Source organism: Lepisosteus oculatus, chromosome 19, assembly GCF_040954835.1.
Source record: "Lepisosteus oculatus isolate fLepOcu1 chromosome 19, fLepOcu1.hap2, whole genome shotgun sequence".
Taxonomy (NCBI): domain Eukaryota; kingdom Metazoa; phylum Chordata; class Actinopteri; order Semionotiformes; family Lepisosteidae; genus Lepisosteus; species Lepisosteus oculatus.
In genome coordinates this window covers 226,479-341,840 of record NC_090714.1, presented here as the reverse complement: position 1 = coordinate 341,840, position 115,362 = coordinate 226,479, and the positions used below count along the sequence as shown (strand labels likewise).

Genomic DNA, 115,362 nt, shown 5'->3' with positions numbered 1-115,362 from the left:
AACTGTCTCTCTGAGAAAGCACAGAGAGGTGGACAAAGCAATTAAATGTATTTACAAGTCATTTCCTCTGTATCTGGTCTTTCTTTACATATCAGAAAAGTGAACTGGTGGCTGTTGGAAAGTGTCAACTTCATTCAGGAACTAACGGGTATAGACTTTTTACTTGAATGTCATTTGGATGCTGGAAACCCCCCCAAAACGTGCCAGCGTCCATGAAGAAGTTCCCCTCACGTGGTCTCTTATAGATAAACATACCTCCCATTGATATCATCATCTAGAATACAGAGAAAAAATAAACCCGTGCTTTGAAAACTGGGTTTAAAATAGTATAAGTGGGGTCAACAAATTAACTGGTGTGGATGATGAAATGTAGAATCAAGAAGATTTTATGAATAGATATAATGTTTGTGATAAGTCTGATAACAATCCGTCGTAACCAGAGCTACTCCTAGAGAGGTATTGATGCTTTTAAGAAACTAACAGTAGCCCATCAGAAACTATAGAAGGATTTACAACCTTTATTAGACTACAAGGAAAACAATTTAGTTCTACTTGTACTAATAAATACTTAAGATCCCTCTTGCAATCTCACAATATCTTGTCAAACTATTTTGGAGCACCTCTTTGGGGAAACTGAGTGGAATAAAACATGACGATTGTCAAACACATTTTGTATGAATAATAAGGTTAAGGCGTCATTACAATATTGTACATTGAATCGACCCGGTAAAGATACATAGTGTGCAGAGATTTAAAAGTAATATAGATGATAATTGTCTTTTTCAAAGCAGCCCAGAAACCTCACGTTTGTTTTTGTTTTGTCCTGTTATTAAAACACTGAATTGATCGGCACAATTGTGTAAAGAAGGTTTCTAATTCGGACATTTATTGGTGAGAAATAGATGTTATTTTACTGCTCAATACTGCTGAACCGAATATAACATATAATGTATCACTGACTTAATCATTATACTTGCTCGTTATAATATGTGTACATAGCCTAAAGATAAAAAATAATCGAGCATTTAATAATTAGACCGTATGTCGTAGTAGCAGAGTGTACTTCTCGCCTAATTGATGTGGTCGAGCAACACCACAATCGCCTTACAATACGTCCGTTCTGTTGCTCTGACTTTCAGTTTCGGCAGTGGAATGGATTCCAGGGCAAACCCGTTCTCGTTTGATTATCCGTTTGAAATCTCGCCCAATATAACAGCAGTAAAATAACACCTATTTCTCACCAATAAATGTCAGAATGCACTGAAATGATCGTTACTATTTCTTCATTACGATCTCGTTATCGAAGCCTTTTCTTTCCTTGGTAGAAGTAAGGCGCTTCCAAATGGAAAGAAGTCACATCTGAAACACATGAGGGCACGTCTCCAAACTATTTCTAAATGTCCCAACATGAAAGCTGTGCTTACCTAGTCTGTATTTGCCTGTATAATGTACCCCGGTCTGTAATGTAAGATCTGTAATGTACTCTTGTGTGCATTGAATAGCATTTTTACTATTGCAATATAAATGTTAAAGAAGAGAAAACACAATAAGGTCGAATTAATCAACAACGTGAGGCGACTCGCCAGTAAAGTAACTCTCCGGCGACGTCTGGAGTTCAATAACTCTCTGCCCTGCAATACGGTTTTCCGGGAGTCCGCAGTGCTTGACGAGCAGAGAGCGGAACCATAGCATCCTGGGCCGCGGCTCCAGACCGATCTCAGCGACGGACCGGCTGTCGCGCTAATCACGCATCAGATCCGGATCCGTCGTGGTTAAGTGACGTCATAAGAGTGACGCACGGTTTGTCCAATCAACGCCGTTGGGTGGGAAAAGGCGGGACTTCCTTTTTATTGGGTGAGTGACACCGCTCTTAGCCAATCACCGCGGACTTCCGTGTTCTTAAACGGAAATACCGCCCCCACCTTGAGTGACTCGGCTCATAACCAATCACCGCCGAGTTTCGGCAGGAGGCGGGATGGATACGGCTCTTGTCCAATCAGAATTTCTATTCCGGGACCGTACTGAATTACGGCGGGCGGTGACACTTCCGAGAAATGGCCACTGGGTGGCGACAGAGATACACGAGTATATGGCGGTGAGTCTCAAAGCGCTGTCGAAGACTTGTGCAGATATTGATTTTTTTTTTCAGAAGTGTAAATATTTTATACTATCTATGTACCCCTGATGACATTATTGATTTGCTATATATACTCTTGTTTTGTATCGTATCTATTTTTATTGCTACAAGAGTTCAAAAAGAACTGCACTTTCGACAGAGATACACGAGTCTATGGCGGCGAATCTTGAAGCGCCTCCTTACAGATCCTCGTTGTGCAGAGATTGAAAATCAAAACAGATGGTAACTGTGACTTTTGTGACAGCAACTCTGAAAGCTAATGTAAAGAAGGAAACTAATATTGGCATTACTTTTAAAGAAGTAAAATCATGCAACATTTAAATCCATTGAAAGTAATATGAAAATGTCGTTTGTATTTAAAAAAATATGATACTTCCACGATATAATAACTAACGACATGCTGTGGGAGGGGACCCATGTTTAAACACTTTAAAACGGATGTAAATGCGTTTGTACAGACAATTTGAAACATGTACGGACCTTATCTGCTTTTGTTTACTATTAAACAAGATTACTTGTTTAATCTTTTTGCATAACATGTACATGTATTATCGTATGTACCCCCGACTATACTCTATGTTATATGTATTCTTGTTTTTATGGCATGTATTGTTGTTCTAATTAAAAAGAAAAAAGACGCGAATCGATGACGTCAAAAGGAAGTCGCCCACAGGGCTTGTGGGAGATGTAGTCTCTCAAGTGCTCTATAGCGCACTACAGAACACGTGCGCTGCCCGCGCGTTCCGCAGATTTGATTGAGCATCAGAATTAATTATACGATTTCAGCGTATTAATCGTGTCGCGGATTTCTATGTCTCTCTTACAAGACGGACTCGGCAGGAGCTGTTTCTTGCTCTCCGCAGTGAAGCTGCTCTGGGAAGAGACGAGCAAATCTTCAGACTCTTTGTAAATGAGACATCATGACAGCTGCGCCGACCTGTTTGTGTAAAGAGCAGGAGTATTGTGTCCCCCTGATTGTGTTATGTGTACTCTAGTGTGTATTTTTCTTTCTGTTTTCTGTTCTGTGTATTTCACAAGCCTGTGTCTGCAGCGCTCATCCTGCCTGCATGTTTGCAAACTTTCCTCCTGTGTTTATTTTACTTTGTTAAATAAAACGTGGTTGCCGGGGAAACGGTGCTGCAGAAGTTGTTGCGATCTGACCTCCAGCAGATAAACAGATGGCTTTTTTAATCTAATCAGCGAGCAAAGCAGAAACGTTAGTCTAGAAAGCGCCAGCTGGAGTATTTTGTGGACATTATGCGGAAGAAAAGGAAGAAACGGTGACTCGCAGGCTGTGGGACAGGACTATCAGGGACACATCAGCGCTGGAAACCAGACTCAAACCGCTGGGCTCACTGGACCATGAGCGAGTCCTGCTGGGTGTGTTACTGCAGGAGTGAGGAGTCTCCGGTCTCCGGTCTCCGGTCGAGACCTGCCTGTCTCCTGCATGTGGAGGTGAAAAGGTGAGAGACGGCGGCGCAGTGGGTTCCAGCACTGAGACCCTGGATTTAATTCCTGGGGTGCTGTCTGTGTGGAGTTTGCATGCTCTGCCCCGTTCTCATGGGTCTGGTTTCCTGGGGGTGCTGTCTGCGTGGAGTTTGCATGCTCTGCTTATGTTCTCGTGGGTCCGGTTTCCTGGGGGTGCTGTGTGTGTGGAGTTTGCATGCTCTGCTTATGTTCTCGTGCGTCCGAGTTCCTTGGGTGCGCTGTGTGTGGAGTTTGCATGCTCTGCTTATGTTCTCGTGGGTCTGGTTTCCTTGGGTGCTGTGAGTGTGTGGAGTTTGCATGCTCTGCTTATGTTCTCGTGGGTCCGGATTTCTGGGGTGCTGACTATAGCAATGACCTCCTTCCTCTACAGATTTTTTTTTTATTCTGGTGGGATCATCTTCAGACTTGATTCATTTCACAGAGTCAGCAGTAGATACACAGTTGTTAGCATAGGAGGAGTACAGAAGAGGTGACAGCAGTGCTGGGGTCCCCGGTATCTCTTCCACTGAGGACCCTCTGGCACAACCAGAGGTGTGAAATTGCCTCCATTCTTTGTAAACTTACAGGTTTCTCTGGACTGCAGTCCCCTTGCGCTTCGCTTTGGATATGCTGTGCTGTTCTCTACAACAGAAGACCCTTTGTTTGGAAGGAATGGGAAGCTAAAAGCAGAGTCACAATCTCTGATACATCTAATCAAAACAGTAAGTTCTTTAAAACAAACCAAAACATTGTCATCATATAAAAATGAATTTGCAAGTCAAGGTGCACCACTAAACCCCCCCAGGAAAACAGAATCCCCACCTGATCGCACCTGATCGTATCCGTCAACCTGAGTGACAAATTCATTGTGGATTACTACATGCGTGTGATCACCAACTGCTCTGGGATCAAAGACTATTTCGTTTGTTTGTATATCGTGACTTGGAAAGAGTTTTGTTGAGCCTGACATACTGCGTACGATTTGTTAAAATTGAATGGTACCATCCCATAATGTTATGGTTAACAGAGTTAGTGTGTGTTGCGTGTATTGTCTGTTTAGGATTCTGTAGCATTCCAGTTGGGAGGATGTTTTTACAGAACTCTGCGTGGAGTATCTACAGGCTGTTTGTCCCATTTAGTGTAATCTTGCTCAGTGAAGGGATCCCACACTTCCCTGCTGCATAGGGCAAAGGGTTTGATTGCACTTTTAATGTTCAGAGCCAATTGTATTGGGGGATTGATGTTGTAGAGCCTCCTTTTACTGGCATGGAAAGCCCCGTGTGCCTGCTCCTTCAGTGACTTCACTGTCAGGAAAACCCCCAGATGAACTGATTGTCAGTCAGAGGTATGTGTAGCTGGTTGTGTTTCAAAGTGTTGTTCTTCAGTTGAGTCAAGTGTTGTCGACTGTGTCTTGGCCACAGGCCTTTCGTGGTCTGAGGGCTTGGAGTTTGTCTAGTGGCTCCTGCTCAGTGACTGGGGAGTCTAAGGGGTTGGGTTGTCTTTTATAGCCAATTGGAATATTTTCCGGTTTTCATATATGTTGTTCTGGTCTAATGCTTCTGTGTCTGGGATCTGTCGGCAGAAATTTTCACAGTATGTTTTCCAGACTGATCCATTCTGGAGGCTGGTTTTCATTCATTTCAATGATTCCATTGTTCCTAGAAATAGTTTTGATCTATGGACTCCTATAGATTACATTATATAGGATATATAGAATTTATGCATTGAAAGTATCCTCCAATGTCTGAGAGTTGTCTGTTTGTGTTTGTGCTTTTCTTCTTGAACGTGTGCTTGTCCAAAAAGCTCACAGATCAGAGTAGTGTGGTTGTGTTTTTGTGTTAGTTCTGGTAGTTCTTTTCGGGTGGGCAGCATCCACATTTTTTCAAAACAACCCAATTTACAAATGATAAATTCCAATATACTGTAACAGCGAGGATATTGTCATCTTGCAACAGAGATCTTAACAATTAATTACATCCACAAATATTCGTATAATTGTTTAGTCCCCAAATAACGCTCCTAGATTCTTTCAAGACTAACATGTATGAGCTGTACTTTACTTTGTAAAAATACTCTTCACCTAATAGTGTCAGAATTGAGGAGAGACTTACAGCGATCTTTAAAACTTATAAACATGTAGCCCTTAAACTATATTGAAATACAAAAGGGTCTCTTTCCGTTCATCATAAGTGTCTATAATTTAATTTTCAGCACAGAGTGTATTTGACAAAAAATGCCATCAAACAAAAAGTGATTTGCAGCTCACAGTGCAGTTCTTGCAAGCTCACAGGTGTATTTAAAACGTATGCGCATGTAGACTGTCAGCTATATTGAATTAACAGGAACTCTGGAGTATCGGCATGTCATGCGGTTGAGTTGATCTGGGAGAAGGACCTGGCTGAACATCTGGGGCCTGAACAGTGGAATAGGGTCTGGAAAGACGTACACAGTGTATTTCCGTACATCGTGAACTTTATTTAATATTCTGCACAGAGTGTCTCCGATGTGCGGGAAACGGTCCAATGCAGCCGTCTGTATCGGACTCGTGCTGGCGTTGTAAAGTGGGAAGCTGGCTGTTTTCATGTAGGATTTGGAAAGGCTTCCGGTTAGTGCAATATCGGTATTAAAAACTCTTGCACGTTTAAATGCAGAGGTCACCTCTTAGGCTCCCAAGAGCTCCTGATCTCTTAACTAGTTTCCAGGAAAAGAAAATCAAGAAAAGATCATAATTACTTGGATTTGTGCAAAAAGTGGAAAAATATAAGAAGAAGGAATATGAGATAAATAAAACTTTGTCAGGCTGATGAACTGCTTTTCTTAGGTCGTTACAGTGTGAAATATCTTCTGGCACAGCCGGACTTTATTACTTTCTCATTTGTAATACACATATAGAATCCTAAACTGTTGATTTCCTCCCTTCCTCTGTTGGCCTGTGTTGTTGACGCAGGGACTGGTCTCATACTAATGCTACATTAGTTTCTCTCCCATTGCAGAGTCCCTCTCTCACTGTCTAGTCTTCATCTTGACTGACTGCACAACACAGGGGGAGAGCTGGTCTCTGAGGAATAACCTTTAAGTGATTTCACAGTGGCACAAACTGACAATCTTGCTTGAACAGGAAAAAATTAATCTGTCTTTCTGGGTGGTGCAGACCTGTTTCTTAGTGCTGGCCCACTGAAATGGTAATCCCAGCCAGCGCTGGAGAGACATGAGATAGGGATCCTTGTGAAGTGTGGAATTAGAATAAGGAACCTAATTCACATTTACAACAGAATTTCCTGATGCGCAATAAGAAAAACGTTTATTCCACTATCAACTCAAATGTGTCCGGAAAACCCTCCCTGAATCTCGCCAGCTCCACTGTTCCCGTATTCAATGTCATGATTCCTTCTCTCCCTGTCGGCTAAGGGAAACCCGGAGTGGATCAGCCTTCCACTGGACCCGGACTGCCGGCTAAGGGAAACCCGGAGTGGGTAAGCCTTCCACTGGATCCGGATTGTCGGCTTAGGAAAGCCCAGACTGGATCAGCCTTCCACTGGATCCGGACTGTGAGCAGGTTTTGTCCAATCGGCGCTGAGATTTCAGCAGGAGGCGGGAGACATGCGGCTCTTGTCTAGTCACACGGCTTCAGTCCCGGGGCTTTTCCGAGTTCCGACAGGCGGTGACACTTCCGAGAAATGTCCACTGGGCGGCGACAGAGATACACGAGTCTTAAAGCGCTATTGGAAAGACTTATGCGGAGATTGATCATCAATATAGATGATAACTGTGACCTTTCTGAAAGCAGCCCTGAAAGCTAACAACATTTATTTTGGTTATGTTGTGGCTTATAAACATTCAGGACTTTTTTACAAACTTATATAGAGAAAGAGACTAATTTACTTTTAAAGGAATACATTTGTTACATTTTAATTCCATTGAAAGGAAGATGAAAATATCGTTTGTATTTTAAAAAATGTTTATACTTGCGCAACATAATTATCAACGGAATGGTGTGAGAGGAGACCATGTTTGAACAGTTTCAAACAGATGTAAAGACGTACTGTGTCTAGTTGTAAGAACGTTGAAGCATGGACGGACCCTATCTGCATTTACCTTGTTTAATCTTTTTTTCCATAACCTGTACATGTATTATTGCATGTACCCCTGACAATACGATTGCTGCGTTGTTTTCTTGTAGTTTTTGATCTCATAAAAAATACAAAAGACGCGAGTCGATGACGTCAAAATGTTGTCGCCCACAGGGCTTATGGGTAATGTAGTCTCTGTAGTTCACTGGGCTGCCCTGCCCACGTGTTTCGCTGATTTGATTGAACGTTAGAATTAATTATATTAATACAATTTCAGCGTATTTATCGTCTCTTGTATTTCTATGTCTCTCTTCTGTGTTCCCTTGTGTGTATGTTTTCTTTTATTCACGTGTCTGCAGCGCTGGTTTATCGACTCGGCACATAAAGCAAACCCACTGTCCTCGTGTTTCTTTTAGCTCCAGTCTTGTTTGCAAACTTTTCTCCTGTGTTTATTTTACTTTGTCAATAAAACGTGGTTGCCGTGTCAACGGAGCTGTAAAAGTTGTTGAAACAGATGGCTTTTTTTATCTAATCGGCGAGTCTCCGGTCGCGTCATGATCTGCATGTGGAGGTGAAAAGGTGAGAGACGCGGCGCAGCGGGTGGCAGCGCTGGGACCCTGGGCCTGTTTCTCTCTGGGAGCAACAGGAGGTGTGTGCGTGACTGCTCAGCTGCAGCAGGAGTCCAAGTGTGCACAGATTTCTTGTTGGGGTTTGTTGTTTGAAGTTTCTGTTTGTACGGAGGAAGCGGTTGTGCCATCGCGTGGTCCGAGTTATAGCACGGGACGAGAGCTCCCGAAGAGCGCCTGCCTCCTGCCCGATTCGACGGCTAAAATCATCACAGAACGAGAGGAGCCAACAGGAATGCAAGTCTCTTCCGGTGAGGAGCCTCCGACACAGCCCCCAGTACTGGGTGTGCAGAAAGAATCCTGTTCTACAGTTTTGGTGTGAAATGGCCTCCAGTTCTTGTAACATGATGGGTTTCTCTGGACTGCAGTCCCAGTGCACTCCGCTTTGGATATGCGGTGGTGTTTTCTACAATGGAAAACCCTTTGTTTGTACAGAATGGAAATGGCAGTCTGCATGTTTTAATAATCTAATGTGATCGTGTACTACAGCTTAAACACTGAGCCAGGTGACGTTTGATTCTAAAAGATTTCTCTGTCATTTCAGCGGCGCCTTGTCTGCGGCAGCCCGGCAGCTCCTGCTCCCCTCCGGCCGAGACTCTTCCCTCTCCAGAGGTGGGTTAGTGTTCTCAGCTCATCTTCTCTCACACAGCTGCGGGGCAGAAACACTACTTCCACTGGGCAGAGAGCAGACGGCCAGTGGGAAGGGCAGCCCTGTGTTTGGGGATCAGGGCTGTCCCTGCTGAGGGATGCTTTCAGAGCCAAAGCAACTGGCGGGGTTATGAACTTTGTGATCCAAATAAGACATAGAAAGACAGAGAATGAGAAAGAAATAGTGTTGCATGCATCTAATCAAAATAGACTCTTTCAGACAAAACATATATTGAACAAAAACTTAGTTGCAACTCACACTGCACTCTGTATCACAGAGATGTGTGCTTTTCTGGGTTGGATAGATCGATAGTGTGCTCTTGCTCAGTTGCTCTGCTCAATGCGTGGTCTTTTAACTCCGGCTGGGTACGAGCACCTATCTCTCCACACGGCTTTCCAAGGCTCTGTCATCGTGTGTGAGGATATTGTGTAGCTCGTGAAACAGTTCCCCCATTTGAGCCCTGGATTTACTGGGTACTTGAATACCTGAGTCTTGCCGTCAGTCCTGATCACCTTGTTTTTGTTCTGCAAGGACAAGGCACCTCCCCAGCACTGAACACAGACTGATACTGGCGGGTTGATTGTGTTGTGGGAAAATGGGCTGTGGTGTGAGTTTGTGTCTGTTTGCCCTGTGGGGGTGAGGTGTCCCCTGCAGCGTGAACAAACATGCAGACTCCACACAGACAGGACCCCTGGAATCAACTCCAGGGCCCCGGTGCTATGAGGCAGCGATGCTAAGCACTGTGCCGCGGTGTTGCCCCCTTTGAAAATGTCTGACTTCTGTTTAATTTGAGGTCACAAGCTTATAAATGGTCTCACAACGTTTGTCTCATCTCAGGTTTCTCTGACCAGTCCCAAGGACCTGTAGTCACTGACAGCTTCTGCAGTCTGACGGTTCATTTCAGTAGGCTGGAGGGATGGCGCAATTATCCTCAAATCAGTGAGTATTGTTTTGCTCTTGTAACGTGAAACATCAAAGAGAAGTCAACAGACCATTCCGAGAAACTGTTCAGACTGGCCCGTGGTGATTTTCTGGGTCCTTTAGTAAGCTGACCGGGACTGTGTCATCGACACACTTTGTGAGAAGTCAGTCTATGTGTTTGCTCTTGTAATCGTTCATGAACAACGTGTGTAAGAGAGGGAGAAGATTCAGCCCTGGGGTGATCCAGTTTTCTATTTAACAACCTCAAACTGCAGGAGAGAAATGCTTCATTTCTAAGATGGAAATATTATCAGAAGGTATAATTAGCCATTTGTGTATATCATGTCCAAAAATATGTTTTCTACATAAAAAGAATTTAGTAGAGACATTTGCTTAATAAGGCAGTAGAATAAATGTTGTGATGCTGGTGTGATGGTGCTCTCCAAAAAACTGATACAAATAGATAGAGAGACAAAGTGAGAAAGAAAATGTATACATAACAGACATATATGCTGAATACAATACAGTGCTATAAAGCAGAGTACCCTAGAGTGAAGATGGAAATCATTCATTCTAGTGTAGAAGAAGTGAATCTGCTCGCAATGGTTTCCCTGTACAAATGGAAAACGTTGTGAATTCTACATAATTCACAGGAAACAAAATAAACAACTCATTCACTCACCTGCTGTCCGTGGGCGTCTCTGCTCAAATTTGATTTTTTTTTCCAAGAGCACCGTGACCCAGAGCTCGGTAATCGTTTCGCTACTGAAGATCATTCAGTTTTTAATGCTTTTCGTTTTAACTTCCTACTTGTTAGTATTTCCTCTTAGATGAGAATATTCTCTTCGGCGTGTCTTTACAACTCTTCTCTTATTGCTCCTCTTGTCAGTAATCCGGTGTGAAAGCTCTCTCTGTCGGAATCAATGTCTTACCTCTCCGTCTTGTGTTTCAGGTCTCCTCTGGCTGCCGACCTTGCCGTCGGGACAGAACACATCCCGCACTGACCACACTGCTGGGTTTACTGTACGTGACAATAAAGAGCTTGAGCAACACATCTAATGTGATCTCTGTACGCTTCCCGAGGAGCAGAGATGATAAGGTCTGTGTCCGTTCCCGAGTCTTTGCGAGAGGCCTGTTTAGTCCCTCACTGAAATTATTTTAGATGCCTGTGAGTCGTGCCCACTGACAAATGAAATAGTGCAGCATAATGAGACTTCAAGCAAAGATCTCATTAGCCCCTTCTGTGAATCGGTGTCTCGCAAGAGATCTTCCATCTCTTAGAAAGTTTCACAGCTTCGACCTCTAGATTAGAAATGACACCAATTGCACATGGGTCCAGCAACGTTCTATATAGTGCACATCCCCATCGGGATGAAAAACAAAAATCCCCAGTGGGGGAGTCCAGTCTTTCCCAGCTACGCAAATTGCTTTTCGTTAGGTGAAGTTATTGGAGAATGTTGTTCAGTTTCTTAATGCAATAGGGCGAGTAAGACTGAAGTGCCCCCCGTGTTGGCCGATCAGTGGAACGAAACTGAAAAAAGCTCCTTGAAACTGTGATTCATACACTTAGACACTGGCACAGCTTGGTGCTCACCTGCTGTCCGTGGGTGTCTCTGCTGAAATTTGATTTTTTTTTCAGGAGCACTGTGACCCAGAGCTCAATAATCACTTAACTACTGAAGATCATTCAGTTTTTTATGCTTTTCATTTTAACATCCTACTTGTTAGTATTTCCTCTAAGGGGAGAATACTCTGGTACTTTTCCAACATGGGTCTTAGTTGAGTGAGCTTTATTACAATAATTGAACAATACTTTCACCTGCACATAACACTCAGAGATTTTTCAAGGGTTTAATATGGGAGCTACGTTTCTTACATGTATCCTTTTGTAAGTTGATTCACAAAGCTTTCACCGCCTCCACTCCAGTGAATCACTTTGTTTAGCAAGTGATCAGGTGTAACAGTTTAATTTCTTCCTGCAAATAATGCCTTTTCCTTTTTCATCCCATTCAAGTCTCCGTCCTAGTTAAAGTCATTGTGATGTAGAACGGCAGTGGTCCAGTTGAAAGGTTCAAGGTTTCACTGTGTTTTAGAGTGCAGATAAAGACGATAATAGGAGAGGAAACTGGAAAAGCCGTGACTCTGTCATTCAATTCAATTTATTTTCATATAGCGCCTTTCACAACAAGGTTGCCCCAAGGTGCTTAACAGTGCAAGTAAATATACATTTTGTGAATACAGAACTGAAGACAATGGAGGAAAGGAACCAAAGGCTCCTCAGTAAGGAGAATAAAATCCTCTAGGGGTCCATGGTCAACTGGCTGCCCAACCCCTTTGGGCATGCTAACATTATATCATTAAAAAAAAAGAAAGAAATGAATGCGGGTTTTAATCAATCCATCCATCCATCACGTCGTCTGTATGTCAGTACCCCATGCAGGTCTCTGCAGACCAGCAGAATCCTCCTAAACGATAGCTGTATCTACCATGCCCCTCTTGGATCCATGGCACTGATGCAGCATTCAACTCACATGGTGCCCAGCCCATGACGGACAGGCCTCTGAAACCATGCTGTGTACGGTATTTCTCCTCTGCAGTATCCCTGCGAGGCAGGACAGGTGCCTGACCTCTGAGAGCCTTGTAAGTAAGTAGAAGGAGTTTGAAGTCCGCCCCGTACATGATAGGAAGCCAATGAAGAGAGATAAGTATGGGGGTTATGTGGTCATACCTGTTGCTCCGAGTAACAATTCTAGCTGCTGCATTCTGTAAGTATTCAAACTCTTTGCTGTGACAAATCTAACATACTTTAGGCAGACAAAATGACCTTAAAAAGCCACATGATTTTTGAGTAGTCTGTCTGTGTGTAGTAACAGTGGTTCACATTATTTCAGAACGTATACTCCCGTCTCTGTAACTTTCCTCAGTCAGCTAGTGAACGTTCTGTATTTACACCACGAATGCACTACTTTGTCTCGCGCGGTCACACTGGCCGTCCACAGGCACGGGCAGGAGCAGGGAAGACGAGGCCGCTCTGTAGTGCCCCTGTGGCTCTCCAGCAGAGGGGAGCACTTTGCTCAACAGCCCTGAGCCGAAGGACCCAGTAATAAAGCTGAAAATCTGGCAAGTCCCCCAGTCTCCCTGGGGCGCTGGAGAATATTTCATCTGATGCTGAGGTTCCTGTAACTCAACACAAAATTGAACACGGCGAGTTATGAGTTTGTGAAGAAGTGACAGCGGTAACTTCCGATAACTCACTGCTTCAGGATGCACACTATCGTCGATGAAACCTGTGGTGTAAGCAAGCGAAGAGAGATGGATCCTTCTAAAACAAAGAGGCCATCGGGAGGGCAGAAACACTCTGCAACAGGTAGGAGCTGTGGAGCCGTGATTCCCCCGAGCCAGAGCCCTCGTCCTCCTTCGACAGCGAACTGAGCTCCAGCGACTGGAGCAGCTACCTTCCGTCGTGGGACCTCCTGCAGATTGGGAACGGGTAAGGCAATTCGACACGAGCCCACTCCTCTTCCCACTGCCTACGCTCCTATAACAAATAGTTTCAGGGTGTTCAAGTACGGGATAAAGAGATTACAGGTGTTCCCAATTGGCTGAGGATACAACTGTCTCTCTGAGAAAGCACACAGAGGTGGACAAAGCAATTAAATGTATTTACAAGTCATTTCCTCTGTATCTGGTCTTTCTTTACATATCAGAAAAGTGAACTGGTGGCTGTTGGAAAGTGTCAACTTCATTCAGGAACTAGCGGGTATAGACTTTTTACTTGAATGTCATTTGGATGCTGGAAACCCCCCCAAAACGTGCCAGCGTCCATGAAGAAGTTCCCCTCACGTGGTCTCTTATAGATAAACATACCTCCCATTGATATCATCATCTAGATTACAGAGAAAAAATAAACCCGTGCTTTGAAAAGTGGGTTTAAAATAGTATAAGCGGGGTCAACAAATTAACTGGTGTGGATGATGAAATGTAGAATCAAGAAGATTTTTTGAATAGATATAATGTTTGTGATAAGTCTGATAACAATCCGTCGTAACCAGAGCTACTCCTAGAGAGGTATTGATGCTTTTAAGAAACTAACAGTAGCCCCTCAGAAACTATGGAAGAATTTACAACCTTTATTAGACTACAAGGAAAACAATTTAGTTCTACTTGTACTAATAAATACTTAAGATCCCTCTTGCAATCTCACAATATCTTGTCAAACTATTTTGGAGCACCTCTTTGGGGAAACTGAGTGGAATAAAACATGACTATTGTCAAACACATTTTGTATGAATAATAAGGTTAAGGCGTCATTACAAAATTGTACATTGAATCGACCCGGTAAAGATACATAGTGTGCAGAGATTTAAAAGTAATATAGATGATAATTGTCTTTTTCAAAGCAGCCCAGAAACCTTACGTTTGTTTTTGTTTTGTCCTCTTATTAAAACACTGAATTGATCGGCACAATTGTGTAAAGGAGGTTTCTTATTCGGACATTTATTGGTGAGAAATAGATGTTATTTTACTGCTCAATACTGCTGAACCGAATATTACATATAATTTATCACTGGCTTAATCATTATACTTGCTCGTTATTATATGTGTAAATAGCCTAAAGATAAGAAATAATCGAAATGGAATCATTAGACCGTATGTCGTAGTAGCAGAGTGTACTTCTCGCCTAATTGATGTGGTCGAGCAACACCACAGTCGCCTTACAATACGTCCGTTCTGTTGCTCTGACTTTCAGATTCGGCAGTGGAATGGATTCCAGGGCAAACCCGTTCTCGTTTGATTATCCGTGTGAACTCTCGCCCAATATAACAGCAGTAAAATAACATCTATTTCGCACCAATAAATGTCAGAATGCACTGAAATGATCGTTACTATTTCTTCATGACGATCTCGTTATCGAAGCCTTTTCTTTTCTTGGTAGAAGTAAGGCGCTTCCAAATGGAAAGAAGTCACATCTGAAACACATGAGGGCACGTCTCCAAACTATTTCTAAATGTCCCAACATGAAAGCTGTGCTTACCTAGTCTGTATTTGCCTGTATAATGTACCCCGGTGATCTGTAATGTACTCTTGTGTGCATTGAATAGCATTTTTACTATTGCAATATAAATGTTAAAGAAGAGAAAACACAATAAGGTCGAATTAATCCACAACGCGAGGCGACTCGCCAGTAAAGTAACTCTCCGGCGACGTCTGGAGTTCAATAACTCTCGGCCCTGCAATACGGTTTTCCGGGAGTCCGCAGTGCTTGACGAACAGAGAGCGGAACCATAGCATCCTGGGCCGCGGCTCCACACCGATCTCAGCGACGGACCGGCTGTCGCGCTAATCACGCATCAGATCCGGATCCGTCGTGGTTAAGTGACGTCATAAGAGTGACGCGCGGTGTGTCCAATCACCGCCAATGGCTGGAAAAAGGCGGGACTTCCTTTTAGTTTGGGTGAGTGACACCGCTCCTAGCCAATCACCGTGGACTTCCGTGTCCTTAAACGGAAATACCGCCCTCACCTTGAGTGACTCGGCTCATAACCAATCAGCGCCGAATTTGGAAGGAGGCGGGAATTATACGGCTCTCGTCCAATCAGAATTTCCATTCCGGGACTGTACTGAATTACGCCCGGCGGTGACACTTCCGAGAAATGGCCACTGGGTGGCGACAGAGATACACGAGTCTATTGCGGTGAGTCTCAAAGCGCTGTCGAAGACTTGTTGTGCAGATGTTGAAATTTTTTTTTCAGAAGTGTAAAAATTTTATACTATCTATGTACCCCTGATGACATTATTGATTTGCTATATATACTCTTGTTTTGTATCGTATCTATTTTTATTGCTACAAGAGTTCAAAAAGAACTGCACTTTCGACAGAGATACACGAGTCTATGGCGGCGAATCTTGAAGCGCCTCCTTACAGATCCTCGTTGTGTAGAGATTGAAAATCAAAACAGATGGTAACTGTGACTTTTGTGACAGCAACTCTGAAAGCTAATGTAAAGAAGGAAACTAATATTGACATTACTTTTAAAGAAGTAACATCATGCAACATTTAAATCCATTGAAAGTAATATGAAAATGTCGTTTGTATTTAAAAAAATATGATACTTCCACGATATAATAACTAACGAAATGCTGTGGGAGGAGACCCATGTTTAAACACTTTAAAACGGATGTAAATGCGTTCGTACAGACAATTTGAAACATGTACGGACCTTATCTGCTTTTGTTTACTATTAAACAAGATTACTTGTTTCATCTTTTTGCATAACATGTACATGTATTATCGTATGTACCCCCGACTATACTCTATGTTATATGTATTCTTGTTTTTATGGCATGTATTGTTGTTCTAATTAAAAAGAAAAAAGACGCGAATCGATGACGTCAAAAGGAAGTCGCCCACAGGGCTTGTGGGAGATGTAGTCTCTCAAGTGCTCTATAGCGCACTACAGAACACGTGCGCTGCCCACGCATTCCGCAGATTTGATTGAGCATCAGAATTAATTCTACAATTTCAGCGTTTAATCGTGTCGCGGATTTCTATGTCTCTCTTGCAAGACGGACTCGGCAGGAGCTGTTTCTTGCTCTCCGGAGTGAAGCTGCTCTGGGAAGAGACGAGCAAATCTTCAGACTCTTTGTAAATGAGACATCATGACAGCTGCGCCGACCTGTTTGTGTAAAGGGCAGGAGTATTGTGTCCCCCTGATTGTGTTATGTGTACTCTAGTGTGTATTTTTCTTTCTGTTTTCTGTTCTGTGTATTTCACAAGCCTGTGTCTGCAGCGCTCATCCTGCCTGCATGTTTGCAAACTTTCCTCCTGTGTTTATTTTACTTTGTTAAATAACACGTGGTTGCCGGGGAAACGGTGCTGCAGAAGTTGTTGCGATCTGACCTCCAGCAGATAAACAGATGGCTTTTTTAATCTAATCAGCGAGCAAAGCAGAAACGTTAGTCTAGAAAGCGCCAGCTGGAGTATTTTGTGGACATTATGCGGAAGAAAAGGAAGAAACGGTGACTCGCAGGCTGTGGGACAGGACTATCAGGGACACATCAGCGCTGGAAACCAGACTCAAACCGCTGGGCTCACTGGACCATGAGCGAGTCCTGCTGGGTGTGTTACTGCAGGAGTGAGGAGTCTCCGGTCTCCGGTCGAGACCTGCATGTCTCCTGCATGTGGAGGTGAGAGACGGCGGCGCAGTGGGTTCCAGCACTGAGACCCTGGATTTAATTCCTGGGGTGCTGTCTGTGTGGAGTTTGCATGCTCTGCCCCTGTTCTCATGGGTCCGGTTTCCTGGGGTGCTGTCTGCGTGGAGTTTGCATGCTCTGCTTATGTTCTCGTGGGTCCGGATTTCTGGGGTGCTGACTATAGCAATGACCTCCTTCCTCTACAGATTTTTTTTTTATTCCGGTGGGATCATCTGCAGACTTGATTCATTTCACAGAGTCAGCAGTAGATACACAGTTGTTAGCATAGGAGGAGTACAGAAGAGGTGACAGCAGTGCTGGGGACCCCGGTATCTCTTCCACTGAGGACCCTCTGGCACAACCAGAGGTGTGAAATTGCCTCCATTCTTTGTAAACTTACAGGTTTCTCTGGACTGCAGCCCCCTTGCGCTTCGCTTTGGATATGCTGTGCTGTTCTCTACAACAGAAGACCCTTTGTTTGGAAGGAATGGGAAGCTAAAAGCAGAGTCACAGTCTCTGATACATCTAATCAAAACAGTAAGTTCTTTAAAACAACTCAAAACATTGTCATCAAATAAAAATGTATTTGCAAGTTAAGGTGCACCACTAAACCCCCCCCCAGGAAAACAAAATCCCCACCTGATCGCACTTGATCGTATCCGTCAACCTGAGTGACAAATTCATTGTGGATTACTACATGCGTGTGATCACCAACTGCTCTGGGATCAAAGACTATTTCGTTTGTTTGTTTAACATTGAGAATTAGGCTATTGTTGTCATGCCATTGCACAAACCTTTGGATTTCTGACATGTATACAGATAAGCTGCTACCTCTATGCATTAACTGGCGATGCTGTTCAGGACAGCTGTATTGTCTGAGAATGTGAAAATGAAGATGCTTTGACTACTGCTTGTACAATCATTTGTATAAAGTGTGAACAGCACTGGAGAGCTCACACAGCCCTGAGGGGCACCTGTGCTCATAGATCGTGACGTGGAAAGAGTTTTGTTGAGCCTGACATACTGTGTACGATTTGTTAAAAATGAATGGTACCATCGCATAATGTTATGATTAACAGAGTTAGTGTGTGTTGCGTGTATTGTCTGTTTAGGATTCTGTGGCATTCCAGTTGGGAGGATGTTTTTACAGAACTCTGTGCGTGGAGTATCTACAGGCTGTTTGTCCCATTTAGTGTCATCTTGCTCAGTGAAGGGATCCCACACTTCCCTGCTGCATAGGGCAAAGGGTTTGATTGCACTTTTAATATTCAGAGCCAATTGTATTGGGGGATTGATGTTGTAGAGCCTCCTTTTACTGGCATGGAATGCCCCGTGTGCCTGGTCCTTCAGTGACTTCACTGTCAGGAAAACCCCCAGATGAACTGATTATCAGTCAGAGGTATGTGTAGCTGGTTGTGTTTCAAAGTGTTGTTCTTCAGTTGAGTCAAGTGTTGTCGACTGTGTCTTGGCCACAGGCCTTTCGTGGTCTGAGGGCCTGGAGTTTGTCTAGTGGCTCCTGCTCAGTGACTGGGGAGTCTAAGGGGTTGGGTTGTCTCTTATAGCCAATTGGAATATTTTCAGGTTTTCATATATGTTGTTCTGGTCTAATGCTTCTGTGTCTGGGATCTGTCGGTAGACATTTTCACAGTATGTTTTCCAGACTGATCCATTCTGGAGGCTGGTTTTCATTCATTTCAATGATTCCATTGTTCCTAGAAATAGTTTTGATTTATGGACTCCTATAGATTACATTATATAGGATATATAGAATTTATGCATTGAAAGTATCCTCCAATGTCTGAGAGTTGTCTGTTTGTGTTTGTGCTTTTCTTCTTGAGCGTGTGCTTGCCCAAAAAGCTCACAGATCAGAGTAGTGTGGTTGTGTTTTTGTGTTAGTTCTGGTAGTTCTTTTCGGGTGGGCAGCATCCACATTTTTTCAAAACAACCCAATTTACAAATGATAAATTCCAATATACTGTAACAACTGGGATATTGCTATCTTGCAACAGAGATCTTAACAATTAATTACATCCACAAATATTCGTATAATTGTTTAGTCCCCTAATAACGCTCCTAGATTCTTTCAAGACTAACATGTATGAGCTGTACTTTACTTTGTAAAAATACTCTTCACCTAATAGTGTCAGAATTGAGGTGAGACTTACAGCGATCTTTAAAACTTATAAACATGTAGCCCTTAAACTCTATCGAAATACAAAAGGGTCTCTTTCTGTTCATCATAAGTGTCTATAATTTAATTTTCAGCACAGGGTGTATTTGACAAAAAAATGCCATCAAACAAGTGATTTGCAGCTCACAGTGCAGTTCTTGCAAGCTCACAGGTGTATTTAAAACGTATGCGCATGTAGACTGTCAGCTATATTGAATTAACAGGAACTCTGGAGTATCGGCATGTCATGCGGTTGAGTTGATCTGGGAGAAGGACCTGGCTGAACATCTGGGGCCTGAACAGTGGAATAGGGTCTGGAAAGACGTACACAGTGTATTTCCGTACATCGTGAACTTTATTTAATATTCTGCACAGAGTGTCTCCGATGTGTGGGAAACTGTCCAATGCAGCCGTCTGTATCGGACTCGTGCTGGCGTTGTAAAGTGGGAAGCTGGCTGTTTTCATGTAGGATTTGGAAAGGCTTCCGGTTAGTGCAATATCGGTATTAAAAACTCTTGCACGTTTAAATGCAGTGGTCGCCTCTTAGGATCCCAAGAGCTCCTGATCTCTTAACTAGTTTCCAGGAAAAGAAAATCAAGAAAAGATCATAATTACTTGGATTTGTGCAAAAAGTGGAAAAATATAAGAAGAAGGAATATGAGATAAATAAAACTTTGTCAGGCTGATGAACTGCTTTTCTTAGGTCGTTACAGTGTGAAATATCTCCTGGCACAGCCGGACTTTATTACTTTCTCATTTGTAATACACATATAGAATCCTAAACTGTTGATTTCCTCCCTTCCTCTGTTGGCCTGTGCTGTTGACGCAGGGACTGGTCTCATACTAATGCTACATTAGTTTCTCTCCCATTGCAGAGTCCCTCTCTCACTGTCTAGTCTTCATCTTGACTGACTGCACCTCCCCTGCCCTCTCTCTGCACCGCTCTGACTCTCCTTTATCACCCCAGCTCTGCCTTTTACACACAGTATTCAAGAAGGTTTGCTTTTCAGTGTTAAATAATAATAATTATAATAATTGCTTACACTTATATAGCGCTTTTTCTGGACACTCCACTCAAAGCGCTTTACAGGTAATGGGGACTCCCCTCCACCACCACCAATGTGCAGCATCCACCTGGATGATGCGACGGCAGCCATAGTGCGCCAGAACGCTCACCACACATCAGCTATCAGTGGGGAGGAGAGCAGAGTAATGAAGCCAATTCACAGAGGGGGATTGTTAGGAGGCCATGATTGATAACAGCCGGTGGGGAAATTTGGCCAGGATGCCGGGGTTACACCCCTACTCTTTTCGAGAAACACCCTGGGATTTTTAATGACCACAGAGAGTCAGGACCTCGGTTTTACGTCTCATCCGAAGGACAGTGCCTGTTTACAGTATAGTGTCCCCGTCACTACACTGGGGCATTAGGACCCACATGAGCCGCAGGGTGAGCACCCCCTGCTGGCCCCCCTAACGCCTCTTCCAGCAGCAACCTTAGTTTTTCCCAGGAGGTCTCTCATCCAGGTACTGACCAGGCTCACAACTGCTTAGCTTCAGTGGGTTGCCAGTTGTGAGTTGCAGGGTGATATGGCTGCTGGTTGCAGGGTGATATGGCTGCTGGTTAAAGTAGAACATCTGTCTGGCTCATGTCCTCCACGTCTCCAGGTCAGCTCTGCACAGTTTCTCCGGTTTCCTACAGCAGCTTCTCTCAATGACACAATGTGCCTGAATGATCCAGCACCTCAGTGTGTTTTCTGCTCCCTTTGAAATGGTAATCCCAGCCAGCGCTGGAGAGACATGAGATAGGGATCCTTGTGAAGTGTGGTATTAGAATAAGAAACCTAATTCACATTTACAACAGAAATTTCTGATGCGCAATAAGAAAAACGTGTATTCCACTATCAACTCAAATGTGTCCGGAAAACCCTCCCTGAATCTCGCCAGCTCCACTGTTCCCGTATTCAATGTCATGATTCCTTCTCTCCCTGTCGGCTAAGGGAAACCCGGAGTGGATCAGCCTTCCACTGGACCCGGACTGCCGGCTAAGGGAAACCCGGAGTGGGTAAGCCTTCCACTGGATCCGGATTGTCGGCTTAGGAAAGCCCAGACTGGATCAGCCTTCCACTGGATCCGGACTGTGAGCAGGTTTTGTCCAATCGGCGCTGAGATTTCAGCAGGAGGCGGGAGACATGCGGCTTTGCCAAAAAAAAGAAGCATAAATGAATGGACTATCTTTTATCTTGGAGGAAAAAAAGGAATAAAAAATTCTTAGTTTTTTTTTAAATATATGGCACGATTAGAGCTGGTCTTTGGCATCTTTTTATTTCCGGTGTTTGGGTTCTCTGAAAATTCTGTACCTCAGAAATGTTTTAAAAATACTCTATAGATATATATATATCTAGACGATAACTGTGACTATAACTGTGGTTTATAAACATTCAGGACTTTTTTTACAAACTTATATAAAAAAAGAGACTAATTTAGTTTTAAAGGAATACATTTGTTACATTTTAATCCCCTTGAAAGGAAGATGAAAATATCGTTTGTATTTTTAAAAATTATTATACTTGCGCAACATAATTATTAACGGAATGGTGTCCAGGAGACCATGTTTGAACAGTTTCAAACAGATGTAAAGACGTACTGTGTCTAGTTGTAAGAACGTTGAAGCATGGATGGACCCTATCTGCATTTACCTTGTTTAATCTTTTTTTCCATAACCTGTACATGTATTATTGCATGTATCCCTGACAATACGATTGCTGCGTTATGTTTTCTTGTAGTTTTTGATCTCATAAAAAATACAAAAGACGCGAGTCGATGACGTCAAAATGTTATCGCCAACAGGGCTTATGGGTAATGTAGTCTCTAGTTCACTGGGCTGCCCTGCCCCCGTGTTTCGCTGATTTGATTGAACGTTAGAATGAATTATATTAATACAATTTCAGCGTATTTATCGTCTCTTGTATTTCTATCTCTCTCTTCTGTGTTCCCTTGTGTGTATGTTTTCTTTTATTCACGTGTCTGCAGCGCTGGTTTATCGACTCGGCACATAAAGCAAACCCACTGTCCTCGTGTTTCTTTTAGCTCCAGTCTTGTTTGCAAACTTTTCTCCTGTGTTTATTTTACTTTGTCAATAAAACGTGGTTGCCGTGTCAACGGAGCTGTAAAAGTTGTTGAAACAGACGGCTTTTTTTATGATCATGATCTGCATGTGGAGGTGAAAAGGTGAGAGACGCGGCGCAGCGGGTGGCAGCGCTGGGACCCTGGGCCTGTTTCTCTCTGGGAGCAACAGGAGGTGTGTGCGTGACTGCTCAGCTGCAGCAGGAGTCCAAGTGTGCACAGATTTCTTGTTGGGGTTTGTTGTTTGAAGTTTCTGTTTGTACGGAGGAAGCGGTTGTGCCATCGCGTGGTCCGAGTTATAGCACGGGACGAGAGCTCCCGAAGAGCGCCTGCCTCCTGCCCGATTCGACGGCTAAAATCATCACAGAACGAGAGGAGCCAACAGGAATGCAAGTCTCTTCCGGTGAGGAGCCTCCGACACAGCCCCCAGTACTGGGTGTGCAGAAAGAATCCTGTTCTACAGTTTTGGTGTGAAATGGCCTCCAGTTCTTGTAACATGATGGGTTTCTCTGGACTGCAGTCCCAGTGCACTCCGCTTTGGATATGCGGTGGTGTTTTCTACAATGGAAAACCCTTTGTTTGTACAGAATGGAAATGGCAGTCTGCATGTTTTAATAATCTAATGTGATCATGTACTACAGCTTAAACACAGAGCCAGGTGACGTTTGATTCTAAAAGATTTCTCTGTCATTTCAGCGGCGCCTTGTCTGCGGCAGCCCGGCAGCTCCTGCTCCCCTCCGGCCGAGACTCTTCCCTCTCCAGAGGTGGGTTAGTGTTCTCAGCTCATCTTCTCTCACACAGCTGCGGGGTAGAAACGCTACTTCCACTGGGCAGAGAGCAGACGGGCAGTGGGAAGGGCAGCCCTGTGTTTGGGGATCAGGGCTGTCCCTGCTGAGGGATGCTTTCAGAGCCAAAGCAACTGGCGGGGTTATGAACTTTGTGATCCAAATAAGACATAGAAAGACAGAGAATGAGAAAGAAAAAGTGTTGCATGCATCTAATCAAAATAGACTCTTTCAGACAAAACAAATATTGAACAAAAACTTAGTTGCAACTCACACTGCACTCTGTATCACAGAGATGTGTGCTTTTCTGGGTTGGATAGATCGATAGTGTGCTCTTGCTCAGTTGCTCTGCTCAATGCGTGGTCTTTTAACTCCGGCTGGGTACGAGCACCTCACTCTCCACACGGCTTTCCAAGGCTCTGTCATCGTGTGTGAGGATATTGTGTAGCTCGTGAAACAGTTCCCCCATTTGAGCCCTGGATTTACTGGGTACTTGTATACCTGAGTCTTGCCGTCAGTCCTGATCACCTTGTTTTTGTTCTGCAAGGACAAGGCACCTCCCCAGCACTGAACACAGACTGATACTGTGTTGTGGGAAAATGGGCTGTGGTGTGAGTTTGTGTCTGTGTGCCCTGTGGGGGAGAGGTGTCCCCTGCAGCGTGAACAAACATGCAGACTCCACACAGACAGGACCCCTGGAATCAACTCCAGGGCCCCGGTGCTATGAGGCAGCGATGCTAAGCACTGTGCCGCGGTGTTGCCCCCTTTGAAAATGTCTGACTTCTGTTTAATTTGACGTCACAAGCTTATAAATGGTCTCACAACGTTTGTCTCATCTCAGGTTTCTCTGACCAGTCCCAAGGACCTGTAGTCACTGACAGCTTCTGCAGTCTGACGGTTCATTTCAGTAGGCTGGAGGGATGGCGCAATTATCCTCAAATCAGTGAGTATTGTTTTGCTCTTGTAACGTGAAACATCAAAGAGAAGTCAACAGACCATTCCGAGAAACTGTTCAGAATGGCCCGTGGTGATTTTCTGGGTCCTTTAGTAAGCTGACCGGGACTGTGTCATCGACACACTTTGTGAGAAGTCAGTCTATGTGTTTGCTCTTGTAATCGTTCATGAACAACGTGTGTAAGAGAGGGAGAAGATTCAGCCCTGGGGTGATCCAGTTTTCTATTTAACAACCTCAAACTGCAGGAGAGAAATGCTTCATTTCTAAGATGGAAATATTATCAGAAGGTATAATTAGCCATTTGTGTATATCATGTCCAAAAATATGTTTTCTATATAAAAAGAATTTAGTAGAGACATTTGCTTAATAAGGCAGTAGAATAAATGTTGTGATGCTGGTGTGATGGTGCTCTCCAAAAAACTGATACAAATGGACAGAGAGACAAAGTGAGAAAGAAAATGTATACATAACAGACATATATGCTGAATACAATACAGTGCTACAAAGCACAGTACCCTAGAGTGAAGATGGAAATCATTCATTCTAGTGCAGAAGAAGTGAATCTGCTTGCAATGGTTTCCCTGTACAAATGGAAAACGTTGTGAATTCTACATAATTCACAGGAAACAAAATAAACAACTCATTCACTCACCTGCTGTCCGTGGGCGTCTCTGCTCAAATTTGATTTTTTTTTCAAGAGCACCGTGACCCAGAGCTCGGTAATCGTTTCGCTACTGAAGATCATTCAGTTTTTAATGCTTTTCATTTTAACTTCCTACTTGTTAGTATTTCCTCTTAGATGAGAATATTCTCTTCGGCGTGTCTTTACAACTCTTCTCTTATTGCTCCTCTTGTCGGTAATCCGGTGTGAAAGCTCTCTCTGTCGGAATCAGTGTCTTACCTCTCCGTCTTGTGTTTCAGGTCTCCTCTGGCTGCCGACCTTGCCGTCGGGACAGAACACATCCCGCACTGACCACACTGCTGGGTTTACTGTACGTGACAATAAAGAGCTTGAGCAACACATCTAATGTGATCTCTGTACGCTTCCCGAGGAGCAGAGATGATAAGGTCTGTGTCCGTTCCCGAGTCTTTGCGAGAGGCCTGTTTAGTCCCTCACTGAAATGATTTTAGATGCCTGTGAGTCGTGCCCACTGACAAATGAAATAGTGCAGCATAATGAGACTTCAAGCAAAGATCTCATTAGCCCCTTCTGTGAATCGGTGTCTCGCAAGAGATCTTCCATCTCTTAGAAAGTTTCACAGCTTCGACCTCTAGATTAGAAATGACACCAATTGCACATGGGTCCAGCAACGTTCTATATAGTGCACATCCCCATCGGGATGAAAAACAAAAATCCCCAGTGGGGGAGTCCAGTCTTTCCCAGCTACGCAAATTGCTTTTCGTTAGGTGAGGTTATTGGAGAATGTTGTACAGTTTCTTAATGCAGTAGGGCGAGTAAGACTGAAGTGCCCCCCGTGTTGGCCGATCAGTGGAACGAAACTGAAAAAAGCTCCTTGAAACTGTGATTCATACACTTAGACACTGGCACAGCTTGGTGCTCACCTGCTGTCCGTGGGTGTCTCTGCTGAAATTTGATTTTTTTTTTCAGGAGCACTGTGACCCAGAGCTCAATAATCACTTAACTACTGAAGATCATTCAGTTTTTTATGCTTTTCATTTTAACATCCTACTTGTTAGTATTTCCTCTAAGGGGAGAATACTCTGGTACTTTTCCAACATGGGTCTTAGTTGAGTGAGCTTTATTACAATAATTGAACAATACTTTCACCTGCACATAACACTCAGAGATTTTTCAAGGGTTTAATATGGGAGCTACGTTTCTTACATGTATCCTTTTGTAAGTTGATTCACAAAGCTTTCACCGCCTCCACTCCAGTGAATCACTTTGTTTAGCAAGTGATCAGGTGTAACAGTTTAATTTCTTCCTGCAAATAATGCCTTTTCCTTTTTCATCCCATTCAAGTCTCCGTCCTAGTTAAAGTCATTGTGATGTAGAACGGCAGTGGTCCAGTTGAAAGGTTCAAGGTTTCACTGTGTTTTAGAGTGCAGATAAAGAAGATAATAGGAGAGGAAACTGGAAAAGCCGTGACTCTGTCATTCAATTCAATTTATTTTCATATAGCGCCTTTCACAACAAGGTTGCCCCAAGGTGCTTAACAGTGCAAGTAAATATACATTTTGTGAATACAGAACTGAAGACAATGGAGGAAAGGAACCAAAGGCTCCTCAGTAAGGAGAATAAAATCCTCTAGGGGTCCAAGGTCAACTGGCTGCCCAACCCCCTTGGGCATGCTAACATTATATCATTAAAAAAAAAGAAAGAAATGAATGCGGGTTTTAATCAATCCATCCATCCATCACGTCGTCTGTATGTCAGTACCCCATGCAGGTCTCTGCAGACCAGCAGAATCCTCCTAAACGATAGCTGTATCCACGATGCCCCTCTTGGTTCCATGGCACTGATGCAGCATTCAACTCACATGGTGCCCAGCCCATGACGGACAGGCCTCTGAAACCATGCTGTGTACGGTATTTCTCCTCTGCAGTATCCCTGCGAGGCAGGACAGGTGCCTGACCTCTGAGAGCCTTGTAAGTAAGTAGAAGGAGTTTGAAGTCCGCCCCGTACATGATAGGAAGCCAATGAAGAGAGATAAGTATGGGGGTTATGTGGTCATACCTGTTGCTCCGAGTAACAATTCTAGCTGCTGCATTCTGTAAGTATTCAAACTCTTTGCTGTGACAAATCTAACATACTTTAGGCAGACAAAATGACCTTAAAAAGCCACATGATTTTTGAGTAGTCTGTCTGTGTGTAGTAACAGTGGTTCACATTATTTCAGAACGTATACTCCCGTCTCTGTAACTTTCCTCAGTCAGCTAGTGAACGTTCTGTATTTACACCACGAATGCACTACTTTGTCTCGCGCGCGGTCACACTGGCCGTCCACAGGCACGGGCAGGAGCAGGGAAGACGAGGCCGCTCTGTAGTGCCCCTGTGGCTCTCCAGCAGAGGGGAGCACTTTGCTCAACAGCCCTGAGCCGAAGGACCCAGTAATAAAGCTGAAAATCTGGCAAGTCCCCCAGTCTCCCTAGGGCGCTGGAGAATATTTCATCTGATGCTGAGGTTCCTGTAACTCAACACAAAATTGAACACGGCGAGTTATGAGTTTGTGAAGAAGTGACAGCGGTAACTTCCGATTACTCACTGCTTCAGGATGCACACTATCGTCGATGAAACCTGTGGTGTAAGCAAGCGAAGAGGGATGGATCCTTCTAAAACAAAGAGGCCATCGGGAGGGCAGAAACACTCTGCAACAGGTAGGAGCTGTGGAGCCGTGATTCCCCCGAGCCAGAGCCCTCGTCCTCCTTCGACAGCGAACTGAGCTCCAGCGACTGGAGCAGCTACCTTCCGTCGTGGGACCTCCTGCAGATTGGGAACGGGTAAGGCAATTCGACACGAGCCCACTCCTCTTCCCACTGCCTACGCTCCTATAACAAATAGTTTCAGGGTGTTCAAGTACGGGATAAAGAGATTACAGGTGTTCCCAATTGGCTGAGGATACAACTGTCTCTCTGAGAAAGCACAGAGAGGTGGACAAAGCAATTAAATGTATTTACAAGTCATTTCCTCTGTATCTGGTCTTTCTTTACATATCAGAAAAGTGAACTGGTGGCTGTTGGAAAGTGTCAACTTCATTCAGGAACTAACGGGTATAGACTTTTTACTTGAATGTCATTTGGATGCTGGAAACCCCCCCAAAACGTGCCAGCGTCCATGAAGAAGTTCCCCTCACGTGGTCTCTTATAGATAAACATACCTCCCATTGATATCATCATCTAGAATACAGAGAAAAAATAAACCCGTGCTTTGAAAACTGGGTTTAAAATAGTATAAGTGGGGTCAACAAATTAACTGGTGTGGATGATGAAATGTAGAATCAAGAAGATTTTATGAATAGATATAATGTTTGTGATAAGTCTGATAACAATCCGTCGTAACCAGAGCTACTCCTAGAGAGGTATTGATGCTTTTAAGAAACTAACAGTAGCCCATCAGAAACTATAGAAGGATTTACAACCTTTATTAGACTACAAGGAAAACAATTTAGTTCTACTTGTACTAATAAATACTTAAGATCCCTCTTGCAATCTCACAATATCTTGTCAAACTATTTTGGAGCACCTCTTTGGGGAAACTGAGTGGAATAAAACATGACGATTGTCAAACACATTTTGTATGAATAATAAGGTTAAGGCGTCATTACAATATTGTACATTGAATCGACCCGGTAAAGATACATAGTGTGCAGAGATTTAAAAGTAATATAGATGATAATTGTCTTTTTCAAAGCAGCCCAGAAACCTCACGTTTGTTTTTGTTTTGTCCTGTTATTAAAACACTGAATTGATCGGCACAATTGTGTAAAGAAGGTTTCTAATTCGGACATTTATTGGTGAGAAATAGATGTTATTTTACTGCTCAATACTGCTGAACCGAATATAACATATAATGTATCACTGACTTAATCATTATACTTGCTCGTTATAATATGTGTACATAGCCTAAAGATAAAAAATAATCGAGCATTTAATAATTAGACCGTATGTCGTAGTAGCAGAGTGTACTTCTCGCCTAATTGATGTGGTCGAGCAACACCACAATCGCCTTACAATACGTCCGTTCTGTTGCTCTGACTTTCAGTTTCGGCAGTGGAATGGATTCCAGGGCAAACCCGTTCTCGTTTGATTATCCGTTTGAAATCTCGCCCAATATAACAGCAGTAAAATAACACCTATTTCTCACCAATAAATGTCAGAATGCACTGAAATGATCGTTACTATTTCTTCATTACGATCTCGTTATCGAAGCCTTTTCTTTCCTTGGTAGAAGTAAGGCGCTTCCAAATGGAAAGAAGTCACATCTGAAACACATGAGGGCACGTCTCCAAACTATTTCTAAATGTCCCAACATGAAAGCTGTGCTTACCTAGTCTGTATTTGCCTGTATAATGTACCCCGGTCTGTAATGTAAGATCTGTAATGTACTCTTGTGTGCATTGAATAGCATTTTTACTATTGCAATATAAATGTTAAAGAAGAGAAAACACAATAAGGTCGAATTAATCAACAACGTGAGGCGACTCGCCAGTAAAGTAACTCTCCGGCGACGTCTGGAGTTCAATAACTCTCTGCCCTGCAATACGGTTTTCCGGGAGTCCGCAGTGCTTGACGAGCAGAGAGCGGAACCATAGCATCCTGGGCCGCGGCTCCAGACCGATCTCAGCGACGGACCGGCTGTCGCGCTAATCACGCATCAGATCCGGATCCGTCGTGGTTAAGTGACGTCATAAGAGTGACGCACGGTTTGTCCAATCAACGCCGTTGGGTGGGAAAAGGCGGGACTTCCTTTTTATTGGGTGAGTGACACCGCTCTTAGCCAATCACCGCGGACTTCCGTGTTCTTAAACGGAAATACCGCCCCCACCTTGAGTGACTCGGCTCATAACCAATCACCGCCGAGTTTCGGCAGGAGGCGGGATGGATACGGCTCTTGTCCAATCAGAATTTCTATTCCGGGACCGTACTGAATTACGGCGGGCGGTGACACTTCCGAGAAATGGCCACTGGGTGGCGACAGAGATACACGAGTATATGGCGGTGAGTCTCAAAGCGCTGTCGAAGACTTGTGCAGATATTGATTTTTTTTTTCAGAAGTGTAAATATTTTATACTATCTATGTACCCCTGATGACATTATTGATTTGCTATATATACTCTTGTTTTGTATCGTATCTATTTTTATTGCTACAAGAGTTCAAAAAGAACTGCACTTTCGACAGAGATACACGAGTCTATGGCGGCGAATCTTGAAGCGCCTCCTTACAGATCCTCGTTGTGCAGAGATTGAAAATCAAAACAGATGGTAACTGTGACTTTTGTGACAGCAACTCTGAAAGCTAATGTAAAGAAGGAAACTAATATTGGCATTACTTTTAAAGAAGTAAAATCATGCAACATTTAAATCCATTGAAAGTAATATGAAAATGTCGTTTGTATTTAAAAAAATATGATACTTCCACGATATAATAACTAACGACATGCTGTGGGAGGGGACCCATGTTTAAACACTTTAAAACGGATGTAAATGCGTTTGTACAGACAATTTGAAACATGTACGGACCTTATCTGCTTTTGTTTACTATTAAACAAGATTACTTGTTTAATCTTTTTGCATAACATGTACATGTATTATCGTATGTACCCCCGACTATACTCTATGTTATATGTATTCTTGTTTTTATGGCATGTATTGTTGTTCTAATTAAAAAGAAAAAAGACGCGAATCGATGACGTCAAAAGGAAGTCGCCCACAGGGCTTGTGGGAGATGTAGTCTCTCAAGTGCTCTATAGCGCACTACAGAACACGTGCGCTGCCCGCGCGTTCCGCAGATTTGATTGAGCATCAGAATTAATTATACGATTTCAGCGTATTAATCGTGTCGCGGATTTCTATGTCTCTCTTACAAGACGGACTCGGCAGGAGCTGTTTCTTGCTCTCCGCAGTGAAGCTGCTCTGGGAAGAGACGAGCAAATCTTCAGACTCTTTGTAAATGAGACATCATGACAGCTGCGCCGACCTGTTTGTGTAAAGAGCAGGAGTATTGTGTCCCCCTGATTGTGTTATGTGTACTCTAGTGTGTATTTTTCTTTCTGTTTTCTGTTCTGTGTATTTCACAAGCCTGTGTCTGCAGCGCTCATCCTGCCTGCATGTTTGCAAACTTTCCTCCTGTGTTTATTTTACTTTGTTAAATAAAACGTGGTTGCCGGGGAAACGGTGCTGCAGAAGTTGTTGCGATCTGACCTCCAGCAGATAAACAGATGGCTTTTTTAATCTAATCAGCGAGCAAAGCAGAAACGTTAGTCTAGAAAGCGCCAGCTGGAGTATTTTGTGGACATTATGCGGAAGAAAAGGAAGAAACGGTGACTCGCAGGCTGTGGGACAGGACTATCAGGGACACATCAGCGCTGGAAACCAGACTCAAACCGCTGGGCTCACTGGACCATGAGCGAGTCCTGCTGGGTGTGTTACTGCAGGAGTGAGGAGTCTCCGGTCTCCGGTCTCCGGTCGAGACCTGCCTGTCTCCTGCATGTGGAGGTGAAAAGGTGAGAGACGGCGGCGCAGTGGGTTCCAGCACTGAGACCCTGGATTTAATTCCTGGGGTGCTGTCTGTGTGGAGTTTGCATGCTCTGCCCCGTTCTCATGGGTCTGGTTTCCTGGGGGTGCTGTCTGCGTGGAGTTTGCATGCTCTGCTTATGTTCTCGTGGGTCCGGTTTCCTGGGGGTGCTGTGTGTGTGGAGTTTGCATGCTCTGCTTATGTTCTCGTGCGTCCGAGTTCCTTGGGTGCGCTGTGTGTGGAGTTTGCATGCTCTGCTTATGTTCTCGTGGGTCTGGTTTCCTTGGGTGCTGTGAGTGTGTGGAGTTTGCATGCTCTGCTTATGTTCTCGTGGGTCCGGATTTCTGGGGTGCTGACTATAGCAATGACCTCCTTCCTCTACAGATTTTTTTTTTATTCTGGTGGGATCATCTTCAGACTTGATTCATTTCACAGAGTCAGCAGTAGATACACAGTTGTTAGCATAGGAGGAGTACAGAAGAGGTGACAGCAGTGCTGGGGTCCCCGGTATCTCTTCCACTGAGGACCCTCTGGCACAACCAGAGGTGTGAAATTGCCTCCATTCTTTGTAAACTTACAGGTTTCTCTGGACTGCAGTCCCCTTGCGCTTCGCTTTGGATATGCTGTGCTGTTCTCTACAACAGAAGACCCTTTGTTTGGAAGGAATGGGAAGCTAAAAGCAGAGTCACAATCTCTGATACATCTAATCAAAACAGTAAGTTCTTTAAAACAAACCAAAACATTGTCATCATATAAAAATGAATTTGCAAGTCAAGGTGCACCACTAAACCCCCCCAGGAAAACAGAATCCCCACCTGATCGCACCTGATCGTATCCGTCAACCTGAGTGACAAATTCATTGTGGATTACTACATGCGTGTGATCACCAACTGCTCTGGGATCAAAGACTATTTCGTTTGTTTGTATATCGTGACTTGGAAAGAGTTTTGTTGAGCCTGACATACTGCGTACGATTTGTTAAAATTGAATGGTACCATCCCATAATGTTATGGTTAACAGAGTTAGTGTGTGTTGCGTGTATTGTCTGTTTAGGATTCTGTAGCATTCCAGTTGGGAGGATGTTTTTACAGAACTCTGCGTGGAGTATCTACAGGCTGTTTGTCCCATTTAGTGTAATCTTGCTCAGTGAAGGGATCCCACACTTCCCTGCTGCATAGGGCAAAGGGTTTGATTGCACTTTTAATGTTCAGAGCCAATTGTATTGGGGGATTGATGTTGTAGAGCCTCCTTTTACTGGCATGGAAAGCCCCGTGTGCCTGCTCCTTCAGTGACTTCACTGTCAGGAAAACCCCCAGATGAACTGATTGTCAGTCAGAGGTATGTGTAGCTGGTTGTGTTTCAAAGTGTTGTTCTTCAGTTGAGTCAAGTGTTGTCGACTGTGTCTTGGCCACAGGCCTTTCGTGGTCTGAGGGCTTGGAGTTTGTCTAGTGGCTCCTGCTCAGTGACTGGGGAGTCTAAGGGGTTGGGTTGTCTTTTATAGCCAATTGGAATATTTTCCGGTTTTCATATATGTTGTTCTGGTCTAATGCTTCTGTGTCTGGGATCTGTCGGCAGAAATTTTCACAGTATGTTTTCCAGACTGATCCATTCTGGAGGCTGGTTTTCATTCATTTCAATGATTCCATTGTTCCTAGAAATAGTTTTGATCTATGGACTCCTATAGATTACATTATATAGGATATATAGAATTTATGCATTGAAAGTATCCTCCAATGTCTGAGAGTTGTCTGTTTGTGTTTGTGCTTTTCTTCTTGAACGTGTGCTTGTCCAAAAAGCTCACAGATCAGAGTAGTGTGGTTGTGTTTTTGTGTTAGTTCTGGTAGTTCTTTTCGGGTGGGCAGCATCCACATTTTTTCAAAACAACCCAATTTACAAATGATAAATTCCAATATACTGTAACAGCGAGGATATTGTCATCTTGCAACAGAGATCTTAACAATTAATTACATCCACAAATATTCGTATAATTGTTTAGTCCCCAAATAACGCTCCTAGATTCTTTCAAGACTAACATGTATGAGCTGTACTTTACTTTGTAAAAATACTCTTCACCTAATAGTGTCAGAATTGAGGAGAGACTTACAGCGATCTTTAAAACTTATAAACATGTAGCCCTTAAACTATATTGAAATACAAAAGGGTCTCTTTCCGTTCATCATAAGTGTCTATAATTTAATTTTCAGCACAGAGTGTATTTGACAAAAAATGCCATCAAACAAAAAGTGATTTGCAGCTCACAGTGCAGTTCTTGCAAGCTCACAGGTGTATTTAAAACGTATGCGCATGTAGACTGTCAGCTATATTGAATTAACAGGAACTCTGGAGTATCGGCATGTCATGCGGTTGAGTTGATCTGGGAGAAGGACCTGGCTGAACATCTGGGGCCTGAACAGTGGAATAGGGTCTGGAAAGACGTACACAGTGTATTTCCGTACATCGTGAACTTTATTTAATATTCTGCACAGAGTGTCTCCGATGTGCGGGAAACGGTCCAATGCAGCCGTCTGTATCGGACTCGTGCTGGCGTTGTAAAGTGGGAAGCTGGCTGTTTTCATGTAGGATTTGGAAAGGCTTCCGGTTAGTGCAATATCGGTATTAAAAACTCTTGCACGTTTAAATGCAGAGGTCACCTCTTAGGCTCCCAAGAGCTCCTGATCTCTTAACTAGTTTCCAGGAAAAGAAAATCAAGAAAAGATCATAATTACTTGGATTTGTGCAAAAAGTGGAAAAATATAAGAAGAAGGAATATGAGATAAATAAAACTTTGTCAGGCTGATGAACTGCTTTTCTTAGGTCGTTACAGTGTGAAATATCTTCTGGCACAGCCGGACTTTATTACTTTCTCATTTGTAATACACATATAGAATCCTAAACTGTTGATTTCCTCCCTTCCTCTGTTGGCCTGTGTTGTTGACGCAGGGACTGGTCTCATACTAATGCTACATTAGTTTCTCTCCCATTGCAGAGTCCCTCTCTCACTGTCTAGTCTTCATCTTGACTGACTGCACAACACAGGGGGAGAGCTGGTCTCTGAGGAATAACCTTTAAGTGATTTCACAGTGGCACAAACTGACAATCTTGCTTGAACAGGAAAAAATTAATCTGTCTTTCTGGGTGGTGCAGACCTGTTTCTTAGTGCTGGCCCACTGAAATGGTAATCCCAGCCAGCGCTGGAGAGACATGAGATAGGGATCCTTGTGAAGTGTGGAATTAGAATAAGGAACCTAATTCACATTTACAACAGAATTTCCTGATGCGCAATAAGAAAAACGTTTATTCCACTATCAACTCAAATGTGTCCGGAAAACCCTCCCTGAATCTCGCCAGCTCCACTGTTCCCGTATTCAATGTCATGATTCCTTCTCTCCCTGTCGGCTAAGGGAAACCCGGAGTGGATCAGCCTTCCACTGGACCCGGACTGCCGGCTAAGGGAAACCCGGAGTGGGTAAGCCTTCCACTGGATCCGGATTGTCGGCTTAGGAAAGCCCAGACTGGATCAGCCTTCCACTGGATCCGGACTGTGAGCAGGTTTTGTCCAATCGGCGCTGAGATTTCAGCAGGAGGCGGGAGACATGCGGCTCTTGTCTAGTCACACGGCTTCAGTCCCGGGGCTTTTCCGAGTTCCGACAGGCGGTGACACTTCCGAGAAATGTCCACTGGGCGGCGACAGAGATACACGAGTCTTAAAGCGCTATTGGAAAGACTTATGCGGAGATTGATCATCAATATAGATGATAACTGTGACCTTTCTGAAAGCAGCCCTGAAAGCTAACAACATTTATTTTGGTTATGTTGTGGCTTATAAACATTCAGGACTTTTTTACAAACTTATATAGAGAAAGAGACTAATTTACTTTTAAAGGAATACATTTGTTACATTTTAATTCCATTGAAAGGAAGATGAAAATATCGTTTGTATTTTAAAAAATGTTTATACTTGCGCAACATAATTATCAACGGAATGGTGTGAGAGGAGACCATGTTTGAACAGTTTCAAACAGATGTAAAGACGTACTGTGTCTAGTTGTAAGAACGTTGAAGCATGGACGGACCCTATCTGCATTTACCTTGTTTAATCTTTTTTTCCATAACCTGTACATGTATTATTGCATGTACCCCTGACAATACGATTGCTGCGTTGTTTTCTTGTAGTTTTTGATCTCATAAAAAATACAAAAGACGCGAGTCGATGACGTCAAAATGTTGTCGCCCACAGGGCTTATGGGTAATGTAGTCTCTGTAGTTCACTGGGCTGCCCTGCCCACGTGTTTCGCTGATTTGATTGAACGTTAGAATTAATTATATTAATACAATTTCAGCGTATTTATCGTCTCTTGTATTTCTATGTCTCTCTTCTGTGTTCCCTTGTGTGTATGTTTTCTTTTATTCACGTGTCTGCAGCGCTGGTTTATCGACTCGGCACATAAAGCAAACCCACTGTCCTCGTGTTTCTTTTAGCTCCAGTCTTGTTTGCAAACTTTTCTCCTGTGTTTATTTTACTTTGTCAATAAAACGTGGTTGCCGTGTCAACGGAGCTGTAAAAGTTGTTGAAACAGATGGCTTTTTTTATCTAATCGGCGAGTCTCCGGTCGCGTCATGATCTGCATGTGGAGGTGAAAAGGTGAGAGACGCGGCGCAGCGGGTGGCAGCGCTGGGACCCTGGGCCTGTTTCTCTCTGGGAGCAACAGGAGGTGTGTGCGTGACTGCTCAGCTGCAGCAGGAGTCCAAGTGTGCACAGATTTCTTGTTGGGGTTTGTTGTTTGAAGTTTCTGTTTGTACGGAGGAAGCGGTTGTGCCATCGCGTGGTCCGAGTTATAGCACGGGACGAGAGCTCCCGAAGAGCGCCTGCCTCCTGCCCGATTCGACGGCTAAAATCATCACAGAACGAGAGGAGCCAACAGGAATGCAAGTCTCTTCCGGTGAGGAGCCTCCGACACAGCCCCCAGTACTGGGTGTGCAGAAAGAATCCTGTTCTACAGTTTTGGTGTGAAATGGCCTCCAGTTCTTGTAACATGATGGGTTTCTCTGGACTGCAGTCCCAGTGCACTCCGCTTTGGATATGCGGTGGTGTTTTCTACAATGGAAAACCCTTTGTTTGTACAGAATGGAAATGGCAGTCTGCATGTTTTAATAATCTAATGTGATCGTGTACTACAGCTTAAACACTGAGCCAGGTGACGTTTGATTCTAAAAGATTTCTCTGTCATTTCAGCGGCGCCTTGTCTGCGGCAGCCCGGCAGCTCCTGCTCCCCTCCGGCCGAGACTCTTCCCTCTCCAGAGGTGGGTTAGTGTTCTCAGCTCATCTTCTCTCACACAGCTGCGGGGCAGAAACACTACTTCCACTGGGCAGAGAGCAGACGGCCAGTGGGAAGGGCAGCCCTGTGTTTGGGGATCAGGGCTGTCCCTGCTGAGGGATGCTTTCAGAGCCAAAGCAACTGGCGGGGTTATGAACTTTGTGATCCAAATAAGACATAGAAAGACAGAGAATGAGAAAGAAATAGTGTTGCATGCATCTAATCAAAATAGACTCTTTCAGACAAAACATATATTGAACAAAAACTTAGTTGCAACTCACACTGCACTCTGTATCACAGAGATGTGTGCTTTTCTGGGTTGGATAGATCGATAGTGTGCTCTTGCTCAGTTGCTCTGCTCAATGCGTGGTCTTTTAACTCCGGCTGGGTACGAGCACCTATCTCTCCACACGGCTTTCCAAGGCTCTGTCATCGTGTGTGAGGATATTGTGTAGCTCGTGAAACAGTTCCCCCATTTGAGCCCTGGATTTACTGGGTACTTGAATACCTGAGTCTTGCCGTCAGTCCTGATCACCTTGTTTTTGTTCTGCAAGGACAAGGCACCTCCCCAGCACTGAACACAGACTGATACTGGCGGGTTGATTGTGTTGTGGGAAAATGGGCTGTGGTGTGAGTTTGTGTCTGTTTGCCCTGTGGGGGTGAGGTGTCCCCTGCAGCGTGAACAAACATGCAGACTCCACACAGACAGGACCCCTGGAATCAACTCCAGGGCCCCGGTGCTATGAGGCAGCGATGCTAAGCACTGTGCCGCGGTGTTGCCCCCTTTGAAAATGTCTGACTTCTGTTTAATTTGAGGTCACAAGCTTATAAATGGTCTCACAACGTTTGTCTCATCTCAGGTTTCTCTGACCAGTCCCAAGGACCTGTAGTCACTGACAGCTTCTGCAGTCTGACGGTTCATTTCAGTAGGCTGGAGGGATGGCGCAATTATCCTCAAATCAGTGAGTATTGTTTTGCTCTTGTAACGTGAAACATCAAAGAGAAGTCAACAGACCATTCCGAGAAACTGTTCAGACTGGCCCGTGGTGATTTTCTGGGTCCTTTAGTAAGCTGACCGGGACTGTGTCATCGACACACTTTGTGAGAAGTCAGTCTATGTGTTTGCTCTTGTAATCGTTCATGAACAACGTGTGTAAGAGAGGGAGAAGATTCAGCCCTGGGGTGATCCAGTTTTCTATTTAACAACCTCAAACTGCAGGAGAGAAATGCTTCATTTCTAAGATGGAAATATTATCAGAAGGTATAATTAGCCATTTGTGTATATCATGTCCAAAAATATGTTTTCTACATAAAAAGAATTTAGTAGAGACATTTGCTTAATAAGGCAGTAGAATAAATGTTGTGATGCTGGTGTGATGGTGCTCTCCAAAAAACTGATACAAATAGATAGAGAGACAAAGTGAGAAAGAAAATGTATACATAACAGACATATATGCTGAATACAATACAGTGCTATAAAGCAGAGTACCCTAGAGTGAAGATGGAAATCATTCATTCTAGTGTAGAAGAAGTGAATCTGCTCGCAATGGTTTCCCTGTACAAATGGAAAACGTTGTGAATTCTACATAATTCACAGGAAACAAAATAAACAACTCATTCACTCACCTGCTGTCCGTGGGCGTCTCTGCTCAAATTTGATTTTTTTTTCCAAGAGCACCGTGACCCAGAGCTCGGTAATCGTTTCGCTACTGAAGATCATTCAGTTTTTAATGCTTTTCGTTTTAACTTCCTACTTGTTAGTATTTCCTCTTAGATGAGAATATTCTCTTCGGCGTGTCTTTACAACTCTTCTCTTATTGCTCCTCTTGTCAGTAATCCGGTGTGAAAGCTCTCTCTGTCGGAATCAATGTCTTACCTCTCCGTCTTGTGTTTCAGGTCTCCTCTGGCTGCCGACCTTGCCGTCGGGACAGAACACATCCCGCACTGACCACACTGCTGGGTTTACTGTACGTGACAATAAAGAGCTTGAGCAACACATCTAATGTGATCTCTGTACGCTTCCCGAGGAGCAGAGATGATAAGGTCTGTGTCCGTTCCCGAGTCTTTGCGAGAGGCCTGTTTAGTCCCTCACTGAAATTATTTTAGATGCCTGTGAGTCGTGCCCACTGACAAATGAAATAGTGCAGCATAATGAGACTTCAAGCAAAGATCTCATTAGCCCCTTCTGTGAATCGGTGTCTCGCAAGAGATCTTCCATCTCTTAGAAAGTTTCACAGCTTCGACCTCTAGATTAGAAATGACACCAATTGCACATGGGTCCAGCAACGTTCTATATAGTGCACATCCCCATCGGGATGAAAAACAAAAATCCCCAGTGGGGGAGTCCAGTCTTTCCCAGCTACGCAAATTGCTTTTCGTTAGGTGAAGTTATTGGAGAATGTTGTTCAGTTTCTTAATGCAATAGGGCGAGTAAGACTGAAGTGCCCCCCGTGTTGGCCGATCAGTGGAACGAAACTGAAAAAAGCTCCTTGAAACTGTGATTCATACACTTAGACACTGGCACAGCTTGGTGCTCACCTGCTGTCCGTGGGTGTCTCTGCTGAAATTTGATTTTTTTTTCAGGAGCACTGTGACCCAGAGCTCAATAATCACTTAACTACTGAAGATCATTCAGTTTTTTATGCTTTTCATTTTAACATCCTACTTGTTAGTATTTCCTCTAAGGGGAGAATACTCTGGTACTTTTCCAACATGGGTCTTAGTTGAGTGAGCTTTATTACAATAATTGAACAATACTTTCACCTGCACATAACACTCAGAGATTTTTCAAGGGTTTAATATGGGAGCTACGTTTCTTACATGTATCCTTTTGTAAGTTGATTCACAAAGCTTTCACCGCCTCCACTCCAGTGAATCACTTTGTTTAGCAAGTGATCAGGTGTAACAGTTTAATTTCTTCCTGCAAATAATGCCTTTTCCTTTTTCATCCCATTCAAGTCTCCGTCCTAGTTAAAGTCATTGTGATGTAGAACGGCAGTGGTCCAGTTGAAAGGTTCAAGGTTTCACTGTGTTTTAGAGTGCAGATAAAGACGATAATAGGAGAGGAAACTGGAAAAGCCGTGACTCTGTCATTCAATTCAATTTATTTTCATATAGCGCCTTTCACAACAAGGTTGCCCCAAGGTGCTTAACAGTGCAAGTAAATATACATTTTGTGAATACAGAACTGAAGACAATGGAGGAAAGGAACCAAAGGCTCCTCAGTAAGGAGAATAAAATCCTCTAGGGGTCCATGGTCAACTGGCTGCCCAACCCCTTTGGGCATGCTAACATTATATCATTAAAAAAAAAGAAAGAAATGAATGCGGGTTTTAATCAATCCATCCATCCATCACGTCGTCTGTATGTCAGTACCCCATGCAGGTCTCTGCAGACCAGCAGAATCCTCCTAAACGATAGCTGTATCTACCATGCCCCTCTTGGATCCATGGCACTGATGCAGCATTCAACTCACATGGTGCCCAGCCCATGACGGACAGGCCTCTGAAACCATGCTGTGTACGGTATTTCTCCTCTGCAGTATCCCTGCGAGGCAGGACAGGTGCCTGACCTCTGAGAGCCTTGTAAGTAAGTAGAAGGAGTTTGAAGTCCGCCCCGTACATGATAGGAAGCCAATGAAGAGAGATAAGTATGGGGGTTATGTGGTCATACCTGTTGCTCCGAGTAACAATTCTAGCTGCTGCATTCTGTAAGTATTCAAACTCTTTGCTGTGACAAATCTAACATACTTTAGGCAGACAAAATGACCTTAAAAAGCCACATGATTTTTGAGTAGTCTGTCTGTGTGTAGTAACAGTGGTTCACATTATTTCAGAACGTATACTCCCGTCTCTGTAACTTTCCTCAGTCAGCTAGTGAACGTTCTGTATTTACACCACGAATGCACTACTTTGTCTCGCGCGGTCACACTGGCCGTCCACAGGCACGGGCAGGAGCAGGGAAGACGAGGCCGCTCTGTAGTGCCCCTGTGGCTCTCCAGCAGAGGGGAGCACTTTGCTCAACAGCCCTGAGCCGAAGGACCCAGTAATAAAGCTGAAAATCTGGCAAGTCCCCCAGTCTCCCTGGGGCGCTGGAGAATATTTCATCTGATGCTGAGGTTCCTGTAACTCAACACAAAATTGAACACGGCGAGTTATGAGTTTGTGAAGAAGTGACAGCGGTAACTTCCGATAACTCACTGCTTCAGGATGCACACTATCGTCGATGAAACCTGTGGTGTAAGCAAGCGAAGAGAGATGGATCCTTCTAAAACAAAGAGGCCATCGGGAGGGCAGAAACACTCTGCAACAGGTAGGAGCTGTGGAGCCGTGATTCCCCCGAGCCAGAGCCCTCGTCCTCCTTCGACAGCGAACTGAGCTCCAGCGACTGGAGCAGCTACCTTCCGTCGTGGGACCTCCTGCAGATTGGGAACGGGTAAGGCAATTCGACACGAGCCCACTCCTCTTCCCACTGCCTACGCTCCTATAACAAATAGTTTCAGGGTGTTCAAGTACGGGATAAAGAGATTACAGGTGTTCCCAATTGGCTGAGGATACAACTGTCTCTCTGAGAAAGCACACAGAGGTGGACAAAGCAATTAAATGTATTTACAAGTCATTTCCTCTGTATCTGGTCTTTCTTTACATATCAGAAAAGTGAACTGGTGGCTGTTGGAAAGTGTCAACTTCATTCAGGAACTAGCGGGTATAGACTTTTTACTTGAATGTCATTTGGATGCTGGAAACCCCCCCAAAACGTGCCAGCGTCCATGAAGAAGTTCCCCTCACGTGGTCTCTTATAGATAAACATACCTCCCATTGATATCATCATCTAGATTACAGAGAAAAAATAAACCCGTGCTTTGAAAAGTGGGTTTAAAATAGTATAAGCGGGGTCAACAAATTAACTGGTGTGGATGATGAAATGTAGAATCAAGAAGATTTTTTGAATAGATATAATGTTTGTGATAAGTCTGATAACAATCCGTCGTAACCAGAGCTACTCCTAGAGAGGTATTGATGCTTTTAAGAAACTAACAGTAGCCCCTCAGAAACTATGGAAGAATTTACAACCTTTATTAGACTACAAGGAAAACAATTTAGTTCTACTTGTACTAATAAATACTTAAGATCCCTCTTGCAATCTCACAATATCTTGTCAAACTATTTTGGAGCACCTCTTTGGGGAAACTGAGTGGAATAAAACATGACTATTGTCAAACACATTTTGTATGAATAATAAGGTTAAGGCGTCATTACAAAATTGTACATTGAATCGACCCGGTAAAGATACATAGTGTGCAGAGATTTAAAAGTAATATAGATGATAATTGTCTTTTTCAAAGCAGCCCAGAAACCTTACGTTTGTTTTTGTTTTGTCCTCTTATTAAAACACTGAATTGATCGGCACAATTGTGTAAAGGAGGTTTCTTATTCGGACATTTATTGGTGAGAAATAGATGTTATTTTACTGCTCAATACTGCTGAACCGAATATTACATATAATTTATCACTGGCTTAATCATTATACTTGCTCGTTATTATATGTGTAAATAGCCTAAAGATAAGAAATAATCGAAATGGAATCATTAGACCGTATGTCGTAGTAGCAGAGTGTACTTCTCGCCTAATTGATGTGGTCGAGCAACACCACAGTCGCCTTACAATACGTCCGTTCTGTTGCTCTGACTTTCAGATTCGGCAGTGGAATGGATTCCAGGGCAAACCCGTTCTCGTTTGATTATCCGTGTGAACTCTCGCCCAATATAACAGCAGTAAAATAACATCTATTTCGCACCAATAAATGTCAGAATGCACTGAAATGATCGTTACTATTTCTTCATGACGATCTCGTTATCGAAGCCTTTTCTTTTCTTGGTAGAAGTAAGGCGCTTCCAAATGGAAAGAAGTCACATCTGAAACACATGAGGGCACGTCTCCAAACTATTTCTAAATGTCCCAACATGAAAGCTGTGCTTACCTAGTCTGTATTTGCCTGTATAATGTACCCCGGTGATCTGTAATGTACTCTTGTGTGCATTGAATAGCATTTTTACTATTGCAATATAAATGTTAAAGAAGAGAAAACACAATAAGGTCGAATTAATCCACAACGCGAGGCGACTCGCCAGTAAAGTAACTCTCCGGCGACGTCTGGAGTTCAATAACTCTCGGCCCTGCAATACGGTTTTCCGGGAGTCCGCAGTGCTTGACGAACAGAGAGCGGAACCATAGCATCCTGGGCCGCGGCTCCACACCGATCTCAGCGACGGACCGGCTGTCGCGCTAATCACGCATCAGATCCGGATCCGTCGTGGTTAAGTGACGTCATAAGAGTGACGCGCGGTGTGTCCAATCACCGCCAATGGCTGGAAAAAGGCGGGACTTCCTTTTAGTTTGGGTGAGTGACACCGCTCCTAGCCAATCACCGTGGACTTCCGTGTCCTTAAACGGAAATACCGCCCTCACCTTGAGTGACTCGGCTCATAACCAATCAGCGCCGAATTTGGAAGGAGGCGGGAATTATACGGCTCTCGTCCAATCAGAATTTCCATTCCGGGACTGTACTGAATTACGCCCGGCGGTGACACTTCCGAGAAATGGCCACTGGGTGGCGACAGAGATACACGAGTCTATTGCGGTGAGTCTCAAAGCGCTGTCGAAGACTTGTTGTGCAGATGTTGAAATTTTTTTTTCAGAAGTGTAAAAATTTTATACTATCTATGTACCCCTGATGACATTATTGATTTGCTATATATACTCTTGTTTTGTATCGTATCTATTTTTATTGCTACAAGAGTTCAAAAAGAACTGCACTTTCGACAGAGATACACGAGTCTATGGCGGCGAATCTTGAAGCGCCTCCTTACAGATCCTCGTTGTGTAGAGATTGAAAATCAAAACAGATGGTAACTGTGACTTTTGTGACAGCAACTCTGAAAGCTAATGTAAAGAAGGAAACTAATATTGACATTACTTTTAAAGAAGTAACATCATGCAACATTTAAATCCATTGAAAGTAATATGAAAATGTCGTTTGTATTTAAAAAAATATGATACTTCCACGATATAATAACTAACGAAATGCTGTGGGAGGAGACCCATGTTTAAACACTTTAAAACGGATGTAAATGCGTTCGTACAGACAATTTGAAACATGTACGGACCTTATCTGCTTTTGTTTACTATTAAACAAGATTACTTGTTTCATCTTTTTGCATAACATGTACATGTATTATCGTATGTACCCCCGACTATACTCTATGTTATATGTATTCTTGTTTTTATGGCATGTATTGTTGTTCTAATTAAAAAGAAAAAAGACGCGAATCGATGACGTCAAAAGGAAGTCGCCCACAGGGCTTGTGGGAGATGTAGTCTCTCAAGTGCTCTATAGCGCACTACAGAACACGTGCGCTGCCCACGCATTCCGCAGATTTGATTGAGCATCAGAATTAATTCTACAATTTCAGCGTTTAATCGTGTCGCGGATTTCTATGTCTCTCTTGCAAGACGGACTCGGCAGGAGCTGTTTCTTGCTCTCCGGAGTGAAGCTGCTCTGGGAAGAGACGAGCAAATCTTCAGACTCTTTGTAAATGAGACATCATGACAGCTGCGCCGACCTGTTTGTGTAAAGGGCAGGAGTATTGTGTCCCCCTGATTGTGTTATGTGTACTCTAGTGTGTATTTTTCTTTCTGTTTTCTGTTCTGTGTATTTCACAAGCCTGTGTCTGCAGCGCTCATCCTGCCTGCATGTTTGCAAACTTTCCTCCTGTGTTTATTTTACTTTGTTAAATAACACGTGGTTGCCGGGGAAACGGTGCTGCAGAAGTTGTTGCGATCTGACCTCCAGCAGATAAACAGATGGCTTTTTTAATCTAATCAGCGAGCAAAGCAGAAACGTTAGTCTAGAAAGCGCCAGCTGGAGTATTTTGTGGACATTATGCGGAAGAAAAGGAAGAAACGGTGACTCGCAGGCTGTGGGACAGGACTATCAGGGACACATCAGCGCTGGAAACCAGACTCAAACCGCTGGGCTCACTGGACCATGAGCGAGTCCTGCTGGGTGTGTTACTGCAGGAGTGAGGAGTCTCCGGTCTCCGGTCGAGACCTGCATGTCTCCTGCATGTGGAGGTGAGAGACGGCGGCGCAGTGGGTTCCAGCACTGAGACCCTGGATTTAATTCCTGGGGTGCTGTCTGTGTGGAGTTTGCATGCTCTGCCCCTGTTCTCATGGGTCCGGTTTCCTGGGGTGCTGTCTGCGTGGAGTTTGCATGCTCTGCTTATGTTCTCGTGGGTCCGGATTTCTGGGGTGCTGACTATAGCAATGACCTCCTTCCTCTACAGATTTTTTTTTTATTCCGGTGGGATCATCTGCAGACTTGATTCATTTCACAGAGTCAGCAGTAGATACACAGTTGTTAGCATAGGAGGAGTACAGAAGAGGTGACAGCAGTGCTGGGGACCCCGGTATCTCTTCCACTGAGGACCCTCTGGCACAACCAGAGGTGTGAAATTGCCTCCATTCTTTGTAAACTTACAGGTTTCTCTGGACTGCAGCCCCCTTGCGCTTCGCTTTGGATATGCTGTGCTGTTCTCTACAACAGAAGACCCTTTGTTTGGAAGGAATGGGAAGCTAAAAGCAGAGTCACAGTCTCTGATACATCTAATCAAAACAGTAAGTTCTTTAAAACAACTCAAAACATTGTCATCAAATAAAAATGTATTTGCAAGTTAAGGTGCACCACTAAACCCCCCCCCAGGAAAACAAAATCCCCACCTGATCGCACTTGATCGTATCCGTCAACCTGAGTGACAAATTCATTGTGGATTACTACATGCGTGTGATCACCAACTGCTCTGGGATCAAAGACTATTTCGTTTGTTTGTTTAACATTGAGAATTAGGCTATTGTTGTCATGCCATTGCACAAACCTTTGGATTTCTGACATGTATACAGATAAGCTGCTACCTCTATGCATTAACTGGCGATGCTGTTCAGGACAGCTGTATTGTCTGAGAATGTGAAAATGAAGATGCTTTGACTACTGCTTGTACAATCATTTGTATAAAGTGTGAACAGCACTGGAGAGCTCACACAGCCCTGAGGGGCACCTGTGCTCATAGATCGTGACGTGGAAAGAGTTTTGTTGAGCCTGACATACTGTGTACGATTTGTTAAAAATGAATGGTACCATCGCATAATGTTATGATTAACAGAGTTAGTGTGTGTTGCGTGTATTGTCTGTTTAGGATTCTGTGGCATTCCAGTTGGGAGGATGTTTTTACAGAACTCTGTGCGTGGAGTATCTACAGGCTGTTTGTCCCATTTAGTGTCATCTTGCTCAGTGAAGGGATCCCACACTTCCCTGCTGCATAGGGCAAAGGGTTTGATTGCACTTTTAATATTCAGAGCCAATTGTATTGGGGGATTGATGTTGTAGAGCCTCCTTTTACTGGCATGGAATGCCCCGTGTGCCTGGTCCTTCAGTGACTTCACTGTCAGGAAAACCCCCAGATGAACTGATTATCAGTCAGAGGTATGTGTAGCTGGTTGTGTTTCAAAGTGTTGTTCTTCAGTTGAGTCAAGTGTTGTCGACTGTGTCTTGGCCACAGGCCTTTCGTGGTCTGAGGGCCTGGAGTTTGTCTAGTGGCTCCTGCTCAGTGACTGGGGAGTCTAAGGGGTTGGGTTGTCTCTTATAGCCAATTGGAATATTTTCAGGTTTTCATATATGTTGTTCTGGTCTAATGCTTCTGTGTCTGGGATCTGTCGGTAGACATTTTCACAGTATGTTTTCCAGACTGATCCATTCTGGAGGCTGGTTTTCATTCATTTCAATGATTCCATTGTTCCTAGAAATAGTTTTGATTTATGGACTCCTATAGATTACATTATATAGGATATATAGAATTTATGCATTGAAAGTATCCTCCAATGTCTGAGAGTTGTCTGTTTGTGTTTGTGCTTTTCTTCTTGAGCGTGTGCTTGCCCAAAAAGCTCACAGATCAGAGTAGTGTGGTTGTGTTTTTGTGTTAGTTCTGGTAGTTCTTTTCGGGTGGGCAGCATCCACATTTTTTCAAAACAACCCAATTTACAAATGATAAATTCCAATATACTGTAACAACTGGGATATTGCTATCTTGCAACAGAGATCTTAACAATTAATTACATCCACAAATATTCGTATAATTGTTTAGTCCCCTAATAACGCTCCTAGATTCTTTCAAGACTAACATGTATGAGCTGTACTTTACTTTGTAAAAATACTCTTCACCTAATAGTGTCAGAATTGAGGTGAGACTTACAGCGATCTTTAAAACTTATAAACATGTAGCCCTTAAACTCTATCGAAATACAAAAGGGTCTCTTTCTGTTCATCATAAGTGTCTATAATTTAATTTTCAGCACAGGGTGTATTTGACAAAAAAATGCCATCAAACAAGTGATTTGCAGCTCACAGTGCAGTTCTTGCAAGCTCACAGGTGTATTTAAAACGTATGCGCATGTAGACTGTCAGCTATATTGAATTAACAGGAACTCTGGAGTATCGGCATGTCATGCGGTTGAGTTGATCTGGGAGAAGGACCTGGCTGAACATCTGGGGCCTGAACAGTGGAATAGGGTCTGGAAAGACGTACACAGTGTATTTCCGTACATCGTGAACTTTATTTAATATTCTGCACAGAGTGTCTCCGATGTGTGGGAAACTGTCCAATGCAGCCGTCTGTATCGGACTCGTGCTGGCGTTGTAAAGTGGGAAGCTGGCTGTTTTCATGTAGGATTTGGAAAGGCTTCCGGTTAGTGCAATATCGGTATTAAAAACTCTTGCACGTTTAAATGCAGTGGTCGCCTCTTAGGATCCCAAGAGCTCCTGATCTCTTAACTAGTTTCCAGGAAAAGAAAATCAAGAAAAGATCATAATTACTTGGATTTGTGCAAAAAGTGGAAAAATATAAGAAGAAGGAATATGAGATAAATAAAACTTTGTCAGGCTGATGAACTGCTTTTCTTAGGTCGTTACAGTGTGAAATATCTCCTGGCACAGCCGGACTTTATTACTTTCTCATTTGTAATACACATATAGAATCCTAAACTGTTGATTTCCTCCCTTCCTCTGTTGGCCTGTGCTGTTGACGCAGGGACTGGTCTCATACTAATGCTACATTAGTTTCTCTCCCATTGCAGAGTCCCTCTCTCACTGTCTAGTCTTCATCTTGACTGACTGCACCTCCCCTGCCCTCTCTCTGCACCGCTCTGACTCTCCTTTATCACCCCAGCTCTGCCTTTTACACACAGTATTCAAGAAGGTTTGCTTTTCAGTGTTAAATAATAATAATTATAATAATTGCTTACACTTATATAGCGCTTTTTCTGGACACTCCACTCAAAGCGCTTTACAGGTAATGGGGACTCCCCTCCACCACCACCAATGTGCAGCATCCACCTGGATGATGCGACGGCAGCCATAGTGCGCCAGAACGCTCACCACACATCAGCTATCAGTGGGGAGGAGAGCAGAGTAATGAAGCCAATTCACAGAGGGGGATTGTTAGGAGGCCATGATTGATAACAGCCGGTGGGGAAATTTGGCCAGGATGCCGGGGTTACACCCCTACTCTTTTCGAGAAACACCCTGGGATTTTTAATGACCACAGAGAGTCAGGACCTCGGTTTTACGTCTCATCCGAAGGACAGTGCCTGTTTACAGTATAGTGTCCCCGTCACTACACTGGGGCATTAGGACCCACATGAGCCGCAGGGTGAGCACCCCCTGCTGGCCCCCCTAACGCCTCTTCCAGCAGCAACCTTAGTTTTTCCCAGGAGGTCTCTCATCCAGGTACTGACCAGGCTCACAACTGCTTAGCTTCAGTGGGTTGCCAGTTGTGAGTTGCAGGGTGATATGGCTGCTGGTTGCAGGGTGATATGGCTGCTGGTTAAAGTAGAACATCTGTCTGGCTCATGTCCTCCACGTCTCCAGGTCAGCTCTGCACAGTTTCTCCGGTTTCCTACAGCAGCTTCTCTCAATGACACAATGTGCCTGAATGATCCAGCACCTCAGTGTGTTTTCTGCTCCCTTTGAAATGGTAATCCCAGCCAGCGCTGGAGAGACATGAGATAGGGATCCTTGTGAAGTGTGGTATTAGAATAAGAAACCTAATTCACATTTACAACAGAAATTTCTGATGCGCAATAAGAAAAACGTGTATTCCACTATCAACTCAAATGTGTCCGGAAAACCCTCCCTGAATCTCGCCAGCTCCACTGTTCCCGTATTCAATGTCATGATTCCTTCTCTCCCTGTCGGCTAAGGGAAACCCGGAGTGGATCAGCCTTCCACTGGACCCGGACTGCCGGCTAAGGGAAACCCGGAGTGGGTAAGCCTTCCACTGGATCCGGATTGTCGGCTTAGGAAAGCCCAGACTGGATCAGCCTTCCACTGGATCCGGACTGTGAGCAGGTTTTGTCCAATCGGCGCTGAGATTTCAGCAGGAGGCGGGAGACATGCGGCTTTGCCAAAAAAAAGAAGCATAAATGAATGGACTATCTTTTATCTTGGAGGAAAAAAAGGAATAAAAAATTCTTAGTTTTTTTTTAAATATATGGCACGATTAGAGCTGGTCTTTGGCATCTTTTTATTTCCGGTGTTTGGGTTCTCTGAAAATTCTGTACCTCAGAAATGTTTTAAAAATACTCTATAGATATATATATATCTAGACGATAACTGTGACTATAACTGTGGTTTATAAACATTCAGGACTTTTTTTACAAACTTATATAAAAAAAGAGACTAATTTAGTTTTAAAGGAATACATTTGTTACATTTTAATCCCCTTGAAAGGAAGATGAAAATATCGTTTGTATTTTTAAAAATTATTATACTTGCGCAACATAATTATTAACGGAATGGTGTCCAGGAGACCATGTTTGAACAGTTTCAAACAGATGTAAAGACGTACTGTGTCTAGTTGTAAGAACGTTGAAGCATGGATGGACCCTATCTGCATTTACCTTGTTTAATCTTTTTTTCCATAACCTGTACATGTATTATTGCATGTATCCCTGACAATACGATTGCTGCGTTATGTTTTCTTGTAGTTTTTGATCTCATAAAAAATACAAAAGACGCGAGTCGATGACGTCAAAATGTTATCGCCAACAGGGCTTATGGGTAATGTAGTCTCTAGTTCACTGGGCTGCCCTGCCCCCGTGTTTCGCTGATTTGATTGAACGTTAGAATGAATTATATTAATACAATTTCAGCGTATTTATCGTCTCTTGTATTTCTATCTCTCTCTTCTGTGTTCCCTTGTGTGTATGTTTTCTTTTATTCACGTGTCTGCAGCGCTGGTTTATCGACTCGGCACATAAAGCAAACCCACTGTCCTCGTGTTTCTTTTAGCTCCAGTCTTGTTTGCAAACTTTTCTCCTGTGTTTATTTTACTTTGTCAATAAAACGTGGTTGCCGTGTCAACGGAGCTGTAAAAGTTGTTGAAACAGACGGCTTTTTTTATGATCATGATCTGCATGTGGAGGTGAAAAGGTGAGAGACGCGGCGCAGCGGGTGGCAGCGCTGGGACCCTGGGCCTGTTTCTCTCTGGGAGCAACAGGAGGTGTGTGCGTGACTGCTCAGCTGCAGCAGGAGTCCAAGTGTGCACAGATTTCTTGTTGGGGTTTGTTGTTTGAAGTTTCTGTTTGTACGGAGGAAGCGGTTGTGCCATCGCGTGGTCCGAGTTATAGCACGGGACGAGAGCTCCCGAAGAGCGCCTGCCTCCTGCCCGATTCGACGGCTAAAATCATCACAGAACGAGAGGAGCCAACAGGAATGCAAGTCTCTTCCGGTGAGGAGCCTCCGACACAGCCCCCAGTACTGGGTGTGCAGAAAGAATCCTGTTCTACAGTTTTGGTGTGAAATGGCCTCCAGTTCTTGTAACATGATGGGTTTCTCTGGACTGCAGTCCCAGTGCACTCCGCTTTGGATATGCGGTGGTGTTTTCTACAATGGAAAACCCTTTGTTTGTACAGAATGGAAATGGCAGTCTGCATGTTTTAATAATCTAATGTGATCATGTACTACAGCTTAAACACAGAGCCAGGTGACGTTTGATTCTAAAAGATTTCTCTGTCATTTCAGCGGCGCCTTGTCTGCGGCAGCCCGGCAGCTCCTGCTCCCCTCCGGCCGAGACTCTTCCCTCTCCAGAGGTGGGTTAGTGTTCTCAGCTCATCTTCTCTCACACAGCTGCGGGGTAGAAACGCTACTTCCACTGGGCAGAGAGCAGACGGGCAGTGGGAAGGGCAGCCCTGTGTTTGGGGATCAGGGCTGTCCCTGCTGAGGGATGCTTTCAGAGCCAAAGCAACTGGCGGGGTTATGAACTTTGTGATCCAAATAAGACATAGAAAGACAGAGAATGAGAAAGAAAAAGTGTTGCATGCATCTAATCAAAATAGACTCTTTCAGACAAAACAAATATTGAACAAAAACTTAGTTGCAACTCACACTGCACTCTGTATCACAGAGATGTGTGCTTTTCTGGGTTGGATAGATCGATAGTGTGCTCTTGCTCAGTTGCTCTGCTCAATGCGTGGTCTTTTAACTCCGGCTGGGTACGAGCACCTCACTCTCCACACGGCTTTCCAAGGCTCTGTCATCGTGTGTGAGGATATTGTGTAGCTCGTGAAACAGTTCCCCCATTTGAGCCCTGGATTTACTGGGTACTTGTATACCTGAGTCTTGCCGTCAGTCCTGATCACCTTGTTTTTGTTCTGCAAGGACAAGGCACCTCCCCAGCACTGAACACAGACTGATACTGTGTTGTGGGAAAATGGGCTGTGGTGTGAGTTTGTGTCTGTGTGCCCTGTGGGGGAGAGGTGTCCCCTGCAGCGTGAACAAACATGCAGACTCCACACAGACAGGACCCCTGGAATCAACTCCAGGGCCCCGGTGCTATGAGGCAGCGATGCTAAGCACTGTGCCGCGGTGTTGCCCCCTTTGAAAATGTCTGACTTCTGTTTAATTTGACGTCACAAGCTTATAAATGGTCTCACAACGTTTGTCTCATCTCAGGTTTCTCTGACCAGTCCCAAGGACCTGTAGTCACTGACAGCTTCTGCAGTCTGACGGTTCATTTCAGTAGGCTGGAGGGATGGCGCAATTATCCTCAAATCAGTGAGTATTGTTTTGCTCTTGTAACGTGAAACATCAAAGAGAAGTCAACAGACCATTCCGAGAAACTGTTCAGAATGGCCCGTGGTGATTTTCTGGGTCCTTTAGTAAGCTGACCGGGACTGTGTCATCGACACACTTTGTGAGAAGTCAGTCTATGTGTTTGCTCTTGTAATCGTTCATGAACAACGTGTGTAAGAGAGGGAGAAGATTCAGCCCTGGGGTGATCCAGTTTTCTATTTAACAACCTCAAACTGCAGGAGAGAAATGCTTCATTTCTAAGATGGAAATATTATCAGAAGGTATAATTAGCCATTTGTGTATATCATGTCCAAAAATATGTTTTCTATATAAAAAGAATTTAGTAGAGACATTTGCTTAATAAGGCAGTAGAATAAATGTTGTGATGCTGGTGTGATGGTGCTCTCCAAAAAACTGATACAAATGGACAGAGAGACAAAGTGAGAAAGAAAATGTATACATAACAGACATATATGCTGAATACAATACAGTGCTACAAAGCACAGTACCCTAGAGTGAAGATGGAAATCATTCATTCTAGTGCAGAAGAAGTGAATCTGCTTGCAATGGTTTCCCTGTACAAATGGAAAACGTTGTGAATTCTACATAATTCACAGGAAACAAAATAAACAACTCATTCACTCACCTGCTGTCCGTGGGCGTCTCTGCTCAAATTTGATTTTTTTTTCAAGAGCACCGTGACCCAGAGCTCGGTAATCGTTTCGCTACTGAAGATCATTCAGTTTTTAATGCTTTTCATTTTAACTTCCTACTTGTTAGTATTTCCTCTTAGATGAGAATATTCTCTTCGGCGTGTCTTTACAACTCTTCTCTTATTGCTCCTCTTGTCGGTAATCCGGTGTGAAAGCTCTCTCTGTCGGAATCAGTGTCTTACCTCTCCGTCTTGTGTTTCAGGTCTCCTCTGGCTGCCGACCTTGCCGTCGGGACAGAACACATCCCGCACTGACCACACTGCTGGGTTTACTGTACGTGACAATAAAGAGCTTGAGCAACACATCTAATGTGATCTCTGTACGCTTCCCGAGGAGCAGAGATGATAAGGTCTGTGTCCGTTCCCGAGTCTTTGCGAGAGGCCTGTTTAGTCCCTCACTGAAATGATTTTAGATGCCTGTGAGTCGTGCCCACTGACAAATGAAATAGTGCAGCATAATGAGACTTCAAGCAAAGATCTCATTAGCCCCTTCTGTGAATCGGTGTCTCGCAAGAGATCTTCCATCTCTTAGAAAGTTTCACAGCTTCGACCTCTAGATTAGAAATGACACCAATTGCACATGGGTCCAGCAACGTTCTATATAGTGCACATCCCCATCGGGATGAAAAACAAAAATCCCCAGTGGGGGAGTCCAGTCTTTCCCAGCTACGCAAATTGCTTTTCGTTAGGTGAGGTTATTGGAGAATGTTGTACAGTTTCTTAATGCAGTAGGGCGAGTAAGACTGAAGTGCCCCCCGTGTTGGCCGATCAGTGGAACGAAACTGAAAAAAGCTCCTTGAAACTGTGATTCATACACTTAGACACTGGCACAGCTTGGTGCTCACCTGCTGTCCGTGGGTGTCTCTGCTGAAATTTGATTTTTTTTTTCAGGAGCACTGTGACCCAGAGCTCAATAATCACTTAACTACTGAAGATCATTCAGTTTTTTATGCTTTTCATTTTAACATCCTACTTGTTAGTATTTCCTCTAAGGGGAGAATACTCTGGTACTTTTCCAACATGGGTCTTAGTTGAGTGAGCTTTATTACAATAATTGAACAATACTTTCACCTGCACATAACACTCAGAGATTTTTCAAGGGTTTAATATGGGAGCTACGTTTCTTACATGTATCCTTTTGTAAGTTGATTCACAAAGCTTTCACCGCCTCCACTCCAGTGAATCACTTTGTTTAGCAAGTGATCAGGTGTAACAGTTTAATTTCTTCCTGCAAATAATGCCTTTTCCTTTTTCATCCCATTCAAGTCTCCGTCCTAGTTAAAGTCATTGTGATGTAGAACGGCAGTGGTCCAGTTGAAAGGTTCAAGGTTTCACTGTGTTTTAGAGTGCAGATAAAGAAGATAATAGGAGAGGAAACTGGAAAAGCCGTGACTCTGTCATTCAATTCAATTTATTTTCATATAGCGCCTTTCACAACAAGGTTGCCCCAAGGTGCTTAACAGTGCAAGTAAATATACATTTTGTGAATACAGAACTGAAGACAATGGAGGAAAGGAACCAAAGGCTCCTCAGTAAGGAGAATAAAATCCTCTAGGGGTCCAAGGTCAACTGGCTGCCCAACCCCCTTGGGCATGCTAACATTATATCATTAAAAAAAAAGAAAGAAATGAATGCGGGTTTTAATCAATCCATCCATCCATCACGTCGTCTGTATGTCAGTACCCCATGCAGGTCTCTGCAGACCAGCAGAATCCTCCTAAACGATAGCTGTATCCACGATGCCCCTCTTGGTTCCATGGCACTGATGCAGCATTCAACTCACATGGTGCCCAGCCCATGACGGACAGGCCTCTGAAACCATGCTGTGTACGGTATTTCTCCTCTGCAGTATCCCTGCGAGGCAGGACAGGTGCCTGACCTCTGAGAGCCTTGTAAGTAAGTAGAAGGAGTTTGAAGTCCGCCCCGTACATGATAGGAAGCCAATGAAGAGAGATAAGTATGGGGGTTATGTGGTCATACCTGTTGCTCCGAGTAACAATTCTAGCTGCTGCATTCTGTAAGTATTCAAACTCTTTGCTGTGACAAATCTAACATACTTTAGGCAGACTAAATGACCTTAAAAAGCCACATGATTTTTGAGTAGTCTGTCTGTGTGTAGTAACAGTGGTTCACATTATTTCAGAACGTATACTCCCGTCTCTGTAACTTTCCTCAGTCAGCTAGTGAACGTTCTGTATTTACACCACGAATGCACTACTTTGTCTCGCGCGCGGTCACACTGGCCGTCCACAGGCACGGGCAGGAGCAGGGAAGACGAGGCCGCTCTGTAGTGCCCCTGTGGCTCTCCAGCAGAGGGGAGCACTTTGCTCAACAGCCCTGAGCCGAAGGACCCAGTAATAAAGCTGAAAATCTGGCAAGTCCCCCAGTCTCCCTAGGGCGCTGGAGAATATTTCATCTGATGCTGAGGTTCCTGTAACTCAACACAAAATTGAACACGGCGAGTTATGAGTTTGTGAAGAAGTGACAGCGGTAACTTCCGATTACTCACTGCTTCAGGATGCACACTATCGTCGATGAAACCTGTGGTGTAAGCAAGCGAAGAGGGATGGATCCTTCTAAAACAAAGAGGCCATCGGGAGGGCAGAAACACTCTGCAACAGGTAGGAGCTGTGGAGCCGTGATTCCCCCGAGCCAGAGCCCTCGTCCTCCTTCGACAGCGAACTGAGCTCCAGCGACTGGAGCAGCTACCTTCCGTCGTGGGACCTCCTGCAGATTGGGAACGGGTAAGGCAATTCGACACGAGCCCACTCCTCTTCCCACTGCCTACGCTCCTATAACAAATAGTTTCAGGGTGTTCAAGTACGGGATAAAGAGATTACAGGTGTTCCCAATTGGCTGAGGATACAACTGTCTCTCTGAGAAAGCACAGAGAGGTGGACAAAGCAATTAAATGTATTTACAAGTCATTTCCTCTGTATCTGGTCTTTCTTTACATATCAGAAAAGTGAACTGGTGGCTGTTGGAAAGTGTCAACTTCATTCAGGAACTAACGGGTATAGACTTTTTACTTGAATGTCATTTGGATGCTGGAAACCCCCCCAAAACGTGCCAGCGTCCATGAAGAAGTTCCCCTCACGTGGTCTCTTATAGATAAACATACCTCCCATTGATATCATCATCTAGAATACAGAGAAAAAATAAACCCGTGCTTTGAAAACTGGGTTTAAAATAGTATAAGTGGGGTCAACAAATTAACTGGTGTGGATGATGAAATGTAGAATCAAGAAGATTTTATGAATAGATATAATGTTTGTGATAAGTCTGATAACAATCCGTCGTAACCAGAGCTACTCCTAGAGAGGTATTGATGCTTTTAAGAAACTAACAGTAGCCCATCAGAAACTATAGAAGGATTTACAACCTTTATTAGACTACAAGGAAAACAATTTAGTTCTACTTGTACTAATAAATACTTAAGATCCCTCTTGCAATCTCACAATATCTTGTCAAACTATTTTGGAGCACCTCTTTGGGGAAACTGAGTGGAATAAAACATGACGATTGTCAAACACATTTTGTATGAATAATAAGGTTAAGGCGTCATTACAATATTGTACATTGAATCGACCCGGTAAAGATACATAGTGTGCAGAGATTTAAAAGTAATATAGATGATAATTGTCTTTTTCAAAGCAGCCCAGAAACCTCACGTTTGTTTTTGTTTTGTCCTGTTATTAAAACACTGAATTGATCGGCACAATTGTGTAAAGAAGGTTTCTAATTCGGACATTTATTGGTGAGAAATAGATGTTATTTTACTGCTCAATACTGCTGAACCGAATATAACATATAATGTATCACTGACTTAATCATTATACTTGCTCGTTATAATATGTGTACATAGCCTAAAGATAAAAAATAATCGAGCATTTAATAATTAGACCGTATGTCGTAGTAGCAGAGTGTACTTCTCGCCTAATTGATGTGGTCGAGCAACACCACAATCGCCTTACAATACGTCCGTTCTGTTGCTCTGACTTTCAGTTTCGGCAGTGGAATGGATTCCAGGGCAAACCCGTTCTCGTTTGATTATCCGTTTGAAATCTCGCCCAATATAACAGCAGTAAAATAACACCTATTTCTCACCAATAAATGTCAGAATGCACTGAAATGATCGTTACTATTTCTTCATTACGATCTCGTTATCGAAGCCTTTTCTTTCCTTGGTAGAAGTAAGGCGCTTCCAAATGGAAAGAAGTCACATCTGAAACACATGAGGGCACGTCTCCAAACTATTTCTAAATGTCCCAACATGAAAGCTGTGCTTACCTAGTCTGTATTTGCCTGTATAATGTACCCCGGTCTGTAATGTAAGATCTGTAATGTACTCTTGTGTGCATTGAATAGCATTTTTACTATTGCAATATAAATGTTAAAGAAGAGAAAACACAATAAGGTCGAATTAATCAACAACGTGAGGCGACTCGCCAGTAAAGTAACTCTCCGGCGACGTCTGGAGTTCAATAACTCTCTGCCCTGCAATACGGTTTTCCGGGAGTCCGCAGTGCTTGACGAGCAGAGAGCGGAACCATAGCATCCTGGGCCGCGGCTCCAGACCGATCTCAGCGACGGACCGGCTGTCGCGCTAATCACGCATCAGATCCGGATCCGTCGTGGTTAAGTGACGTCATAAGAGTGACGCACGGTTTGTCCAATCAACGCCGTTGGGTGGGAAAAGGCGGGACTTCCTTTTTATTGGGTGAGTGACACCGCTCTTAGCCAATCACCGCGGACTTCCGTGTTCTTAAACGGAAATACCGCCCCCACCTTGAGTGACTCGGCTCATAACCAATCACCGCCGAGTTTCGGCAGGAGGCGGGATGGATACGGCTCTTGTCCAATCAGAATTTCTATTCCGGGACCGTACTGAATTACGGCGGGCGGTGACACTTCCGAGAAATGGCCACTGGGTGGCGACAGAGATACACGAGTATATGGCGGTGAGTCTCAAAGCGCTGTCGAAGACTTGTGCAGATATTGATTTTTTTTTTCAGAAGTGTAAATATTTTATACTATCTATGTACCCCTGATGACATTATTGATTTGCTATATATACTCTTGTTTTGTATCGTATCTATTTTTATTGCTACAAGAGTTCAAAAAGAACTGCACTTTCGACAGAGATACACGAGTCTATGGCGGCGAATCTTGAAGCGCCTCCTTACAGATCCTCGTTGTGCAGAGATTGAAAATCAAAACAGATGGTAACTGTGACTTTTGTGACAGCAACTCTGAAAGCTAATGTAAAGAAGGAAACTAATATTGGCATTACTTTTAAAGAAGTAAAATCATGCAACATTTAAATCCATTGAAAGTAATATGAAAATGTCGTTTGTATTTAAAAAAATATGATACTTCCACGATATAATAACTAACGACATGCTGTGGGAGGGGACCCATGTTTAAACACTTTAAAACGGATGTAAATGCGTTTGTACAGACAATTTGAAACATGTACGGACCTTATCTGCTTTTGTTTACTATTAAACAAGATTACTTGTTTCATCTTTTTGCATAACATGTACATGTATTATCGTATGTACCCCCGACTATACTCTATGTTATATGTATTCTTGTTTTTATGGCATGTATTGTTGTTCTAATTAAAAAGAAAAAAGACGCGAATCGATGACGTCAAAAGGAAGTCGCCCACAGGGCTTGTGGGAGATGTAGTCTCTCAAGTGCTCTATAGCGCACTACAGAACACGTGCGCTGCCCACGCGTTCCGCAGGTTTGATTGAGCATCAGAATTAATTATACAATTTCAGCGTATTAATCGTGTCGCGGATTTCTATGTCTCTCTTACAAGACGGACTCGGCAGGAGCTGTTTCTTGCTCTCCGGAGTGAAGCTGCTCTGGGAAGAGACGAGCAAATCTTCAGACTCTTTGTAAATGAGACATCATGACAGCTGCGCCGACCTGTTTGTGTAAAGAGCAGGAGTATTGTGTCCCCCTGATTGTGTTATGTGTACTCTAGTGTGTATTTTTCTTTCTGTTTTCTGTTCTGTGTATTTCACAAGCCTGTGTCTGCAGCGCTCATCCTGCCTGCATGTTTGCAAACTTTCCTCCTGTGTTTATTTTACTTTGTTAAATAAAACGTGGTTGCCGGGGAAACGGTGCTGCAGAAGTTGTTGCGATCTGACCTCCAGCAGATAAACAGATGGCTTTTTTAATCTAATCAGCGAGCAAAGCAGAAACGTTAGTCTAGAAAGCGCTAGCTGGAGTATTTTGTGGACATTATGCAGAAGAAAAGGAAGAAACGGTGACTCGCAGGCTGTGGGACAGGACTATCAGGGACACATCAGCGCTGGAAACCAGACTCAAACTGCTGGGCTCACTGGACCATGAGCGAGTCCTGCTGGGTGTGTTACTGCAGGAGTGAGGAGTCTCCGGTCTCCGGTCGAGACCTGCCTGTCTCCTGCATGTGGAGGTGAAAAGGTGAGAGACGGCGGCGCAGTGGGTTCCAGCACTGAGACCCTGGATTTAATTCCTGGGGTGCTGTCTGCGTGGAGTTTGCATGCTCTGCCCCTGTTCTCGTGGGTCCGGTTTCCTGGGGGTGCTGTGTGTGTGGAGTTTGCATGCTCTGCTTATGTTCTCGTGCGTCCGAGTTCCTTGTGTGCGCTGTGTGTGGAGTTTGCATGCTCTGCTTATGTTCTCGTGGGTCTGGTTTCCTTGGGTGCTGTGAGTGTGTGGAGTTTGCATGCTCTGCTTATGTTCTCGTGGGTCCGGATTTCTGGGGTGCTGACTATAGCAATGACCTCCTTCCTCTACAGATTTTTTTTTATTCTGGTGGGATCATCTTCAGACTTGATTCATTTCACAGAGTCAGCAGTAGATACACAGTTGTTAGCATAGGAGGAGTACAGAAGAGGTGACAGCAGTGCTGGGGACCCCGGTATCTCTTCCACTGAGGACCCTCTGGTACAACCAGAGGTGTAAAATTGCCTCCATTCTTTGTAAACTTACAGGTTTCTCTGGACTGCAGTCCCCTTGCGCTTCGCTTTGGATATGCTGTGCTGTTCTCTACAACAGAAGACCCTTTGTTTGGAAGGAATGGGAAGCTAAAAGCAGAGTCACAATCTCTGATACATCTAATCAAAACAGTAAGTTCTTTAAAACAACTCAAAACATTGTCATCAAATAAAAATGAATTTGCAAGTCAAGGTGCACCACTAAACCCCCCCAGGAAAACAGAATCCCCACCTGATCGCACCTGATCGTATCCGTCAACCTGAGTGACAAATTCATTGTGGATAACTACATGCGTGTGATCACCAACTGCTCTGGGATCAAAGACTATTTCGTTTGTTTGTTTAACATTGAGAATTAGGCTATTGTTGTCATGCCATTGCACAAACCTTTGGATTTCTGACATGTATACAGATCAGCTGCTACCTCTATGCATTAACTGGCGATGCTGTTCAGGACAGCTGTATTGTCTGAGAATGTGAAAATGAAGATGCTTTGACTACTGCTTGTACAATCTTTTGTATAAAGTGTGAACAGCACTGGAGAGCTCACACAGCCCTGAGGGGCACCTGTGCTCATAGATCGTGACGTGGAAAGAGTTTTGTTGAGCCTGACATACTGTGTACGATTTGTTAAAAATGAATGGTACCATCGCATAATGTTATGGTTAACAGAGTTAGTGTGTGTTGCGTGTATTGTCTGTTTAGGATTCTGTGGCATTCCAGTTGGGAGGATGTTTTTACAGAACTCTGTGCGTGGAGTATCTACAGGCTGTTTGTCCCATTTAGTGTCATCTTGCTCAGTGAAGGGATCCCACACTTCCCTGCTGCATAGGGCAAAGGGTTTGATTGCACTTTTAATATTCAGAGCCCATTGTATTGGGGGATTGATGTTGTAGAGCCTCCTTTTACTGGCATGGAAAGCCCCGTGTGCCTGGTCCTTCAGTGACTTCACTGTCAGGAAAACCCCCAGATGAACTGATTGTCAGTCAGAGGTATGTGTAGCTGGTTGTGTTTCAAAGTGTTGTTCTTCAGTTGAGTCAAGTGTTGTCGACTGTGTCTTGGCCACAGGCCTTTCGTGGTCTGAGGGCCTGGGGTTTGTCTAGTGGCTCCTGCTCAGTGACTGGGGAGTCTAAGGGGTTGGGTGGTCTCTTATAGCCAATTGGAATATTTTCAGGTTTACATATATGTTGTTCTGGTCTAATGCTTCTGTGTCTGGGATCTGTCGGTAGACATTTTCACAGTATGTTTTCCAGACTGATCCATTCTGGAGGCTGGTTTTCATTCATTTCAATGATTCCATTGTTCCTAGAAATAGTTTTGATTTATGGACTCCTATAGATTACATTATATAGGATATATAGAATTTATGCATTGAAAGTATCCTCCAATGTCTGAGAGTTGTCTGTTTGTGTTTGTGCTTTTCTTCTTGAACGTGTGCTTGTCCAAAAAGCTCACAGATCAGAGTAGTGTGGTTGTGTTTTTGTGTTAGTTCTGGTAGTTCTTTTCGGGTGGGCAGCATCCACATTTTTTCAAAACAACCCAATTTACAAATGATAAATTCCAATATACTGTAACAGCGTGGATATTGTCATCTTGCAACAGAGATCTTAACAATTAATTACATCCACAAATATTCGTATAATTGTTTAGTCCCCAAATAACGCTCCTAGATTCTTTCAAGACTAACATGTATGAGCTGTACTTTACTTTGTAAAAATACTCTTCACCTAATAGTGTCAGAATTGAGGAGAGACTTACAGCGATCTTTAAAACTTATAAACATGTAGCCCTTAAACTATATCGAAATACAAAAGGGTCTCTTTCTGTTCATCATAAGTGTCTATAATTTAATTTTCAGCACAGAGTGTATTTGACAAAAAAATGCCATCAAACAAGTGATTTGCAGCTCACAGTGCAGTTCTTGCAAGCTCACAGGTGTATTTAAAACGTATGCGCATGTAGACTGTCAGCTATATTGAATTAACAGGAACTCTGGAGTATCGGCATGTCATGCGGTTGAGTTGATCTGGGAGAAGGACCTGGCTGAACATCTGGGGCCTGAACAGTGGAATAGGGTCTGGAAAGACGTACACAGTGTATTTCCGTACATCGTGAACTTTATTTAATATTCTGCACAGAGTGTATCTGATGTGCGGGAAACTGTCCAATGCAGCCGTCTGTATCGGACTCGTGCTGGCGTTGTAAAGTGGGAAGCTGTCTGTTTTCATGTAGGATTTGGAAAGGCTTCCGGTTAGTGCAATATCGGTTTATGGTATTAAAAACTCTTTCACGTTTAAATGCAGTGGTCGCCTCTTAGGATCCCAAGAGCTCCTGATCTCTTAACTAGTTTCCAGGAAAAGAAAATCAAGAAAAGATCATAATTACTTGATTTTGTGCAAAAAGTGGAAAAATATAAGAAGAAGGAATATGAGATGAATAAAACTTTGTCAGGCTGATGAACTGCTTTTCTTAGGTCGTTACAGTGTGAAATATCTCCTGGCACAGCCGGACTTTATTACTTTCTCATTTGTAATACACATATAGAATCCTAAACTGTTGATTTCCTCCCTTCCTCTGTTGGCCTGTGCTGTTGACGCATGGACTGGTCTCATACTAATGCTACATTAGTTTTTCTCCCATTGCAGAGTCCCTCTCTCACTGTCTAGTCTTCATCTTGACTGACTGGACCTCCCCTGCCCTCTCTCTGCACCGCTCTGACTCTCCTTTATCACCCCAGCTCTGCCTTTTACGCACAGTATTAAGGTTTGCTTTTCAGTGTTAAAGTAGAACATCTGTCTGGCTCATGTCCTCCACGTCTCCAGGTCAGCTCTGCACAGTTTCTCCGGTTTCCTACAGCAGCTTCTCTCAATGACACAATGTGCCTGAATGATCCAGCACCTCAGTGTGTTTTCTGCTCCCTTTGGCTGCCTGCTTGTGTCCCATCTGAAATGGAACAGTGATGCCCCTTTCAAGATGGACAGCCAGGTCTTTGTAGCCTCAGTCCTGCAAAACTACAGTAAGTAGAACAACACAGGGGCAGAGCTGGTCTCTGAGGAATAACCTTTAAGTGATTTCACAGTGGCACAAGCTGACAATCTTGCTTGAACAGAAAAAAATTAATCTGTCTTTCTGGGTGGTGCAGACCTGTTTCTTAGTGCTGGCCCACTGAAATGGTAATCCCAGCCAGCGCTGGAGAGACATGAGATAGGGATCCTTGTGAAGTGTGGAATTAGAATAAGAAACCTAATTCACATTTACAACAGAAATTCCTGATGCGCAATAAGAAAAACGTGTATTCCACTATCAACTCAAATGTGTCCGGAAAACCCTCCCTGAATCTCGCCAGCTCCACTGTTCCCGTATTCAATGTCATGATTCCTTCTCTCCCTGTCGGCTAAGGGAAACCCGGAGTGGAAAAGCCTTTCACTGGACCCGGACTGCCGGCTAAGGAAAACCCGGTGTGGATCAGCCTTCCACTGGATCCGGACTGTCGGCTAAGGAAAACCCAGACTGGATCAGCCTTCCACTGGATCCGGACTGTGAGCAGCTTTTGTCCAATCGGCGCTGAGATTTCAGCAGGAGGCGGGAGACATGCGGCTCTTGTCTAGTCACACGGCTTCAGTCCCGGGACTTTTCCGAGTTCCGACAGGCGGTGACACTTCCGAGAAATGTCCACTGGGCGGCGACAGAGATACACGAGTCTTAAAGCGCTATTGGAAAGACTTATGCGGAGATTGATCATCAATATAGATGATAACTGTGACCTTTCTGAAAGCAGACCTGAAACCTAACAACATTTATTTTGGTGATGTTGTGGTTTATAAACATTCAGGACTTTTTTACAAACTTATATAGAGAAAGAGACTAATTTACTTTTAAAGGAATACATTTGTTATGAAACATAATTATTAACGGAATGGTGTGAGAGGAGACCCTGTTTGAACAGTTTCAAACAGATGTAAAGACGTACTGTGTCTAGTTGTAAGAACGTTGAAGCATGGACGGACCCTATCTGCATTTACCTTGTTTAATCTTTTTTTCCATAACCTGTACATGTATTATTGCATGTACCCCTGACAATACGATTGCTGCGTTATGTTTTCTTGTAGTTTTTGATCTCATAAAAAATACAAAAGACGCGAGTCGATGACGTCAAAATGTTGTCGCCCACAGGGCTTATGGGTAATGTAGTCTCTGTAGTTCACTGGGCTGCCCTGCCCCCGTGTTTCGCTGATTTGATTGAACGTTAGAATTAATTATATTAATACAATTTCAGCGTATTTATCGTCTCTTGTATTTCTATGTCTCTCTTCTGTGTTCCCTTGTGTGTATATTTTGTTTTATTCACGTGTCTGCAGCGCTCGTTTATCGACCCGGCACATAAAGCAAACCCACTGTCCTCGTGTTTCTTTTAGCTCCCGTCTTGTTTGCAAACTTTTCTCCTGTGTTTATTTTACTTTGTCAATAAAACGTGGTTGCCGTGTCAACGGAGCTGTAAAAGTTGTTGAAACGGCGAGTCTCCGGTCGCGTCATGATCTGCATGTGGAGGTGAAAAGGTGAGAGACGCGGCGCAGCGGGTGGCAGCGCTGGGACCCTGGGCCTGTTTCTCTCTGGGAGCAACAGGAGGTGTGTGCGTGACTGCTCAGCTGCAGCAGGAGTCCAAGTGTGCGCAGATTTCTTGTTGGGGTTTGTTGTTTGAAGTTTCTGTTTGTACGGAGGAAGCGGTTGTGCCATCGCGTGGTCCGAGTTATAGCACGGGACGAGAGCTCCCGAAGAGCGCCTGCCTCCTGCCCGATTCGACGGCTAAAATCATCACAGAACGAGAGGAGCCAACAGGAATGCAAGTCTCTTCCGGTGAGGAGCCTCCGACACAGCACCCAGTACTGGGTGTGCAGAAAGAATCCTGTTCTACGGTTTTGGTGTGAAATGGCCTCCAGTTCTTGTAACATGATGGGTTTCTCTGGACTGCAGTCCCAGTGCACTCCGCTTTGGATATGCGGTGGTGTTTTCTACAATGGAAAACCCTTTGTTTGTACAGAATGGAAATGGCAGTCTGCATGTTTTAATAATCTAATGTGATCGTGTACTACAGCTTAAACACTGAGCCAGGTGACGTTTGATTCTAAAAGATTTCTCTGTCATTTCAGCGGCGCCTTGTCTGCGGCAGCCCGGCAGCTCCTGCTCCCCTCCGGCCGAGACTCTTCCCTCTCCAGAGGTGGGTTAGTGCTCTCAGCTCATCTTCTCTCACACAGCTGCGGGTAGAAACGCTACTTCCACTGGGCAGAGAGCAGACGGGCAGTGGGAAGGGCAGCCCTGTGTTTGGGGATCAGGGCTGTCCCTGCTGAGGGATGCTTTCAGAGCCAAAGCAACTGGCGGGGTTATGAGCTTTGTGATCCAAATAAGACATAGAAAGACAGAGAATGAGAAAGAAATAGTGTTGCATGCATCTAATCAAAATAGACTCTTTCAGACAAAACAAATATTGAACAAAAACTTAGTTGCAACTCACACTGCACTACACTTTCTTCTAGGCTGACATGACCGATAGTTTGTACTGTCTTCCTTTCAGTCTGCAGGGTGTGCATCTTTTTCCTCAGCTTCCTGCAGAAGGAATCAGATTCTCCTGCCCTGGTTTCACTCCTTTATATCTCACAAGCTTCTGCAGCTCCTGGAGGCTGATGACATTTTTGCTGTTTCTGAAAAATTGCTGACTGGCTCATCAGCACAATTGCTGATTCAAAATCTTTTACTCACATGTTGCCTTAGCCTCTGTATCACAGAGATGTGTGCTTTTCTGGGTTGGATAGATCGATAGTGTGCTTTTGCTCAGTTGCTCTGCTCAATGCATGGTCTTTTAACTCCGGCTGGGTACGAGCACCTCACTCTCCACACGGCTTTCCAAGGCTCTGTCATCGTGTGTGAGGATATTGTGTAGCTCGTGAAACAGTTCCCCCATTTGAGCCCTGGATTTACTGGGTACTTGAATACCTGAATCTTGCCGTCAGTCCTGATCACCTTGTTTTTGTTCTGCAAGGACAAGGCACCTCCCCAGCACTGAACACAGACTGATACTGGCGGGTTGATTGTGTTGTGGGAAAATGGGCTGTGGTGTGAGTTTGTGTCTGTGTGCCCTGTGGGGGAGAGGTGTCCCCTGCAGCGTGAACAAACATGCAGACTCCACACAGACAGCACCCCTGGAATCAACTCCAGGGCCCCGGTGCTATGAGGCAGCGATGCTAAGCACTGTGCCGCGGTGTTGCCCCCTTTGAAAATGTCTGACTTCTGTTTAATTTGAGGTCACAAGCTTATAAATGGTCTCACAACGTTTGTCTCATCTCAGGTTTCTCTGACCAGTCCCAAGGACCTGTAGTCACTGACAGCTTCTGCAGTCTGACGGTTCATTTCAGTAGGCTGGAGGGATGGCGCAATTATCCTCAAATCAGTGAGTATTGTTTTGCTCTTGTAACGTGAAACATCAAAGAGAAGTCAACAGACCATTTCGAGAAACTGTTCAGAATGGCCCGTGGTGATTTTCTGGGTCCTTTAGTAAGCTGACCGGGACTGTGTCATCGACACACTTTGTGAGAAGTCAGTCTATGTGTTTGCTCTTGTAATCGTTCATGAACAACGTGTGTAAGAGAGGGAGAAGATTCAGCCCTGGGGTGATCCAGTTTTCTATTTAACAACCTCAAACTGCAGGAGAGAAATGCTTCATTTCTAAGATGGAAATATTATCAGAAGGTATAATTAGCCATTTGTGTATATCATGTCCAAAAATATGTTTTCTATATAAAAAGAATTTAGTAGAGACATTTGCTTAATAAGGCAGTAGAATAAATGTTGTGATGCTGGTGTGATGGTGCTCTCCAAAAAACTGATACAAATGGACAGAGAGACAAAGTGAGAAAGAAAATGTATACATAACAGACATATATGCTGAATACAATACAGTGCTATAAAGCAGAGTACCCTAGAGTGAAGATGGAAATCATTCATTCTAGTGTAGAAGAAGTGAATCTGCTCGCAATGGTTTCCCTGTACAAATGGAAATAAACAACTCATTCACTCACCTGCTGTCCGTGGGCGTCTCTGCTCAAATTTGATTTTTTTTCCAAGAGCACCGTGACCCAGAGCTCGGTAATCGTTTCGCTACTGAAGATCATTCAGTTTTTAATGCTTTTCATTTTAACTTCCTACTTGTTAGTATTTCCTCTTAGATGAGAATATTCTCTTCGGCGTGTCTTTACAACTCTTCTCTTATTGCTCCTCTTGTCAGTAATCCGGTGTGAAAGCTCTCTCTGTCGGAATCAGTGTCTTACCTCTCCGTCTTGTGTTTCAGGTCTCCTCTGGCTGCCGACCTTGCCGTCGGGACAGAACACATCCCGCACTGACCACACTGCTGGGTTTACTGTACGTGACAATAAAGAGCTTGAGCAACACATCTAATGTGATCTCTGTACGCTTCCCGAGGAGCAGAGATGATAAGGTCTGTGTCCGTTCCCGAGTCTTTGCGAGAGGCCTGTTTAGTCCCTCACTGAAATGATTTTAGATGCCTGTGAGTCGTGCCCACTGACAAATGAAATAGTGCAGCATAATGAGACTTCAAGCAAAGATCTCATTAGCCCCTTCTGTGAATCGGTGTCTCGCAAGAGATCTTCCATCTCTTAGAAAGTTTCACAGCTTCGACCTCTAGATTAGAAATGACACCAATTGCACATGGGTCCAGCAACGTTCTATATAGTGCACATCCCCATCGGGATGAAAAACAAAAATCCCCAGTGGGGGAGTCCAGTCTTTCCCAGCTACGCAAATTGCTTTTCGTTAGGTGAGGTTATTGGAGAATGTTGTACAGTTTCTTAATGCAATAGGGCGAGTAAGACTGAAGTGCCCCCCGTGTTGACCGATCAGTGGAACGAAACTGAAAAAAGCTCCTTGAAACTGTGATTCATACACTTAGACACTGGCACAGCTTGGTGCTCACCTGCTGTCCGTGGGTGTCTCTGCTGAAATTTGATTTTTTTTTCAGGAGCACTGTGACCCAGAGCTCAATAATCACTTAACTACTGAAGATCATTCAGTTTTTAATGCTTTTCATTTTAACATCCTACTTGTTAGTATTTCCTCTTAGGGGAGAATACTCTGGTACTTTTCCAACATGGGTCTTAGTTGAGTGAGCTTTATTACAATAATTGAACAATACTTTCACCTGCACATAACACTCAGAGATTTTTCAAGGGTTAAATATGGGAGCTACGTTTCTTACATGTATCCTTTTGTAAGTTGATTCACAAAGCTTTCACCGCCTCCACTCCAGTGAATCACTTTGTTTAGCAAGTGATCAGGTGTAACAGTTTAATTTCTTCCTGCAAATAATGCCTTTTCCTTTTTCATCCCATTCAAGTCTCCGTCCTAGTTAAAGTCATTGTGATGTAGAACGGCAGTGGTCCAGTTGAAAGGTTCAAGGTTTCGCTGTGTTTTAGAGTGCAGATAAAGACGATAATAGGAGAGGAAACTGGAAAAGCCGTGACTCTGTCATTCAATTCAATTTATTTTCATATAGCGCCTTTCACAACAAGGTTGCCCCAAGGTGCTTAACAGTGCAAGTAAATATACATTTTGTGAATACAGAACTGAAGACAATGGAGGAAAGGAACCAAAGGCTCCTCAGTAAGGAGAATAAAATCCTCTAGGGGTCCAAGGTCAACTGGCTGCCCAACCCCCTTGGGCATGCTAACATTATATCATTAAAAAAAAAGAAAGAAATGAATGCGGGTTTTAATCAATCCATCCATCCATCACGTCGTCTGTATGTCAGTACCCCATGCAGGTCTCTGCAGACCAGCAGAATCCTCCTAAACGATAGCTGTATCTACCATGCCCCTCTTGGATCCATGGCACTGATGCAGCATTCAACTCACATGGTGCCCAGCCCATGACGGACAGGCCTCTGAAACCATGCTGTGTACGGTATTTCTCCTCTGCAGTATCCCTGCGAGGCAGGACAGGTGCCTGACCTCTGAGAGCCTTGTAAGTAAGTAGAAGGAGTTTGAAGTCCGCCCCGTACATGATAGGAAGCCAATGAAGAGAGATAAGTATGGGGGTTATGTGGTCATACCTGTTGCTCCGAGTAACAATTCTAGCTGCTGCATTCTGTAAGTATTCAAACTCTTTGCTGTGACAAATCTAACATACTTTAGGCAGACAAAATGACCTTAAAAAGCCACATGATTTTTGAGTAGTCTGTCTGTGTGTAGTAACAGTGGTTCACATTATTTCAGAACGTATACTCCCGTCTCTGTAACTTTCCTCAGTCAGCTAGTGAACGTTCTGTATTTACACCACGAATGCACTACTTTGTCTCGCGCGCGGTCACACTGGCCGTCCACAGGCACGGGCAGGAGCAGGGAAGACGAGGCCGCTCTGTAGTGCCCCTGTGGCTCTCCAGCAGAGGGGAGCACTTTGCTCAACAGCCCTGAGCCGAAGGACCCAGTAATAAAGCTGAAAATCTGGCAAGTGCCCCAGTCTCCCTGGGGCGCTGGAGAATATTTCATCTGATGCGGAGGTTCCTGTAACTCAACACAAAATTGAACACGGCGAGTTATGAGTTTGTGAAGAAGTGACAGCGGTACAATGTCAAACAGGAAGTTAATCTGCAGGAAAGAATGAACTGAATCTCGTGATATTCAAGCACGCAGTGTGACATCCACTGTCTATTCAAATCTACTCTGCAAGTCTTACAATACTTTTTCATATACCGTCTCCTGGTTATTGTTTTGTGAGTGCTTGAACTGTTTCTCAGCAGAAATAAGACCGATAACTCACTGCTTCAGGATGCACACTATGGTCGATGAAACCTGTGGTGTAAGCAAGCGAAGAGAGATGGATCCTTCTAAAACACAGAGGCCATCGGGAGGGCAGAAACACTCTGCAACAGGTAGGAGCTGTGGAGCCGTGATTCCCCCGAGCCAGAGCCCTCGTCCTCCCTCGACAGCGAACTGAGCTCCAGCGACTGGAGCAGCTACCTGCCGCCGTGGGACCTCCTGCAGATTGGGAACGGGTAAGGCAATTCGACACGAGCCCACTCCTCTTCCCACTGCCTACGCTCCTATAACAAATAGTTTCAGGGTGTTCAAGTACGGGATAAAGAGATTACAGGTGTTCCCAATTGGCTGAGGATACAACTGTCTCTCTGAGAAAGCACACAGAGGTGGACAAAGCAATTAAATGCGTTTACAAGTCATTTCCTCTGTATCTGGTCTTTCTTTACATATCAGAAAAGTGAACTGGTGGCTGTTGGAAAGTGTCTGCTCCATACGTAATATACATGTAAAAGATGTGATTAAATATCTTGGTATTAAGATTTTCAAAAATCCAAAAAGAGATGTGATTTGATGTTCTTTACCACTGTAAAATAAAAAAAAAATATTCATGGTTGTTATTTGTCAAACACAGGCAGAAGGAGGCCTAAATGCTACAGGGTTTAGAGCATCTAATACTGATACCGACAGAGTATTATTTACAAAATTAAGCAAAGTAGGTGGTGTATGTTTCCCCTAATTTAATCATTCAGGAACTAGCGGCTAGAGAAAAAATAAACCCGTGTTTTGAAAAGTGGGTTTAAAATAGTATAAGCGGGGTCAACAAATTAACTGGTGTGGATGATGAAATGTAGAATCAAGAAGATTTTTTGAATAGATATAATGTTTGTGATAAGTCTGATAACAATCCGTCGTAACCAGAGCTACTCCTAGAGAGGTATTGATGCTTTTAAGAAACTAACAGTAGCCCCTCAGAAACTATGGAAGAATTTACAACCTTTATTAGACTACAAGGAAAACAATTTAGTTCTACTTGTACTAATAAATACTTAAGATCCCTCTTGCAATCTCACAATATCTTGTCAAACTATTTTGGAGCACCTCTTTGGGGAAACTGAGTGGAATAAAACATGACTATTGTCAAACACATTTTGTATGAATAATAAGGTTAAGGCGTCATTACAAAATTGTACATTGAATCGACCCGGTAAAGATACATAGTGTGCAGAGATTTAAAAGTAATATAGATGATAATTGTCTTTTTCAAAGCAGCCCAGAAACCTTACGTTTGTTTTTGTTTTGTCCTCTTATTAAAACACTGAATTGATCGGCACAATTGTGTAAAGGAGGTTTCTTATTCGGACATTTATTGGTGAGAAATAGATGTTATTTTACTGCTCAATACTGCTGAACCGAATATTACATATAATTTATCACTGGCTTAATCATTATACTTGCTCGTTATTATATGTGTAAATAGCCTAAAGATAAGAAATAATCGAAATGGAATCATTAGACCGTATGTCGTAGTAGCAGAGTGTACTTCTCGCCTAATTGATGTGGTCGAGCAACACCACAGTCGCCTTACAATACGTCCGTTCTGTTGCTCTGACTTTCAGATTCGGCAGTGGAATGGATTCCAGGGCAAACCCGTTCTCGTTTGATTATCCGTTTGAAATCTCGCCCAATATAACAGCAGTAAAATAACATCTATTTCTCACCAATAAATGTCAGAATGCACCGAAATGATCGTTACTATTTCCTCATTACGATCTCGTTATCGAAGCCTTTTCTTTTCTTGGTAGAAGTAAGGCGCTTCCAAATGGAAAGAAATCACATCTGAAACACATGAGGGCACGTCTCCAAACTATTTCTAAATGTCCCAACATGAAAGCTGTGCTTACCTAGTCTGTACTTGCCTGTATAATGTACCCCGGTGATCTGTAATGTACTCTTGTGTGCATTGAATATCATTTTTACTATTGCAATATAAATGTTAAGGAAGAGAAAACACAATAAGGTCGAATTAATCAACGACGGGAGGCGACTCGCCGGTAAAGTAACTCTCCGGCGACGTCTGGAGTTCAATAACTCTCTGCCCTGCAATACGGTTTTCCGTGAGTCCACAGTGCTTGACGAGCAGAGAGCGGAACCATAGCATCCTGGGCCGCGGCTCCACACCGATCTCAGCGACGGACCGGCTGTCGCGCTAATCACGCATCAGATCCGGATCCGTCGTGGTTAAGTGACGTCATAAGAGTGACGCACGGTGTGTCCAATCAACGCCGTTGGGTGGGAAAAGGCGGGACTTCCTTTTCGTTGGGTGAGTGACACCGCTCCTAGCCAATCACCGCGGACTTCCGTGTTCTAAAACGGAAATACCGCCCCCACCTTGAGTGACTCGGCTCATATCCGATCAGCGCCGAGTTTCGGCAGGAGGCGGGATGGATACGGCTCTCGTCCAATCAGAATTTCTATTCCGGGACCGTACTGAATTACGGCGGGCGGTGACACTTCCGAGAAATGGCCACTGGGTGGCGACAGAGATACACGAGTCTATGGCGGTGAGTCTCAAAGCGCTGTCGAAGACTTGTTGTGCAGATATTGATTTTTTTTTCAGAAGTGTAAATATTTTATACTATCTATGTACCCCTGATGACATTATTGATTTGCTATATATACTCTTGTTTTGTATCGTATCTATTTTTATTGCTACAAGAGTTCAAAAAGAACTGCACTTTCGACAGAGATACACGAGTCTATGGCGGCGAATCTTGAAGCGCCTCCTTACAGATCCTCGTTGTGCAGAGATTGAAAATCAAAACAGATGGTAACTGTGACTTTTGTGACAGCAACTCTGAAAGCTAATGTAAAGAAGGAAACTAATATTGGCATTACTTTTAAAGAAGTAAAATCATGCAACATTTAAATCCATTGAAAGTAATATGAAAATGTCGTTTGTATTTAAAAAAATATGATACTTCCACGATATAATAACTAACGACATGCTGTGGGAGGGGACCCATGTTTAAACACTTTAAAACGGATGTAAATGCGTTTGTACAGACAATTTGAAACATGTACGGACCTTATCTGCTTTTGTTTACTATTAAACAAGATTACTTGTTTAATCTTTTTGCATAACATGTACATGTATTATCGTATGTACCCCCGACTATACTCTATGTTATATGTATTCTTGTTTTTATGGCATGTATTGTTGTTCTAATTAAAAAGAAAAAAGACGCGAATCGATGACGTCAAAAGGAAGTCGCCCACAGGGCTTGTGGGAGATGTAGTCTCTCAAGTGCTCTATAGCGCACTACAGAACACGTGCGCTGCCCGCGCGTTCCGCAGATTTGATTGAGCATCAGAATTAATTATACGATTTCAGCGTATTAATCGTGTCGCGGATTTCTATGTCTCTCTTACAAGACGGACTCGGCAGGAGCTGTTTCTTGCTCTCCGCAGTGAAGCTGCTCTGGGAAGAGACGAGCAAATCTTCAGACTCTTTGTAAATGAGACATCATGACAGCTGCGCCGACCTGTTTGTGTAAAGAGCAGGAGTATTGTGTCCCCCTGATTGTGTTATGTGTACTCTAGTGTGTATTTTTCTTTCTGTTTTCTGTTCTGTGTATTTCACAAGCCTGTGTCTGCAGCGCTCATCCTGCCTGCATGTTTGCAAACTTTCCTCCTGTGTTTATTTTACTTTGTTAAATAAAACGTGGTTGCCGGGGAAACGGTGCTGCAGAAGTTGTTGCGATCTGACCTCCAGCAGATAAACAGATGGCTTTTTTAATCTAATCAGCGAGCAAAGCAGAAACGTTAGTCTAGAAAGCGCCAGCTGGAGTATTTTGTGGACATTATGCGGAAGAAAAGGAAGAAACGGTGACTCGCAGGCTGTGGGACAGGACTATCAGGGACACATCAGCGCTGGAAACCAGACTCAAACCGCTGGGCTCACTGGACCATGAGCGAGTCCTGCTGGGTGTGTTACTGCAGGAGTGAGGAGTCTCCGGTCTCCGGTCTCCGGTCGAGACCTGCCTGTCTCCTGCATGTGGAGGTGAAAAGGTGAGAGACGGCGGCGCAGTGGGTTCCAGCACTGAGACCCTGGATTTAATTCCTGGGGTGCTGTCTGTGTGGAGTTTGCATGCTCTGCCCCGTTCTCATGGGTCTGGTTTCCTGGGGGTGCTGTCTGCGTGGAGTTTGCATGCTCTGCTTATGTTCTCGTGGGTCCGGTTTCCTGGGGGTGCTGTGTGTGTGGAGTTTGCATGCTCTGCTTATGTTCTCGTGCGTCCGAGTTCCTTGGGTGCGCTGTGTGTGGAGTTTGCATGCTCTGCTTATGTTCTCGTGGGTCTGGTTTCCTTGGGTGCTGTGAGTGTGTGGAGTTTGCATGCTCTGCTTATGTTCTCGTGGGTCCGGATTTCTGGGGTGCTGACTATAGCAATGACCTCCTTCCTCTACAGATTTTTTTTTTATTCTGGTGGGATCATCTTCAGACTTGATTCATTTCACAGAGTCAGCAGTAGATACACAGTTGTTAGCATAGGAGGAGTACAGAAGAGGTGACAGCAGTGCTGGGGTCCCCGGTATCTCTTCCACTGAGGACCCTCTGGCACAACCAGAGGTGTGAAATTGCCTCCATTCTTTGTAAACTTACAGGTTTCTCTGGACTGCAGTCCCCTTGCGCTTCGCTTTGGATATGCTGTGCTGTTCTCTACAACAGAAGACCCTTTGTTTGGAAGGAATGGGAAGCTAAAAGCAGAGTCACAATCTCTGATACATCTAATCAAAACAGTAAGTTCTTTAAAACAAACCAAAACATTGTCATCATATAAAAATGAATTTGCAAGTCAAGGTGCACCACTAAACCCCCCCAGGAAAACAGAATCCCCACCTGATCGCACCTGATCGTATCCGTCAACCTGAGTGACAAATTCATTGTGGATTACTACATGCGTGTGATCACCAACTGCTCTGGGATCAAAGACTATTTCGTTTGTTTGTATATCGTGACTTGGAAAGAGTTTTGTTGAGCCTGACATACTGCGTACGATTTGTTAAAATTGAATGGTACCATCCCATAATGTTATGGTTAACAGAGTTAGTGTGTGTTGCGTGTATTGTCTGTTTAGGATTCTGTAGCATTCCAGTTGGGAGGATGTTTTTACAGAACTCTGCGTGGAGTATCTACAGGCTGTTTGTCCCATTTAGTGTAATCTTGCTCAGTGAAGGGATCCCACACTTCCCTGCTGCATAGGGCAAAGGGTTTGATTGCACTTTTAATGTTCAGAGCCAATTGTATTGGGGGATTGATGTTGTAGAGCCTCCTTTTACTGGCATGGAAAGCCCCGTGTGCCTGCTCCTTCAGTGACTTCACTGTCAGGAAAACCCCCAGATGAACTGATTGTCAGTCAGAGGTATGTGTAGCTGGTTGTGTTTCAAAGTGTTGTTCTTCAGTTGAGTCAAGTGTTGTCGACTGTGTCTTGGCCACAGGCCTTTCGTGGTCTGAGGGCTTGGAGTTTGTCTAGTGGCTCCTGCTCAGTGACTGGGGAGTCTAAGGGGTTGGGTTGTCTTTTATAGCCAATTGGAATATTTTCCGGTTTTCATATATGTTGTTCTGGTCTAATGCTTCTGTGTCTGGGATCTGTCGGCAGAAATTTTCACAGTATGTTTTCCAGACTGATCCATTCTGGAGGCTGGTTTTCATTCATTTCAATGATTCCATTGTTCCTAGAAATAGTTTTGATCTATGGACTCCTATAGATTACATTATATAGGATATATAGAATTTATGCATTGAAAGTATCCTCCAATGTCTGAGAGTTGTCTGTTTGTGTTTGTGCTTTTCTTCTTGAACGTGTGCTTGTCCAAAAAGCTCACAGATCAGAGTAGTGTGGTTGTGTTTTTGTGTTAGTTCTGGTAGTTCTTTTCGGGTGGGCAGCATCCACATTTTTTCAAAACAACCCAATTTACAAATGATAAATTCCAATATACTGTAACAGCGAGGATATTGTCATCTTGCAACAGAGATCTTAACAATTAATTACATCCACAAATATTCGTATAATTGTTTAGTCCCCAAATAACGCTCCTAGATTCTTTCAAGACTAACATGTATGAGCTGTACTTTACTTTGTAAAAATACTCTTCACCTAATAGTGTCAGAATTGAGGAGAGACTTACAGCGATCTTTAAAACTTATAAACATGTAGCCCTTAAACTATATTGAAATACAAAAGGGTCTCTTTCCGTTCATCATAAGTGTCTATAATTTAATTTTCAGCACAGAGTGTATTTGACAAAAAATGCCATCAAACAAAAAGTGATTTGCAGCTCACAGTGCAGTTCTTGCAAGCTCACAGGTGTATTTAAAACGTATGCGCATGTAGACTGTCAGCTATATTGAATTAACAGGAACTCTGGAGTATCGGCATGTCATGCGGTTGAGTTGATCTGGGAGAAGGACCTGGCTGAACATCTGGGGCCTGAACAGTGGAATAGGGTCTGGAAAGACGTACACAGTGTATTTCCGTACATCGTGAACTTTATTTAATATTCTGCACAGAGTGTCTCCGATGTGCGGGAAACGGTCCAATGCAGCCGTCTGTATCGGACTCGTGCTGGCGTTGTAAAGTGGGAAGCTGGCTGTTTTCATGTAGGATTTGGAAAGGCTTCCGGTTAGTGCAATATCGGTATTAAAAACTCTTGCACGTTTAAATGCAGAGGTCACCTCTTAGGCTCCCAAGAGCTCCTGATCTCTTAACTAGTTTCCAGGAAAAGAAAATCAAGAAAAGATCATAATTACTTGGATTTGTGCAAAAAGTGGAAAAATATAAGAAGAAGGAATATGAGATAAATAAAACTTTGTCAGGCTGATGAACTGCTTTTCTTAGGTCGTTACAGTGTGAAATATCTTCTGGCACAGCCGGACTTTATTACTTTCTCATTTGTAATACACATATAGAATCCTAAACTGTTGATTTCCTCCCTTCCTCTGTTGGCCTGTGTTGTTGACGCAGGGACTGGTCTCATACTAATGCTACATTAGTTTCTCTCCCATTGCAGAGTCCCTCTCTCACTGTCTAGTCTTCATCTTGACTGACTGCACAACACAGGGGGAGAGCTGGTCTCTGAGGAATAACCTTTAAGTGATTTCACAGTGGCACAAACTGACAATCTTGCTTGAACAGGAAAAAATTAATCTGTCTTTCTGGGTGGTGCAGACCTGTTTCTTAGTGCTGGCCCACTGAAATGGTAATCCCAGCCAGCGCTGGAGAGACATGAGATAGGGATCCTTGTGAAGTGTGGAATTAGAATAAGGAACCTAATTCACATTTACAACAGAATTTCCTGATGCGCAATAAGAAAAACGTTTATTCCACTATCAACTCAAATGTGTCCGGAAAACCCTCCCTGAATCTCGCCAGCTCCACTGTTCCCGTATTCAATGTCATGATTCCTTCTCTCCCTGTCGGCTAAGGGAAACCCGGAGTGGATCAGCCTTCCACTGGACCCGGACTGCCGGCTAAGGGAAACCCGGAGTGGGTAAGCCTTCCACTGGATCCGGATTGTCGGCTTAGGAAAGCCCAGACTGGATCAGCCTTCCACTGGATCCGGACTGTGAGCAGGTTTTGTCCAATCGGCGCTGAGATTTCAGCAGGAGGCGGGAGACATGCGGCTCTTGTCTAGTCACACGGCTTCAGTCCCGGGGCTTTTCCGAGTTCCGACAGGCGGTGACACTTCCGAGAAATGTCCACTGGGCGGCGACAGAGATACACGAGTCTTAAAGCGCTATTGGAAAGACTTATGCGGAGATTGATCATCAATATAGATGATAACTGTGACCTTTCTGAAAGCAGCCCTGAAAGCTAACAACATTTATTTTGGTTATGTTGTGGCTTATAAACATTCAGGACTTTTTTACAAACTTATATAGAGAAAGAGACTAATTTACTTTTAAAGGAATACATTTGTTACATTTTAATTCCATTGAAAGGAAGATGAAAATATCGTTTGTATTTTAAAAAATGTTTATACTTGCGCAACATAATTATCAACGGAATGGTGTGAGAGGAGACCATGTTTGAACAGTTTCAAACAGATGTAAAGACGTACTGTGTCTAGTTGTAAGAACGTTGAAGCATGGACGGACCCTATCTGCATTTACCTTGTTTAATCTTTTTTTCCATAACCTGTACATGTATTATTGCATGTACCCCTGACAATACGATTGCTGCGTTGTTTTCTTGTAGTTTTTGATCTCATAAAAAATACAAAAGACGCGAGTCGATGACGTCAAAATGTTGTCGCCCACAGGGCTTATGGGTAATGTAGTCTCTGTAGTTCACTGGGCTGCCCTGCCCACGTGTTTCGCTGATTTGATTGAACGTTAGAATTAATTATATTAATACAATTTCAGCGTATTTATCGTCTCTTGTATTTCTATGTCTCTCTTCTGTGTTCCCTTGTGTGTATATTTTCTTTTATTCACGTGTCTGCAGCGCTGGTTTATCGACCCGGCACATAAAGCAAACCCACTGTCCTCGTGTTTCTTTTAGCTCCAGTCTTGTTTGCAAACTTTTCTCCTGTGTTTATTTTACTTTGTCAATAAAACGTGGTTGCCGTGTCAACGGAGCTGTAAAAGTTGTTGAAACAGATGGCTTTTTTTATCTAATCGGCGAGTCTCCGGTCGCGTCATGATCTGCATGTGGAGGTGAAAAGGTGAGAGACGCGGCGCAGCGGGTGGCAGCGCTGGGACCCTGGGCCTGTTTCTCTCTGGGAGCAACAGGAGGTGTGTGCGTGACTGCTCAGCTGCAGCAGGAGTCCAAGTGTGCACAGATTTCTTGTTGGGGTTTGTTGTTTGAAGTTTCTGTTTGTACGGAGGAAGCGGTTGTGCCATCGCGTGGTCCGAGTTATAGCACGGGACGAGAGCTCCCGAAGAGCGCCTGCCTCCTGCCCGATTCGACGGCTAAAATCATCACAGAACGAGAGGAGCCAACAGGAATGCAAGTCTCTTCCGGTGAGGAGCCTCCGACACAGCCCCCAGTACTGGGTGTGCAGAAAGAATCCTGTTCTACAGTTTTGGTGTGAAATGGCCTCCAGTTCTTGTAACATGATGGGTTTCTCTGGACTGCAGTCCCAGTGCACTCCGCTTTGGATATGCGGTGGTGTTTTCTACAATGGAAAACCCTTTGTTTGTACAGAATGGAAATGGCAGTCTGCATGTTTTAATAATCTAATGTGATCGTGTACTACAGCTTAAACACTGAGCCAGGTGACGTTTGATTCTAAAAGATTTCTCTGTCATTTCAGCGGCGCCTTGTCTGCGGCAGCCCGGCAGCTCCTGCTCCCCTCCGGCCGAGACTCTTCCCTCTCCAGAGGTGGGTTAGTGTTCTCAGCTCATCTTCTCTCACACAGCTGCGGGGCAGAAACACTACTTCCACTGGGCAGAGAGCAGACGGCCAGTGGGAAGGGCAGCCCTGTGTTTGGGGATCAGGGCTGTCCCTGCTGAGGGATGCTTTCAGAGCCAAAGCAACTGGCGGGGTTATGAACTTTGTGATCCAAATAAGACATAGAAAGACAGAGAATGAGAAAGAAATAGTGTTGCATGCATCTAATCAAAATAGACTCTTTCAGACAAAACATATATTGAACAAAAACTTAGTTGCAACTCACACTGCACTCTGTATCACAGAGATGTGTGCTTTTCTGGGTTGGATAGATCGATAGTGTGCTCTTGCTCAGTTGCTCTGCTCAATGCGTGGTCTTTTAACTCCGGCTGGGTACGAGCACCTATCTCTCCACACGGCTTTCCAAGGCTCTGTCATCGTGTGTGAGGATATTGTGTAGCTCGTGAAACAGTTCCCCCATTTGAGCCCTGGATTTACTGGGTACTTGAATACCTGAGTCTTGCCGTCAGTCCTGATCACCTTGTTTTTGTTCTGCAAGGACAAGGCACCTCCCCAGCACTGAACACAGACTGATACTGGCGGGTTGATTGTGTTGTGGGAAAATGGGCTGTGGTGTGAGTTTGTGTCTGTTTGCCCTGTGGGGGTGAGGTGTCCCCTGCAGCGTGAACAAACATGCAGACTCCACACAGACAGGACCCCTGGAATCAACTCCAGGGCCCCGGTGCTATGAGGCAGCGATGCTAAGCACTGTGCCGCGGTGTTGCCCCCTTTGAAAATGTCTGACTTCTGTTTAATTTGAGGTCACAAGCTTATAAATGGTCTCACAACGTTTGTCTCATCTCAGGTTTCTCTGACCAGTCCCAAGGACCTGTAGTCACTGACAGCTTCTGCAGTCTGACGGTTCATTTCAGTAGGCTGGAGGGATGGCGCAATTATCCTCAAATCAGTGAGTATTGTTTTGCTCTTGTAACGTGAAACATCAAAGAGAAGTCAACAGACCATTCCGAGAAACTGTTCAGACTGGCCCGTGGTGATTTTCTGGGTCCTTTAGTAAGCTGACCGGGACTGTGTCATCGACACACTTTGTGAGAAGTCAGTCTATGTGTTTGCTCTTGTAATCGTTCATGAACAACGTGTGTAAGAGAGGGAGAAGATTCAGCCCTGGGGTGATCCAGTTTTCTATTTAACAACCTCAAACTGCAGGAGAGAAATGCTTCATTTCTAAGATGGAAATATTATCAGAAGGTATAATTAGCCATTTGTGTATATCATGTCCAAAAATATGTTTTCTACATAAAAAGAATTTAGTAGAGACATTTGCTTAATAAGGCAGTAGAATAAATGTTGTGATGCTGGTGTGATGGTGCTCTCCAAAAAACTGATACAAATAGATAGAGAGACAAAGTGAGAAAGAAAATGTATACATAACAGACATATATGCTGAATACAATACAGTGCTATAAAGCAGAGTACCCTAGAGTGAAGATGGAAATCATTCATTCTAGTGTAGAAGAAGTGAATCTGCTCGCAATGGTTTCCCTGTACAAATGGAAAACGTTGTGAATTCTACATAATTCACAGGAAACAAAATAAACAACTCATTCACTCACCTGCTGTCCGTGGGCGTCTCTGCTCAAATTTGATTTTTTTTTCCAAGAGCACCGTGACCCAGAGCTCGGTAATCGTTTCGCTACTGAAGATCATTCAGTTTTTAATGCTTTTCGTTTTAACTTCCTACTTGTTAGTATTTCCTCTTAGATGAGAATATTCTCTTCGGCGTGTCTTTACAACTCTTCTCTTATTGCTCCTCTTGTCAGTAATCCGGTGTGAAAGCTCTCTCTGTCGGAATCAATGTCTTACCTCTCCGTCTTGTGTTTCAGGTCTCCTCTGGCTGCCGACCTTGCCGTCGGGACAGAACACATCCCGCACTGACCACACTGCTGGGTTTACTGTACGTGACAATAAAGAGCTTGAGCAACACATCTAATGTGATCTCTGTACGCTTCCCGAGGAGCAGAGATGATAAGGTCTGTGTCCGTTCCCGAGTCTTTGCGAGAGGCCTGTTTAGTCCCTCACTGAAATTATTTTAGATGCCTGTGAGTCGTGCCCACTGACAAATGAAATAGTGCAGCATAATGAGACTTCAAGCAAAGATCTCATTAGCCCCTTCTGTGAATCGGTGTCTCGCAAGAGATCTTCCATCTCTTAGAAAGTTTCACAGCTTCGACCTCTAGATTAGAAATGACACCAATTGCACATGGGTCCAGCAACGTTCTATATAGTGCACATCCCCATCGGGATGAAAAACAAAAATCCCCAGTGGGGGAGTCCAGTCTTTCCCAGCTACGCAAATTGCTTTTCGTTAGGTGAAGTTATTGGAGAATGTTGTTCAGTTTCTTAATGCAATAGGGCGAGTAAGACTGAAGTGCCCCCCGTGTTGGCCGATCAGTGGAACGAAACTGAAAAAAGCTCCTTGAAACTGTGATTCATACACTTAGACACTGGCACAGCTTGGTGCTCACCTGCTGTCCGTGGGTGTCTCTGCTGAAATTTGATTTTTTTTTCAGGAGCACTGTGACCCAGAGCTCAATAATCACTTAACTACTGAAGATCATTCAGTTTTTAATGCTTTTCATTTTAACATCCTACTTGTTAGTATTTCCTCTTAGGTGAGAATACTCTGGTACTTTTCCAACGTGGGTCTTAGTTGAGTGAGCTTTATTACAATAATTGAACAATACTTTCACCTGCACATAACACTCAGAGATTTTTCAAGGGTTAAATATGGGAGCTACGTTTCTTACATGTATCCTTTTGTAAGTTGATTCACAAAGCTTTCACCGCCTCCACTCCAGTGAATCACTTTGTTTAGCAAGTGATCAGGTGTAACAGTTTAATTTCTTCCTGCAAATAATGCCTTTTCCTTTTTCATCCCATTCAAGTCTCCGTCCTAGTTAAAGTCATTGTGATGTAGAACGGCAGTGGTCCAGTTGAAAGGTTCAAGGTTTCACTGTGTTTTAGAGTGCAGATAAAGACGATAATAGGAGAGGAAACTGGAAAAGCCGTGACTCTGTCATTCAATTCAATTTATTTTCATATAGCGCCTTTCACAACAAGGTTGCCCCAAGGTGCTTAACAGTGCAAGTAAATATACATTTTGTGAATACAGAACTGAAGACAATGGAGGAAAGGAACCAAAGGCTCCTCAGTAAGGAGAATAAAATCCTCTAGGGGTCCATGGTCAACTGGCTGCCCAACCCCTTTGGGCATGCTAACATTATATCATTAAAAAAAAAGAAAGAAATGAATGCGGGTTTTAATCAATCCATCCATCCATCACGTCGTCTGTATGTCAGTACCCCATGCAGGTCTCTGCAGACCAGCAGAATCCTCCTAAACGATAGCTGTATCTACCATGCCCCTCTTGGATCCATGGCACTGATGCAGCATTCAACTCACATGGTGCCCAGCCCATGACGGACAGGCCTCTGAAACCATGCTGTGTACGGTATTTCTCCTCTGCAGTATCCCTGCGAGGCAGGACAGGTGCCTGACCTCTGAGAGCCTTGTAAGTAAGTAGAAGGAGTTTGAAGTCCGCCCCGTACATGATAGGAAGCCAATGAAGAGAGATAAGTATGGGGGTTATGTGGTCATACCTGTTGCTCCGAGTAACAATTCTAGCTGCTGCATTCTGTAAGTATTCAAACTCTTTGCTGTGACAAATCTAACATACTTTAGGCAGACAAAATGACCTTAAAAAGCCACATGATTTTTGAGTAGTCTGTCTGTGTGTAGTAACAGTGGTTCACATTATTTCAGAACGTATACTCCCGTCTCTGTAACTTTCCTCAGTCAGCTAGTGAACGTTCTGTATTTACACCACGAATGCACTACTTTGTCTCGCGCGGTCACACTGGCCGTCCACAGGCACGGGCAGGAGCAGGGAAGACGAGGCCGCTCTGTAGTGCCCCTGTGGCTCTCCAGCAGAGGGGAGCACTTTGCTCAACAGCCCTGAGCCGAAGGACCCAGTAATAAAGCTGAAAATCTGGCAAGTCCCCCAGTCTCCCTGGGGCGCTGGAGAATATTTCATCTGATGCTGAGGTTCCTGTAACTCAACACAAAATTGAACACGGCGAGTTATGAGTTTGTGAAGAAGTGACAGCGGTAACTTCCGATAACTCACTGCTTCAGGATGCACACTATCGTCGATGAAACCTGTGGTGTAAGCAAGCGAAGAGAGATGGATCCTTCTAAAACAAAGAGGCCATCGGGAGGGCAGAAACACTCTGCAACAGGTAGGAGCTGTGGAGCCGTGATTCCCCCGAGCCAGAGCCCTCGTCCTCCTTCGACAGCGAACTGAGCTCCAGCGACTGGAGCAGCTACCTTCCGTCGTGGGACCTCCTGCAGATTGGGAACGGGTAAGGCAATTCGACACGAGCCCACTCCTCTTCCCACTGCCTACGCTCCTATAACAAATAGTTTCAGGGTGTTCAAGTACGGGATAAAGAGATTACAGGTGTTCCCAATTGGCTGAGGATACAACTGTCTCTCTGAGAAAGCACACAGAGGTGGACAAAGCAATTAAATGTATTTACAAGTCATTTCCTCTGTATCTGGTCTTTCTTTACATATCAGAAAAGTGAACTGGTGGCTGTTGGAAAGTGTCAACTTCATTCAGGAACTAGCGGGTATAGACTTTTTACTTGAATGTCATTTGGATGCTGGAAACCCCCCCAAAACGTGCCAGCGTCCATGAAGAAGTTCCCCTCACGTGGTCTCTTATAGATAAACATACCTCCCATTGATATCATCATCTAGATTACAGAGAAAAAATAAACCCGTGCTTTGAAAAGTGGGTTTAAAATAGTATAAGCGGGGTCAACAAATTAACTGGTGTGGATGATGAAATGTAGAATCAAGAAGATTTTTTGAATAGATATAATGTTTGTGATAAGTCTGATAACAATCCGTCGTAACCAGAGCTACTCCTAGAGAGGTATTGATGCTTTTAAGAAACTAACAGTAGCCCCTCAGAAACTATGGAAGAATTTACAACCTTTATTAGACTACAAGGAAAACAATTTAGTTCTACTTGTACTAATAAATACTTAAGATCCCTCTTGCAATCTCACAATATCTTGTCAAACTATTTTGGAGCACCTCTTTGGGGAAACTGAGTGGAATAAAACATGACTATTGTCAAACACATTTTGTATGAATAATAAGGTTAAGGCGTCATTACAAAATTGTACATTGAATCGACCCGGTAAAGATACATAGTGTGCAGAGATTTAAAAGTAATATAGATGATAATTGTCTTTTTCAAAGCAGCCCAGAAACCTTACGTTTGTTTTTGTTTTGTCCTCTTATTAAAACACTGAATTGATCGGCACAATTGTGTAAAGGAGGTTTCTTATTCGGACATTTATTGGTGAGAAATAGATGTTATTTTACTGCTCAATACTGCTGAACCGAATATTACATATAATTTATCACTGGCTTAATCATTATACTTGCTCGTTATTATATGTGTAAATAGCCTAAAGATAAGAAATAATCGAAATGGAATCATTAGACCGTATGTCGTAGTAGCAGAGTGTACTTCTCGCCTAATTGATGTGGTCGAGCAACACCACAGTCGCCTTACAATACGTCCGTTCTGTTGCTCTGACTTTCAGATTCGGCAGTGGAATGGATTCCAGGGCAAACCCGTTCTCGTTTGATTATCCGTGTGAACTCTCGCCCAATATAACAGCAGTAAAATAACATCTATTTCGCACCAATAAATGTCAGAATGCACTGAAATGATCGTTACTATTTCTTCATGACGATCTCGTTATCGAAGCCTTTTCTTTTCTTGGTAGAAGTAAGGCGCTTCCAAATGGAAAGAAGTCACATCTGAAACACATGAGGGCACGTCTCCAAACTATTTCTAAATGTCCCAACATGAAAGCTGTGCTTACCTAGTCTGTATTTGCCTGTATAATGTACCCCGGTGATCTGTAATGTACTCTTGTGTGCATTGAATAGCATTTTTACTATTGCAATATAAATGTTAAAGAAGAGAAAACACAATAAGGTCGAATTAATCCACAACGCGAGGCGACTCGCCAGTAAAGTAACTCTCCGGCGACGTCTGGAGTTCAATAACTCTCGGCCCTGCAATACGGTTTTCCGGGAGTCCGCAGTGCTTGACGAACAGAGAGCGGAACCATAGCATCCTGGGCCGCGGCTCCACACCGATCTCAGCGACGGACCGGCTGTCGCGCTAATCACGCATCAGATCCGGATCCGTCGTGGTTAAGTGACGTCATAAGAGTGACGCGCGGTGTGTCCAATCACCGCCAATGGCTGGAAAAAGGCGGGACTTCCTTTTAGTTTGGGTGAGTGACACCGCTCCTAGCCAATCACCGTGGACTTCCGTGTCCTTAAACGGAAATACCGCCCTCACCTTGAGTGACTCGGCTCATAACCAATCAGCGCCGAATTTGGAAGGAGGCGGGAATTATACGGCTCTCGTCCAATCAGAATTTCCATTCCGGGACTGTACTGAATTACGCCCGGCGGTGACACTTCCGAGAAATGGCCACTGGGTGGCGACAGAGATACACGAGTCTATTGCGGTGAGTCTCAAAGCGCTGTCGAAGACTTGTTGTGCAGATGTTGAAATTTTTTTTTCAGAAGTGTAAAAATTTTATACTATCTATGTACCCCTGATGACATTATTGATTTGCTATATATACTCTTGTTTTGTATCGTATCTATTTTTATTGCTACAAGAGTTCAAAAAGAACTGCACTTTCGACAGAGATACACGAGTCTATGGCGGCGAATCTTGAAGCGCCTCCTTACAGATCCTCGTTGTGTAGAGATTGAAAATCAAAACAGATGGTAACTGTGACTTTTGTGACAGCAACTCTGAAAGCTAATGTAAAGAAGGAAACTAATATTGACATTACTTTTAAAGAAGTAACATCATGCAACATTTAAATCCATTGAAAGTAATATGAAAATGTCGTTTGTATTTAAAAAAATATGATACTTCCACGATATAATAACTAACGAAATGCTGTGGGAGGAGACCCATGTTTAAACACTTTAAAACGGATGTAAATGCGTTCGTACAGACAATTTGAAACATGTACGGACCTTATCTGCTTTTGTTTACTATTAAACAAGATTACTTGTTTCATCTTTTTGCATAACATGTACATGTATTATCGTATGTACCCCCGACTATACTCTATGTTATATGTATTCTTGTTTTTATGGCATGTATTGTTGTTCTAATTAAAAAGAAAAAAGACGCGAATCGATGACGTCAAAAGGAAGTCGCCCACAGGGCTTGTGGGAGATGTAGTCTCTCAAGTGCTCTATAGCGCACTACAGAACACGTGCGCTGCCCACGCATTCCGCAGATTTGATTGAGCATCAGAATTAATTCTACAATTTCAGCGTTTAATCGTGTCGCGGATTTCTATGTCTCTCTTGCAAGACGGACTCGGCAGGAGCTGTTTCTTGCTCTCCGGAGTGAAGCTGCTCTGGGAAGAGACGAGCAAATCTTCAGACTCTTTGTAAATGAGACATCATGACAGCTGCGCCGACCTGTTTGTGTAAAGGGCAGGAGTATTGTGTCCCCCTGATTGTGTTATGTGTACTCTAGTGTGTATTTTTCTTTCTGTTTTCTGTTCTGTGTATTTCACAAGCCTGTGTCTGCAGCGCTCATCCTGCCTGCATGTTTGCAAACTTTCCTCCTGTGTTTATTTTACTTTGTTAAATAACACGTGGTTGCCGGGGAAACGGTGCTGCAGAAGTTGTTGCGATCTGACCTCCAGCAGATAAACAGATGGCTTTTTTAATCTAATCAGCGAGCAAAGCAGAAACGTTAGTCTAGAAAGCGCCAGCTGGAGTATTTTGTGGACATTATGCGGAAGAAAAGGAAGAAACGGTGACTCGCAGGCTGTGGGACAGGACTATCAGGGACACATCAGCGCTGGAAACCAGACTCAAACCGCTGGGCTCACTGGACCATGAGCGAGTCCTGCTGGGTGTGTTACTGCAGGAGTGAGGAGTCTCCGGTCTCCGGTCGAGACCTGCATGTCTCCTGCATGTGGAGGTGAGAGACGGCGGCGCAGTGGGTTCCAGCACTGAGACCCTGGATTTAATTCCTGGGGTGCTGTCTGTGTGGAGTTTGCATGCTCTGCCCCTGTTCTCATGGGTCCGGTTTCCTGGGGTGCTGTCTGCGTGGAGTTTGCATGCTCTGCTTATGTTCTCGTGGGTCCGGATTTCTGGGGTGCTGACTATAGCAATGACCTCCTTCCTCTACAGATTTTTTTTTTATTCCGGTGGGATCATCTGCAGACTTGATTCATTTCACAGAGTCAGCAGTAGATACACAGTTGTTAGCATAGGAGGAGTACAGAAGAGGTGACAGCAGTGCTGGGGACCCCGGTATCTCTTCCACTGAGGACCCTCTGGCACAACCAGAGGTGTGAAATTGCCTCCATTCTTTGTAAACTTACAGGTTTCTCTGGACTGCAGCCCCCTTGCGCTTCGCTTTGGATATGCTGTGCTGTTCTCTACAACAGAAGACCCTTTGTTTGGAAGGAATGGGAAGCTAAAAGCAGAGTCACAGTCTCTGATACATCTAATCAAAACAGTAAGTTCTTTAAAACAACTCAAAACATTGTCATCAAATAAAAATGTATTTGCAAGTTAAGGTGCACCACTAAACCCCCCCCCAGGAAAACAAAATCCCCACCTGATCGCACTTGATCGTATCCGTCAACCTGAGTGACAAATTCATTGTGGATTACTACATGCGTGTGATCACCAACTGCTCTGGGATCAAAGACTATTTCGTTTGTTTGTTTAACATTGAGAATTAGGCTATTGTTGTCATGCCATTGCACAAACCTTTGGATTTCTGACATGTATACAGATAAGCTGCTACCTCTATGCATTAACTGGCGATGCTGTTCAGGACAGCTGTATTGTCTGAGAATGTGAAAATGAAGATGCTTTGACTACTGCTTGTACAATCATTTGTATAAAGTGTGAACAGCACTGGAGAGCTCACACAGCCCTGAGGGGCACCTGTGCTCATAGATCGTGACGTGGAAAGAGTTTTGTTGAGCCTGACATACTGTGTACGATTTGTTAAAAATGAATGGTACCATCGCATAATGTTATGATTAACAGAGTTAGTGTGTGTTGCGTGTATTGTCTGTTTAGGATTCTGTGGCATTCCAGTTGGGAGGATGTTTTTACAGAACTCTGTGCGTGGAGTATCTACAGGCTGTTTGTCCCATTTAGTGTCATCTTGCTCAGTGAAGGGATCCCACACTTCCCTGCTGCATAGGGCAAAGGGTTTGATTGCACTTTTAATATTCAGAGCCAATTGTATTGGGGGATTGATGTTGTAGAGCCTCCTTTTACTGGCATGGAATGCCCCGTGTGCCTGGTCCTTCAGTGACTTCACTGTCAGGAAAACCCCCAGATGAACTGATTATCAGTCAGAGGTATGTGTAGCTGGTTGTGTTTCAAAGTGTTGTTCTTCAGTTGAGTCAAGTGTTGTCGACTGTGTCTTGGCCACAGGCCTTTCGTGGTCTGAGGGCCTGGAGTTTGTCTAGTGGCTCCTGCTCAGTGACTGGGGAGTCTAAGGGGTTGGGTTGTCTCTTATAGCCAATTGGAATATTTTCAGGTTTTCATATATGTTGTTCTGGTCTAATGCTTCTGTGTCTGGGATCTGTCGGTAGACATTTTCACAGTATGTTTTCCAGACTGATCCATTCTGGAGGCTGGTTTTCATTCATTTCAATGATTCCATTGTTCCTAGAAATAGTTTTGATTTATGGACTCCTATAGATTACATTATATAGGATATATAGAATTTATGCATTGAAAGTATCCTCCAATGTCTGAGAGTTGTCTGTTTGTGTTTGTGCTTTTCTTCTTGAGCGTGTGCTTGCCCAAAAAGCTCACAGATCAGAGTAGTGTGGTTGTGTTTTTGTGTTAGTTCTGGTAGTTCTTTTCGGGTGGGCAGCATCCACATTTTTTCAAAACAACCCAATTTACAAATGATAAATTCCAATATACTGTAACAACTGGGATATTGCTATCTTGCAACAGAGATCTTAACAATTAATTACATCCACAAATATTCGTATAATTGTTTAGTCCCCTAATAACGCTCCTAGATTCTTTCAAGACTAACATGTATGAGCTGTACTTTACTTTGTAAAAATACTCTTCACCTAATAGTGTCAGAATTGAGGTGAGACTTACAGCGATCTTTAAAACTTATAAACATGTAGCCCTTAAACTCTATCGAAATACAAAAGGGTCTCTTTCTGTTCATCATAAGTGTCTATAATTTAATTTTCAGCACAGGGTGTATTTGACAAAAAAATGCCATCAAACAAGTGATTTGCAGCTCACAGTGCAGTTCTTGCAAGCTCACAGGTGTATTTAAAACGTATGCGCATGTAGACTGTCAGCTATATTGAATTAACAGGAACTCTGGAGTATCGGCATGTCATGCGGTTGAGTTGATCTGGGAGAAGGACCTGGCTGAACATCTGGGGCCTGAACAGTGGAATAGGGTCTGGAAAGACGTACACAGTGTATTTCCGTACATCGTGAACTTTGTTTAATATTCTGCACAGAGTGTCTCCGATGTGTGGGAAACTGTCCAATGCAGCCGTCTGTATCGGACTCGTGCTGGCGTTGTAAAGTGGGAAGCTGGCTGTTTTCATGTAGGATTTGGAAAGGCTTCCGGTTAGTGCAATATCGGTATTAAAAACTCTTGCACGTTTAAATGCAGTGGTCGCCTCTTAGGATCCCAAGAGCTCCTGATCTCTTAACTAGTTTCCAGGAAAAGAAAATCAAGAAAAGATCATAATTACTTGGATTTGTGCAAAAAGTGGAAAAATATAAGAAGAAGGAATATGAGATAAATAAAACTTTGTCAGGCTGATGAACTGCTTTTCTTAGGTCGTTACAGTGTGAAATATCTCCTGGCACAGCCGGACTTTATTACTTTCTCATTTGTAATACACATATAGAATCCTAAACTGTTGATTTCCTCCCTTCCTCTGTTGGCCTGTGCTGTTGACGCAGGGACTGGTCTCATACTAATGCTACATTAGTTTCTCTCCCATTGCAGAGTCCCTCTCTCACTGTCTAGTCTTCATCTTGACTGACTGCACCTCCCCTGCCCTCTCTCTGCACCGCTCTGACTCTCCTTTATCACCCCAGCTCTGCCTTTTACACACAGTATTCAAGAAGGTTTGCTTTTCAGTGTTAAATAATAATAATTATAATAATTGCTTACACTTATATAGCGCTTTTTCTGGACACTCCACTCAAAGCGCTTTACAGGTAATGGGGACTCCCCTCCACCACCACCAATGTGCAGCATCCACCTGGATGATGCGACGGCAGCCATAGTGCGCCAGAACGCTCACCACACATCAGCTATCAGTGGGGAGGAGAGCAGAGTAATGAAGCCAATTCACAGAGGGGGATTGTTAGGAGGCCATGATTGATAACAGCCGGTGGGGAAATTTGGCCAGGATGCCGGGGTTACACCCCTACTCTTTTCGAGAAACACCCTGGGATTTTTAATGACCACAGAGAGTCAGGACCTCGGTTTTACGTCTCATCCGAAGGACAGTGCCTGTTTACAGTATAGTGTCCCCGTCACTACACTGGGGCATTAGGACCCACATGAGCCGCAGGGTGAGCACCCCCTGCTGGCCCCCCTAACGCCTCTTCCAGCAGCAACCTTAGTTTTTCCCAGGAGGTCTCTCATCCAGGTACTGACCAGGCTCACAACTGCTTAGCTTCAGTGGGTTGCCAGTTGTGAGTTGCAGGGTGATATGGCTGCTGGTTGCAGGGTGATATGGCTGCTGGTTAAAGTAGAACATCTGTCTGGCTCATGTCCTCCACGTCTCCAGGTCAGCTCTGCACAGTTTCTCCGGTTTCCTACAGCAGCTTCTCTCAATGACACAATGTGCCTGAATGATCCAGCACCTCAGTGTGTTTTCTGCTCCCTTTGAAATGGTAATCCCAGCCAGCGCTGGAGAGACATGAGATAGGGATCCTTGTGAAGTGTGGTATTAGAATAAGAAACCTAATTCACATTTACAACAGAAATTTCTGATGCGCAATAAGAAAAACGTGTATTCCACTATCAACTCAAATGTGTCCGGAAAACCCTCCCTGAATCTCGCCAGCTCCACTGTTCCCGTATTCAATGTCATGATTCCTTCTCTCCCTGTCGGCTAAGGGAAACCCGGAGTGGATCAGCCTTCCACTGGACCCGGACTGCCGGCTAAGGGAAACCCGGAGTGGGTAAGCCTTCCACTGGATCCGGATTGTCGGCTTAGGAAAGCCCAGACTGGATCAGCCTTCCACTGGATCCGGACTGTGAGCAGGTTTTGTCCAATCGGCGCTGAGATTTCAGCAGGAGGCGGGAGACATGCGGCTTTGCCAAAAAAAAGAAGCATAAATGAATGGACTATCTTTTATCTTGGAGGAAAAAAAGGAATAAAAAATTCTTAGTTTTTTTTTAAATATATGGCACGATTAGAGCTGGTCTTTGGCATCTTTTTATTTCCGGTGTTTGGGTTCTCTGAAAATTCTGTACCTCAGAAATGTTTTAAAAATACTCTATAGATATATATATATCTAGACGATAACTGTGACTATAACTGTGGTTTATAAACATTCAGGACTTTTTTTACAAACTTATATAAAAAAAGAGACTAATTTAGTTTTAAAGGAATACATTTGTTACATTTTAATCCCCTTGAAAGGAAGATGAAAATATCGTTTGTATTTTTAAAAATTATTATACTTGCGCAACATAATTATTAACGGAATGGTGTCCAGGAGACCATGTTTGAACAGTTTCAAACAGATGTAAAGACGTACTGTGTCTAGTTGTAAGAACGTTGAAGCATGGATGGACCCTATCTGCATTTACCTTGTTTAATCTTTTTTTCCATAACCTGTACATGTATTATTGCATGTATCCCTGACAATACGATTGCTGCGTTATGTTTTCTTGTAGTTTTTGATCTCATAAAAAATACAAAAGACGCGAGTCGATGACGTCAAAATGTTATCGCCAACAGGGCTTATGGGTAATGTAGTCTCTAGTTCACTGGGCTGCCCTGCCCCCGTGTTTCGCTGATTTGATTGAACGTTAGAATGAATTATATTAATACAATTTCAGCGTATTTATCGTCTCTTGTATTTCTATCTCTCTCTTCTGTGTTCCCTTGTGTGTATGTTTTCTTTTATTCACGTGTCTGCAGCGCTGGTTTATCGACTCGGCACATAAAGCAAACCCACTGTCCTCGTGTTTCTTTTAGCTCCAGTCTTGTTTGCAAACTTTTCTCCTGTGTTTATTTTACTTTGTCAATAAAACGTGGTTGCCGTGTCAACGGAGCTGTAAAAGTTGTTGAAACAGACGGCTTTTTTTATGATCATGATCTGCATGTGGAGGTGAAAAGGTGAGAGACGCGGCGCAGCGGGTGGCAGCGCTGGGACCCTGGGCCTGTTTCTCTCTGGGAGCAACAGGAGGTGTGTGCGTGACTGCTCAGCTGCAGCAGGAGTCCAAGTGTGCACAGATTTCTTGTTGGGGTTTGTTGTTTGAAGTTTCTGTTTGTACGGAGGAAGCGGTTGTGCCATCGCGTGGTCCGAGTTATAGCACGGGACGAGAGCTCCCGAAGAGCGCCTGCCTCCTGCCCGATTCGACGGCTAAAATCATCACAGAACGAGAGGAGCCAACAGGAATGCAAGTCTCTTCCGGTGAGGAGCCTCCGACACAGCCCCCAGTACTGGGTGTGCAGAAAGAATCCTGTTCTACAGTTTTGGTGTGAAATGGCCTCCAGTTCTTGTAACATGATGGGTTTCTCTGGACTGCAGTCCCAGTGCACTCCGCTTTGGATATGCGGTGGTGTTTTCTACAATGGAAAACCCTTTGTTTGTACAGAATGGAAATGGCAGTCTGCATGTTTTAATAATCTAATGTGATCATGTACTACAGCTTAAACACAGAGCCAGGTGACGTTTGATTCTAAAAGATTTCTCTGTCATTTCAGCGGCGCCTTGTCTGCGGCAGCCCGGCAGCTCCTGCTCCCCTCCGGCCGAGACTCTTCCCTCTCCAGAGGTGGGTTAGTGTTCTCAGCTCATCTTCTCTCACACAGCTGCGGGGTAGAAACGCTACTTCCACTGGGCAGAGAGCAGACGGGCAGTGGGAAGGGCAGCCCTGTGTTTGGGGATCAGGGCTGTCCCTGCTGAGGGATGCTTTCAGAGCCAAAGCAACTGGCGGGGTTATGAACTTTGTGATCCAAATAAGACATAGAAAGACAGAGAATGAGAAAGAAAAAGTGTTGCATGCATCTAATCAAAATAGACTCTTTCAGACAAAACAAATATTGAACAAAAACTTAGTTGCAACTCACACTGCACTCTGTATCACAGAGATGTGTGCTTTTCTGGGTTGGATAGATCGATAGTGTGCTCTTGCTCAGTTGCTCTGCTCAATGCGTGGTCTTTTAACTCCGGCTGGGTACGAGCACCTCACTCTCCACACGGCTTTCCAAGGCTCTGTCATCGTGTGTGAGGATATTGTGTAGCTCGTGAAACAGTTCCCCCATTTGAGCCCTGGATTTACTGGGTACTTGTATACCTGAGTCTTGCCGTCAGTCCTGATCACCTTGTTTTTGTTCTGCAAGGACAAGGCACCTCCCCAGCACTGAACACAGACTGATACTGTGTTGTGGGAAAATGGGCTGTGGTGTGAGTTTGTGTCTGTGTGCCCTGTGGGGGAGAGGTGTCCCCTGCAGCGTGAACAAACATGCAGACTCCACACAGACAGGACCCCTGGAATCAACTCCAGGGCCCCGGTGCTATGAGGCAGCGATGCTAAGCACTGTGCCGCGGTGTTGCCCCCTTTGAAAATGTCTGACTTCTGTTTAATTTGACGTCACAAGCTTATAAATGGTCTCACAACGTTTGTCTCATCTCAGGTTTCTCTGACCAGTCCCAAGGACCTGTAGTCACTGACAGCTTCTGCAGTCTGACGGTTCATTTCAGTAGGCTGGAGGGATGGCGCAATTATCCTCAAATCAGTGAGTATTGTTTTGCTCTTGTAACGTGAAACATCAAAGAGAAGTCAACAGACCATTCCGAGAAACTGTTCAGAATGGCCCGTGGTGATTTTCTGGGTCCTTTAGTAAGCTGACCGGGACTGTGTCATCGACACACTTTGTGAGAAGTCAGTCTATGTGTTTGCTCTTGTAATCGTTCATGAACAACGTGTGTAAGAGAGGGAGAAGATTCAGCCCTGGGGTGATCCAGTTTTCTATTTAACAACCTCAAACTGCAGGAGAGAAATGCTTCATTTCTAAGATGGAAATATTATCAGAAGGTATAATTAGCCATTTGTGTATATCATGTCCAAAAATATGTTTTCTATATAAAAAGAATTTAGTAGAGACATTTGCTTAATAAGGCAGTAGAATAAATGTTGTGATGCTGGTGTGATGGTGCTCTCCAAAAAACTGATACAAATGGACAGAGAGACAAAGTGAGAAAGAAAATGTATACATAACAGACATATATGCTGAATACAATACAGTGCTACAAAGCACAGTACCCTAGAGTGAAGATGGAAATCATTCATTCTAGTGCAGAAGAAGTGAATCTGCTTGCAATGGTTTCCCTGTACAAATGGAAAACGTTGTGAATTCTACATAATTCACAGGAAACAAAATAAACAACTCATTCACTCACCTGCTGTCCGTGGGCGTCTCTGCTCAAATTTGATTTTTTTTTCAAGAGCACCGTGACCCAGAGCTCGGTAATCGTTTCGCTACTGAAGATCATTCAGTTTTTAATGCTTTTCATTTTAACTTCCTACTTGTTAGTATTTCCTCTTAGATGAGAATATTCTCTTCGGCGTGTCTTTACAACTCTTCTCTTATTGCTCCTCTTGTCGGTAATCCGGTGTGAAAGCTCTCTCTGTCGGAATCAGTGTCTTACCTCTCCGTCTTGTGTTTCAGGTCTCCTCTGGCTGCCGACCTTGCCGTCGGGACAGAACACATCCCGCACTGACCACACTGCTGGGTTTACTGTACGTGACAATAAAGAGCTTGAGCAACACATCTAATGTGATCTCTGTACGCTTCCCGAGGAGCAGAGATGATAAGGTCTGTGTCCGTTCCCGAGTCTTTGCGAGAGGCCTGTTTAGTCCCTCACTGAAATGATTTTAGATGCCTGTGAGTCGTGCCCACTGACAAATGAAATAGTGCAGCATAATGAGACTTCAAGCAAAGATCTCATTAGCCCCTTCTGTGAATCGGTGTCTCGCAAGAGATCTTCCATCTCTTAGAAAGTTTCACAGCTTCGACCTCTAGATTAGAAATGACACCAATTGCACATGGGTCCAGCAACGTTCTATATAGTGCACATCCCCATCGGGATGAAAAACAAAAATCCCCAGTGGGGGAGTCCAGTCTTTCCCAGCTACGCAAATTGCTTTTCGTTAGGTGAGGTTATTGGAGAATGTTGTACAGTTTCTTAATGCAGTAGGGCGAGTAAGACTGAAGTGCCCCCCGTGTTGGCCGATCAGTGGAACGAAACTGAAAAAAGCTCCTTGAAACTGTGATTCATACACTTAGACACTGGCACAGCTTGGTGCTCACCTGCTGTCCGTGGGTGTCTCTGCTGAAATTTGATTTTTTTTTTCAGGAGCACTGTGACCCAGAGCTCAATAATCACTTAACTACTGAAGATCATTCAGTTTTTTATGCTTTTCATTTTAACATCCTACTTGTTAGTATTTCCTCTAAGGGGAGAATACTCTGGTACTTTTCCAACATGGGTCTTAGTTGAGTGAGCTTTATTACAATAATTGAACAATACTTTCACCTGCACATAACACTCAGAGATTTTTCAAGGGTTTAATATGGGAGCTACGTTTCTTACATGTATCCTTTTGTAAGTTGATTCACAAAGCTTTCACCGCCTCCACTCCAGTGAATCACTTTGTTTAGCAAGTGATCAGGTGTAACAGTTTAATTTCTTCCTGCAAATAATGCCTTTTCCTTTTTCATCCCATTCAAGTCTCCGTCCTAGTTAAAGTCATTGTGATGTAGAACGGCAGTGGTCCAGTTGAAAGGTTCAAGGTTTCACTGTGTTTTAGAGTGCAGATAAAGAAGATAATAGGAGAGGAAACTGGAAAAGCCGTGACTCTGTCATTCAATTCAATTTATTTTCATATAGCGCCTTTCACAACAAGGTTGCCCCAAGGTGCTTAACAGTGCAAGTAAATATACATTTTGTGAATACAGAACTGAAGACAATGGAGGAAAGGAACCAAAGGCTCCTCAGTAAGGAGAATAAAATCCTCTAGGGGTCCAAGGTCAACTGGCTGCCCAACCCCCTTGGGCATGCTAACATTATATCATTAAAAAAAAAGAAAGAAATGAATGCGGGTTTTAATCAATCCATCCATCCATCACGTCGTCTGTATGTCAGTACCCCATGCAGGTCTCTGCAGACCAGCAGAATCCTCCTAAACGATAGCTGTATCCACGATGCCCCTCTTGGTTCCATGGCACTGATGCAGCATTCAACTCACATGGTGCCCAGCCCATGACGGACAGGCCTCTGAAACCATGCTGTGTACGGTATTTCTCCTCTGCAGTATCCCTGCGAGGCAGGACAGGTGCCTGACCTCTGAGAGCCTTGTAAGTAAGTAGAAGGAGTTTGAAGTCCGCCCCGTACATGATAGGAAGCCAATGAAGAGAGATAAGTATGGGGGTTATGTGGTCATACCTGTTGCTCCGAGTAACAATTCTAGCTGCTGCATTCTGTAAGTATTCAAACTCTTTGCTGTGACAAATCTAACATACTTTAGGCAGACAAAATGACCTTAAAAAGCCACATGATTTTTGAGTAGTCTGTCTGTGTGTAGTAACAGTGGTTCACATTATTTCAGAACGTATACTCCCGTCTCTGTAACTTTCCTCAGTCAGCTAGTGAACGTTCTGTATTTACACCACGAATGCACTACTTTGTCTCGCGCGCGGTCACACTGGCCGTCCACAGGCACGGGCAGGAGCAGGGAAGACGAGGCCGCTCTGTAGTGCCCCTGTGGCTCTCCAGCAGAGGGGAGCACTTTGCTCAACAGCCCTGAGCCGAAGGACCCAGTAATAAAGCTGAAAATCTGGCAAGTCCCCCAGTCTCCCTAGGGCGCTGGAGAATATTTCATCTGATGCTGAGGTTCCTGTAACTCAACACAAAATTGAACACGGCGAGTTATGAGTTTGTGAAGAAGTGACAGCGGTAACTTCCGATTACTCACTGCTTCAGGATGCACACTATCGTCGATGAAACCTGTGGTGTAAGCAAGCGAAGAGGGATGGATCCTTCTAAAACAAAGAGGCCATCGGGAGGGCAGAAACACTCTGCAACAGGTAGGAGCTGTGGAGCCGTGATTCCCCCGAGCCAGAGCCCTCGTCCTCCTTCGACAGCGAACTGAGCTCCAGCGACTGGAGCAGCTACCTTCCGTCGTGGGACCTCCTGCAGATTGGGAACGGGTAAGGCAATTCGACACGAGCCCACTCCTCTTCCCACTGCCTACGCTCCTATAACAAATAGTTTCAGGGTGTTCAAGTACGGGATAAAGAGATTACAGGTGTTCCCAATTGGCTGAGGATACAACTGTCTCTCTGAGAAAGCACAGAGAGGTGGACAAAGCAATTAAATGTATTTACAAGTCATTTCCTCTGTATCTGGTCTTTCTTTACATATCAGAAAAGTGAACTGGTGGCTGTTGGAAAGTGTCAACTTCATTCAGGAACTAACGGGTATAGACTTTTTACTTGAATGTCATTTGGATGCTGGAAACCCCCCCAAAACGTGCCAGCGTCCATGAAGAAGTTCCCCTCACGTGGTCTCTTATAGATAAACATACCTCCCATTGATATCATCATCTAGAATACAGAGAAAAAATAAACCCGTGCTTTGAAAACTGGGTTTAAAATAGTATAAGTGGGGTCAACAAATTAACTGGTGTGGATGATGAAATGTAGAATCAAGAAGATTTTATGAATAGATATAATGTTTGTGATAAGTCTGATAACAATCCGTCGTAACCAGAGCTACTCCTAGAGAGGTATTGATGCTTTTAAGAAACTAACAGTAGCCCATCAGAAACTATAGAAGGATTTACAACCTTTATTAGACTACAAGGAAAACAATTTAGTTCTACTTGTACTAATAAATACTTAAGATCCCTCTTGCAATCTCACAATATCTTGTCAAACTATTTTGGAGCACCTCTTTGGGGAAACTGAGTGGAATAAAACATGACGATTGTCAAACACATTTTGTATGAATAATAAGGTTAAGGCGTCATTACAATATTGTACATTGAATCGACCCGGTAAAGATACATAGTGTGCAGAGATTTAAAAGTAATATAGATGATAATTGTCTTTTTCAAAGCAGCCCAGAAACCTCACGTTTGTTTTTGTTTTGTCCTGTTATTAAAACACTGAATTGATCGGCACAATTGTGTAAAGAAGGTTTCTAATTCGGACATTTATTGGTGAGAAATAGATGTTATTTTACTGCTCAATACTGCTGAACCGAATATAACATATAATGTATCACTGACTTAATCATTATACTTGCTCGTTATAATATGTGTACATAGCCTAAAGATAAAAAATAATCGAGCATTTAATAATTAGACCGTATGTCGTAGTAGCAGAGTGTACTTCTCGCCTAATTGATGTGGTCGAGCAACACCACAATCGCCTTACAATACGTCCGTTCTGTTGCTCTGACTTTCAGTTTCGGCAGTGGAATGGATTCCAGGGCAAACCCGTTCTCGTTTGATTATCCGTTTGAAATCTCGCCCAATATAACAGCAGTAAAATAACACCTATTTCTCACCAATAAATGTCAGAATGCACTGAAATGATCGTTACTATTTCTTCATTACGATCTCGTTATCGAAGCCTTTTCTTTCCTTGGTAGAAGTAAGGCGCTTCCAAATGGAAAGAAGTCACATCTGAAACACATGAGGGCACGTCTCCAAACTATTTCTAAATGTCCCAACATGAAAGCTGTGCTTACCTAGTCTGTATTTGCCTGTATAATGTACCCCGGTCTGTAATGTAAGATCTGTAATGTACTCTTGTGTGCATTGAATAGCATTTTTACTATTGCAATATAAATGTTAAAGAAGAGAAAACACAATAAGGTCGAATTAATCAACAACGTGAGGCGACTCGCCAGTAAAGTAACTCTCCGGCGACGTCTGGAGTTCAATAACTCTCTGCCCTGCAATACGGTTTTCCGGGAGTCCGCAGTGCTTGACGAGCAGAGAGCGGAACCATAGCATCCTGGGCCGCGGCTCCAGACCGATCTCAGCGACGGACCGGCTGTCGCGCTAATCACGCATCAGATCCGGATCCGTCGTGGTTAAGTGACGTCATAAGAGTGACGCACGGTTTGTCCAATCAACGCCGTTGGGTGGGAAAAGGCGGGACTTCCTTTTTATTGGGTGAGTGACACCGCTCTTAGCCAATCACCGCGGACATCCGTGTTCTTAAACGGAAATACCGCCCCCACCTTGAGTGACTCGGCTCATAACCAATCACCGCCGAGTTTCGGCAGGAGGCGGGATGGATACGGCTCTTGTCCAATCAGAATTTCTATTCCGGGACCGTACTGAATTACGGCGGGCGGTGACACTTCCGAGAAATGGCCACTGGGTGGCGACAGAGATACACGAGTATATGGCGGTGAGTCTCAAAGCGCTGTCGAAGACTTGTGCAGATATTGATTTTTTTTTTCAGAAGTGTAAATATTTTATACTATCTATGTACCCCTGATGACATTATTGATTTGCTATATATACTCTTGTTTTGTATCGTATCTATTTTTATTGCTACAAGAGTTCAAAAAGAACTGCACTTTCGACAGAGATACACGAGTCTATGGCGGCGAATCTTGAAGCGCCTCCTTACAGATCCTCGTTGTGCAGAGATTGAAAATCAAAACAGATGGTAACTGTGACTTTTGTGACAGCAACTCTGAAAGCTAATGTAAAGAAGGAAACTAATATTGGCATTACTTTTAAAGAAGTAAAATCATGCAACATTTAAATCCATTGAAAGTAATATGAAAATGTCGTTTGTATTTAAAAAAATATGATACTTCCACGATATAATAACTAACGACATGCTGTGGGAGGGGACCCATGTTTAAACACTTTAAAACGGATGTAAATGCGTTTGTACAGACAATTTGAAACATGTACGGACCTTATCTGCTTTTGTTTACTATTAAACAAGATTACTTGTTTCATCTTTTTGCATAACATGTACATGTATTATCGTATGTACCCCCGACTATACTCTATGTTATATGTATTCTTGTTTTTATGGCATGTATTGTTGTTCTAATTAAAAAGAAAAAAGACGCGAATCGATGACGTCAAAAGGAAGTCGCCCACAGGGCTTGTGGGAGATGTAGTCTCTCAAGTGCTCTATAGCGCACTACAGAACACGTGCGCTGCCCACGCGTTCCGCAGGTTTGATTGAGCATCAGAATTAATTATACAATTTCAGCGTATTAATCGTGTCGCGGATTTCTATGTCTCTCTTACAAGACGGACTCGGCAGGAGCTGTTTCTTGCTCTCCGGAGTGAAGCTGCTCTGGGAAGAGACGAGCAAATCTTCAGACTCTTTGTAAATGAGACATCATGACAGCTGCGCCGACCTGTTTGTGTAAAGAGCAGGAGTATTGTGTCCCCCTGATTGTGTTATGTGTACTCTAGTGTGTATTTTTCTTTCTGTTTTCTGTTCTGTGTATTTCACAAGCCTGTGTCTGCAGCGCTCATCCTGCCTGCATGTTTGCAAACTTTCCTCCTGTGTTTATTTTACTTTGTTAAATAAAACGTGGTTGCCGGGGAAACGGTGCTGCAGAAGTTGTTGCGATCTGACCTCCAGCAGATAAACAGATGGCTTTTTTAATCTAATCAGCGAGCAAAGCAGAAACGTTAGTCTAGAAAGCGCTAGCTGGAGTATTTTGTGGACATTATGCAGAAGAAAAGGAAGAAACGGTGACTCGCAGGCTGTGGGACAGGACTATCAGGGACACATCAGCGCTGGAAACCAGACTCAAACTGCTGGGCTCACTGGACCATGAGCGAGTCCTGCTGGGTGTGTTACTGCAGGAGTGAGGAGTCTCCGGTCTCCGGTCGAGACCTGCCTGTCTCCTGCATGTGGAGGTGAAAAGGTGAGAGACGGCGGCGCAGTGGGTTCCAGCACTGAGACCCTGGATTTAATTCCTGGGGTGCTGTCTGCGTGGAGTTTGCATGCTCTGCCCCTGTTCTCGTGGGTCCGGTTTCCTGGGGGTGCTGTGTGTGTGGAGTTTGCATGCTCTGCTTATGTTCTCGTGCGTCCGAGTTCCTTGTGTGCGCTGTGTGTGGAGTTTGCATGCTCTGCTTATGTTCTCGTGGGTCTGGTTTCCTTGGGTGCTGTGAGTGTGTGGAGTTTGCATGCTCTGCTTATGTTCTCGTGGGTCCGGATTTCTGGGGTGCTGACTATAGCAATGACCTCCTTCCTCTACAGATTTTTTTTTATTCTGGTGGGATCATCTTCAGACTTGATTCATTTCACAGAGTCAGCAGTAGATACACAGTTGTTAGCATAGGAGGAGTACAGAAGAGGTGACAGCAGTGCTGGGGACCCCGGTATCTCTTCCACTGAGGACCCTCTGGTACAACCAGAGGTGTAAAATTGCCTCCATTCTTTGTAAACTTACAGGTTTCTCTGGACTGCAGTCCCCTTGCGCTTCGCTTTGGATATGCTGTGCTGTTCTCTACAACAGAAGACCCTTTGTTTGGAAGGAATGGGAAGCTAAAAGCAGAGTCACAATCTCTGATACATCTAATCAAAACAGTAAGTTCTTTAAAACAACTCAAAACATTGTCATCAAATAAAAATGAATTTGCAAGTCAAGGTGCACCACTAAACCCCCCCAGGAAAACAGAATCCCCACCTGATCGCACCTGATCGTATCCGTCAACCTGAGTGACAAATTCATTGTGGATAACTACATGCGTGTGATCACCAACTGCTCTGGGATCAAAGACTATTTCGTTTGTTTGTTTAACATTGAGAATTAGGCTATTGTTGTCATGCCATTGCACAAACCTTTGGATTTCTGACATGTATACAGATCAGCTGCTACCTCTATGCATTAACTGGCGATGCTGTTCAGGACAGCTGTATTGTCTGAGAATGTGAAAATGAAGATGCTTTGACTACTGCTTGTACAATCTTTTGTATAAAGTGTGAACAGCACTGGAGAGCTCACACAGCCCTGAGGGGCACCTGTGCTCATAGATCGTGACGTGGAAAGAGTTTTGTTGAGCCTGACATACTGTGTACGATTTGTTAAAAATGAATGGTACCATCGCATAATGTTATGGTTAACAGAGTTAGTGTGTGTTGCGTGTATTGTCTGTTTAGGATTCTGTGGCATTCCAGTTGGGAGGATGTTTTTACAGAACTCTGTGCGTGGAGTATCTACAGGCTGTTTGTCCCATTTAGTGTCATCTTGCTCAGTGAAGGGATCCCACACTTCCCTGCTGCATAGGGCAAAGGGTTTGATTGCACTTTTAATATTCAGAGCCCATTGTATTGGGGGATTGATGTTGTAGAGCCTCCTTTTACTGGCATGGAAAGCCCCGTGTGCCTGGTCCTTCAGTGACTTCACTGTCAGGAAAACCCCCAGATGAACTGATTGTCAGTCAGAGGTATGTGTAGCTGGTTGTGTTTCAAAGTGTTGTTCTTCAGTTGAGTCAAGTGTTGTCGACTGTGTCTTGGCCACAGGCCTTTCGTGGTCTGAGGGCCTGGGGTTTGTCTAGTGGCTCCTGCTCAGTGACTGGGGAGTCTAAGGGGTTGGGTGGTCTCTTATAGCCAATTGGAATATTTTCAGGTTTACATATATGTTGTTCTGGTCTAATGCTTCTGTGTCTGGGATCTGTCGGTAGACATTTTCACAGTATGTTTTCCAGACTGATCCATTCTGGAGGCTGGTTTTCATTCATTTCAATGATTCCATTGTTCCTAGAAATAGTTTTGATTTATGGACTCCTATAGATTACATTATATAGGATATATAGAATTTATGCATTGAAAGTATCCTCCAATGTCTGAGAGTTGTCTGTTTGTGTTTGTGCTTTTCTTCTTGAACGTGTGCTTGTCCAAAAAGCTCACAGATCAGAGTAGTGTGGTTGTGTTTTTGTGTTAGTTCTGGTAGTTCTTTTCGGGTGGGCAGCATCCACATTTTTTCAAAACAACCCAATTTACAAATGATAAATTCCAATATACTGTAACAGCGTGGATATTGTCATCTTGCAACAGAGATCTTAACAATTAATTACATCCACAAATATTCGTATAATTGTTTAGTCCCCAAATAACGCTCCTAGATTCTTTCAAGACTAACATGTATGAGCTGTACTTTACTTTGTAAAAATACTCTTCACCTAATAGTGTCAGAATTGAGGAGAGACTTACAGCGATCTTTAAAACTTATAAACATGTAGCCCTTAAACTATATCGAAATACAAAAGGGTCTCTTTCTGTTCATCATAAGTGTCTATAATTTAATTTTCAGCACAGAGTGTATTTGACAAAAAAATGCCATCAAACAAGTGATTTGCAGCTCACAGTGCAGTTCTTGCAAGCTCACAGGTGTATTTAAAACGTATGCGCATGTAGACTGTCAGCTATATTGAATTAACAGGAACTCTGGAGTATCGGCATGTCATGCGGTTGAGTTGATCTGGGAGAAGGACCTGGCTGAACATCTGGGGCCTGAACAGTGGAATAGGGTCTGGAAAGACGTACACAGTGTATTTCCGTACATCGTGAACTTTATTTAATATTCTGCACAGAGTGTATCTGATGTGCGGGAAACTGTCCAATGCAGCCGTCTGTATCGGACTCGTGCTGGCGTTGTAAAGTGGGAAGCTGTCTGTTTTCATGTAGGATTTGGAAAGGCTTCCGGTTAGTGCAATATCGGTTTATGGTATTAAAAACTCTTTCACGTTTAAATGCAGTGGTCGCCTCTTAGGATCCCAAGAGCTCCTGATCTCTTAACTAGTTTCCAGGAAAAGAAAATCAAGAAAAGATCATAATTACTTGATTTTGTGCAAAAAGTGGAAAAATATAAGAAGAAGGAATATGAGATGAATAAAACTTTGTCAGGCTGATGAACTGCTTTTCTTAGGTCGTTACAGTGTGAAATATCTCCTGGCACAGCCGGACTTTATTACTTTCTCATTTGTAATACACATATAGAATCCTAAACTGTTGATTTCCTCCCTTCCTCTGTTGGCCTGTGCTGTTGACGCATGGACTGGTCTCATACTAATGCTACATTAGTTTTTCTCCCATTGCAGAGTCCCTCTCTCACTGTCTAGTCTTCATCTTGACTGACTGGACCTCCCCTGCCCTCTCTCTGCACCGCTCTGACTCTCCTTTATCACCCCAGCTCTGCCTTTTACGCACAGTATTAAGGTTTGCTTTTCAGTGTTAAAGTAGAACATCTGTCTGGCTCATGTCCTCCACGTCTCCAGGTCAGCTCTGCACAGTTTCTCCGGTTTCCTACAGCAGCTTCTCTCAATGACACAATGTGCCTGAATGATCCAGCACCTCAGTGTGTTTTCTGCTCCCTTTGGCTGCCTGCTTGTGTCCCATCTGAAATGGAACAGTGATGCCCCTTTCAAGATGGACAGCCAGGTCTTTGTAGCCTCAGTCCTGCAAAACTACAGTAAGTAGAACAACACAGGGGCAGAGCTGGTCTCTGAGGAATAACCTTTAAGTGATTTCACAGTGGCACAAGCTGACAATCTTGCTTGAACAGAAAAAAATTAATCTGTCTTTCTGGGTGGTGCAGACCTGTTTCTTAGTGCTGGCCCACTGAAATGGTAATCCCAGCCAGCGCTGGAGAGACATGAGATAGGGATCCTTGTGAAGTGTGGAATTAGAATAAGAAACCTAATTCACATTTACAACAGAAATTCCTGATGCGCAATAAGAAAAACGTGTATTCCACTATCAACTCAAATGTGTCCGGAAAACCCTCCCTGAATCTCGCCAGCTCCACTGTTCCCGTATTCAATGTCATGATTCCTTCTCTCCCTGTCGGCTAAGGGAAACCCGGAGTGGAAAAGCCTTTCACTGGACCCGGACTGCCGGCTAAGGAAAACCCGGTGTGGATCAGCCTTCCACTGGATCCGGACTGTCGGCTAAGGAAAACCCAGACTGGATCAGCCTTCCACTGGATCCGGACTGTGAGCAGCTTTTGTCCAATCGGCGCTGAGATTTCAGCAGGAGGCGGGAGACATGCGGCTCTTGTCTAGTCACACGGCTTCAGTCCCGGGACTTTTCCGAGTTCCGACAGGCGGTGACACTTCCGAGAAATGTCCACTGGGCGGCGACAGAGATACACGAGTCTTAAAGCGCTATTGGAAAGACTTATGCGGAGATTGATCATCAATATAGATGATAACTGTGACCTTTCTGAAAGCAGACCTGAAACCTAACAACATTTATTTTGGTGATGTTGTGGTTTATAAACATTCAGGACTTTTTTACAAACTTATATAGAGAAAGAGACTAATTTACTTTTAAAGGAATACATTTGTTATGAAACATAATTATTAACGGAATGGTGTGAGAGGAGACCCTGTTTGAACAGTTTCAAACAGATGTAAAGACGTACTGTGTCTAGTTGTAAGAACGTTGAAGCATGGACGGACCCTATCTGCATTTACCTTGTTTAATCTTTTTTTCCATAACCTGTACATGTATTATTGCATGTACCCCTGACAATACGATTGCTGCGTTATGTTTTCTTGTAGTTTTTGATCTCATAAAAAATACAAAAGACGCGAGTCGATGACGTCAAAATGTTGTCGCCCACAGGGCTTATGGGTAATGTAGTCTCTGTAGTTCACTGGGCTGCCCTGCCCCCGTGTTTCGCTGATTTGATTGAACGTTAGAATTAATTATATTAATACAATTTCAGCGTATTTATCGTCTCTTGTATTTCTATGTCTCTCTTCTGTGTTCCCTTGTGTGTATATTTTGTTTTATTCACGTGTCTGCAGCGCTCGTTTATCGACCCGGCACATAAAGCAAACCCACTGTCCTCGTGTTTCTTTTAGCTCCCGTCTTGTTTGCAAACTTTTCTCCTGTGTTTATTTTACTTTGTCAATAAAACGTGGTTGCCGTGTCAACGGAGCTGTAAAAGTTGTTGAAACGGCGAGTCTCCGGTCGCGTCATGATCTGCATGTGGAGGTGAAAAGGTGAGAGACGCGGCGCAGCGGGTGGCAGCGCTGGGACCCTGGGCCTGTTTCTCTCTGGGAGCAACAGGAGGTGTGTGCGTGACTGCTCAGCTGCAGCAGGAGTCCAAGTGTGCGCAGATTTCTTGTTGGGGTTTGTTGTTTGAAGTTTCTGTTTGTACGGAGGAAGCGGTTGTGCCATCGCGTGGTCCGAGTTATAGCACGGGACGAGAGCTCCCGAAGAGCGCCTGCCTCCTGCCCGATTCGACGGCTAAAATCATCACAGAACGAGAGGAGCCAACAGGAATGCAAGTCTCTTCCGGTGAGGAGCCTCCGACACAGCACCCAGTACTGGGTGTGCAGAAAGAATCCTGTTCTACGGTTTTGGTGTGAAATGGCCTCCAGTTCTTGTAACATGATGGGTTTCTCTGGACTGCAGTCCCAGTGCACTCCGCTTTGGATATGCGGTGGTGTTTTCTACAATGGAAAACCCTTTGTTTGTACAGAATGGAAATGGCAGTCTGCATGTTTTAATAATCTAATGTGATCGTGTACTACAGCTTAAACACTGAGCCAGGTGACGTTTGATTCTAAAAGATTTCTCTGTCATTTCAGCGGCGCCTTGTCTGCGGCAGCCCGGCAGCTCCTGCTCCCCTCCGGCCGAGACTCTTCCCTCTCCAGAGGTGGGTTAGTGCTCTCAGCTCATCTTCTCTCACACAGCTGCGGGTAGAAACGCTACTTCCACTGGGCAGAGAGCAGACGGGCAGTGGGAAGGGCAGCCCTGTGTTTGGGGATCAGGGCTGTCCCTGCTGAGGGATGCTTTCAGAGCCAAAGCAACTGGCGGGGTTATGAGCTTTGTGATCCAAATAAGACATAGAAAGACAGAGAATGAGAAAGAAATAGTGTTGCATGCATCTAATCAAAATAGACTCTTTCAGACAAAACAAATATTGAACAAAAACTTAGTTGCAACTCACACTGCACTACACTTTCTTCTAGGCTGACATGACCGATAGTTTGTACTGTCTTCCTTTCAGTCTGCAGGGTGTGCATCTTTTTCCTCAGCTTCCTGCAGAAGGAATCAGATTCTCCTGCCCTGGTTTCACTCCTTTATATCTCACAAGCTTCTGCAGCTCCTGGAGGCTGATGACATTTTTGCTGTTTCTGAAAAATTGCTGACTGGCTCATCAGCACAATTGCTGATTCAAAATCTTTTACTCACATGTTGCCTTAGCCTCTGTATCACAGAGATGTGTGCTTTTCTGGGTTGGATAGATCGATAGTGTGCTTTTGCTCAGTTGCTCTGCTCAATGCATGGTCTTTTAACTCCGGCTGGGTACGAGCACCTCACTCTCCACACGGCTTTCCAAGGCTCTGTCATCGTGTGTGAGGATATTGTGTAGCTCGTGAAACAGTTCCCCCATTTGAGCCCTGGATTTACTGGGTACTTGAATACCTGAATCTTGCCGTCAGTCCTGATCACCTTGTTTTTGTTCTGCAAGGACAAGGCACCTCCCCAGCACTGAACACAGACTGATACTGGCGGGTTGATTGTGTTGTGGGAAAATGGGCTGTGGTGTGAGTTTGTGTCTGTGTGCCCTGTGGGGGAGAGGTGTCCCCTGCAGCGTGAACAAACATGCAGACTCCACACAGACAGCACCCCTGGAATCAACTCCAGGGCCCCGGTGCTATGAGGCAGCGATGCTAAGCACTGTGCCGCGGTGTTGCCCCCTTTGAAAATGTCTGACTTCTGTTTAATTTGAGGTCACAAGCTTATAAATGGTCTCACAACGTTTGTCTCATCTCAGGTTTCTCTGACCAGTCCCAAGGACCTGTAGTCACTGACAGCTTCTGCAGTCTGACGGTTCATTTCAGTAGGCTGGAGGGATGGCGCAATTATCCTCAAATCAGTGAGTATTGTTTTGCTCTTGTAACGTGAAACATCAAAGAGAAGTCAACAGACCATTTCGAGAAACTGTTCAGAATGGCCCGTGGTGATTTTCTGGGTCCTTTAGTAAGCTGACCGGGACTGTGTCATCGACACACTTTGTGAGAAGTCAGTCTATGTGTTTGCTCTTGTAATCGTTCATGAACAACGTGTGTAAGAGAGGGAGAAGATTCAGCCCTGGGGTGATCCAGTTTTCTATTTAACAACCTCAAACTGCAGGAGAGAAATGCTTCATTTCTAAGATGGAAATATTATCAGAAGGTATAATTAGCCATTTGTGTATATCATGTCCAAAAATATGTTTTCTATATAAAAAGAATTTAGTAGAGACATTTGCTTAATAAGGCAGTAGAATAAATGTTGTGATGCTGGTGTGATGGTGCTCTCCAAAAAACTGATACAAATGGACAGAGAGACAAAGTGAGAAAGAAAATGTATACATAACAGACATATATGCTGAATACAATACAGTGCTATAAAGCAGAGTACCCTAGAGTGAAGATGGAAATCATTCATTCTAGTGTAGAAGAAGTGAATCTGCTCGCAATGGTTTCCCTGTACAAATGGAAATAAACAACTCATTCACTCACCTGCTGTCCGTGGGCGTCTCTGCTCAAATTTGATTTTTTTTCCAAGAGCACCGTGACCCAGAGCTCGGTAATCGTTTCGCTACTGAAGATCATTCAGTTTTTAATGCTTTTCATTTTAACTTCCTACTTGTTAGTATTTCCTCTTAGATGAGAATATTCTCTTCGGCGTGTCTTTACAACTCTTCTCTTATTGCTCCTCTTGTCAGTAATCCGGTGTGAAAGCTCTCTCTGTCGGAATCAGTGTCTTACCTCTCCGTCTTGTGTTTCAGGTCTCCTCTGGCTGCCGACCTTGCCGTCGGGACAGAACACATCCCGCACTGACCACACTGCTGGGTTTACTGTACGTGACAATAAAGAGCTTGAGCAACACATCTAATGTGATCTCTGTACGCTTCCCGAGGAGCAGAGATGATAAGGTCTGTGTCCGTTCCCGAGTCTTTGCGAGAGGCCTGTTTAGTCCCTCACTGAAATGATTTTAGATGCCTGTGAGTCGTGCCCACTGACAAATGAAATAGTGCAGCATAATGAGACTTCAAGCAAAGATCTCATTAGCCCCTTCTGTGAATCGGTGTCTCGCAAGAGATCTTCCATCTCTTAGAAAGTTTCACAGCTTCGACCTCTAGATTAGAAATGACACCAATTGCACATGGGTCCAGCAACGTTCTATATAGTGCACATCCCCATCGGGATGAAAAACAAAAATCCCCAGTGGGGGAGTCCAGTCTTTCCCAGCTACGCAAATTGCTTTTCGTTAGGTGAGGTTATTGGAGAATGTTGTACAGTTTCTTAATGCAATAGGGCGAGTAAGACTGAAGTGCCCCCCGTGTTGACCGATCAGTGGAACGAAACTGAAAAAAGCTCCTTGAAACTGTGATTCATACACTTAGACACTGGCACAGCTTGGTGCTCACCTGCTGTCCGTGGGTGTCTCTGCTGAAATTTGATTTTTTTTTCAGGAGCACTGTGACCCAGAGCTCAATAATCACTTAACTACTGAAGATCATTCAGTTTTTAATGCTTTTCATTTTAACATCCTACTTGTTAGTATTTCCTCTTAGGGGAGAATACTCTGGTACTTTTCCAACATGGGTCTTAGTTGAGTGAGCTTTATTACAATAATTGAACAATACTTTCACCTGCACATAACACTCAGAGATTTTTCAAGGGTTAAATATGGGAGCTACGTTTCTTACATGTATCCTTTTGTAAGTTGATTCACAAAGCTTTCACCGCCTCCACTCCAGTGAATCACTTTGTTTAGCAAGTGATCAGGTGTAACAGTTTAATTTCTTCCTGCAAATAATGCCTTTTCCTTTTTCATCCCATTCAAGTCTCCGTCCTAGTTAAAGTCATTGTGATGTAGAACGGCAGTGGTCCAGTTGAAAGGTTCAAGGTTTCGCTGTGTTTTAGAGTGCAGATAAAGACGATAATAGGAGAGGAAACTGGAAAAGCCGTGACTCTGTCATTCAATTCAATTTATTTTCATATAGCGCCTTTCACAACAAGGTTGCCCCAAGGTGCTTAACAGTGCAAGTAAATATACATTTTGTGAATACAGAACTGAAGACAATGGAGGAAAGGAACCAAAGGCTCCTCAGTAAGGAGAATAAAATCCTCTAGGGGTCCAAGGTCAACTGGCTGCCCAACCCCCTTGGGCATGCTAACATTATATCATTAAAAAAAAAGAAAGAAATGAATGCGGGTTTTAATCAATCCATCCATCCATCACGTCGTCTGTATGTCAGTACCCCATGCAGGTCTCTGCAGACCAGCAGAATCCTCCTAAACGATAGCTGTATCTACCATGCCCCTCTTGGATCCATGGCACTGATGCAGCATTCAACTCACATGGTGCCCAGCCCATGACGGACAGGCCTCTGAAACCATGCTGTGTACGGTATTTCTCCTCTGCAGTATCCCTGCGAGGCAGGACAGGTGCCTGACCTCTGAGAGCCTTGTAAGTAAGTAGAAGGAGTTTGAAGTCCGCCCCGTACATGATAGGAAGCCAATGAAGAGAGATAAGTATGGGGGTTATGTGGTCATACCTGTTGCTCCGAGTAACAATTCTAGCTGCTGCATTCTGTAAGTATTCAAACTCTTTGCTGTGACAAATCTAACATACTTTAGGCAGACAAAATGACCTTAAAAAGCCACATGATTTTTGAGTAGTCTGTCTGTGTGTAGTAACAGTGGTTCACATTATTTCAGAACGTATACTCCCGTCTCTGTAACTTTCCTCAGTCAGCTAGTGAACGTTCTGTATTTACACCACGAATGCACTACTTTGTCTCGCGCGCGGTCACACTGGCCGTCCACAGGCACGGGCAGGAGCAGGGAAGACGAGGCCGCTCTGTAGTGCCCCTGTGGCTCTCCAGCAGAGGGGAGCACTTTGCTCAACAGCCCTGAGCCGAAGGACCCAGTAATAAAGCTGAAAATCTGGCAAGTGCCCCAGTCTCCCTGGGGCGCTGGAGAATATTTCATCTGATGCGGAGGTTCCTGTAACTCAACACAAAATTGAACACGGCGAGTTATGAGTTTGTGAAGAAGTGACAGCGGTACAATGTCAAACAGGAAGTTAATCTGCAGGAAAGAATGAACTGAATCTCGTGATATTCAAGCACGCAGTGTGACATCCACTGTCTATTCAAATCTACTCTGCAAGTCTTACAATACTTTTTCATATACCGTCTCCTGGTTATTGTTTTGTGAGTGCTTGAACTGTTTCTCAGCAGAAATAAGACCGATAACTCACTGCTTCAGGATGCACACTATGGTCGATGAAACCTGTGGTGTAAGCAAGCGAAGAGAGATGGATCCTTCTAAAACACAGAGGCCATCGGGAGGGCAGAAACACTCTGCAACAGGTAGGAGCTGTGGAGCCGTGATTCCCCCGAGCCAGAGCCCTCGTCCTCCCTCGACAGCGAACTGAGCTCCAGCGACTGGAGCAGCTACCTGCCGCCGTGGGACCTCCTGCAGATTGGGAACGGGTAAGGCAATTCGACACGAGCCCACTCCTCTTCCCACTGCCTACGCTCCTATAACAAATAGTTTCAGGGTGTTCAAGTACGGGATAAAGAGATTACAGGTGTTCCCAATTGGCTGAGGATACAACTGTCTCTCTGAGAAAGCACACAGAGGTGGACAAAGCAATTAAATGCGTTTACAAGTCATTTCCTCTGTATCTGGTCTTTCTTTACATATCAGAAAAGTGAACTGGTGGCTGTTGGAAAGTGTCTGCTCCATACGTAATATACATGTAAAAGATGTGATTAAATATCTTGGTATTAAGATTTTCAAAAATCCAAAAAGAGATGTGATTTGATGTTCTTTACCACTGTAAAATAAAAAAAAAATATTCATGGTTGTTATTTGTCAAACACAGGCAGAAGGAGGCCTAAATGCTACAGGGTTTAGAGCATCTAATACTGATACCGACAGAGTATTATTTACAAAATTAAGCAAAGTAGGTGGTGTATGTTTCCCCTAATTTAATCATTCAGGAACTAGCGGCTAGAGAAAAAATAAACCCGTGTTTTGAAAAGTGGGTTTAAAATAGTATAAGCGGGGTCAACAAATTAACTGGTGTGGATGATGAAATGTAGAATCAAGAAGATTTTTTGAATAGATATAATGTTTGTGATAAGTCTGATAACAATCCGTCGTAACCAGAGCTACTCCTAGAGAGGTATTGATGCTTTTAAGAAACTAACAGTAGCCCCTCAGAAACTATGGAAGAATTTACAACCTTTATTAGACTACAAGGAAAACAATTTAGTTCTACTTGTACTAATAAATACTTAAGATCCCTCTTGCAATCTCACAATATCTTGTCAAACTATTTTGGAGCACCTCTTTGGGGAAACTGAGTGGAATAAAACATGACTATTGTCAAACACATTTTGTATGAATAATAAGGTTAAGGCGTCATTACAAAATTGTACATTGAATCGACCCGGTAAAGATACATAGTGTGCAGAGATTTAAAAGTAATATAGATGATAATTGTCTTTTTCAAAGCAGCCCAGAAACCTTACGTTTGTTTTTGTTTTGTCCTCTTATTAAAACACTGAATTGATCGGCACAATTGTGTAAAGGAGGTTTCTTATTCGGACATTTATTGGTGAGAAATAGATGTTATTTTACTGCTCAATACTGCTGAACCGAATATTACATATAATTTATCACTGGCTTAATCATTATACTTGCTCGTTATTATATGTGTAAATAGCCTAAAGATAAGAAATAATCGAAATGGAATCATTAGACCGTATGTCGTAGTAGCAGAGTGTACTTCTCGCCTAATTGATGTGGTCGAGCAACACCACAGTCGCCTTACAATACGTCCGTTCTGTTGCTCTGACTTTCAGATTCGGCAGTGGAATGGATTCCAGGGCAAACCCGTTCTCGTTTGATTATCCGTTTGAAATCTCGCCCAATATAACAGCAGTAAAATAACATCTATTTCTCACCAATAAATGTCAGAATGCACCGAAATGATCGTTACTATTTCCTCATTACGATCTCGTTATCGAAGCCTTTTCTTTTCTTGGTAGAAGTAAGGCGCTTCCAAATGGAAAGAAATCACATCTGAAACACATGAGGGCACGTCTCCAAACTATTTCTAAATGTCCCAACATGAAAGCTGTGCTTACCTAGTCTGTACTTGCCTGTATAATGTACCCCGGTGATCTGTAATGTACTCTTGTGTGCATTGAATATCATTTTTACTATTGCAATATAAATGTTAAGGAAGAGAAAACACAATAAGGTCGAATTAATCAACGACGGGAGGCGACTCGCCGGTAAAGTAACTCTCCGGCGACGTCTGGAGTTCAATAACTCTCTGCCCTGCAATACGGTTTTCCGTGAGTCCACAGTGCTTGACGAGCAGAGAGCGGAACCATAGCATCCTGGGCCGCGGCTCCACACCGATCTCAGCGACGGACCGGCTGTCGCGCTAATCACGCATCAGATCCGGATCCGTCGTGGTTAAGTGACGTCATAAGAGTGACGCACGGTGTGTCCAATCAACGCCGTTGGGTGGGAAAAGGCGGGACTTCCTTTTCGTTGGGTGAGTGACACCGCTCCTAGCCAATCACCGCGGACTTCCGTGTTCTAAAACGGAAATACCGCCCCCACCTTGAGTGACTCGGCTCATATCCGATCAGCGCCGAGTTTCGGCAGGAGGCGGGATGGATACGGCTCTCGTCCAATCAGAATTTCTATTCCGGGACCGTACTGAATTACGGCGGGCGGTGACACTTCCGAGAAATGGCCACTGGGTGGCGACAGAGATACACGAGTCTATGGCGGTGAGTCTCAAAGCGCTGTCGAAGACTTGTTGTGCAGATATTGATTTTTTTTTCAGAAGTGTAAATATTTTATACTATCTATGTACCCCTGATGACATTATTGATTTGCTATATATACTCTTGTTTTGTATCGTATCTATTTTTATTGCTACAAGAGTTCAAAAAGAACTGCACTTTCGACAGAGATACACGAGTCTATGGCGGCGAATCTTGAAGCGCCTCCTTACAGATCCTCGTTGTGCAGAGATTGAAAATCAAAACAGATGGTAACTGTGACTTTTGTGACAGCAACTCTGAAAGCTAATGTAAAGAAGGAAACTAATATTGGCATTACTTTTAAAGAAGTAAAATCATGCAACATTTAAATCCATTGAAAGTAATATGAAAATGTCGTTTGTATTTAAAAAAATATGATACTTCCACGATATAATAACTAACGACATGCTGTGGGAGGGGACCCATGTTTAAACACTTTAAAACGGATGTAAATGCGTTTGTACAGACAATTTGAAACATGTACGGACCTTATCTGCTTTTGTTTACTATTAAACAAGATTACTTGTTTAATCTTTTTGCATAACATGTACATGTATTATCGTATGTACCCCCGACTATACTCTATGTTATATGTATTCTTGTTTTTATGGCATGTATTGTTGTTCTAATTAAAAAGAAAAAAGACGCGAATCGATGACGTCAAAAGGAAGTCGCCCACAGGGCTTGTGGGAGATGTAGTCTCTCAAGTGCTCTATAGCGCACTACAGAACACGTGCGCTGCCCGCGCGTTCCGCAGATTTGATTGAGCATCAGAATTAATTATACGATTTCAGCGTATTAATCGTGTCGCGGATTTCTATGTCTCTCTTACAAGACGGACTCGGCAGGAGCTGTTTCTTGCTCTCCGCAGTGAAGCTGCTCTGGGAAGAGACGAGCAAATCTTCAGACTCTTTGTAAATGAGACATCATGACAGCTGCGCCGACCTGTTTGTGTAAAGGGCAGGAGTATTGTGTCCCCCTGATTGTGTTATGTGTACTCTAGTGTGTATTTTTCTTTCTGTTTTCTGTTCTGTGTATTTCACAAGCCTGTGTCTGCAGCGCTCATCCTGCCTGCATGTTTGCAAACTTTCCTCCTGTGTTTATTTTACTTTGTTAAATAAAACGTGGTTGCCGGGGAAACGGTGCTGCAGAAGTTGTTGCGATCTGACCTCCAGCAGATAAACAGATGGCTTTTTTAATCTAATCAGCGAGCAAAGCAGAAACGTTAGTCTAGAAAGCGCCAGCTGGAGTATTTTGTGGACATTATGCGGAAGAAAAGGAAGAAACGGTGACTCGCAGGCTGTGGGACAGGACTATCAGGGACACATCAGCGCTGGAAACCAGACTCAAA

The 115,362-nt window shown here is 43.8% G+C and overlaps 12 long non-coding RNA genes across 12 annotated transcripts; 10 read left to right on the top strand and 2 right to left on the bottom strand.

The window, feature by feature from the left end:
* Window positions 1–4,117: 4,117 nt before the first annotated feature.
* LOC138224205 (uncharacterized) lies at window positions 4,118–8,175 on the top strand. The gene is made up of 2 exons (XR_011182560.1): window positions 4,118–4,326; window positions 7,013–8,175. It is a non-coding gene; the product is annotated as an uncharacterized lncRNA (long non-coding RNA).
* Window positions 8,176–15,044: 6,869 nt separating this feature from the next.
* Window positions 15,045–22,409, top strand: LOC138224203 (uncharacterized). The gene is made up of 2 exons (XR_011182558.1): window positions 15,045–17,601; window positions 21,235–22,409. It is a non-coding gene; the product is annotated as an uncharacterized lncRNA (long non-coding RNA).
* A 9,392-nt stretch (window positions 22,410–31,801) lies between these two features.
* On the top strand, window positions 31,802–35,859 carry LOC138224223 (uncharacterized). The gene is made up of 2 exons (XR_011182593.1): window positions 31,802–32,010; window positions 34,697–35,859. It is a non-coding gene; the product is annotated as an uncharacterized lncRNA (long non-coding RNA).
* A 6,869-nt stretch (window positions 35,860–42,728) lies between these two features.
* LOC138224222 (uncharacterized) lies at window positions 42,729–50,093 on the top strand. Its single transcript, XR_011182592.1, has 2 exons — window positions 42,729–45,285; window positions 48,919–50,093. It is a non-coding gene; the product is annotated as an uncharacterized lncRNA (long non-coding RNA).
* Window positions 50,094–61,942: 11,849 nt separating this feature from the next.
* LOC138224218 (uncharacterized) lies at window positions 61,943–63,981 on the top strand. The gene is made up of 2 exons (XR_011182588.1): window positions 61,943–62,510; window positions 62,894–63,981. It is a non-coding gene; the product is annotated as an uncharacterized lncRNA (long non-coding RNA).
* Window positions 63,982–65,825: 1,844 nt separating this feature from the next.
* LOC138224219 (uncharacterized) lies at window positions 65,826–66,935 on the top strand. The gene is made up of 2 exons (XR_011182589.1): window positions 65,826–65,936; window positions 66,834–66,935. It is a non-coding gene; the product is annotated as an uncharacterized lncRNA (long non-coding RNA).
* A 1,086-nt stretch (window positions 66,936–68,021) lies between these two features.
* LOC138224221 (uncharacterized) lies at window positions 68,022–70,560 on the bottom strand. The gene is made up of 2 exons (XR_011182591.1): window positions 69,317–70,560; window positions 68,022–69,060 (listed from the first exon to the last, which is right to left on the bottom strand). It is a non-coding gene; the product is annotated as an uncharacterized lncRNA (long non-coding RNA).
* A 3,340-nt stretch (window positions 70,561–73,900) lies between these two features.
* Window positions 73,901–77,958, top strand: LOC138224220 (uncharacterized). Its single transcript, XR_011182590.1, has 2 exons — window positions 73,901–74,109; window positions 76,796–77,958. It is a non-coding gene; the product is annotated as an uncharacterized lncRNA (long non-coding RNA).
* A 6,869-nt stretch (window positions 77,959–84,827) lies between these two features.
* Window positions 84,828–92,192, top strand: LOC138224291 (uncharacterized). The gene is made up of 2 exons (XR_011182729.1): window positions 84,828–87,384; window positions 91,018–92,192. It is a non-coding gene; the product is annotated as an uncharacterized lncRNA (long non-coding RNA).
* An 11,849-nt stretch (window positions 92,193–104,041) lies between these two features.
* LOC138224233 (uncharacterized) lies at window positions 104,042–106,080 on the top strand. The gene is made up of 2 exons (XR_011182616.1): window positions 104,042–104,609; window positions 104,993–106,080. It is a non-coding gene; the product is annotated as an uncharacterized lncRNA (long non-coding RNA).
* A 1,844-nt stretch (window positions 106,081–107,924) lies between these two features.
* Window positions 107,925–109,034, top strand: LOC138224232 (uncharacterized). Its single transcript, XR_011182615.1, has 2 exons — window positions 107,925–108,035; window positions 108,933–109,034. It is a non-coding gene; the product is annotated as an uncharacterized lncRNA (long non-coding RNA).
* A 1,086-nt stretch (window positions 109,035–110,120) lies between these two features.
* Window positions 110,121–112,659, bottom strand: LOC138224235 (uncharacterized). Its single transcript, XR_011182618.1, has 2 exons — window positions 111,416–112,659; window positions 110,121–111,159 (listed from the first exon to the last, which is right to left on the bottom strand). It is a non-coding gene; the product is annotated as an uncharacterized lncRNA (long non-coding RNA).
* Window positions 112,660–115,362: the final 2,703 nt, after the last annotated feature.